This window comes from Echeneis naucrates, chromosome 21 (genome assembly GCF_900963305.1).
Source record: "Echeneis naucrates chromosome 21, fEcheNa1.1, whole genome shotgun sequence".
Classification (NCBI taxonomy): Eukaryota; Metazoa; Chordata; class Actinopteri; order Carangiformes; family Echeneidae; genus Echeneis; species Echeneis naucrates.
The window spans coordinates 17,957,940-18,079,835 of NC_042531.1; the positions used below are offsets into that span (position 1 = coordinate 17,957,940).

The 121,896-nt window shown below is 41.3% G+C and overlaps 1 protein-coding gene and 1 non-coding gene across 3 annotated transcripts; both read left to right on the forward strand.

The window, feature by feature from the left end:
- Nucleotides 1–9,479: 9,479 nt before the first annotated feature.
- On the forward strand, nt 9,480–118,414 carry tmeff2a (transmembrane protein with EGF-like and two follistatin-like domains 2a). Of its 2 annotated transcripts, none has more exons than XM_029530875.1 (10): nt 9,480–9,858; nt 20,142–20,251; nt 50,943–51,072; nt 66,684–66,710; nt 100,168–100,264; nt 107,848–107,996; nt 109,972–110,031; nt 110,668–110,797; nt 115,252–115,410; nt 117,965–118,414. In XM_029530875.1, the coding sequence occupies exons 1-10, from the start codon at nt 9,669–9,671 to the stop codon at nt 118,059–118,061; spliced, it is 1,149 nt and encodes a 382-aa protein (XP_029386735.1). In that variant the 5' UTR covers nt 9,480–9,668; the 3' UTR covers nt 118,062–118,414. The 2 variants fall into 2 exon arrangements, with proteins under 2 accessions (XP_029386735.1, XP_029386736.1); XM_029530876.1 differs by having other exon boundaries at nt 110,671–110,797.
- Nucleotides 118,415–119,631: 1,217 nt separating this feature from the next.
- trnas-aga (transfer RNA serine (anticodon AGA)) lies at nt 119,632–119,713 on the forward strand. The gene has a single exon. It is a non-coding gene; the product is annotated as a tRNA-Ser (tRNA).
- Nucleotides 119,714–121,896: the final 2,183 nt, after the last annotated feature.

Genomic DNA, 121,896 nt, shown 5'->3' on the forward strand with positions numbered 1-121,896 from the left:
GATATTTCATGGACTGAATGGCTTTGCATCAGGGATGGATGCACTCTCCTGTCTTTGTTGGCGTGCTTAAGCTCTTTGCTTTTCTGCTTGAAGGAACAACAAAGTTTAAATTCTATAGCATGTTATTTTCCGGTGTCCACACCTACTGTATACGGCAGAAAATATCATAAAATCATAGCAGCACTTTGAATTGTCTCCTAAAATGTGAGCGGTCCGAGTGAACTACAACAGTGAAGTTGAACATATGACAACTTTATAAGCTGAAATTTTTAACAGCCATTAACATTTCCACCAACCAACATTGTCTAACTTAAACAAAACCGTACAATAGAATAAAATCATTTAATATATTACATTTTAACCAAAGTATTTATATAATGTATGTACTGCTACTGATACACTTAAGCACTTAGCGTAGGTTAGTTAAGATTGGGTTCTTGATCATAAAGCCAACATAAAGCTACACCACATATTTAACTAGAATCATGATCTTTCCTTCACATTAAGATCACCCTCAGAACATTCATTGAACTTGGTGTTACTTCATCGAAACTGAATGCCCCTCACTGTGCTGAGCGATGTGCAGCGATGATGCGTGCGATTTGCTGCTGAAATGTGGAGAATTCCACCTTTAATCTGACTTTAAGGTGTACATACGACGATGACTTTTCAACACCACAACTTGAATTAGCCAAACATGAACAACAGCAAAATAAATTTCTGTATTCATTAATCACCGACCTTTCAAAAGGAAAGCTGGCGTATAGATCATTCTCACTAGATCTTCTTAACTAGGTAGCTGAATTATTCGTGGAATAAACATTTTTTCTCACAAGAATATATTGAAGTCTCAAAATGTGACTGAGGGATCTTTAACAAATCTGTGGTCTCTAGAGTTCAGACGCCCGTCAACTAGCTCCTCAAAGCAGACAGCAATCACATTTCCCTGTATACATCATTTGGAAAACAAATTAATAGAATATAATCTTAGTCTCATGAAGACGTGGTTGCCATAACAAATGAGTTTTTTTGTGCTACAAACACCAGCAGGGTAACGAGGGTTGCACTGTGCGTACACACACATTTCTTAAATTTCAGCGTGTTACATCCAATACAAAACTACATAAAACCATTCATGATTACATCTAATACACAATAATAATATTATTAGAATGATGATATAATAATGTATCACCAATAGCATAATAATATGATATGTAATTATATATTTGTGCATGATGAGTTGATCTCTGGTAAGTGTACAATTAGCTGTGACTGAAATGGCAGTGATTTTTCCAAATATGGCTATCAGGCAGTAATAAGCCTCCTGGATGAGTAACTTGACAATGAAAGATTTTGTGGCCGGCGAGGGCATGAATAGGAAGCACGATTTAGAAGGTGGGTGGCAAATTACAATGAACGTGATGATGATTATGATGAATAATCATGGTCAAGGTGATGATGATGATTAGGGTGGTGGTGGTGGTGGCGATAATGATGACGATGAGGACGGTGCCTGCAGCAGAAGGTCTGCACATGCATTTTAATCTCTCCTCCAGAACTCAAATCACAGTTTGAAAGTACTTGTGCTTACAGCGAGCATGTGCTGAGGCGAAATGATCTTACATGCGCCTGGCTTGTCATTTACGACCACACACACACACACACACACACACACACACACACACACACACACACACACACACACACACACACACACACACACACAGACACACATATACAAACTTGTATTTCTATCTTTGTGAGATCATTTGTTGACGTTGATCATTCCCTCGCCACTTACCCTAACCTCAAAGTAACCACTACAACTGTTTGATTATTGAGGTAAAGCAGTGAAATTGTTCAAAATAAAGCACACACTTTTTCTCTGTGGGCATTTTTTAAAATGCTCAGACATATTGCTGCTTCGGGCCCATTCCACAGCAGCACATCGGTCAGTTTCTGTGCTCATGTTCGTGCTGCATCTCGAAAATGGGAGCATGCTGATCTACAGATCTACTGCAGATAATTCCAACTATGACTTTAATCAATGCAACTGAATGTCTAACCCCAATACCTCTCAATCCTCATGACTTTTAGGGAAAGACTTTTTTTGGTCGTCGGTGCATAATACAGCTACATACACACACGCAGACACTGCAAAAGCCCATAATAGCCCAGTATCATGTTGTAATAATGCATCTTAGCAATCAAGGCAGTGTGCTGACAGACTTATATACGATGCCCTTCCATATGCTCCCTAACCTTTCAACTTGGCGTGGGTAATACATACCAGAAAATGATTCCCATGACATTGTCAGGCCCTAGATTTACAAAAGAAATGGATGATTTATTAATACATCAGAGTAATTATGAGGTAAAAAAAAATCAATCATCCGATATCTGATACGGGGTTGAGTGTTATTCCAGAATGCTCTCTCAGGAGATGGTGCACATTTCAGCAAGCCAGGAAATGCAATTAGCCTTTAGCCTGGGGCTAAGCTGCGTTTAGGCTAACCTCCTCTGCCCAGCACATGCATGAGCATCACAGATACCAGGCCAGGTATTCAGTCACACTAATGCAGAGATAAATGAGTCACAGGCAGAGGAGGAGAAGTTGTGGAAATAGTTGTTTAGCAACAGTGCAAAGTGCATTCTGTTGCAATTGGGTTAAAGCTAGAGCTATTTGTAAATTCACAGCCAACAGCCAGGAGTCTCATTTAGGATGGATCAAAAGGGAGCTCAGCTATACCAATCTGTACTCTGCTGACCTTCACATGGATCTACTTTTGTTACTGAAGTTGTGTGGGATAGCTCAGAACAATTGCTTTGCCTTGGGGTAAAAGCAAACCAAGATGGCTGTTCATTCTACACAATGAACAACCCCTGGAGGGAGGTTTTGGACATAGATGAATTCAAGCATGGCTTGCATTGCCCTGTATGCATCCTCCTACACACACCAGACCAACTTCTCTTAACCATCTCAGAAATAATGAAGTGCAGATGATTCGCACCCTTTGCCTTTTAATAAAAGTTTGAGACAATCCATGCATGCAAACATATAGCACAGTGCCAAACCCCTTGGCCCCCATTAGAATTGTTGTTTTCACAATGCTTTAATGACCATTAATAACTATTTCTCCTTCTGTTTAGTAGGCTTCAGTTGCAAGTACCTAGGGTAACCTCCCCTTACGCTGGAGCAATAACAGAAACCTGGTTCTCCTAAACCTAAATGGGATCGAACCCTGATTAATGTCATTGCTGATACCTGCATTAATCTCACAATTTTTTGTCAAAATGACTGCTGTGACGAAAGTCTAAACTGTCTGTGCAAGACATGTTTTAGTATTACATACCCAATTTTTATGAGCTTAACTCATTGGAAATTTTCAAATTTATATAAGACCACCTTTGAATCACATCAAGACATCAGAAAGATCATATGGTGCTATTTGACGCACATAAAAATCATAATTTTCCATCATCAAAAAATGGGTGCTGCATAGTATTCAAGCTGTTATAAAGAATATGAAGAAGTTAAAGACAAAAACTTTAAAAATCTGATGAGAAGCTTCTTCTCTGAGGGGCCCTAAGAAATCCAGCAAGGACCTGGCTCAGCATCTGAGAGCTTCATCGGGATGCCAAGTTCAGCCCTCTGCAGTCCAAAGAAACTTGATCAGTTCTTTGCAGAAGGGTGGCAGCCAAAAAAAAAAAACTTTTTTGGAAGAGGAACAAGGTGATATAGCTAAAGCTCCCAAAGACTAAAATGAAAATATGTAGAAAAGAGGACAAATTCAAGTTTGTAATTTTTGCATACAGTCGTCAACAATGTGAGAATAAAGGTTGTAAGTGCTTGCTGATTTTGAAACATAGTGGAGGGTCTGTCCTGGTTTGGGGCGGCATTTCTGCCAGTGGCGTTGGTGATATTGTGTGAATCGACGGGTGAACCATGTATGCTAGAAAAAACAAATAGGTTTAAATTCACTATGCAATTTCTCTTGGCGTCTGAAAGAGAATGGCTTAATTTTTGTTAACTATAAGGATTCCAAGCAAACTGCTAATGCATTGAAATCATATTTGGAGAAAGAACAAGCTGATAAAATTCTGATGGTCAGGGACTGGCCTCCACAAAGTCCAAAGCTGAACTATTTCCGAGGCAGTATGGCATCACCTGGGCAGAGAAGAAAATCAGACAACCTTCATCTCAGAGGATCTGTGGGAAGTGCTGAAAGAAGCCTGGTATAATATACCAGAAGATGACTTCGGAAAACGTCACGACAGTCTCCTCAAAAAAACAGGCCAAGATGTGCTCAGTCCAATAGGAGGTCACACTGAGCACTGACTTTTTCGTAGATTACATTTTGTGACATTTTGTTCTGAGAATAGTTTCGTTTTCTCTTATTTTTTACTTAGTGTACATATTTCCTGTATTTTTTGATTGTATCTTAATAAAGAGGCCAAAGAATGAATATGGATGGTCATTAAAACTTTGCTTTAACAACAAACAAGTGGTGAGCTGAGACTTGTGCACTCTATGTATAAAAACATGTAAAGGAACAAATTTAAAATGAAAATTTGAGAAAGCCCATCTTGCGTTGCATTGGAGGAATTTCCTGGTATATCTATCCATTTATTTTTGCTTGGGCTGTGCAAATAAATACCATTTTTTGTATGAGAAAACATCAAATCCTTTAAAATCTACTCTGAAGATAAAAAAAAAAGAATGGTGGTGACATGGCAAGTATTTGTACAGGCCTACCTCAAAGGGGAGTTTCTGCCCGTATTGAGAAGCCAGATCATCGTTTTAAATCAAACCTAGTCTGGTCTGGTCATTCTGGCATTTTAATGTTGGTGCCGTGCCATTGCTGTGCGTGGAAGATTCTCACCATTCAAACCTGTCTGCGCTACTACATCAGAAAAATGAGCGCCTGCAAAGGCAACCAAAGCAAGATGGATTGTTTGTCCTCCAGCAGTGGGGCACCACTAACCTTAAGCCCGGATGGTACAGAGTGTGTGACACAAGGTCATTGGTGAACCATTGACTGGCCTAAAAGGCACTCTCAGAACGATTCCAGTAAAGATGAAACCCAAGGCTAATGGGACAAACCTATTCAGACAGGCCAGGGGCGAAGGCCACTGCTTGCACCAGTGCTGTTATTAACCCATTTATCATCATTGCCTGGGTGGATAGACATGTTTCTCCAAAATAAACAAAACTCTTTTAAAGAAGTAAACGTGAAACTACCACTGATCAGCAGCAGTTGCAGAGACGTGCAGGCTTATGCAAATGTGTTTTACTTTTTCGAATTTTGACTCTATTATTCTTGCCTTTCGCAAGACTTAGACTCAACTGTGCATATTCATGACCCCGCGTCCCCAGCTGACCAGAAACCATGATAGAATATACTCACTCGTATTGCTTCACTCTTTGCCTTTGCCCTCTCTCTTTAACACTTGGTTTTTTGAACAGTGTTAATGCTGCTTTGGATGTCGTGGGTGTTGTTGTTTGATGAAATTAGGCTGCTATCAGTTCTCACGTTGCACTCTGCCTGACAATCTAAAAGGGGTGCTTACGTTTCACATGGTTTTGTTTGCGAAGATAAGCCTGACACTTCTGACTGTTAAACACAAAGGTACATTGCCCTTTCTAATCTAAGCATAGTTAACAGCCAAACCCTTTCAATACTTTTTGTCCTCTGAAGTCTGCTTGTGTTCTTTTGCACCCACACTCAAAATCTACATCATGGGCCATTCATTTCTGCGTGTAACAGTCTGTGAGAGCAGATTATTAATTTCAGACTGCAAGTGACTAATTCACACTCTCATCCAAAATCTAACTGCAATACGCGTAGATCTCCACTGTGTCTCACACTGGCTGCTGTTATCTTAGTGCCCAACTGTAGTACAGCAATAATAAAAATCCCAGAAAGCGTTTTTCAGTGGAGAACCATCATAAAAGACGTTTTTAAAACTATTGACAAGATCGTTTGATTGTTCAGTGGTTATCCATGGTGTTGTGAATGTTTATTAATAAAGATATAAAACTTTAGTAAAACAAATAAATAATTTGGTTCAGTGCATCATATCACCTCAATGATGTCTGTCTGTGGCACATGCCAGCAGGGCCAGACGATGTCACAGCAGTCCAAATCCTCTGAGTCAGACTGGAGACTCTTCAAAGATTCCTCTTGGCCTTTTGACTCACCCTCACAGCCTTGCTTCATATCTTAGTGCTAATCTGCTGCTTCATTCAGATCCTCTGCCAGAAAATTAAAAACCCCAAAAAGTGAACCCATTTCTATTGAAGTCAGCCTTCTTTTCAATAGAAATCACAGTGCGGTGTGGTGCACTTTGTGTACATGCCTTTGCATGTGTACACAAAAAAACCCAACAAAACATTTAGTGTTGAGCAGGGATGGACTGGGAATAAAATGTACCACTACACCTTTCACTCAGATCAGCCACTGCCCACGGACGCGGATGCATATTATATAAACTGGATTGAGAGAAACTGAATTATGCTAAACAATCTATAATCATGGCTCATGGTCACCGGTTCAAGTCTTGTGTAGGTGTGTCATGATATACCAGTCATGATGAATCGGTTCTATTCGTATATCAGATATTAAATACTGTATTCATATAACACATACTATTTGTTTTAATCCTAATTGCAAATGGTATGTCTAGCGGAGGGCAGCGTGGCGGCGTAGTGGTTAGCACCGTTGCCCCACAATAAGAAGGTCGTGGGTTTGGTTCCCAGCCTGGAGAGATTGAATGTTCTCCCCGTGCCTGTGTGCGTTTCCTCCCACTGTCCAAAGACATCATGTTTGGGTTAACTGGTGACTCTAAAGAGTGTGAACGGTTGTTGTTTTCTGTCTGTCTCTGTGTGATGGACTGGTGACCTGTCCAGGGTGTACCCTGCCCCTCACCCAGAGTGATCTGGGATTGGCTGCAGCACAATCCAAGACCGAGAAACAGGTAAGCAGTAGAAGACAATGTCTTGGGGATCTTTTATCAGGTCATTTTTCCTATTAGCTATTAGTAAGTTTTTGTCTGCAAACATAGAGCGAGTGGGGATTGTTGCTTTGGAAATCGTTGTCTTTAAATCAAAAAAGGATATTGCAAAACATGCATTACACCTACAGAGCAATGTGGAGTGATGAGATAAACCACGGCTAGATGGTTAGCATCTAGTCTGGTCAGCAAACAGCTATTATTGCTTTTATTAGTATTGTAGCAATAGCTCCTTTAAGTGTAACTACTGTTTTTGCTCCCCATCGGCCTACACTTAAGGATCAATTTGGGCTTGCCTTGTAAATAAAAATATCATTTTCATTTGTTGATGTTTATTTTTCATAGATATGTGGCTGATATTTTGTATTGCATTTAATACAAAATACTAGCCACTGTATTGTACTGAAATTGTACTGAAATCACAAGTCCGGTTTCAGTCTCAGAAAGCTACTGTTTACACAGAGAAGTCTCTAAAAGCTCGCCCTAGCCTACTCGCACCTGGGCAACACTAATTGGCAGATAGGCAAAGTTAACAGCTGGTGAACACAGTGGAACATTTAACAGCTGAAGCGCCAGATATTTCCTCCAGGACTCGGTGGAGACATTCATTCGGTAACCTATCCAGATATGACTCCAAATGAATGCTAATGCTTTGTATCTGCTGGATTAGCCTTTGTGCGCCGAGTTTGCGATGATAATATGTCAGTATTGTGGTTATGGTTTGTTTCTGCCGGTAAATTGAAGGTTTATCAGAGCAATATTAGTCTAAGTGTAGCTGAATATGCGTGGCAAGATTTTCACCGTCACTATAAAAGTATCCCAGTGTGTAAAGATAGTAAAGCGCTGCTTTACTGCCATGATAATAGCTGCAAAAAATCTATTTTGGAATGGCTTTTATTTGCAACATTATTTCAATTCATAGTCATTATTAGCAGCATCTCAGACACATCCTGCCGCACCTCTTTATCCCACCCGTTTCTATTTGTCTGTCTGAAGAAAAACATTTTTTATTCATTATGATGATGCAGAAGACCTGTGTGCGCGTGTGTGTGTGTGTGTGTGTGTGTTGCCACGGCAGAAAAAACAAACCTGTGTGTCATGAACCCCATTAGCAGAGACAAACGATGCATATTCCTAATTTAATGATCTTCAACTAAGTGAAAAGCAATAAAAGCTTTATTTGTTGACATGCAGCTGCAGCTTTGCTTCCTTAATATCATGAGGTCAACTGTGTTTATGGCTGTGAAGGGCCCCAACAGAAAGCCCTTTCTTGGCTCTATGGGGCTTTTTCATGCGTATATGGTCTCTAATTTCCTTGGTTTGATAAAAAGGGAGGTTGTTCGCCGCCTGGTATTGGACTCCAACTGTTTTACGCTGCGCACCCTTTTTTATTGCCTCCATGGCCAAAAGCATGTCAGTCACTATCTATATCCAGCCCTCGTGTGACAACAGCATGTCTAAAATATTTGAATAATATTGAGGTCTCTTTAGGCTGCCTGGAGGCAGACAACTAGGAATAGCATTCGTGTCATTTTAAAGCGGAGCAATTATCCTAGGCTAGGCTGGACGAATCGATTCCTGCAGACTTTTTAAATGCTGCTGGCCAATTATAGGCTGGAGACAGTACTTCCTCCCCAATACTTCCTATCCGCGGAGCAGCCATCGCCCACCAATAGGAGTAAACATGGAGAGAAATACATTATTCCAGGTTTTCCCTTTCTGCCCTTTCTTTTCTTATTAATATAAGACTGTTTATCCCATAGCTCTCTTTCACCTACTCCAACAGTGACATCCTGCAGTTGCCCCCACCACACACACACACACACACACACACACACACACACACACACATACACACTTCTCCTCCTCCTCCCTCTTCGCATCACACTCCACGTGATCATAACCAGCTGCTAGTGAGAGAGGGAGAGAGCTAGGGAGAGGGAGAGAGAGACAGTCAGAGAGAGACAACCAGAGAGAGAGACAACCAGAGAGAGAGAGAATCAGAGAGAGAGAGCCAGAGGGAGGGGGACTAACTCGTCGGCACTCTGAGCACAAAGTAAACGGGAGGACCGCTCAGTTGGTGCCGGAGAGCCGCTCTTCTCTCACCCGTGGATACTATCACCCGGCCGCCGCCGCCGCCTCCAGGCTCCGTCCTTGGGATACTCCCGCTACATCCTCTCACTTTTACACTTTTACCGCCTCCCCCTGTGTCACCCTCCGTTTTTTCCCGGTCCCATCTCCCTCCCCTCCTCTCCTCATCTTTGAGCATCCTCCTTCTATCGCAAGTCTTCCTCCCTGCCTGCCTAACTTTTTCCATCCCACAAAACCTCCTCCATCGCCCCACCGACCCCCCCTGGGCAGCGTACCCACCCCCCTCACACCCAGCCATCCCCCCCAACCCCACCCCTCCTGCCCCACTGAGCAGCACCCCGTAGAGTCCTGCTCTTCTTGCGGCAGCCTCCCCCTGGAATCGGGCGGAACCCGTCTGGTCAGTCTACACCGGGGCACTGCTCCATGGGGCGCTTGGTCTCGCTCGGAAAATGTTCAGCCGTCGGTCTCTAGACGCCCCGCTGAGCCTGACCGGATCGGAGCTGCCGGTGCGCGTCTGCGTCTCCTTCCCTCCTCGCCGGTGCTGCCGGGGCCACTGAGACATGGGTCCGTCCGTGGCGGCGCAGGCACCGCTCAAGGAGCCCCGACGGCTGCGCCAGTGCGGCGGGACGGCGGGCGGCTGGCTCCGGATCACCCTCGTCTCGTTTCTCGCCACTTTACCTGTGGAGCAGCTGCGCGCCTTCCCTTCCTCCCTCAGCGACTGCCAGACGCCGACCGGCTGGAACTGCTCCGGTGAGAGTCATTTCATCCAGGCAGAGTTTTCATCTTGGCTCCGTGTGTGTGTTTCTTGTTGTTGTTGTTGTTGTTGTTGTTGCTGTCGTCCAGGGACCATTGGCTGGTTTTGTTTTTGGCTGCAGATGATAAGCGCTGCAAAGCCCCGGCGGTGAGAGGTTGCACGGTTTGGGGGTTCGCTTGATGCGCATTTAGCCTTGTTGAGTTTCCCTCGGAGCATGACAGATGGAGACGCACGGCACGTACTGGTGGTCAGGAGCTTCAGACTGCGATCGCACCGAGTCCAAAAGACAGGATGAGGATTATTTCAAAGGCAGGCAGGCAGGGAGGAGGGGGGGGGACTGGGAAGATCTAGCGCCCGAATAAAGCGTTGTGCGCCACAACATGCCATCAATCGGCCAGTTTCCGGTTATTAAGTCCTCACACTTATCCTGCTCTCTCAAACTTGGACATACCTGCCTCTGTCGAACTCCCGTTTTTTTTTTTTTCCATCCGCTGTTCGAGCTCAGTTTCGGCCCGAATCCTTCAATAAAATCACGCCAATTCCTGTGGGATTATGTGGCATCGCTGCAGTCGGTGTTTTGTTGTTGTGGTTGTGGTTGTTTTTAAACCCAGCATTCCTTTAAAATAGAACTGAAGTCGTTTCTTTGAACGGGCTGACGGGAGCTGTAAAGTAGTTTTCCTCCCAGAGCACAGCCTCGCCTCCCGTTGGAAATCATCTATTTCCTCCGCTGCCTGTCGAAGTCCGAGCCCTTAAAATAGCTCCAAACCGATTCCTCACGCTCACGGCCACCGGCCTGCACGCGTCGATACGGGAGCTCCGAAGAGCCGCACATCGATACAGGAGTCCTAGCTGACATTGACAGCCAGCCAAAAAAAAAAAAAAAAAAAAAAGTAACATAAGCCAATATAAATAAAAATCTAAATAAAATGATCAAATTAAAATAAAAACTCAAAAAAAAATAAAGGGGAAGAAAGGGGGGATTTTTCCTTGGTTTTATTTACACACATCATAGAAAGATTCTTTATGGTGACATGGAGCTGGCAGGAGATTAAAGAAGCAGCCTATTAACACATGAATGATAGATTTACAGTTGACTTAGCTCACACAGAAATTTCCCCATCACAAGACAGATTCTATTTGGACATCAAAGTTTTTCAGAATGAATTTGATTATGATAATAAGCTCATTGAATGGCCTTAATGAAAGACATCATGAGATGACAGATTGTCTCATTATAGGGATTTATAGCACTGGAAGTTTTTTTGTCCTTATCTTTCCTATTTTAACGTCTTTAAAATGAACCTCGTGGCTCAGCTGATAACTTTTCATGGTGGTCGTGTAGTTGTGGGTGTGTTCTTTTGGATTTGGTGTAGACACAGTTTTAGCCTCTTTCTTCCTAGTTTGCAAATAAACCGATACACCGCAACCGATAAAAGGGTTGAATGAGCTCACAAATCCATTCAGCCAAATTTTGTTGTAAAAGTGTTGTAGCCTGTTGTTGTTTTGTTTATGTCGCTTTTTGTATAGTCTGCTACAGTTGATGTCAATTTGTTCATAATGATTGATAATGGTACACACACCCTTCTTAACACACATTTGCTTACCTCCTCACTTCCTGAAAGACACGCTTTCATATGCATTTCGGCGAAGGCTTTCATCCAACATGCCTTGAAGAAGCTTAAGTGCATATACTGACACGCGCACACACACACACACACACACACACACACACATTTGCATCAGTTGGAATTAATAGAAAACAACAAGTGGCTTCTGGTCCACCGTGACAAAGATAAGCCGCTTTAAGAATAAGAAAAATACAAATATTTATAATAGTAATAAAAATAATCATAATGTATCTGACCAGGGCTTGATTATTCACCTCACATCATGTACTTGAATAGCAACACTACTGAATGACAGTTTGGCGATCAGTTCAGTGTCATTTTATCGACAAGGCAGATAATTATGAGCATTGGTGTCCTGACAATAGGGTAGTTTCAGCTGCCTCAGAAAATGAGTATTGAATGAGATTTTGTTCCATAGAATTAAACAGATGGACAAAAGCCTCAGTGTGACAAAGATTGTCATTATGTTTGGCTTGTGTCTGTTGATGGCCATGAAGAATTTCTATTGAAGTATTCGCTCGTGCAGAATAGGTAATCAGCAACAACAAAGTGTGAAGTTGCATTTTACTGTATATGAATAACAGAAAGGAGCATTGTCTGCTCTCACTGCTTGCGAACCCTTTGGAAATAAATTTGAATTGGATGTTACATTAAAGTGTGAAGGGAAGCTGTGAACCTCTAATATGGCGTACACATATGCATCAAAATAACAACCTCACGTGGTTTAACGATGGTAAGTAAAATTTCAAAATACCTGAAGTGAAAAAGATGAATTTCCACAAAAAAAAGTGACAAAGCCTAGGGAAATACTGTTTTTGGCATGTGTTCTGATGAAAAATGAATGTCTTTTTATACTTAATGCATTTACCACCTGAGACGAGAATTCGGCCAGTTCAAAGAAGTTGTGATAAAATGTCAACTTTCAAATGATATTGCACGTCTTGGCAAACGTGTGCCTATGACATATTCACCAGATAAGGAGCAACTTTTCCATCCATTTCAAGTTGTGCTTGCATCCAACCTATGCTTGTATTGTATTTCCAATATGCCCCTGTTTTGACCTAAACTATCTTTTGAGGGACATGGCTTAGTATTATATCACCATCTAGTTGCAGTCTTTGTGTCTGTATACCTTTTCAGCTACATCTGGAAACAGCACAGTACAATAAAGTCATGGGCTTTCAAACCAAAGCAATGAGCCAAGCGGAGCTCAAGCACTTGCACGATAGTGGTTATGCAACTTATGTTATGATGGTAATTGACCTACATGAGCACAGTGACCGTGGAAAGCCAACCCTTTCAAAACAAACAAAACTTATTTCAAGTCAACATTTCCTGAAATTAACACGGTCAAAACTTGGCCATTTGCCTGTTGGTTTTGGCTTGTATGAAGTCAGTTATCTTTAATAGGTGCAGTTACAGACTTTTCCAAGAATCAGCTCAAGCCACTTTAATCGTTTTAGTCAAACAGGGAAACATGTAGATGCCCAGCATTGCAATGCTAATTTCTTTTCAAACGCTTTAAGTACCAGCTTCAGTCACTGCAAATCAGGCTAATCATAATTAAAATCAAAATTGCATTTTTTAAATTTATTTATTTTTTTTTTAGACTGTAGTGTTACAGTGTTGGTGCTGGAAGGATGTCTAACCACAGTTTACATACCCCCATGATATCACATTTTCCTCCAGGGAATTAGTGTGAAGAAGTTGCAATCCCATCTTCCATGAATCCCCCAGGTGTAGTTAACACTGAAAGGCCATGTAATGCTTTGATAGTTGAAATGACAGGGATAAGTGCAGAAATATGCAAAGTCTCCTGTAAATCCCACCGAGCCTAGTGCATTACCAGTAGTCTGGAGAGATTTGGTCATCTGCTTTCAAGATTTGTCAGCGGGGAGGTCAAAGGTACCTGTCTTGCATTCAGCGTCTACATAACTGACAGTAAACAGGTGCAGAACACTGTGAATTACAAAACAAAGCAGCGCTGCTGAAGTCTAATTAAAAGGCGTTGGAAAGTTAATATTTCATAATAGGCTGTTTCGAGGGAGTTTTAAAAAGTTGTTTAGCAGAAAAAGCTTCTTTTTTTTTTTCTTTTTTTTTTTTTGTGCAGAGACTTAACCATGATTTAACTATCTCGTTCCGACTCGTTCTGATTGTGATTTGAGTGCTTTGAGGTGTTGAGCCATTCAATAAGCACAATGGGGGCTGAACCATGACACATTTGAAAACCTGTTGCAAATGTAAAAAAAAAAAAAAAGGCGCCCAGCAAGAGAGGAGTCAAGAAAGAGTGTCTCACCACTGTGGTTGTTCAGTCTTCATTATTAATTTAGCCTACTTAATTATTGATCAGCACAATGCTTAAAACAGGAGGGGAATGACTCTTCTTTCTTTTTTTTTTCTTAGTGTTGTGAAATTCCAGGTAGGTAGGTGGAGATGCATTTGGCTGACAAGCTCTTTCTTTTAGACAAGTAAGTGCTTCGCTTGCCTTCTTAATCGTTCGCATATAAACATTACCTTTTCAATATTTGATGTTTGCCAGCTTGTTTTCGTTAATTATTCAGTCCACTGTAATCTCCTCCTGGAATGGCAGGGCAGGAGCAGGAAGTGTAAGTTTTCCTGGCCTCCGACACTGTACATCTAGGGCCGCGCACCGACTCCACGTCAGCCAGCACCCATGAGCGTTTTGATCTGATTGAAGACGGTGCAAGAGGGAGTCTTCATTTTAGTCAGAGCTGCGCTGATAGTTTGAAAAAGTACAAAAACAATTCAGCTGAACGGAGAGGAGACAAAGACAAAGTGAAAATTAGAACCACACTTTGTGATAAAACCTTATCCAACAGGAACAGAAACAGGGCTCCATATTGTGCCCTGTGCCACATCTGAAATTCATTTATCTGTTCCCTCCCCTTCATCTCTCATTTTCTTTCTTTCTTTTGTGATACAAACTCTGGTCTTTTTGATTAACAGTGACAGCATATGCATCCATGTTAATCGTCTGTGATAGCAAATATTACAACAATGGTCACAGCACTAACATGCTATGTCTCTTTAGTTAATATGCTTGTTCACACCGTGTGATGCATTTTGGTTAAATGTCTTCAGCTATGAGATATCATGATCCAAATGATCAGATGTGCTTATATCAAGTCAAGTATCATTATGTATAAGTCTTTAGCCAACATGTTAAACAGATTAGCCGCAATGTATCACCAGGTAGCATATTAGGTAGGCTAATTTTAACTAACACAATGAAAAGCATTAACCAACAGTCCAGATCTCTCTTTTCTGTCCTCACATGGACACCTGATGCTGAATTCTAGTCTCTGCTGCTTGTTTCTTCAACGCCCAGATGGCCATATATGATAAGACGGTTGTGTTATAATAGAAATACATTTTCACTTCATCAGGACCAAAAGCAGCTCTAGGATTCATATTTCTTATTGATGAATGCGGTCTATATCTTGGCAGCTCTACTTCATGAGATGCACGTTCACGTTCTCTGTTTCACAACAAAAATGCTCCTGAAGCGTACATTTGCAATATATACATCATTTTAGAAGATCCAGGTTCTACATTCATTTTCCAGAAATGGATGAGCAGGTTTTTCTTTTTTCTTTTTTTTAAATCAGCTGTAGCACTTAACAGTTATGAGAAATCATAATTCATTTGTTGCAGTATTTCAAATTACAGGGCTTTTAAATGATCAAACGCATTCCTTAACTCCAGGCTTCATTGATGTACTGTAGCCTATTTCCACAACTTGTTTCCATCAAAAAAACATCGCTGCTGGATGTCAACATTACTGGGAGGGTATAATTGTGCGCATTACAAATGATCATCTTGCAAGATGATTCTCATCACAGGGATGTTGCCTTGACATGATTTAAATATTTTGGGATCTGAGTTCAAGTGCTGGAAGGAAAGTTACGAATTGCAGTGTTTACTTTCACTTTTCTTTTACAATACATATTTCTTGTTTTTTTTTTTTTTATTATTATTATTAATAACAGGCCCGCTGTAGTTGCCAGAACAAATTTTCAGCTGGGAAATTGGGTCCAGGTGTTGGAGAACAATAACAGTGAATTCTTTACTTTGTTAACTGGTTTGGACGTGGATCTTAGAGGCAGAAAACTTTGACGTTTGCAGAGCTGCCAAGATTAGTATTGTTAACTGCTGACCAGAGAAGAGAATAAGTGTGGTTAAACAAGGCAGAAACATCCAGTTGTGGATATTTGAAAGGGGACTATTAAACAAGAGCAAAAAATCCACCTAAACTATGCCTCTAGTTGTTTTTACCAAACAAGACATGAAATACACTGTAAGGTCAAACTGACAAACTCTTACTGACAGTTCAGTTTTCAGTCCGAGACTTCGGTTCATGTCTCAAAGCCGATTTCTTTCAAGAGTATGTTTTTAGATTTTTAGGATTCAAAAGAGCTGGCACTTAACTGAATCTGAAAAGGGCTTGTTGCAAGACTTACGTCCTTCCCATGATTGAAAAGCACAGGGGTGATTGTGTGTCATTCATTACTCCAAAAGCAACAGCATTTAAAGAAAAAACATTTTATTCCCTCAACCATTAACTGACAGGTGTGAGAAATTACCTTTGAGGTTGTAACAGTGCTGTAAATCTATATTTGTTTTTGCTTGGAGGCAATCATTGTCACATAACTAATTGAGATGAGTGCTTTGTTTTCTTTGAAGCCTAAACCCTGTTGGCCCCGATGTTTCTAAGATGCGATCATCATTTATTCCATTATGTTTAATTCTCGGCTCATCCAGAGGACCTGACATCCCCAACAATAGCTGATATGCCAACTGCCTCCATGTAAACACTTTGCAGAAACAGCTGTTTTTGTGATTCTAGTGTAGAAAACATATCTTTTTTTTTTCTCCATTTTATCGAATTCTTGATTCCAGTATTGTCCATAAAACCGTATTGTTTTCAAGTGGTGCATGCATTCTTGCTAGCTGTCTCCTGAAGAGGATGTCCAAGCCTCACATCTGTTTCTCTGTAAAACAAAAAAAAGAAAGACCATTTAATAGCCTGAGGATGGGCCACATTCTCTCCTTTCCCCTTCATTTAAAAACAATTGCTTCTTTTTATGTGTGTGTGTGTTGTTGTTGCTGTTTTCCATAGCCTGCTTACCAGGAAAGCATGAAAACAGCTAAAATATCAAACTACCAAATTAACACCCTGAAAACAAACAAAAAAAAATAAATAAAACACATCAAATCTTTTAAATTGTCTACTAGCTGCTCTTAAAAATGTAATATTTTCCAATTAATTGTACACACCTAACCGGTAGTAATGCCTCTCTCCAGTGAATACCATTAACATGCCAGTTGTCTGGGAGCCACTTCTTTTGTTTTGTTTTTTGTTGTTGTTGTTGTTGTTTTTGTTTTGTTTTTTTACAAAAGCCTTTGTTTCATCTTTCCACTCCAAGAGACCTCTCATGTCATCGTTCTTGGCTCAATGATTGTATATTTGCAGAGAGCTTGCACTTTATGGTCATTCAGGAACCTGGCAGATAGCAGGTGTTCATTTTAGCATGGGCCTCTCTTCAATGGGGAATTATTGCCTGATAATGGTCCATGCCAGGGAGGGTTGTTATGAGTTGAGAGGGGAGCAGGGTATTTGCAGTTAGGCAACAGAAGGCTGTGGGTCTGAGTTTTTATTTTATTTTATTTTATTTTTTTATAAGACATATGTGAACGGAAGATAAAATTGTAAAATATCTGAGCTCATAATATGAAGAGGGTGGTCCAAAGTTCGGGACACTTAGAATATTTCATATTGGTGATGAAATCTGCTTGGTTAGTTTCCACAGGAGCAGACAGTAACCTCTTCATGAGCCCCGCTTGGAATTTCATTACACTATTGGAGAACAGCACTTGTGGTTTTTTGTGGCTGGTGGCACCTTTAACACTCCTGGAGATTACAGATATAGAGAGAGTTTCGAGGTTCTATAATTGAGCAGAACTATTACACCGAAACCTAAAGCTGTTCAGGTAATGGCATGTGCCGTTTGAAAGAAAATGACAGGAAGGATGTTAAAATCTTGACTATGTGTGACTGAGACAGGCGGCTACATGCTTGGGTAGTGGCGCGTTGAAAGAGTGTAACAAGATGCCGTCCTGCTGAAGCGTCCCCGAGCTCAACAGTGACGTCATGCCTGCTCCAGCAGAGCGTCAGCAAGCTGACTTTTTTGCTCCAGCATGCCAACAGAGAGTCCACATGAGATCAGTTAAGCACTCAATTAGGGGATTCCAGTTCACACCAGAGCTGCCTGATTAAATAAGGTTAATTAAAATAGCTGGAAATTTCATTGTGCTACTTTTAAGGGGGTGTTTGTACTGTACCAACTCTATCTCACCATCTGGAGGAGCAGATGCATTTTGCTTCAGGTTCTTTCAAGTACCGAGCTTGCCACTAAGAGAAGGGCACACATTAAACTAGGTAAATACAGGTAAGGCGAGATAAAGCACTTTTAGAAACAACAGTCACAAGGTGCTGTAAAGTATTAACAGATAAAAAAAAAAAAAAAAACTGGAGTAACAGCAACATCACAAAAAGTAAAGCTGCGAAGATAGTGAAACAAGTATTGCAAAACAACAAAGCTTTTTAAAACTATCCACTGATTCTTTCTGCCTCATGGAAAACGCTTCCAGAGGGTAGTTAAATATTTACAATACAGAAACCATCAACATGTTCCGCACAGACTCACTTGATCTGAGCTGCACCATAAGAAAGGTAAAATACTTTGCTTTCATAGCATCATACATAAAGTAATTTCGATAAGGCCACAAAGCATGAAGCGAAATAAATCCCACCTTGTTCATCGCTGAACATCAGAGATGAGCATTTTTGATGTTCAGTGATGAACCTCAGTTTCAAATTCCAATTTTCTTTATACCTTTTAGACCTCAGGCTTTTTTTTTTTTTTTTTGAGTTACAGTATTTGTCTTATGTGTTGCTTAATTAAACATTTCATAAATGTTTAAACCTACTGAGCCTCAGAGCCGCTGCAAAGACGCAACTGAAGCAAAACATTATCCCAAGTTTCATTTAATTACCCTAATCGGGAGGTCACATTTCCAGCTGTTATGTAAGGTTCTCCGTCTGCATCCACTCGTCTTATAAGTCAGCATACATTTTAGGCCATTCATGTCATCACTAGACCAGTTTACACCGCGTGATGTGTTTCTTCCACGCTGTAACCACAACAGTCAGAGCTAAGTCTGTTACAATTTAATTAATCATTTTAAAATCAAGTGGAACAAATAAATAATAGATAAAAAGAATGCTATATATCAATAGAACTATCCAGTGACTCATGACTGAACTGTAGCATCATATTTTTGCATATCTGAACATTAATGCAGATACTGATATAAGTGTGATACGCTTATATAAGCATTGATATATCTGTCAGGCTTTAGAGTCTCTTAAAGCTGATCTGGCAGATTATACAGTAATGTGTGATTTTTTTTATACTAAGCTCTCCAAAAATAAACAGAGTAAGCAAATAGAGCATCAGAAAAGTCTCCCACGAGGACTACACAACATCGCGAAACAGGGTGTAGTCTGATCCTCTCATGCTAGTGATTCATCATTAAAATAACAAGGGCATATGTTTGTTTAATTGTTGATTTGTTTGTTTGTTTGTTTGTTTGTTTGTTTTTTTATGAAAGATCCCCAAAAGCTTCTTTCAAAAACAAAAAACTAAATAAAACAATGTGCTAAGAATATATGGCTCCTTATCAGTTAGGATGCAAATCATAATGATTTGGAATGTATAACTACAACAAACATCACACTTTTGCTTCTTTCACTTTGACATTAATGAGATTACACAGCAGGGTAAAATGGGGCCACAAGGATTAATAATAATGCTTCACCACGGAGAATTTCCAGCCCTGTGTCAGCTGGAATTTGTTTAAATTTAGACCCATGCACTTTGAAATGCAAAAGCCTACATGTACATGGGGGTTTCCTTTTGTAAGCAATCAGTTCAGGTAGACTAATAGCCGTGAGCTCATTCTAGAGTCCCATGCCCATGTGACTCCTTGATTTGATTCAGGATGCTTTGTTGGAGTCATTTGAGATCCCTAACACAGCCGGAATGAGATCATATGCCAGGTTTGCTTCTCGAGGACGATGCCCGGGAGTTGGCTTCGTCGTACACAAACAAATGTTAAGGCAAAATGTGTGGAGAAGCATTATGAATACAGATGCTCTCATACAAGGCACAAGATAAAGCCATGATGGTCCCTGCAGTCACCAGATGTCACATCTATTGAGCACACACATGTTTCAGTGCAACATATCAGACAGTGCTCTTCGCTATCATAATCAAAACAGCAAATAAAGAAAAATCTTTTGTTTATTCCTCCCGTAGAGTCCAGAGAACGTTGATTTTTAAATGCATTCCATCATGGTGGCAGTTAAGGACAAGGTTGTGTGCTGGCATTGGCTTTCTAAAGTGCATAGTACATCATCAAAGAGCAAAAGGTGCTGTGGGAGTCATGACTAATGACGGAAGCTCATTATGAACGACCCTGAACACAAGGCTCAGGTTAGAGTTGTTTTAGGACTGAACAGAGGAAGTCTTAGTCACTGATGTCTCTTGTTGGCTTTGGTCCTCCAGGTTTTGATGACCGGGACACAGACCTGTTCTTGTGCGATACCAACACTTGCAAGTTCGACGGCGAGTGTCTAAGAATTGGGAACATGGTGACGTGCATTTGTGATTTCAAGGTAAGACTTGTGAAGTTTCTTTTTTAATTTGACTGTGTGTTTTTTGTATAATTTGCTGAACTCCTCCCTGCACAGTCACTGCCACATGCAAATATATATGTACACACATATACAGTGGAGGAAATAATTATTTGATCCCTCGCTGATTTTCTAAATATGCCCACTGACTGAGAGATGAATGGTCTATAATTTTAATGGTAGGTTTATTGTAACAGTGAGAGACTAAATATCAGAAAGAAAATGTAGAAAATCACCTCATATAAAAGATATAAACTGATTTGCATTTCATTGAGTGAAGTAAGTATTCGATCCCTGAATTCTAGCTCCCACAGTATGCTTAAGTACTCCGAATCTCAACTCGTTACCTGTATAAAAGACACCTCTCCACCATGGGCAGGACCAAAGAGCCGTCTAAGGACATCAGCGACAAGGTTGTAGACCTGCACAAAGCCGGAATAGGCTACAAGACCGTTGGCAGGCTGGGTGAGAAGGAGGCAGCTGTTGGTGTGATTATTTGAAAATGGAAGAAACACAACATGGCCATCAATCTCCCTCGGTCTGAGGCTCCACTCAAGAGCTCGCCTCGTGCAGTGTCAGTAATCATGGGAAAGGTGAGCGATCGGATCAGAACTAAATGGGAGGAGCTTGTTAATGGTCTTAAGGCAGCTGGGCTCACAGCCACCAAGAAAACCATTGGTAGCACCCTACGCTGCAATGGATTAAAATCCTGCAGCACCTGCAAGGTCTCCCTGCTAAAGAAGGCACAAATACAGGCCCATCGGAAGTCTGCCAATGAACACCTGAGTGATGCAGAGAATGCTTGGGAGAAGGTGATGTGATCAGATGAGACCAAAATTGAGCTCTTTGGCATCAACTCAACGCGCCGTGTTTGGCGGAAGAGTAATGCTGACTATCACCCAAAGAACACCATCCCCACTGTGACGCATGGAGGTGGAAGCATTATGTTTTGAGGGTGTTTCTAAGGGAACATGATGAGTTCAGGGAGGATGAACAGGGCCATGCACGGTGAAATTCTGTATGACAACCTCCTTCCCTCAGCCAGGACACTGAAAATGGGTCGTGGATTGGTCTTTCAGCACAACAATGACCCAAAACATATGACCAAGGCAACAAAGGAGTGGCCCGGCCAGTCTCTGGACCTTAACCCCATCGAAAATCTGTGGAGGGAGCTGATGCTTGAAGTTGCCAAGCGACAGCCTCTAAACCTTAAGGATTTGGAGAGGATCTGCAAAGAGGAGTGGACCAAAATCCCTCCTGAGATGTGTGCAAACCCTGTAATGAACTACAAGAAACGTTTGATCTCTGTGCTTGCCAGCGAGGGTTTCTCCACCAAATACTAAGCCATGTTTTGCTAGGGGATCAAATATTTATTTCATTCAATGAAGTGAAAATCACTTTATATCTTTTATATAATGGGATTTTCTAGATTTTCTTTTTGATATTCTGCCTCTCACTGTTGCAATAAACCCCCTATTAAAATTATAGACCATTCATTTCTTCGTCAGTGGACAAACTTCAGCGAGGGCTCAAATAATTCTCTCCTCCACTGTATATATAGTCAGATAGGGCGATATAGAGACTCACATTAAAACATTTTGCACCAAATCAGATAATACCAACATGGGCTGTTACGCACAGGGTGCTAAAATACACGCGCACAAACATTAATCAATATTGTCACGGGTTAGTTTAAATTGACTAACACAGCCATCTAAAAAAACTAGTGTTACACAGACTGAGCCGTAATGTTGGAGAGCGCAGCCGTAACTACGTTAGGATAACAAAGGTTACACTAGCCTTTCTGAGGGCCTTTCTGAGCCTTTCATTTTTTTTTTCACAACAATTTCCTAGCTGTCATAATTCTGAAAAGTCACTGGTACCATTTTAGGAAATGTACACTCACTCTGAACCCTGAGAACAGATCTAAAATTCTGTCTTCAAGCAGCTCATATAGGTTTCAAAGGTTGCCTCCTGTGGCTGTGTACCTTCTGGCTTTTGGTCATCCATAACTGGCATCAAATACAAAATATCTCCTTTCCGCACGTCTTCGCATACCTGCCGCTCCCATGCCTTCATCTGTTTTCTTTCTTTCTGTTGTCTTTGTTTTTGGTGCCAGACTAAACTAGAAGTGGTTCTAGCAGCAGTAGTATTATAGTAGTTTTGTTATCATAAAGTTTTCTTCAGTCATGAAAAAACCACATCTGAAGAATCTGTGGGTCTCATATCATCGCTAGAGCGGAATGCTGCATTTACTGAGTCTGAAGATTGGGGTCTCTAAGAAGCTAAGAAAAAGTTAAAGGGATGAATTAAAGTATCTTTACTTATTCTAGGGTAGGATAGAAGCACTAGCTACAGCAGCTTACTATTATTACTTCAAAAGATGCTTCATTAATTAACTTGACATCAGGACCGCTGAACACACTGGATTTTGATTGGTCGGTAGGTGTAGATAAACTTCATTAATTATACAGACAACAGAGAACAGGCAAGAAAGACAGGAAGTTAAAGATAAGCATGTGCTTCATCTGAGGACTTGGAACGTGAACAGTCAATGGGCAAAGAGCTGTGATCGGCGTATCTGCTCTCAGAACACACAGCTACTTTTGATTTCACCACACGAGACATCTTTAGAAGAACATATGTTGCAATGTGTCCTTCAATCAGTAAAGTGATTCAGATGCCACGCGTTCACAGTGAAACACACAACTTAAAAGTCCACTTCAATAAAAAAGATTTTTCCACCGCAGCATGTGTTGATAAACACTTGCGACTGTGAGCACATGTTAAGTTAGAAGGTAATATATTTCATAAAGACTTATAGTATCAACTGGATCAATGTCCATTGTCTAGATTGGACATTATTAGCCCTAAGGGGAGGTGGTTGTATTGCATGGTCTGGGTTTATTGCTCCCAGTGAAACCCCATGTCACTATCCTGGACTGCTGTACACTCCCTGCCTCCATAAACAAGACTGCCTCTGATAAGACTTAAGACTGAAACACTTTCCTTAATGGCATAAATCTGGAAAATTATGCCGTTCTCCTTAATGACTCATACTTAACTTTATGGGCAGACCTCTAATAAAAAAAAGAGCAAACCAGTCAGCTGAGTATTGATCTTAGCATAACGTTCCCAAGCTTTGCAGACTGATATGCAATAGAGAGCAGAGCCGTGTGATGAATGAAGCCTCTGACGGCCTGAAGTCATTGCACATGTTCTCATCCGTCGCTTTTATCAATACGTCATCAGCGCAGGCGGGCAACAGGCAGGCCAGAATTTGATTGGTCTCCAGCTTTTATCTCAATTTCATACTTTCCTGGGAGCAAACGTTAACAGAGCCCTGCAGATAAATGACATTACCGCTCCATTTCTCTTCAGCAGATCTCACACTGATACTGCCGTCGCTGTGCACTGAGGTGCTCTCTCCGTGCTCTCAGAAAACAGCAGGTCGCGCCACAGTTTCTGGCTTAATATGGCCGGTCTGAGGTCAGCTCGGTCATGCATTTTCTGATTGTGTGGGAGATGTTAAACTCATTCTTTTCGTCTGTCATCATAAACATGACCTCGCTCATCTAGTGACTGTTGCCGTGCTCAAAATAATCAGTCACTCCCAATCAGTGTCAAATAAATACATCCGAGATTTTTCTCCTGGTGGCTGTTCCCTTGGCGCAGCCATGAAAGTTGTGTAAATTTTCAACTAGGAAGGATTTCTTTCTTCTATCAGAATCTGTGGATGTTTGCACACTCACAAACAGTAAAAAAAGAAAAGAAAAAAACAACCCTGAGGAAGAGACATGCAAGAGGCTTTGAGAAGAGGAAGTGAGTTTGATGTGGTGGAATCAATGGACACTATTCATTGCCAAGATGCATTAGATTCGCCTCACACTGTCTCTTGAAAGAGCCAAGACTTTCACTCACTAACTGGAGTCAAACTGCTGCAAAGCAACATGTTCTCTCGCTCTCATACCAGAAAATGAGTTGCTTTATTTGTCAGCAAACATCACACCCTAACTAATCTCACAGCATTTCTTTGCAATTCATCTTGCAGTAGCTGCTGGGAAAAGCCATCGCCACCAGTTTGGTTTTGTTAATGTCAGGTCAGTGCCGAATTCCCAGAGGGGTTGTCCATTCTCAAAATATGTGCGCTCATGGTGCTGTGAAACACTTTAGCTAAAACTGTCCACCAAAGGGTAAATGGCACATTTCACTGCATTCTTAATGAGACTTTGTAAGATATTTTCATAACAGGGAGTCACTGACTATTTGTCACGACTGCACGCAAACTGCAAATTTGATTATCTGATTCTATTGTCTTTTTTTATCTTCATCCTAATTCAGCTTGAAGTTGAGTAGATGCGGTAATGTTTCATTTATAAGCAGACTTTTTCCTAATTTCAAAACTATACATATAACCCACCCAAGCATCAAAGAAAGTGCATCTTTAAAAAAAAAAAAAAAAGTTTAAATTGTATTAAATTCTTCTGAAATAGTCATTCTTTTTTTATTTAAATAACAACCAACAACTTATTGCTTCAGTTAACGTCTAGGGAGACTTTTGGATGGATAGTAGTCTACTTTACAGCAATTGTGCAATTGAGTCACATTGAGAAAAACATCTCAAGTTACATCTGCAGCCGTTGATAGTGCTGATATTAACTTACATTCTGGAAAATGGTTATGTGGCGGCCTTTTTGTGCCGCTGACTGTGTATCGCTGCATTATGTTTTATTCACAGTAATACTCGTTCTTTTTCACCTTGGATGATTAACAACATAGGCGCCTGTATTTTACTGGTGCAGCTACTGCAATGTAGAGACTGCTGACAGTATTAATGCAACAGATCAAGCAGTTAATTCAGTCTCTAGAGAGGTGATGATCATCCCCAGTGTATGAATGTGAATTTGTGAATAACAGTAATTGGATAATTTTTCCATCTGTTGGTGTTTTGCATTATATTCCTCAAAGGGTTTTCATCAAATTTGGTGATGTTACTGCATTACTTTTTACACTTGATTAGTACATATAACCTGGTTCTTTAGAAAAGTATGAATGTTTAAATAGATTGGTTGGTGGAAAAACGCAAACATAAGAGGAAAGAATGATTGGCAAATTAAAAAACATAATATATAATATAAAATCTAATTCCCCAGCAACACTACGGTGCCTCGTGAGTTATTAAATCTCGTCTATTAAACATTTGTTGTTGTGTTTTTGTTTGTTTGTTTGTTTTTTTGAATTGCTTTGACATTCTGTGTGATCGAACAGCAACAGTGAGAAAACGAGCAAAACTAAATCAAATGCAACAAAAGGAAGAACTAATAAATGCAGATTTACAGCAATTCTTTTCGAGATGTGTAAGTTCCAAAGGGCAAAGCTCTGTATTGTTTGTTACACCACATGTCGTGGGAAGAGTATCTGTGATAGTGCCCACAGTTTAGAGAAGTCTTGAAGTCTTTTTTTTTGCAGATGAATGGGAGACAGATGTGAACAGAGTAGATGTAAGTAATGTAATGGGTCATTTATGTCAGGATTGCTTACAGCGTGCTGCTGTTGACTGTGGGCCTGAATCAAAAAGTAGGAGGTCGAATTTAATACACGTCAGTGAAATCAGTACAAGGGACGGAGCCTGCAGGCAGATGGGATAAATTTAGGCTGGACAGAAGAATGATGCCTTCATGTTGTGATGTTTTTTGCAGAATAAACAAGACATATGCAACCAAGTGTAAATATGCAGTGATTGTGTTCCTCCCATTTTAGGGCTGTAACTGACTCATCATGCCCTGACCTTTTCATGGCTACTGTCAATTCTGGAGGAAGGTTGATGACTGGACTCATATACTAGCTTATCTATGATTGGTTGATATGTTACTGATATGTATTCATGCACATAAATCTTAAATCCCAAAGCTTTATGTAGCATGAATTTGTTTTCCTGCAGATAAACACTGTTACTGCTCTGGAAAATCCCATATGATACCACTGAAAAAATCACTGCAAACAACAATAATTGTTTAGACTGCAGGTTTCAGGAATGAACTTTAATTCAATATGCATAGCACAAAACACAATGCGAGTGTGTAGGAATGTATTTAAGTGGTTGTTAAATTTTATTGAAAAGGTAATAAAATCGGCATAACTCGCAGACTTTTACATCTCTTCCTACCGGCTGTTTTGGTAAACAGCTCAAAAGATTTCACTTAATGCCACATCGCAGTCGTGTCCGCCCATGCAAATACGTTGGACATCACAAGACGCAGAAATTAATTGTACGTTTAACTCCGCAGCATGCCTTCAAATCGACACAGATGCCCGGGTGACAGTCTGAGCTGCTTGCCTTCCCACATTCAGCAGGAACGCTAAAGGAAAGCATCCTTTAGTTGGGCCAAAATCACCGACAGCTTAGATATTGTCTTCACCAGGAAAACAGCAGCGGTGCCCTTCATTCAAATACCTAAAGCATGCTGCCTGTGTGTGCCCCCCCCCCGGTACGTGACCACTTGCTGCCATGCAGATAAAGTACATTGTTTCTCAGCAACAATGCCCGGAGCAGTGTGATGTTGCAGTACCACAAAACGAGATAGGGAGGAGGTTTGGGTAGGTGGTCTGAGGTGTAATCAACAAGTAGTCTAAATCCTTGATTAACTGCGCCCATCCCGGCTGATGCACTGCGTGAAAGCAGATGGCAGGATGTGGTTCTATTTATACAGCATTAGGAGTCTGTAAATGTGGACAGTATAATGCACTGTATGTGTATTTACTTGTATGTCATGAATAAATTTACACAGCTCTAGCGTGTGAAGTAGCTCATAGTCATTCCTGTATACGCAGACAGTATCCTCTGACACGCTGAAACGCGTTCAGCATCATAATGTACGTTGAGCCAGCAGAGCATATTTACAGACTTTATATAAAACTATTTAGTATAATGTTGGTAACACATTTGCTCTTCAATATCCTTCCCTGCTGGTTGTTTGATGTGGCTACTATTCGCTGTAATGCCTGACCTCAAATTGCTCTCCTGCTTTTCACCGCCGGAAGCCGTGTAATGTTTGGGTTGTGATGGCTGGACTGCTGAAGCTCGCAGTGCTTCAAAGAGGGATGAGAGCTAATGTGGGTTTGTATGATGTTGATGGGAGGGTGTGGAAGGGCAAGGCGTCCTTCATATCGCACTAAACAAGGACGTGTGAAAATGCGTTGGTGCAACATCCTTGGGAAAAAAATAAAAAATAAAAAATCGGACAGAGAAACGCAAAAGCTCATGCGCTCCCCTCACCCGCCGACCGTCCTCTCATCACATGCACATGCACTCACGAGCACAAAAACCTCTCACGTTCTTATAAAGAGGTTAATCATATGGAATGTAGCATAATGAAATACCTGTGATTACACAGATACACACATATCCACACAGGCCCAGGTGGTACACCAGCAGCTTCTGATGCAGACCCCATTCCATATATTTGCATTCATTTCTCAGCCTTTTATTCAGGACCGTTTGGTCGGACTGGGGCTGAGATACTGAATAATGGTAAATTGCTAATTATTTATGGATGCCTGCTCGCATGCATGAGCACAGACTTTGAAATCCTGAAAGATTGGGGGAAAGATCATTCACGGGTAAAAAATGACATTAATTGCTGAGCTTACTTTTTTTTTTAAGGCTAGTCTTCAGACTTTTTAAATCAGGCAGACCCAAAATGAATCTGCACTTCTGCTCTTAAACCAAACCTTTAAAACAGTCACAGAAACTGACAGCGATATCAGTTTTATCTTAAAATCGTTAATCATCTATTGATTAGGCCTCATTTTGATGAATAAATCGTTTCTAAATATTCTAAAGGTCTCTTATAACATTAAGCTAGATTTTATCTTGTTGTCTTTGGTTAAAAACCAGGTCTAGGTTCTACATTATTTTTGTTAAATTATCAATGGTGTCAGTCCACAGAAAAATGCTCACAGTTTTTATACAGAAACTGCAATCGAGAATGAGCTGTCAGGACTTCCGGAACATTGTGATGTCACAACAAAACGACAAACAAGTCAGCCATGCCCCAATGCATGGACCCCATATATCCGAGCTTGCAGGATATGCCCTGAATTCTGCTATGTTCTTTTACAATAACTTGGAAAACAGTAAACCAATCATAATCCTCGCAGAAAAATAACTGCACTGTCATGGTTTTTGGTTTTTGTGGCACATGTGCTATTTTTTAATCTACTGCAAAGGTTGTCTGACGCTGAACTGTAACACCACCAAAAGTGAGTTGACCTGTGTCTGCTTTTACCCACCTCTTTAAAATCTGGATAATCTCATCACTTAATTACTCACTACTTGGTCATGTCGGTTGGCAATTTAATGAGTACAAACTAGAGTGTTTAATGTATTGCATGTCTCATTTATTCTCTGTTTGGCTTTTGATGCATGTCATATCTCTTTTTCAACATTACACTCAAATTCAAAAGCAGCATTCCTATTGGAGATAACCAACGAGGCCGAGTTTTGCAGTCAATTTCTGATAGTGTTGGGTGGAAGATAAAGTCACTTAAATGTTCTGTTATATCCGAGCAGTGGGCCGATTGTTTCATCAGCGTTTTGCTTATGCTTATCCTCTCCAGTCCACTTCTTTCATCCCTGCATCTCCACACTACTTGTCATTGCCTGTGTCCTGTCATCTGTCTTTTTCCGGCTGCTCTTCTTAAATATGTGGCCCTCTCATTTTCTCAGCGCACTGAGGACAGTCCTGAGCCTTTAAAGCTTTAAAGTTTCAGCACATTCTATTTATAAAAATACATAATCTAAGTAATCATTTCCCACGTTGATCCGTGTTGTTTTGTCTGTTGACATTTGGAAATCTCCATCTGCATTTTCTGCAGGAACTGCATCACAATGACTGGAGAGGGAGACACCGGAAAACTACTTTTGAAATAATAATGATGATGATAATAGTAATAATAGTCCCATTCAAGATGATTCAAGCATTCTGAGTAGTTTTCTTTAATGGTTGCATGGTTTAAAAATCACGCTTTTCACAGTTATATTGCAGGAGCAGTATTATATGTCATCACTGGCATGGTAACCCAAAATTGTTCAGTGCAGTCAAACGTCACTTGTGAAAAAATGTCACTTTGTGTGTTGGGGACTTAATTATTCTCTCTTTTAACTTTTATCTCCAGCGGAGCAAAACCACCTCTTTTCTTTGAAAGATAAATAGCCCAATTAAGATAAGATAGCACTTTATTTATCCCACATATGGGAAATTCGTTGTTACAGCAGCAACCGCATGTATAGAAAAAAAAAAAAAATACAAGAATAGACACAAGGAGCAGAATAACGAGAAAACATAAAGTGGCAGTGAAAATTACTATAAGAAAAACTTTCAAGCAGTGCAGAAAAAATAAATAAATAAAGTAATGTAAATGTAATTAGTCCAGAGCGCAGATTTTATTGCAGCAACAAAGATGTTATATATATCTGATAGCTGCTGGAATGAAGAAAAACAGCAAGACGAGTTTGCACATGGAGGCAAGTTTGTGGGGCGCATGTTTGCGGTCTGAAATGTCAGAGCATGCAGCTAAGAAGGAAAAAAAAAAGGAAAGAAAATCCAGCAATAATTGCATATTTGACACCTGCTAGTCTGTTGCATGGGGTGAGCCGTTGCTATTATTAAGTGCTCATGTAGTCGCACCATAACTCGTTTGACTGTATTCCTCACCAGCGCGGTGGCAAACAGAATTGCTTTTCAGTGGGAGCCGTAATGCAGGGGGTCTTTCTGCTGGAAATAAAAGTCTCGGCATGAAAGAAAAGTAAAGATCACAACATGAAGGCGCCATGGTATATAGATGTATATCAGAAGCTTTTCCGCATGACTGTGAAATCACGTACCAGTGCTTGTGCTGATGTGTACAGGGGAGGAAGTGAACACCAGTGGCCAGGGAATGCAGACGCTCAAGCTTACATCAAGAGTTTACTTGATGTAAAGATGGCAGAGGGAGCCTGGAACCCAGGCACATGCACACACGCACACACACACACACACACACTCGTATTTGTTATTGTGTTATTGAGTTTTTTTTTTTTTTTGGGGGGGGGGGTTGGAGCAGTGAGGGCTTGGCCTGTGTGTGTTTGACTGATAGCTACAGTGCTACACTGCAATAGCACTGCCTTGGCATGAAGTTGATTTCATTTTAAGGAATAAATGAATAAAAAAGTTACTTCTGATGTGGTGAACTACTTTTGCCATGTTGCTGTTGCTGTTGCTTGCTCCATTTCTCTGGGGGCAGCTTCAGTATTGTGAAGCTTCATTTAATGTGCAGGAACTGGAAGCTTAGCAAACTCAGCTCTCCATGCAACAACAGCACTGTGCACTTTTTACCGCACGGTGACTTTTATTTGTATTAGGGAATGTTTTAAAGTAAACTTTAATCAGCAGGCACCTGTACATGCGATTGGTCTATAGTATTTTTGAGACGTGTGAGTTCACTGACAAAGTATTTTCTCCGCCGTTTACAAAGCCATGTGCTGCCGCAACCTGCAACATCAAGGAAGTAATCTTCTATTTTTCTTGGAAGGGTCGGGTGCAGGTGACTCTTTTTTTTTTTTTTCCCCTACTTACTAAGAGCCCTTTCGGAGGTAGCACATTCTACTTCGGTTAACCAAGTTGGCTATAATAGGTGATATTTCTATAAGGACCACTTCAGGGTTGCAACTAATGATTAGAACTATAAACAAATAATTCTGCTACAAAAAAAGGGTGTTGAAAGGCATTAAAAAGCTTTCTGATAAACAAATATCGATATTTTTTTAAAGAGATTTGTTCAACAGTTGTTGGCTGTAATTAATAGGCACAATATGGGTTTGATATACTTTTTTAAGATGAAAAATCAACTGAAAACTTTGAAGCTTTGCCAAGCTTATTATTATATCGTTTGTATCAGTTTTCAGTGTTCTTTTTATTTAATTGTTCTGACTGGTCTATTTGACCCACAGCTCCAAAGTATAATTTGGTTATAATGCCTTTTGTGTCTGAGGGCTGCCTTATTAGTTCCCTGTCTATAATTACATTAAGTGTTGATTGGGCAATTTTAATCACTTCATTTTTTCACCCTAATTAGACTCAGGAGAAGCTGCCAATGTATACTTAAGCTCTCACAGCAAGTTGCACTGAACATGCTATGCATCCATTTGGACTGGGTGTTGCCTTTTACGTTGAGACTACTCAGAGATGGCTGAGGATAGAGACACGGGACTTGGGTAGGAATGGAGTCAGGCGTCTGAAAAACGGAGCATCTGTGTCAGCTCCTCGGTGGCTCTGGCTGGCCTGTCAGACACTATTACAGAGGAGCTTGTCTCCTTTGACTCGGCTGGGGAGACTCCACAGGGACTGGTGAGCTAGGCCCCAATCAAGAGAAGACTGCCAGGCGGTTAAAGAGCAGAAGCACAAGCCAGCCATCTCCCAGTCTCCCTCTATCTCTCCATCTTAGCATTGTCACAGTAACTCCCGTCTCTTCCATTACTGTCTGCCTCTTTCTCCTTTACACTTGTCCATACAGCTCACCCTCCATTGTTTCTGTCCTTTGCTACTCCCCCCTGTTTTTCTTTCCAGTGTTAAGACTTGACCGGTGTTCGTAAACATAGCAAGGCGTCATGGGAGCAGAGTTTGTCACTTACCCAGAGAACGCTTGACACTCCTCTGTCCAGGCAGTCTGTAGGATACAACAGTGTCAGGCACAGGACAGATTTGTCACTCCGATGGCCCTCCTCAGGGATCAAGTGTTGGTTGTTGCATTTTTGTTTTCCTTGTTCACCCTCTCTGACATTGACTGCTTTAAAATGTCTGGGACAGTGTGGCATGGCCTTGCTAAAGTTTTTCTAAAGCAAAATTAAACTTTATCCAGCCTTTGTATGGAAATTCATTTCTAGGTGGTTACCATGTTCTAAATTAACTTTTTTGATCACCAGCCAATGTGGCTGGTGACTCTCTAAAGTTACCAGCCAATCAGAAGTTCCACTAGCCAGTTGACCTTTAAACTTTCGTTTTGTTTGTTTTCCACGCTCTGTCGCCGATATCCATTCTTTCTCTTCTCGCCCAACCTCGTCTGCCCCAAGTTCAACCACCGCTGCATTTAGTTTAGTTTTACTTTAGACGTTACTACTACTACTACGTTTTAAGTTAAACTTTAGCGCCGCTATTTTTATCTACCTCCCTCACACTATCTATCTCTGTTCATTTCTTGCCCTGGCTACACTCTAGACTATAGCATGAAATACCGACACTCGCGCTGCCAATGGGTGTATTAAACATCATTACGTAGCATTACAGCACAGTATTTATTGGAAATGTAGGAATCACTGCCAGGGGTACAAATGACCGGGAACAAAACATAACGTAGACTATATCTGACCAACACGATTGCACACTGGCCAAACTGGGTAGTACGTTTTTATCAACACCTGCCAAAATTAATTTGGCCGGTTGGCAGTTGTTAATTTAGAACCCTGGTGGTTACTATTGCACACCAAGTGTCTTCGGTCTGGGAAACCTAAGCGTGCACCAACACCAAAGAGACACTAAATGACTGCAGGCACCACTGCCACTGGAGGCCTGCTAACTTCACACCCTGAACTTCACCACGATTGCGGTTGAAACGCAGAAGTTCATGCCTCAAAGTGTGAACCGGAAACGACAGCCTCCACTTTTGCATCCAAAGGACAGACCTGTCTAGTCTAACACTAGTCTTACCAAACCCACACTTTGCCAAGTCGATGGAAAACAGCATCCAGAGTAGAAACATGGCTCTCCCAATTTCTCGAGTACACCGCTACCTCATCCAGATATACGTTACAGTTTTGCACATCCGCCAACACAAGGTGCACGATGCGCTGGAAGGTAGCTGGCACATTTCTCATGCTGAAGGCCATAAATGTATACTGCATGAAGGCATCAGAAGTAACAAATGATCAGTTGCACATGGGCTAATCAAACCTGCCAGTAACCCTTAAGTAAATCCGCCTTTGTGATGAATGTGGAGGGGCCAATACTGTCAATACAGTCTTCCATACAAGGCAACAGGAAGGAGTCTGGCACCGTCGGCTTGACTAGACTCTCTCTTTTCTCCATTGGACAATAATTTGCATGCTGTTTAATGGGTTTTGGATTTGCAACATCAGTCTCATGCTCCAACACAGTGGTTCATGACAGCACTTCACCAAATAAGGTTGGTTAAGAGCAGATCAAATCATTTATGTCACGCCACCGGGCTTCAAGGAGGTATGACAAGAGACTGTCTATGCTAAACAACAACTCACCTATCATTGTCATCAACCCATCAGACTCCGCTGTGACAAAGATCAACGAAGGGGTGACCACTGCAGGGACGGCAGCTTTTGGCACCTCTGGACCAGCTGCTCTGGAGTGAAGTGTCTCAGCATGTTGAAGTGGCACAATCATGTTTACCTCCTACGCTCAGATGTGAGGATGATGTAAACTGTATTCGACACGCTACTTTTTACCACATAGGGACCAGAGAAGCGAGCAGTGAGAGCAGGACCAGGTGTAGGCAACAACACAGGAACTTTATCACCAGGCTGGAACTGTCGCTCGACCGCTTTTCAATCAAACTTCTTCTTCATAACAGCCTGAGAGGAAAAGGCTTCTTTCGCCAGCCATTTAGGAGAGGCACTATAAACAAAACCTTTATAAGGCCACGCATGTTGTCGCTGTACACGAGCTCAGCTGGGCTGTATTCCAAAGACTCCTGCCTGGCATCCCAAATGGCAAAAAGAACAAAAGGTTCCATCATCCCAGTCCTTACCTGTCTCATGATAAAACTTGCTGAGCATAGACTTAAGTGTTAAGTGCACTCAAGTGCACCTTGTGATTGCGGATGATATGGACTACAGTCGACACAAAGTGTGAGATATCCATAGACTTCAACATCTGCTTAAAAGTTTTGGATAGGAAGTTAGTTCCTGGCTCTGTCTGAACCACTTTGGGGAGACCAATAGTGGGGAAAAACTTCAGCAACAACATGCTAACTTCTGGTGCTGAGGCCTTTCACAAGAGTGCAAGGAGTGCTACCCTTCTGAGAAATGGGTAGCAACACACATCACCGTGAGCAGTACTGGCTGCCAGACTTTTTTCTGGGCAAAGGACCAACACAATCAACTACAACATTCTCAAAAGGTTCTCCAATAGCAGGACCAGTTGCAGAGGAACTCGGGGCACCACTTGATTAGGTTTTCCCACAACCTGGCAGACACCACAGTTTTTACAGAAGTGAACTACATCACCATTCATTATCAGCCAAAATAAATGTTTTAGGACATGGTCGTACGTCTTTGTTATTCCCAAATGTCAAGACCATAAGTGCTCATGTGCTAGTTCAACCACATGTTGTCGACAAGCAACTGGCATAACTATCTGGTACACTGTGCCCCAATCTCCCCCTTAACTGTCTTCAGCCCCTCCTGGCTGAGATAACCAACTGCGCATCAACACACCTTTATCAAAAGGTGTGTAAGAACTGCACCTTTTTGCACTCACTAGGGCTCTGAGAAGCTGTGCTAAGACATTTAGCCAGGGACAGGTCATTCCACTGAGCAGAAATGTGTACATCTCAGGTTAAAAGCAGAGGAACTGGTGTGACAGACCCTGTTACCTTTTCAGCCTTTAAGGTGCAGTTCAAAGGTGTACCTGTCGAGGGCCCATTATCCTCTGTCATAACAGAAGCAAACAAAGTGTCAGACAAATGAACATCTTGGGACCGCTTGTAGGTCTGAGCTCTGGTCAACCCATTCGCCATTCAATTCAATTAAAAAGTCTTTATTTCGAGCATGATGGCAGTATGAAATGACAGACATGCTTAAACATATTTAAGCAAGAAATACAACAAAAAGCAGGTTTCAGCAGCAATCTTAACATACTCAAAGACGAACAGGAAGAAGTGAAAAAAAAAAAAAAACAAACAAACAAAAAAAAAACCATATGAACTGAATACTGCTTATTGTGTCTACGCTCGCCGCCATATTGGTCCACACAGGGTACGCTGGCTGACTGAGAGGGGAGAAATGACAGACAGAACGCAGCACTCTCCTCCTTCATATAGCCTCCCACTCGTCAACAGATTAGTAACACCTGCCACACCTCCACTGCAGAGAGAGCAAACGCACAAACAAGAGAGCGGCACACCCACATAGCACGTAGCGGAAAACAGAGTTGAAGGGAAATTGAACCTAAGTCCACCAGTGGCCATTATAGTGGTCATTAAGTGTTTTTAGGAAGCAATTTGTGTATGTTAATGGGAATTTTGTGTAAGGGTTCTTATGCAAGAGGATGAAGCCTAAAATGTAAAATCTTTAGTGTGTCTAAAGTTGCATACATGCATCCTTATAACAGAACACTGAATCAACTGGTGGTCAATAGAAAACATATTTTATGAGAAGAATGCCAATTCTTTAAGGAGCCTTAATGAGGAAGCCATATGTTGTACATTTTCAGTTAATATTCATCTTTATGAAATGATATATGAATAGGAATTTTCCCACTGCTTCCGTACGGGAAAGAAAAGCTGCAGAAAAATATAGCTCAGTGGGACAACTGCAGCAGACCCGAGTATCAGTCATGAGAGATCCTACTCTGACAGTAGTTTCATATGTACAGCTGAGAAACAAAAAAGTGTTTTCATTCGCATCCAATATAAAATTTGTGTGTTCAATACCTCCCCCAGTTTCTCGGCTCCTTTTCCACACCCCCCCAGGTCATATCGCAAGCACATTTGCACCAGCTATCAATCACCTGACGAAACAGCGAGATGATGGAAATAAAGAGGCCACATGAAAGACGCAGAGGAATCTTGGTGGAGAGCGTCTGTCTCTTGTCATGAGCCACAGGTGCTCTCAGCCACCATCATAAGCACTGAGACGTCTCTGTCAGGACTGATAAAGCTGGGGCTTTGATAAGTGCGAGAAGGCATAAGTAAAGATTGTGCCTGGGGGTCTCAGCAAGTCAACACAAGTCGTGTGGAAAGAAAATGCGATGCTCTGTATGGGCCAAGACGGCAGAGGGTTTCATCAGAAGTAGAACGTGCTGGGTGGTGCCGTCTCCATCCTCTGAGGCAAGCCCTAGTTTCGTGGAGATGTTTATTATTGATAGAGGTGGATGATAGCCTTGGGATGAATTGCATAATCTAGGACTGCTTCTAATGGATACAGGAAATGGATCAGGCTATCAGTCAGGTCTCTGCGGATGAAGGATGTGTCTGCGTTTGTATCTGCCTCTCTTTTTGTGTGCATGCATGCATATTTGTATGCGTGTGTGTGTAATTAATCTGGGCTATTCTGTGGCCCTGTCAAGTAACCATCAACACAAAGTGAATTAATTTAATTTTTTAACACCCTCAAAAAAAAAAAACACAAACAAATACTTGTTTGAGAATTACTGGGCTGACTAGAAATGTTGAAAATTTCTGTCGGCCTCTGAAGTCCACTTTGTTGACCCAGCTACACACCATGCCGTCTTCCTCATCCCCTTTCCTGACCAACTTCCCCCAGATGATATAGAGTAAGAATTCATATTGCACCTACATCAATTTTGTTCATGTTTATTTTTGGCCTGGTTGCAAGATTTACAATTTGAAATGTTCCAGACTGACTAGCTCATCACTGCTTAACATTCTACAGTGTTACCAACTTTGCACACTGTCACTGAATTGATTTTTTTTTTTTTTTTAGAATTATTATTATTATTAAAAAAAAATTATAAAAAAAAACAACCTTGACCTAAATCTGGTGCATAAGTGGACTGTGTTCAGGCAGTCAGTCTGCACAGCTCTGGTTTCCTGGTTGCTCAGGAGCTGCAGGGAAACACAGCCTAGCCCACATTATGGCAAATAAATGACTTTTATTACATGTATCCTCGTTATGAAAGGAGGCAGAGCAGTAATTAAACATAGGACGCACTGAGTACAGAGAGAAGAGAGAGCAGTCATCGGGAACTGTTAAAACTAGCAGATCTAAATGGGGTAAAAACAACAGAAACGCCAACAACCAGAAATTAAACAATACACAGACTTCCACAAACTAACTGTTTATACTAGTTTACAGTAGTAAAATCTGTGGTACAAAATAAAGGGTTTCTGTCCACTGAAAGTAGAGGGCTTTACATTTTAAACAATTACAGAAAGTGCTCTATCCACAATTGATACACTAACTACAGTAAGCACTTCAAAAAAAAAAAAAAAAGGGGGAAAAAAAAGAAAAGAATAAAAGTCTGTCACTGTTAATTTGAGGTAAATAAAGGCTAAACTGCTGTGAGCTGCATGAGACTAAAGAAAGATATTGTATCTCCTCTAACCTGCTTCCTTAGTGATCATGTTACAGCAAATAAAGCTAAAATCGCAGCAGTCTCTGCTTGTAATTTATATGTCTGGTGATATTATCAGATTATTAGCAGCAATGACGGCAGATTCTAATCCAAGGCAACTAGGTTTTGACCTGGTCTTCTCATGGGAGATAAAATCGCAGTCTATTACTAAATGAAAGTCTTAGAAATACATAGTTGGAAACAGCTTTCCAGCAGCCTACCTGCCTGGAGAGATGTGATGTGGTCAATGAAGAAAGATTGAATCGATAGGCTCGTTGGAAGGCTGGATTGACTCACCCACATATGAAAAATGTGTGCATATTAAATTGAGTTGAAACAAAATGGCGCCTCAGTCTGATTATGAGGCTGTGCTGAGGGGTTTGTGGAGGAGACTGGAAGGGTATGTAAGCAGAGTTGACTTAATTTCTGCTTCCATAACCTCAGAGAGGCTCAGAAGAGCTCTGCGACAGGTGGGAGAAGGGGGCACAGGCTCTTTCTCTGCTTCTTCAGGGAAATTCTTTGATGCACAAACAATGTCAGATTTGCTTTCAGCTCCAAACATCTCTGTGTTTTTACTCACACGGGTTTTTCAGCTTAGGCATTTCAAAGGAAAAAATTGAAGGCCATGTAATAAATTCTTGCCTAGCACCTTAGTCCCCAGCTGGACCACTGGATTTCATCTTCTAGAAACAGTTTTTTTGTGCCCAAGAAAATGTCAGAGATCATTTTCTTTGCCACAAATACTGATGAAGGAATAGCAGTGCAGTGTGAAATTCAAACCCCTGATTTTATGTTTCCGTGCTGGTGAGAGTGACAGCCAAAGGTAGGATGTTTATCTGTCCATCCATCCTGTTCCTGGCAACATCTGGCAACAAATAGCTGCAGCTGTGGAAAAGGCAGCCACTCGGACTCAACAACCAGCTAATTGGATGTTGGTGGTTAAAGATCAAATTTCACTGGTTGAATTTATCTAATCTGCACAAAATTTTCACTTGGACTCCAGGATACAATAATTGGAAATTGATGGCCCAAGATCAGAGGTCAAAGTCACCCCACAGTCTATGTTTGTGGCCATAATTCAGTTTTCTCAAAAATGTAGAATGGGATAAAGGGATTCACAATTCACACAATTCACACAAAAATCTTAAATTCAAGGTCACCTTTACTGTTTTGATGGCAAAACACAGTTTCAGCCATCGCTAAATGCTATAGCGGTAACCTTGTACACTGTGGTGATAGTATCAATCTTATATTCATGTTTAAAATTTGTCATCTTCTGTCATGACTGTGACCTGTCTGAAGAAGTTTTATTCTCCAAACACATAGAAGGAATTTGACCCTTTTTTTTTTTTGTTTTGTTTCCCTCGAAACCTACACACTACCATGATAGCAATACACCAGGACAAGAGTTAAAGTCACATCTATTCATTCATTGATTCATATTCTACTTATTCGCTTATTCGTTTCTGGGTTGTGGGGGCTGCTGGAGCCAATCCAAGCTCACACTTGATGAGGGTGGGGTGCACCCTGGACAGGTCATCAGTTCATCACAGGGCCAGCACACAGAGACAGACAGAGACCAACAACCACTCACACTCACACTCTTCAGAGTCACCAGTTAACCCAAACATGATGTCTTTGGATGGTGGGAGGAAACCCACGTGGGCACTGGGAGAACATGCAAACTCCGCCCAGAAAGGCCCCAGCGTGGGAACCGAACCTGCAACCTTATTATTGTGGGGCGACTGCACTAACCCCTGTTATTATTTTTTAATATCCCTGTATTACATATCAAAAAGGTCGCTTTTAGGGACTTCACAATCTGTAGAGCTAGCTAATGACATCCTCTATTTGTAGACCTTTTATAATAACATTCTGGCCCATTAATTACCAGAATGTGAGAAATTTCTAGATTAAGGTTTTAGCTGATGATTTTATTTGTTCATTCATTCATTCATTTATTCATCTTCAGACGCTTGGTCACGGGGGTTGTCATTTTATTTAATTTGATTAATTTATCTATATTATTTGTTAAAACTTGATTTTGCATTTAGCACCCCTGTGTGAATTTGCAGGTTACAACAGGGTACTTTAAACTGCTTGCCGCTGGTGGGACATTGTTAAAGTCTTAATGGTGTCATGGATGTATACTGCAGCAGAGTCATATATAGACCAGGCAGTCACTGTGGTATGTTGGGATTGTACCCAAGATACTTGCACAGTAAAGTTCCCAAGAGTGTCCTTTAACTGAATGAAATCCCTCCTCAGCAGTTCTGAGCCACTGAGTCTGATCATTCTCTTGAGATGCAAGCATTCGAGTAAAAGGTGTTGAGTTTTGCTTGTTAGACTGCTCAAAGTGCGGCAGCACCATGTGGGCTGTGACGTTCCTTTTTGTTGCTTTTGTGCAACTTTAATAACCCTCCCACTGTTAAATTGTGGTTTTTTGGAAAAGCCTGGGAGAAGTCATGATCATCTGATTGTTAATAGTTTTTGTTTGAGCTCGGCAGCATCCCTGAAGCTATCATTAGCTGTGTCAGCATTAGTAGCTTGCAGTGTTGTTCAGGCTCATACACTAAAACCTTGTTCTACCTTCCCTGCCTGTGTTTGTACGTTCCAGTGGATGTTGTGCAACGTTCAAGGCTTTTACTGCAGAAGTGACTATAAAAGTCAAATCTGACAGAGCCGTGATATTTTGCGCGTTGACTCTGGTATAATTCAATAAAAAATTATGTTGATACTGATAGAATTTTAAACTTATGATACCAACCAACCAGAGCAATCTGAATAATCACAGTCAATATCAATTAAAATGTCACTGAAAACGATATGCAAACATGCTGGAGTGAAGTTGTAATTTAAATAATCAAAAAAGCAACAACATTGTAATAGGTAATACATTTAATAAATAAATTACAAACATTGCGGCGGTGTTATTTATATCAATGTCCCACCCTGCCACAACTCATTGGTGGTCTCTAAACCACAAACACTTGGGATTAGTTATTTCGGATTTCTGATTATGTGTACATGTTGCTGATTCCAACCCCCTCAGCCCTGAAGTGCAGGCTGTGCACAAAACTCATTTTTCTTTTAAAACTTGAATATATTAATATACTCTGCACAACAAACACTGTACAGTTCACAGTCGTCTTTGATCTTGATATGTGTGAAAGACTAAAGTTTTGCAGAATTTTCCTCAGCTCCATCTTGATGGGGATCGGAGCTATATACACAGCTCATAAATTGACCCAAAAACTGAAGTGATAAGGCCTAAATCAGTATTCATGGCCCCACCTGGATGCTGGTGACGTATTTCTGAGCATCCTAACTCACAGGAAAACCTCCTTACCTGTGGAAATCTGAAAACTTGTCAAATTCTCATTGCCGAGCTAACTCCAAATTACAGATTACAGTTTTACAGATGTTACCAACACAATTGAAAATGCTTCAGTATTATCAAATACCATAATTTACTCTTCCCGTCTTAACCTAAGAAAGAAGGTTTCAATAAAAAGGAAGTGCATCTTGCAGTTTACCTACAGTACACAGTTATTAATATGGAGTGCCCATCAGCTGCAAGTGTGACCCTGTTTGAAATAAAGCCGTGGTTCAATGACACTTGAGCACTGCTTTTACAGGAGCTGTGTTTGCAGAAGGATGGTGACTTAGTTTAGAGTCAGTAGTGGGAGGTGACTGGAAGCATTTGGATGGAGATTTGAAGTCAGCATGAACTTTTACAGGTTTACAGACATGAGTCGGTGGGAATAGAGACATGTGCCTTGCTCGAAGTCCATACGCAGTAGGCAGTTCAGGGGCTTAGACTTGCTGACAGAAAGACTGCCACAGTGAGTCCATTTTAGTTAAGGCTTTCTCGGGGAATAGCAGCTGCCAGATTTCCTGCATGCACAGCGGTCCCTTGCTGCGCTAGCATGGCAGCACTCTAAATATGCCCAGCTGAGCCAGTCATATCATTAGTTTGTGATCTGGTCTCTGTTGATACTAGTGCAGCTGCTTTCGAAATGCGATGCAAAGTTGCAGGGGAAATGTTCAGTCCCCGGTGTTTGAAGTCACACAGCAAGTCTTGTGCTCCTTGCTCTGCGCAAGCATGCATGTTTGTATATTTATATACAAGATCTTTTCAGGATGTTTGCTGCTTAGCTGCCTTGCCTGAGCACGATGCACCTGCTGGTACTTCATACTTTGCCATTGATGAGGTGTGTCTGGTGGTTGACGGTACTCCATAGGGTGAACATATGAACAGCTGAGAGTCACGGTGTTTGGTCTTGGTTGATATTTTTGATGTTTAATTAATGTTGAAGAGTTGGAAGACGTCTCACACGCACACAATGCACAAGACCGCAATCTCGGCTTCCATCTGATTTGTCAACTCAAAGTGTTAGAGAATTGGACATTCTTTAGCTGTGCCTTCAAACCCCATCCATGAATATCAATGATTTTTATGTACTGTAGGGCTTTATGTCTAATGATCACAGAGTGAAACCTCTAATAGGACTCATGGGGATTAGCCACTCATCTCTATGTATCTATGCAATGAAAATTTGCCATGGAAGTTGAGTTCTGCCTAAGTGTGCTGCTGCTGTAATTAGAGCACAGCTCTGGGAGAGAACGAGTACAACAGTTGCTGTCTTGGACTGTTTTATAAATGTAGACTCTTGACTAAGAACAGGTGTTAGAAATCATTTCCAGCATTTCTACAATGGTTTTAGTCACTTTTATCGTCAACCTTCAGCCTGACCTTATGCTGAGTGTGGTGTCTAAAGCTGTAGTATTTAACAAATGCCCACACATAAATGCATCGTTGAGGCACTATTTCAGGAGACCATTCCACTGGTTGGATCAGAGGTGATGGACAAATTGTTTGTATAGGGTCTAGGTGGGGGACATCCTTTGTGTCTCCCTTTTGGACAGTCTTAGTTTCTGTAGTTCAGATGGATAAAAATGTTTAATGTTTCAAGGGAGGCATACCAGCTCACTGTTGACTGAGCCTCCTTCAGGTCTGCAAGCATGAACTTGCCGTGAGTTGAATGAAAAAGATCATTGGATTAGATGCTAGCTAGAGCAGTGATAATTTTACAGGAGTATTTTTGACACTTGCTGTAAAAAGTTAATCATTTCATCTTAAATAATGTTTCGCCAACAGTAAAGGAGCTCAGGGATCTAGAGAGGACTCTGAAATCCACTTCTCTGCAGTGGCCAGCATAGCCTCGGGCACATCTGGCACTTGGTTAAGTAAGTAGCACCCACAGGTGCCTCCATTTGAAGGTATTTAAAAGCCAGTAGCCTGACATGAGGCCCATGAGTGAGGCTGAGGCCACGCCGAAGAGACCATCCATCTCCAGGGACTCCCAGCGGAGGGAAAAGCATCTCAGAGGAGGAGTTTAGGAAGCTTACTGCCAACACCTGCATTACCATCTATGCTGGTCTGTTAAAAGTGATACAATATCAAGTATCCATTATCCTACGCCTTCTCTCTCATAACTGGGATTAAAACTGATGACTTCAGTGTCAGCATCTTTCTGATCTATAAATGTGCTTGGAAAGCAAATGAAAAGATGCTCCTTATGAGTTCAGCTCTTGCCTTATGTTTGGTAAGGTTTCCTCAGGTGTTAAATCAAATCCCGCATTAGCTGTGGATGCCACAGTAACTAGTTCAGCATGGATTCCCCCGGCTCGGCAACTTCACCAAGATGTAAAGAAATATAGATAATGCAGGAATTTAAGAGCAGCCCACCAATCCTTCCTGGCTGTATTTTCTAAACCATTTCAAAAACTATATAACGATCCAATAAAGAGCCAAGAAAGGCCGAACCTGTTTTTTTTTATTTTATTTTATTATTTTTTTTAGAAAGTCAAAAGATGACAGTGAATCGCAAAATAGCCACAAAGAGAGATGAGAGATGTCCAATGACAGCATGCGCTGTTTTCAGTTGAACTGAATCTGGATGTCTTTCAGAAGGAACCGCGCTTGTGCCGCAATGTCATTTTCTGAAATAGAGTCTGTGCTGCAGAACTGTCAGATGTGTTCTTGTCTCTCTGCAATGATTAAAATGCCTTGAGTGGCTGAGATCATAGCTGTGCATTAAGGGGGTCCATTGTTCAAAACGTCCCATCAGCATGGACCTCACATCGACGCGCTCCCCTAATCATGCACTGTAGCTACCCCGTGTCTGGTTCAAGTTACACAAATCAGCTTGATTGTCAGTGTTGGCTTCTTCCACGCGAGGTCACCTGCAGAATTAAAATCAGTCCTGTCTGTGAAAGATTTGGAAATGGCAGTTCACGCTTTTATTTCCCCCTCACCTCGACTGCTTCAGATCTCTCCGTGTAGGAGTCTGTCAGTCAGTCAGGCCGTCTCGCCTGCAGCTGGTTCTTGAGTACAGCAGCGAGTCTCCTCAGCGCTAGGACGTGGTAAGAGACAGCGGTTCTCTCCTGTACCGGCCTCTCCTTGGTGCTTACCAGAATTCATTTTATGATTCTTTTATTTGTTTTTAAAACCCTGTCCGCACAGGGCAACATCTTGGAAACCCTTCTCCGTTATTCAGCCTGCACATCCCTCAGATCTGCTGACCAATCACATCTCCCCATTCCACACGCCTGTTTCAAATCAAAGGTGATGAAGAATTTTCAGCTGTCATTTTTTTTTCCTTTTATTATTTCCTTCCCTTGAATTGATATATTCAAAAGCCTACTCTTCTCTTTAGCCACCTTAGTCATCCTGAACACTCTGGTTTTCATTTTGCTATATTTTCTGTGTTGCCTGTGCCGTGCCTTTTGTGTTATGATTGTATAAAGCTATTCCCTGCTTTTATTAAGAGGAAGTCCAGAGCTTTGTTTCGTTTGGCACTGAATCTGATACCACCACAATGATGACTGCAATATTTTGCTTCAAATAAGATCAATGGCGTTTAACAACGTCATAAGAGAGAGATGGAGAAATGTGAGTCTATGAACTTTAATGTACTTGTTTTACTGTTTGTCAATACCAGTGGATTGCAAAGAGATTTCTGAGCAAGCCACTGTGTCATTGAAATGAATCGAAGGCAGTAAAGTATAAGGCGGTACAAGGCTGACAAAGTGAGTGAAGTTCCACTTGGTTATCAAACTGCCTCAAATTCAAATATTGCTGTCAGGGAAATGCATATTTAATAGCTCTCCGAGCGTAAAGACTACCATTCGAGAAATGAGGCATGGTTTGTTAGTGTCTTGACTTATAATTCAAACTTTCCCTTTGCATCCAAACGATTCTTTCTATATTTAACTTTCATAAATTGCAAATGTCACCTCCACATAACACCTACTATCCACACATACGTCAATGTGAGCTCTGGCTAATTCTTGTTTTAAGTGATGATCGGTTTTCTCATATGTGGAGATTTCATCTCATAGCTCGTCACATTTGCTTCTGCCACATTTCGCCATGCTCTACCCTCAAATTGGTACACCCCTTCCCTCCACTACACGGTTACACACTGATGCGTGTGTGCACACGCCTTCTCTTCACATCTCTCCTCTCCTTTGTCTCCCACTCATGTGGTTTCCTCTCATGCGGTTTTTCTGTTGAGCATGTCCCTCTCCACTCCCCCGCAGTGTCCTCCTCGATCCCTCATTCCTGTCATTGCTATCGTCTTAACATTTATCCCCCCGATCACTTTTACTTTTCAGCTTTAAATCTAATCCACCTTCCCTCCCCTACTCCTTCATGCAACTGTCCTTCGACCATTTCTTTTCCTCTCTGTTTTCCACATACTACCCTCCTCCTCCTCCATACCTGCTTTTTCACTCTACATTCCCCATACCACTCTGCTCCCCCACCTCCTCCCTCCACCTGTCTTTGTTCCACCCCTGTCAGCCGCCAGCTATGCCGGACACTCGGTGGAATCAGCACTGGGAGCTGCTATAGATTCACAGAATGAATGATGATCGTTATGCTTGTTTTGCTAGGTTGTTGTGTTTTGTGACCTGGTAAGGCACGGATCCCTGTTTTTTGTACAAAGTGCTCTCTTGGTGCATGCATCGGTTGCTTTGTGTGCGTGTGTGTGTGTGAGCTGTGCTGATCCCAGGCAGGTAGGGAGACAACAGGTCCTGGCTTCAGTCCCACATTTTAGCTTTTCCAACTCAGATAAAGAGAGCTGAGGGTAGGCAGAGCCACAGCAGCCCCTGCAGGAGGTTTGAGGAAACTATATTTCCAGTGACAATAGCTGAACGGGTGTGAAGGGATATGCGACGGTACACAAGACTAGAAGCAGGCTTAAATGTATGATGAAGACAGAATGCGAATGAATACTTTTGAGGAAATGGATGATCGAGTGCACTCAGGTTCTCCTACATGAATATGGATGCATTCTTCTCTTTATTTCCTCTCACTAACCCACACAAGTCACACACAGAAGCACACACGCGTCGACACGCACACACACACACACACACGGGACCATCAACACTTCTGCTGTCACTGTGTGCCTCATCGAGATGCCATGCAACTGTCCAGGTTTGGTCGCAGCAGAGGTATGGGGCAATGTCTGCGACTTCTGCAAATCCTGAGCCAGTGGGCACATAAGGCCTTGCCATATGGCACTGGCCAATAGCCCCTCTCCCCTGTCTGCAGAGAATTGTGGCGGCTCAAATGTTTTCACCTTCTGTTTCATTCACCCCTCCTCATTAGCATGCCCATTTTTCCCCTCCTCCTAAATCTTTGCTTCAAATGGCCTGCTATCCATTAAAATCACATCTTGGAATCCTTTTGACAACTTTTGTCTTTTTTTCCTTTAAATTTGGTTGATAGTGGTCCATGCCAAACAGCTGACAAAGCCTGCAATGAAAGACCACTGATCACAATCTCACACTGCCAGCCATCAAGACAATTCATGGCTCAGTGTTACAATGTCCCAACAAAGACTGCAACAAGAAGACCTTTGTCCCTGACGCCTTTGTCTCGTGGTCATCTGCTCAGTAAATTGGTCCCGTGAGAAAGAATAAAAAAGAATAAAATATGTTGATATTTGTAACCTATTGTCCTCCTTACTGTCACATGAAGCGAAACACCAGATCAATAAGACATTAAGATGCCTGTTTTTTTCTTCCCTACAAGTCTGGTTGAAGATCAACTGGCACTTCCAGTAAAGATAAAGATGTGCAATGTTTCGCGTCTTTCTGACTGCCTTGTTTTATGTTTGGCAATCTATTTCTGTACCCGTACCACCTCTATAATGGCTCACCTAAAATACAACAAGTGATGCACCCAGCATGCATTAACAAGCCTATGACATGAGATTTCTGCATGAGACTGTCATTTGCACGCAGCTGCATCTGCCGTTCGCGCCTACTCTAAGAGTGTTTGAGGTTTTTAATGCACCATACGCACATTGCTCCTCTCCTCCACTGAAAAGAGGGTGAAAGCCAAATACTAGGGGAAGATGAAGACACTGGGGTTCGGGAGTTTTTGCAGAAAAGAAGGCACTCTTGAAAAATACCCACAGGGTTGTGCCGGGCAGCTTTCTCTTCAGTTGCATCACTGCCTGCCATAAAGTGAGAGTCCCCAGGTTAAGAACAGCCTCAGCCAGATGGGAGAGACCGTAACAGTGAAGGGCGGGAGACAGAGGGGAAGGATGGAGGATGGCGAAAAAGCACGGGCCCTGCCGCAAGCTATTCCAATCGCCTTTGTGGGGTTGCCATGTTTTCATTCTCTCCCACTCTCCTTTGAGGGGATTTTCGATCCCTCTCCCTCTCGCTGTCTGTGTCCCCATTTCTTCTTCACTTTCTTTTTCTTTTTTATTTTATGATGTTCTTTTTTTCTCCCCTCTGTGCCTCGTTTTCTTCAGGCGCTGTGATTCTTTTTTATTGTGCCAAGTTTGTTGAGCCAGGGCTTCGTCTTTCTCTCCCTCTCTGTTTGGCCGTCTGCATCTTCACTTCTGTATTTTCCTGTACTTTCATTACCCCTCAGTCTCCTACTGTCTCACTCTCATCTATTTCCACTGACTTCCTCTCCCCCTCAGCCCAATTTCACTCATTTTTGCCTCTCGTCTTTGCAACAGCCTCTTTCCTTCCTGCTTCTCAATCCCTTTGATCAAGCGCCAGTGTGCAGTTTCTCTTTCCCTCCTGTGCTCCTCTTCCTCCTCCTTTTGTGTATATTCTGACATCTTTTCCCGGCAGCTATTTAAAAGCAGCATTCACACTTGATTGTTGTGATGCTCCTGGGCTCCTGAATCGATGGCACAGTTACTTTCGCACTTCTCCTTGTGGCCATAAGGCCCATGTGTATGTAGCAGCATCAGCACTGAAGCAATGAAATTCAAAAGTGCAGCACATGTATGACAACTCTGGTATTTAGCTCCTTTTCTTTAACATCTCTCTTCACACTCTCTGTTTCAGTTTTGCTTGGGGAAGAAAAGCATCCAACATCCGTTAAGGATTTGGATGAACACAGACTAGTTGAGTCTAAGTATAGACCCCTCCCGCTCACATGATCACCTACATGGTGTTTCAATCAAGCCTGAGGGTAAACTGCCTCCCTTGCACAGTTTGTGCCGGCTTTGAATAAAATAAAGGTCTACACTTACATCATGTGTTTTAAACTAAACGAGAGAATGGAACCGTTAACTGACAAGGAATACTTTTGCTGACGTAACCAATCAAGAAAGAACTGGGGCCAATTTCCCATTGACATCAATACAATGTGACTTCTCATACCAACCAGTGGCATTGGCCCCTAATGGTCATTAGAAAGAATGGAGATTTAAGGTGCTTCGGCATTGGCTTCAGTTTTCAGCCCTGGTGTCTACATGCATTTACTTGCACAGGCCATGGTCTAACTGTACTATAGAGATGCCCCCTGACTAAATCTACAGACATAAAGGAACAGATTGTTTTATGACAGAAATTACAACTACATGTGAACAGGAGGTTGAAAAAAGTCTCTGACAGACTAGCTATAACTCTAATTCTCGTCTTAGAAGCTAGTTGGATAAGATATTAACAGGGAGAGCAGCTCACTCATGAATCCCAGTGTTCTGTATGATTTAGCCTTCTGTTTTCTGCCCCCATTGGCATTATATTAAATGATGGATGATGACAGCAGAGAGATAGCAATGAGTTAATGTGCAAAGAGAGGACAAAACAGAATCTAATTTATTTTTTAACATTATTAAAACTCACTTCAAACATTTAAAAGTAGTTTATCAAGTTTATTGCTCTGAGTTAAACCCTACGGGGATGGAGCACATGGACTTTCTCTTACCTGGCTGCTACTGCTGTGTTATAGCTAAAGGCGTGAGTGCCATGTAGTACTGCAACGACACAGATAGGTGCTCGGGCCTACAGAGAACAGATTCCAGCTCTGTCCATCAGAGACTCGAAGGTGGGCCGAATTGGAAACAAAGAGCCATGAGTGCCTTAGCTGTCGTGTTCCTCCGAGGACAGTCCAACAAGCCCCTTTGTCCTTGTGATGTCACACCCAGCAGGAACACATTTTCACACATTGCCCAGTTTTCAGCACTTTAAAATTTAATCAGGTTATGGGCTGTGAGTACAGAGCGACAGTTTCTCTGAAACCTCTGAAAGCCATAGCTTTTTCCCAGGGAATAGAGAGCGGGGGGGGGGGGGGGTTTTCTCAATTGAATAATCACATTTGTTATTCCTGCGGTGTAGCGCTGGCAAATCAATATCAAATCAAATGAATATCTTTCCTCCACAGCCAGAAAAGAAAAGAAAAAAAAAAAAGAAAACTAGGACCAGGCACTGATGTGCCATCAGTCATCTGAAAAATCTCAGGTTGCTCAGTAGCCAACAAACCGTGTGGGGAAATGAATGAGTAATGTTCTCCCATACCTTAGTAGCTATTTTGCTCAGTGCCCTTGAGCAAGTCACTTAACCTTCCACTGCTCCAGTGGAGCAACGGCAGAGGTGAGCAACAGCAGATGCTTGTAATTTTTCAGAAGATATACACAGTGTGAAGATGAGCCATTAAAAAAAGGATTTTTTTTTTTTTTTTACAATTTCTGAATTGTGCTGTTTTTTTTTTTTTTTTTACCAAAATCATTTATAGCCATTATTCTCTAAAAGGGTTGAAGACTCAAAAGCTCTGCTTCATTAGGAATGTATAAAAATATTTCAAATCCCGCTGGTGCAATGATCCACCCACTTTACACCAGACTGAGACTCTCTCATGTGAAATAGTCTGATTGGAATGATACTTTAACTTCACGAAAAAATAAACAATATCCCAACATGATATGCAGTTCAGTGCTGCATATACCTGGATGTAGATGGCCAGTGATAAACAAATGCACAAGCTGTCCCACCAATCAAACTGCTACAGGTGTGGCCTGTTTGGATACGAAAAAGTGTGAAAAAGAGTCGACAAACTGCTTTTTGTTTACAGCGACTGCCATACCACACTTTTACTTAACACCTCTTTCCACCTTATATCTAATGAATTATTTTGTTAGACCAACAGCTTTGCAATTTTCTGCAAAAAAATAAATAAATAAATAAATAAACATTTTGTCTGCAGTCAAAAGAAATATGTTAAGCAGCTTATGGCCTCAGAGAAAAGCAAACCTGACTCTCATCTGATTTATCATTTTATTTTTCTTGAGTTTTATTGACAGAGAATTATTTATTTATTTATCTGTTTATCTTAAAGGTTTGAGCCATTTGCAGTTCCCACAGTCATCCTTCAAACATTTGACAAACACAAATTGAATGGCAGCATTTGTCCAAATAATAATAATAATGGAAATTGAAAAAAAAAAAAACAAATTTTTTGATTTCCATGGGGCAGCACAGGGGCGTCGCAGGGGAGTGCTGGAGACAATCCCAGCTCGTATTGGGCAATGGCAGGGTACTCCCTGGACAGGTCACCGGTCCATCACAGGGCCAACACAGAGACACAGAGACCAACAACCGCTCACACTCGGACCTACAAATTAGAGTCACCAGTTAACCCAAACATGATGTCTTTGGATGGTGGGAGGAAACCGGAGTACCTGGAATAAGCCCACAGGGAGAACATGCAAACTTTGCACAGAAAGGCCCCAGGCCTGAGAACCGAACCCGCAACCTTCTTTCTGTGGGGCAACAGTGCTAAGCATTATGTGGCCGTGCTGCCCTAAATAAAAAGCAGTTGACCCTTAACATGGCAACATATACAGCATACTATGAAATAGCTCGAAAGTCATTTAATGATATAGACGATGGAATGTCAAGGACTTCTTAAAGTTATTTTAAAATGGTACCTCTTTCTTTTTCCTGCTTCTTTTCTTACCCTTTTTGCTCTCCTCTTATCTCTGCAGTGCAACAATGACTATGCCCCAGTGTGTGGCTCCAACAATCAGAACTACCAGAACGAGTGTTTCCTGCGCAGGGATGCCTGTAAGCAACAGTCTGAAGTACTCATTATGTCAGAAGGGGACTGCCCTGCTGGTGAGTTCATTTACATTATAACGCCTACACAGATGTATAAACAAGCAAACAGGCTCCCTCGTGCACACACACAGTCAAAGAATATGAAATACTGTGACCAAGGATCTGCTAATAACATAGGCAACATATAGATTTGCTGCACAGATGTAAAGCAGGTAAAGGACACGATGCAAATGCAGAGCGAGGTTGGTAGAAAAATGAAATAAACTGGTTTCTACATTGGTTTTAACAACACAATTTCCAGGCTCAGTTATGATAATCATCAATATATGCAAATACGTCTAGTGGGTGGGATCCAGTAATTAATTAGAGTGATGCATTACTTCAAAGGCATTAAAAGGTATGATGAAAAAATTGCCAGGGGTGACGGACTGATGTAATTTTCCAAAGATTAATGTAACAAGCCACAACTACGATGACAGCGACAAGTGTTCTTGATGAGTGAAGATTTCATCATAGCAAACACAGGAAAGTGAAGGGAAGACAGGATTTGGCCAAAAGGCATGTAGGTTGTGAATTAAGTTCTTTTGTTCGTTTTCTTAATTCTGCATCGTATGCGTTATACATAAAGCAAGAGAGGGTGCGACAGCTGTGACCTTTTCATTATGTAATGTTTAAATAATGTCAAAAGGCATGAAATGTAAATAATTTTGCTAGTGCCGAATTGTCACAGGTAGTTACTGTAACACTGTTTCCAGGAGGCATGCTCAACAAGGCAGAAAATTGAATGACAGAATTGCACATCATCTTGATGGTCATTTCATTTTTCAGTTTGTGTAAATATACTGTATATATGTATCTATTCATTTAAGGATTCAAACAGAAGATAAGACTTTGCCAGCAATGATATTAACACTTCTAAGTGGTTGTGTTGTCGATTGCTTGTTCTTAACGAAAACAATTGCTGTATGAATATGCGCATGATATTGCCACTCGTTTTTGTCTACTGGTTTTGTATCATATCAACCCAACACAGTATCATATCATTCTAATAATACTCTGTTTCCCACCAAAATGGGTAAATGATAGCAGCATTAATAATATAATTAAAAAATTATGGTGTCACAATGAGTTCCTTTAAACCCAAGTTGTTTGAAAGGAACGTCTGCAGGAGTGAAACCAGAGCAGAACTCACAGAGATCACAGATGTGTTGTGACTAGCTTCTCGAATTGTGTTCATTTTCTCGCAATCGATCTAAAAAGTGCCATTTTAATCTGACAATATTCTGGAAGCGTTGTGTCTTGTGTAAAATTATCCTGATGGTTATTATGGTGACTATCGGGTGGAGCAATCAGTAACAATCTGTGATCACATTCCCTTCTCCTGTCAGTCTCCTTGAGGGACAGGCAGGTGGAGAAAACTTTGTGACAAGGTTACAGGAAATAATGAGAGAGCAGTCTCCTTTTTCATTAGTCTCTGCCCAAACTGACATGGTGATGCAACAGAAGTTACATTCACCGCTGTCTGGGAGCAGCTACAGTCAGGAGGAGAGGCAGGTATCAGTGTATCGTTTCCAAAAGTCTCAGTTTTAAGGTCCCCACAAACTGACTTACTTTTCCTCTACTCCTGCCACCGATAGGTCAAACTCTTAAATTTGTTGCATATGTCATGGCTGCTGCTGCTGGATATTTGAGTCTTTTGAGGGAAAGTTATCAACTTTAAGGACATTTTTTATTTCGCGTTCTACTACTAATTACATCTGACAGACAAACATAATGTCCTGTTTTAATCTGAGTGTCTGTGTGTGAGTGGATGTGTGTGCAAGTGCGTGTGTGTGCATTGTGTGTGCGTGAGTGGTGATGTGGCCTGGGTGGGGGATATTGTCTTATTTATTTTTATTCTTTTCGAAGTAAACGCAAGAAACTTCTGCCACAAAAAACAAATAAATAAATAAATGGACCAAACTCAGTGACTAATTCCCCAAACTTAACAGCAACCTTGCGACCTGCCCAACGTGCCCTAAAGATAATATCTAACTAGTCCAGTGAGCAGTGATAACTAACATGTCTTTGGAGTCATCAGGTGGGAACTTCCTTTCACCAGCGTTTCGTCTAGTTGGTCCCACAACAATTAAATATACAATTTCATGTTCTTTGCTTGAATAGTGCTGTATCAATAAAGTTTGAATGGATGATTGGATGATTGATTGATTGCTTGATATAGTGAATAATTTCCCTTAACCAGAGTTCTACCAGGGTAGCACAGCAGTCTTCCTACTCGGGTATGAGAGGAGCTCTCCCGGCGCTCCCAGTGTGTGAAAATTCCTGCTGAGGAATTGGGAGGGACACGCATGAGTTTGACTCATCAGAACGAATTACCGCGGAGAGGAGATGCTGTGAATCTGAACAGGTTACCACAAGAAGGTTCTGGTTCTAGAATTCAAAGAGAATTGTGAGTAACGAGGAAGACAGCAAGATCCCGCAGAGAGGATATCAAGATTACGATTTGGTCACTCAGGACTCAACAGCACACTCTTTAAAACAAAGAAACATACCGTATTTCAGGAAACCGTGACTCTTGTGACCAACAGGAAAACCATAGAACATTTTGCACTTTATTGTCCAAAGTATGATGGTGAGAGATGGGAACTAATTTTGAAACTCACAGAAATGAAGTTGAGTTACAAGTTAAGTTCATGTGATAAATGTTATGACGCACTGTTATACTATCTTAGGAGAACAAATTTGATAAAGAGAATATAACTCAGTTTTATTTATTTGTGGAATTTTTCCCCTTTTTTTTTTAACAATTTCAGTTATTGCAATTAAGTTAGAGTCCCAATCCTCACTCCATACCAGTCGGTGGCGGTAATGCACGATAACGTTGTTTTCCAACCGTCATAAAACAAGACGAAGAAGAGCAAGAAGCAGGTTACCGCAAGTCACAGTATTTACTGTTTGTGGGCTTCTGTGGGCGGGTGAGTGACAGCTCATAGCGGCGAGGGAATGGGAGTGAAACAACAAATCAGTGTTGCAATTTTCCCCGCAGGGAAGATTTAGTGATTAACTTCAGTCCCTGCAGTCACAGTCGCACAATAGTGACGCGTTTTATGGTCCATTCTTTGCAGTTAGCTTATGGTGGCAGGGGTGAGTCAGTGAACGAGTTAACAGAGATGATGACTCTTGACTCACGAGTCAGTGAGATTTCCAGTTTAGAACGATTCGTACAGGATTCCCACATCACTAAGTGCCAAGGTCACAGTCTAACAAATAATAAAATATCTGCAGGCCACGTCGGTCTGTACAGGAACTGACCCAAAAATGAATCCCGCAACATTCCCCAATAAACCAAAAATATAAATGAATCAACAGCACACAGAGACCTTGCTAAATTCTGTCAGACAGAACAAACCGTTCCAATCCAAGAGCCAGTGCATCAGTCATTTAAGATCTGGCGTTGATCCTATTAAGACGAAATTGCTAGAAATAACGGCGCAGGCTGATAAAGTCCTAAAGTCAGAACTCGGTGGTTTTGAGATTAAACCCAGCTTTCTCTGATGGTAGGAAAGTGTCAAATGATTTCCACTTGACACTCTGATTTGTGAGTAGCTGCCATATTGGTTTCGTTTGTTTGTTTGTGCCTAGTTGTTTTTAATTTAGCCCGCCATTCTCCATTGATGGGTGTGTGAGTCCTCAGCCAGCAGATAATACCATGTTTTGTTTAAAAGCCACCAAAATGATACTGAACTCAAACTCAAACTGAACTGTTTTCCGTTAGTAATGCTAATACACCAAATCAAGCAAAAATAGGTAGACGTTATCTGCATTTGAATGGTTATTGGGCGTCTAGAAACTGCTCAGCTTGGTTACTTGTGTTTCCTTCTCCTTTGATGCTAACAGCTAATGGAACAAACAGCAACGTAACTAGGAAAATTCCAAAGCCATTTCCGGGCCAAACTTTTTTCCAACCAGAGGAATATCAACAAAGGCAGCTCGTCTATATGACAACTGCATTGTGTGTCTTCTCGAGCTTGCATCGATAGACTATTTTCACATATTTGTGTTGTCTTTACCCATGAAATCTTTCAGTTGGTTGCTGTACATCCCTGAGAAAGTAAACAGGATATGTGAATGTGTCCCATGGCCCCAAGGATGTACTGCACAATCAATAAGTCAAGCACTATAGTGAACTATGACACCAGGGGCAAAGAGGCACCACAGCTTGGTGAGTGCAAGGCAAAAATCCTGCTTTGGTATGGTTCAAGTAGAAGTAGATATTGACTCGGCTGATTGTAGTTTCAATTCAATTTGGTATAATCTTTCAGCATTGGTTCATGTGCATAGCTTCAGCATTGAATTAAATCATTTTTTTATGGCAGTGGTCATGGGACAAGCAAGATAATAATTTTGTTTTAATAGGAAACGGAGGAAACCCCCCTCTTTGTTCCCTGTTGAGAAGTGATTAGCCTTTTTTTTTTTTTTTTTTATCTTACTGTATTTTTTAATAACAGGCATGACTTGTTGTAGATGATCCCTTATATACAGGGATTGCTCTTTTCTTTTAAACAGTATTTCTTTCTATCTTTTTCCTTTTTTTTGGGGGGTTTTTTATTTTACGCTCCCTCTCCCTTGATGACATTGTCTGTTGTTTTCTTGTTTTCATTGGCTGTAAGGAAAATACAGAACTCTCTGTAATTGCCTAGCATACATTGGGATTGCTGTTTTCTTATATAGTTTAGTGTTTAAGATGCTGTGTGGGTGTCTTTGCTCGGAAAAGGTCAGGCACTTCATTAGGCACGTTGTGGAGACCAGTAGTGCTACTGGCAGTGTGCAGTAAAGCGAATAGGTTTTATTAACCTGTTCTGTAGGTAATTGAAGAAAGAAGATCTGCATACAATCTCTATAGTTCAATATCTACTGCATAGTATCCTGCTTTAATTGAGACTAGTGCACAGCATTTAATATACACTCAGTCTGCTTTGATGATAGATTAACTGTAGCATGTTTATTTCACACCAGTCTGTGGAGCCTTCCACATGCATATTAACGAAGACTGTGGATTTTTATTTATCACAACATGTAATTAGACTTGGACAGCATAATGTGTTAAATGCTAAAAAAAAAAAAAAAAAAAAAATGATAGCATTGACCAAAGAATCTACCCATTACTGAGTCATGTTGGGAATAAAGTGCCTCGTTGTGAATGAGTGGATCCAGAGGCACAGCGATGGCTGTTCCTGCCATATGTGAATCACTGCTTAAGCCAAGATAGCACTGCTGGCTCAACTCGAGCAGGTGCTGACTCAGTCTCCCCACCCCCCAAACCCCCACTGACAGGCAGTCGGCAGAAGTCCATTAAAGGGCTTGAATGAGTTCAACTCAGTAGAGGGAACGTGTGGAGATTGAGGTGGAAATGTTACTGCAGTAACCGTAGTGGTGTCTGTGCAAGTCGGCGGGGCCGTGAACAGTCACATGAAATGCCCAGCATCTCTATATTGGATGTTTTCGGGTGTGTGTGCGTCTTTCGGTGCGCCTCTTCAATACATGTGATAGTATAAACCAGTGTGTGGGATATGGATTTGTGTATCTATTGAAATAGGAAGAGATAATGAACCCTTTCTTCTGCCTAACAAGAAGGACTTTTGAGAACTTAATGAGGGATTCAGACAAGGACATGCTGTGCTGTGAGGTCCTGACAAACACACTGTGTCTGTGGTTCTTAAGGCTTTTTTGTTACGCTCAGATGTACATTTTATACAAGAATTGATTCAGAACAAATCTGTAAACAACTCCTTCTCTTTTTTAAATAAGTGTTCATTTCTCTCTAATTAAATCAGTGATATGCTCTGTGTGAAATAAACAAAATGAAAAAAAAAATAAATAAAAAATTACTAATTACTCACGAAGAAGCCAAGTTCATATCTTGGTCTGAAATGATTGTCTTAATGGAATAACCAGGGGAAAAACAACATCAGTATGTGCATACAACATGACGAAATGACAAAATTACAACCAAACTTAAGTGCTGGAATGATATCTGTCACAAATGTAGCCTTCCTAAAGCTGATGTGGTTGTGGTTTGTTTGTTTAAAAGGTAAACTGTGAGCTCTGTGTGTGGGAGCTGTTCTTATATAACTGGGTGTTACACCCAAACCGTGCATGTGGGAATGTGTGGCAGGCAGCGACTTCTAAAGTGTTTCTTCTTTGTTCTCTTGCTTCACCACTCGCTTGCCATTTAGCTGATACTCAAAGCAATTCTTCCTTAAACTGAGTGCAGCAATGGAATATGTTAATATATTATAAAGAGGAGCAAATACTAGTAAGAGTGAAAACTATTTTACACAATTTGTGCATTTGCAGCAACAAAGCACTTTCTCTTTATCTGCATTGTTCTCTCTCCCTCTCTTTCTATTTCCATCTTTCAAAATCCCATTAGCAGCAACAGTACACAGTGTAATAGATATATGTCAGTTCGCCAGTGCCAGCACTTGTTTTCCCTGCTGGGATGAGAGATATCATGAAACAGACATCTCCAGGGGGAAAACGTGGTGAAAGAAAATCTAGATGCAGTGTTCATAATGTAACTCTAACTCTCCGAGCTTCATATTAGTGCAGCAATGTAAAAAAAAAAAAAAAACAGCAAGCCATGGGTTTTTATTAAAAATATATATATTTCACCTCTGCATCAATTTCAGAGCTTGGGGTTGGTCCTGGATACATCCATTGGCATTTTAACTGCCAAAGTCACAAACCACTGAATCAAAGCTGGGTCTATCACTGTTTTATGTCCCCTGGAATATTTCCACTGTGTTGTGTTGTATTTGTAATGTACAGTACAGGCCAAAAGTTCGGACACACCTTCTCATTCAAATGAACAGGAAAGTGTGTCCAAACCTTTGGCCTGCACTGTAGCTAAACTATTTGGTTGGGCAGAGAAATATTTACTGGGTTGTCATATTGAGGATGTTTTCTGTTTTGTCTTTTTAGTGTGTTGAACTCTACCTGATACAGATCTGAAATACAACAATGATGTGCTTTTACCTCTTCAAGCTGAACATTTCTGTTGTGTTTCTGGACAATTTCTGCTTAATATTCCTTTTTGTCAATAGAAAAACAATATAACATTGGGTCACACCCCATCTGCTGCTGAAGCTCTTGTGATGTAGCCAATAGTGCTAAAGAGCAGCAGGCAGGCCATATTGTTTTCTCAACTACTGTCAAGGTCAAGAGTTAAAACATAAGTTCATTCTGAAATTAACGAATGTCTGTTTTCAGAGAGCAAGCAACACATTTTCCATAGATCTAAAATTAGAAAATGGCATGTTTGATTTTCAGACCTGTACGTCAGCAGGTAGTTGTGTCCACAAATTATAACCACTACATTCATCTGTTGAACTGGAATTAAAATAGATGCATGAAACCTCATTCCCTCAGCATTCATTCATAGCGAAGACTGATCATATTTCTAATTTTTTACATTTTTGCTTAGACGTGACCTGTCATGTTACATTAGCATGTCGCAATTTTTTTTTTTTTTTTTTTGTTTACAGTGGTTGGCAGACCTGCAGGATCATGTGGTCTCATTAACCCTCTTGGCTCGTGAGGCCAAGCGGCCAGACATTAGTCTGCTCACATTGCACGCAAAGATGAGGAGGCCTGCTCAGTTGCCAGTTCATGCTAAGTGACAGCACTGAGGCATGAACAAACAGGATTGGATACCCGTGCCATCCAGGAAAGGCAACTTAAAATGGCTGCTGTGGAAAAGTTCTCATATCATGCGCATATTATCACAGAGGTTTAGGTTTTTGACATGAAGTGCTATTTATTAGCTGATTAGTGATTTTTTTCAGTGCAGCTTCTTTCAAACGACAATGCAAATTTACACTTCTTTCATTCTCATCCATTTCAGTCCTTATTACCTTCGTGCTTCTTACAGATAAGGAAGTTCAGATTTTGAGGTTGATAAGTGGAAGAGCTATCAGTGGTACAAAGCCAGTGAAAGTTGATTAGCACAAGATGGTACCACATTTCTATCCCATCAAATGCAAGCCCAGCGCAGTGAGGAGCAGTTAAGCATCAGCTTAGCAAAGCGAAACAAACCAAGCAGCCTATTTCCCCCAAAGGAGAGAGTTAAACTCAAGCAAGTGCTCGCATAGCATTTTCCAACTCAGTTCACAAAGTGAACAATAAACTTCCAGGAAGTCGTTAAATGGGAAGGTGGCAGAGGGTGTAATTGACATAATGTTAAAATGTTGATGACATGTTTAAACACTGTTTTGTGTGAATGCAGTGCCTGAGTACTGACAGATGATAGCAGCCATATGTTTGGCTGATGACTTAACAAGCACAATGTGGGTCTTCAGTTGGCTAGGAGCTCAATGACAATTAGCTGTACATTATCAGAGCGGGTGCCATGCAGAAATCCATCCCGGATGACAATCATGCATTTTGGTTCACACTTTACCAACTCATGTAATGGAAGCAAATACTTCAAAATTCACTATAACATCCGAGTGTCACAAATAATTAATAATTGTATGTGCTGAAAAAAAAAAAAAAAAAAAAAATCCCAATCAGGATGTTACCATGAGTGTAGAGTTCACACTATACAGCTTTAGTCTTTCCACATAAAATATGTACATGTTTGTGTTTTACTCTTAGCGCCTCTCAGCTCCATTGGAAGAGGTCAATGCCACGGTCACACACTTCCTTGGGATATGACAACAACTGAGTCAAAACCTTACAACAGGGTTTTGTGGTTGTTTGTTTGCTGACGGGCAACTGTAAATCAGTCTGGTCTAACCACATCCCTGCAGCTCTGCAGTTTTTTTTTTTTAAGTTATTCCTAAAAAAAGGGCCATCCACACCAAGAACTATGACTATAACTATAACTATAAGGATAAAATGCCAGCATCCACACCAATGAACGATTTTGTTGTGTTGCTTGGTTACGCCAAGCACATTGAGTGATCGGCGCAACGGTCAGCAGTGGAGCAGAGAGCGATGGAGAATAATATTGAAATTGATGACCTGCGATTATTGTATGTTGCAAGAAAAAAAAAAAAGAAAACCAGAAGGGCATGGGTTCATGAAATAATTCAGAAAAGAGATCAATTTGGAGAATCTCGCACTCTGTTGAGAAAGCTGGAGTCTTTTGAGGACAAATTTTACTCCTACTTTCAGATGAATCAACAGCAATTCAATGCAATACTGGCCATCATCAGAGACGACATCACCAAAGAAAAAAACAACTTCAGAGACCCCATCAGCGCCAAAGAGCATTTGGCAGTGTGTCTCAGGTATAAAATAGGCTTTGTGTTTTTACACGTAATGTACAATCAATTTAGCCAACATGAGCGTTTTATGTTGTAAATCACAATATTCAGACCATGTGACCAGTCGGCTACGTTAGACCGCCTAAAAAGTGTTTCCCTAAATGCCGTCAATTAGCTTAAAATGTAGTTTTACTCAACACCAAAAATCATAGACTGTACAAACCATCATGCGGTGCTGATTGGCTGTCGGATGATATCATTCACCACTATCGTTATAGTTGTAGTGTGGACGCTGCCATCCGCTTGAGTTAAGAACGATTTTTAGAACTATATATTTATAGTTGTTGGTGTGGACGGCCCTTAACACCTAACGTAAGAGTGGCTGTACTGTTCATGAGTCACTGAAGTTAGAGAGGAAAAAGATTAGAAACAAAATCACTAGAAGGTTTAACTCAGGGTTAGGTTATGATTACATTTTGAAACATTAAACACCAGCAATTGCTACATAGCCAGCGTCAGCATCGACAGCTGTTTGCGTAGCATTCTAAAGGTATGGCTGCAAGTTTGGCATCAAGCATCATGCTATTATGTCTTTTCCTCCTCTTTCCGCTTGATATTTTTGACATGCTATCTACCCCTGAAACTACACACCCTCATTTTCCACTTTGCTACATAAAAGCTGCACTTTTCCCCTCATTTCTGCTGGATATAATTTGTCTCATGCAGAATCATCGAATATGGATGCAATTTAAAGGCACACTGGGCCATTTTGAGCTGTCTTTGAACCTGAAAACCAATTTCTAATGGTAGTCAGGGAGGAATTATAACCACTGCAATTTTGGCAAACCATAGATACCATAATGATGGGCGGCAGTTTCAACACTTCTGGGCCATCTGGTCCATTCGGGAAGATATTTGGTCAGAGAGATAGTAAAGGTTTGAATCAAATCAAATGTATTTTATTGACCCACAAAGTTGCTGTGATGGAACTTGATTTCAAAAGTGTAAAGAGATTTGCTCTGGATTGCCCAGACAGCTCCCAAAGTCTTGAAAGCAACTGATATTAAAGACTTTTTTTTAAAATGGAAATCAGATGCAGAATTGAACATCTGAATTGAAGATGCCACAGCTCGCACACTGTAAGGAGATAAACACAGTCTGTCTCTCAGTGCTGTTGGAAATATTGCAAGATGTACTTGTTTACATGTTTGTGCCAGTCTATTTGTAGCACCCCACATATGTGCATTTACACGTTTGAGGAGCTGAAGTTCCTGGCTAAAGAGTAGAGAGTTGCCACCTCAGATGCACCACGGATAGAAAAATCCATTTGCATTAAAGGTGTCCCCTTAGAATGTGAGCATCATTTTTATAAGGACCCGCAAGTACTTTCAGCGAGAGTACTGGCTGGCATGCACAGTGTATGCAAACAGCCACGTCCCCTGCTCCTCACAGCAGAAGGCTAAAAATGTGTTGTATTGACAGTATCAAAAGTCTTTGCTCACAAAGAGAGATTGAGAAAGTCAGCCTTAAAACAACTTTCCTGACGTCTGGTCACAGCAAAGCAGTCCCTGCCCTCAGCCCTGCCTACCCGCCATCCAACCTTCATTCATTCGTTCATCTCATACCGCTTATCCTGTTCTGTGTCGCAGGGCCATCCAACCTTGGAGAATTACATTTCTGTGAGTGAATGCCTGAAATCTGCTCTATTTTGATTAGTTTTCTCAGGAGCAGTGATGGGAATAATGGCGTTACTTTAATCTGTAATCTAGTTGATTACTCTTTCCATCTTTATAGCGCCATTAGTGTTACTGCCAAAAAATCTGGCGCGTTACTATAATTGAAGCTGATTATTGGCAGAGGTAGAGTAATATTTCATGGTAAGTCAATCAGAGGTAGAGGTGGGCGGGTGTTGTCTACAGAAATTTGAAAGCACAAATCATCGGACACACAATGAATGACACAAGTGAGTCGGTCAAGGAGAAACAGGAATGTCAGCCCAAAATAATCCAAAGGTAGCCTTCTCTAAATGGAAGTATAGCCTTTACTTTTCCCTCCAAGAAATGAAAGGAACGAACGGAATGGTGAAATGGACATTATGCCCTGGACAAAAGCGCCTCTTCACGTCGGTGTCAAGCAATTTAAACTTACTCAAACATGTTCTAATTGATTATACACATGCATTTTAAGTTCTATTAATGAGGGATGGAGGTGGCTCCATCAGACACATTTGAGCATTTTAGTTACAAGTAACTAGTAACTAATTACTTTTTATAAGTGTGTCGGATTGGCCGGCGGTGGCTTTACGTTTTTAAGAAAGAGGCATGAAATGTAAACACCAAGGTGCCATTTACTGTTCACTACATGAGGCACCAACAATCCCTGGCTGCCCTTTATACCCTCCCGGCTGCAGGAACTAACCCTAAACCAGCCCACTGAGTGTAGGTGAGACCACAACCATAGTCCTCCATAAATACTTATATAAAACCAACACCATCTCAATACCATCCCATGAATACATATTTACATAAATACACACTACTATGCTAACTCAATAATACATTCACATGCCTACTCCTCTACGTGAACATTGCACTTGCTTGTACCCCCCCACCCCCATCTAGGAGTAATGGTTTGCTCCAAGAGCTCTTAAGGAGCTTTCTTGGGGCGTTCTCACCCTTTTGCCTCCACCCCCTGCCAAGGAGACAACCAGGAAGAGGTGAGTATTGACCTTGTTCACTAAAATTGCTATGCACAAATGAAGCAAACTAATTACACACAAAATACCATCCCTTGCACAGTGAACTACTGACTGACACTCGGGTTTTCATTTTACACATACCATCCCAACCATCCCAAAGTTTGTAACTTCAATAAACTTTACCACTAACATGTGTTCATATTATTTCAATGTATTGTTTGTATCCACACATACAACATTCAATTACTCATTTAAGTGATGCAACCCCTGGTCTCCATGATAAAGTGACTTGCCCAACATTGCTCAGGAGCCAATCAGAGGACAGGATCAGAGCGTCTTTGTTCAGTCCGCAGAGGAATTCTTTTCTCTTTGGGCAGAACTCCTTGGCCCTTCAGTCACTCCTCACTGCCTTACACGAAATAAAATTGTGTGGTAGGTAAAGCAGGTTAAAAGAAAGCTTGTGCCCATCTCCCTTGCTCTTTTGTTCTATTTTCTAATGCCAGTCCTACTCTCCTCAACCCCCTGGCCTTGTACAGATACCAAAGGTTTTTATTGATCTCCCATGAACCCCTTCTGACTTCATCCTGATCCTTCGAGCTAGGCCTTCTCATGAAACAGTGCACATTCAATGTCCCACATGTTCCAAGGTCACTCTGAAACGCTGTAGATTTAACAGGAGGAAAAGACAGTAGAGCATCAGTTTTTGTGCTGCTTTTCTTTACAGTTAGTGTCACCCACTGTGTTGCATTGTGTGAATTCTCAACGTCTGGCAAATATTTGGCATTTTTTTCCTCTTTCAGTATGCGCCGCTGTTTTTCACTGGCTTTGTCTCTTCGATAATTTTGACTTTGGGGATACAGAAGTGGCAAATGGCTCTGCTGGACATCAGAGCAAAAGCAGATATTGCTTCTACTGTGGGGGTTTAATTCCTTCCTCTTCAGTTCATTATGCTGCAGCTACACGAGAAGTAGCTTCCACTTTATTTCACAAAGAAATGGGATGATGGGGTGCCTTAATTTCGTCTCAGAAAATCATCGTTATCATATTCATCTGATGCAGAATTCAGTTTGTGTCAGCTTGAAATGTACCTGTGAGAGAACTCTGACCTGTTTTGACAGCTGAAAGTGCGAGGTTAACATCCTGTTCAGGGAGCAAGGATGAGCCTTGTTTTTTAGGACGCCTCTTATACTTGCCTTGGCAACAATACTCCCAGGACACTGCATTTTGTTAGTGTATGTTGATGTTTTATAGTATATCTCTCAAAACCTTTATTATTTTTTAATAGGAGGAGCAGACAGAGAGGTGGCAAGATAATGCGTAGCTGTTTATGTAAGACCTCTCCTTGCCTGCCTTCTTTGATCATTAGTGGACTTCCAGAAAAAATTATCTTTGAATACAAATAAAACTGTTGTTTTGTAACAGTTATACCAATGATACATATTAAAGTTTAAGCCTTTGGTCAGAATAGGATAAGACATTGAGTTGAGACATCAGGAACAAGACACGATACTGTATTTGTCATCAGCTAGAAAATTTACAGCATCATTCCACTTATTCATGTTAAAACTCTTTGTGCTGAGGTTAAAGAAAGTGCCTAGTCTGGGTTAATACAGGAAAACGTTCAACCTGTTTCCCTGAATTTATCGAAAGTGCTTTAGTTAGAGTTTAGGGCCAGTGGATCCGGCGTAACAGGACTGTGGCCAACCTTCATCTTTCAGAACAATGAGTTTCATCTGTTCACACAGGATCCATTTCCCCCTCAGTAAGCTGCATTGTAATGGTGCTTTCAGCACCTGCTACTTGTGCTAACACTTCCCCATCTGTATCCCTCCATCTAGAGTCAGACTAATGGCAGTCAGGGGGGTTGTAATGATGACTTTGGCCTTTAGAAATTTACTGTATATTTTATTGACAGTGCTTTACGTCCATAAATTATAAATGATCTGATTGATTTTTAAGCCATTAGGTGAAGAATCATTATGGTGTTTGTAGCAAAATGTGTCTGGTGAAAGGCGGTACTGTCTACATGTTGTTCATTTTATGAGCATCTTCAGACCCTCTGTGGCTTCAGAGGCAAAGTCTACTCCCTCCTCTTCTCCACACAGTGGCTTCCACTAAATCAGCAGGCTGAGGTTAATCATTATAAAGTAATTCAGACGGTAGACCAGGCGGGTTCTCTGCTTACTACTGGACACAAACACGCATGAAAACACAGACGCTGATCAAAGAAAAGATAATTGTTGATCAATGAGGGAATAAGGCTCACACAAAGCACAGCCACTCCCCAACTTATAAACAAGTTATGTTCTGAATGGCTGTTTGTATCCTGGATTCTTTGTAAACTGCTTGTTTGTAACAGAGCGCATCTGCTGCAAATACAAAGGACAGTGATGCTGGAGTGGCGTGGTGGAAGTATGATATGTACGCCTGGCATCTCTGTAGCATCACAGCACTTATGGTGTAACAATGTACAATGATGCGGTGACTGTTTGCTTTAGTCCAAAAAGACAATCAGCAATTTGGATATTGTGATCAAGATGGTTTAATTAATCGTTGCAACCTTATGAAAAATGTTTGATATATCGTTATTTTGACACCATGGCTATTAAAATAGACAGAAATTTTAAATTTAAATTTAAAAAGGTAACAATGTAAGAAAAAAAGTGCAAAAAGTGCAAGGAAAGTAGTTTTTTTGAGTTTGTTACTTAATTAGTACTAGTACTTAAGCCACGCATGTATTAATATTGGACTGTATTATTCGTTGGCTGTTGAGTCAAACAAAAGAGAAGGAAAAAAAATATGTTGAATATGTCACTAATTGAAGTTTAAGTTTCACCTCACGACCTCACTGATTATATTTAGGCTTTGAATGATTGGTCAGAGGGTTACTTTATCCAGACTCTTTCTCAGACTGACCTCAAAGAACCATCACTCTGCAGACATGTTTTTGTCCCAGAAGAAGTATTTTATTGAACCACAGCTTATGTCATGAAAGCATCAGTATCAGGACAGCTGGCTGGTCAGACTCCATTTGTTCTGGAGCTATGAAGGCCCCAATACTCCAGACAGACTGTAACTCTTCTCATGAAACCCCCTCACTGGGGTATTTCTATGGAGCTGAGCTATTATCCCTCCTCCCCACCCACCCAAGTCTTCTGAGACCTTGCTTGAGTTCCGGGCCTGTGCATTTTAGCGGATTGCTCCATGATGCGGCTCAAGTTACATGGCGGCTGCTCATTGGTATCCCTTTCATAGCCGTAATGTCAAACAATTCAGTGAGCTCCGTCTTTGAGGGAGCTTTGCGCAGATTGAGGAGGAAAGCTGTGGAAAAGCAGTCAGTGAGACACGAACGCACTGACAACTGGAAACAACCTTCCCACAGCCGCACTGTGGAAATGTCCACAGTCGTCGGGTATGTGAGCAACGTTCTGGTGCAGAATGGGGAATATGTTCATTGCTCAAAGCCCAAGGACATCCTCCATCTCACTATCGCCGCCCTCCCTGTTTTTTATAAATCTTTTAAGTATCACTTGCTGCATTATTTTAGGGCATCTGAAACACGAACACACATACTCACTTGCGCAGATTAAATAGACCCAAACACGCATTTCCTTATGCAGACACGCTTATTCAGCTAATGTCTGTGGCTTTGTCTCTGTGAGCCTCTGGTTAATAACTGTGTTTGTTCTTGTCTGCAGATGCCGGCTCAGGATCAGGAGATGATGGTAAGATTACTCACGTCCTCCTCCTCCTCCTCCTCTTCTTCCTATCTTGCAATTGGAGACATGCTGCTTTTTCATGGGTTTCTCTGCGCTCATTGTCGTCATCCACTGAAGCTGTTTTGCTCTTTCACCATGCAGTTGTGCAATAAACAGACATTAGAGGAAACTCAATTAGATCTTCTAGTCTGCAATTTTGAACAAACAGGTTTAACTTATACGTACTTTAACTTCTAAAATCAACTTAAGGTTGAACATCAGAATGAAAGGCATCCCATGCTGATGGTGGCTTCCATTATTTGTCCACTCCATTCATATCATTGTTGCTCAATATTCGAAACCGCTCTCACATTTCAGCAGAACGTCTTACTACATTCCCTTCAAAATGATCATCCAGTTCAATGTACCTTTCTGTGGGATGGCGTCTACATTTGTTTAGCCAAAAATCTGACAGCTGCTGTGTTTGCAATTCGTCCCAGTCGCAGTTTAAATTTACTTATATATGCACAAGAAACTGGCTACAATGAACTTTTTAATTTGAACATGCCACATGTTATCATCACAAGCAAGCTGCAACAGAAAAATTTGTCTGTCTCGCGACAACAGCTCTAAAACAAAAATATAGAAATATTGAAATGGAAGTTGAGTGAATTAAACTTGAAACAGCAAAACCTTTCCTTTATTTCAGTTAGGTTTGTAAAAAAATCTGTCAGTGTGCATTTCCTTGCGTGTTCATTAATTTTGTCAAAGTTAGCTCTACCTTTGCAGGGTGATTGTGTTTACGAATAAATGGGGGGAGGGATGTCGAACAATCTTCATGGCATCATAAAAGGAGAGTTATGAAAATCTTTTTTTCTCGCCCACAGCGGCTGAAGTGACTGATCATGCAAACTTTGAGAGAAAATCTGAATAATACAATAAATGGTATCAAGTCTCTGCAAGATCGTCATCATGCTGCTGGTGGAATTATAGATGTTTTGTATAGACGTTTAAATTATTTGTAGTTTGTGCTTTTCCCTTAATCCCTCCTCCAAAACCAATTAATTCCCCAAAAAGACAAATTCGCATACCAAACACATGTGTGCTGTCCAGCGAAAAAGACTGTCAGGGCTCGTTTGGAAAAGACGTGTAGACTGCATTTGTCAACTTCAGCTGGTGCAGTTTCTCTCTCTCTCTCTCTCACTGTTCAGCCACAGGGAGTAACAGGGGTTGTACTATCTGGGCAAGCATGTGGACAATGTCGCAATTAATAAACACTAGATGTTATAAGTATGAATGAGTTTGTTGTAATAAGATGGGAAAGAGCTGAGGGCTATGAGTGACTTTTTATGAATAACTGTTCTGAGTAACTAATCGTGTAAAATCTACAGCTGATTAATAATGTGTCACTCAACTAAGACTCCAATTTGTTGCCTAATTGACTAACAAGACTTGCCTCGAACGTCAGCGCAGACGGTACACAGACAGTAGTCGAGCGCGTCTGTCAGTTCATGTTTGTGCTGTTTGCATATATTTACTCTCATGCATCTCATCCGTCTCGCATCTATCTGCCCTCCTGTGAGTTTACCCATGCAGTTCCTTTATTAACTCTCACGCACGAAGCTCCAGCCAGCATATATCAGGGAGAGATTGGAAAAGAGATTAGTCCCCCACTACCACCCCTCCCCCTTCTCCCAAAAAAAGGTGGCAGACAGATGGATGAACGAGCGGAAATGAAACTGGTGCTATGTCAACCAGAGTGAGTGCGAGAGAGCGAGAGGGGGGAAAAGGAGACAGTGGACAAAAAAATGGCCTGAGGAAAGTCACAAAATAGATAAGAGAACTGAGAAAACAGCAAATGGCAAATGATACAGAGATGGAGGGAGGGAGGGAGGGAAGGAGGGAGAGAAGGAAGGCAATGGCAGTCAGCAGTAACAAACAGGAAGAAAATGAAACATATATTTTGTATGCCCTTTGAATGCAGTACTCAGTACATTTACTCTGCTTTACATTAAACTTGATTATCCAGAGAGTGCTGTCTTTGTCCCTGAGCAAAGAGGCAAACCCTGAACTTGCACGTCATGTCACAGGAAAACACCTGACATTTTCTTTTTTATTACACTGCGCAATGTCCAATGCTGGGCTCTGTAGTGGACAAGGATCACATTCCCCAGAGTCTCAGCAGTTTATTGCAAAGCCCCTGAATGAATTCCCTGAGAAACAAAGTATTCGCCAGGTCTTTCTTGTGTCAACACTCTGTGCCATTGCAGGGCCAAGAACAGATGAAAAACAGGAAGGCAGAGAACAACATTTTGGGCCGAACTTTTAATCAACACATCGTTGAAATTGCATTGTTGCTACTTTCATTCATTCATCCATTTTCTACCGCTTATCCGTTTCCGGGTCACGGGGGGGGTGCAGCTCACATTGGGCAAGGGCAGGGCACACCCCGGACAGGTCGCCAGTCCATCACAGGGCACATTGTGGTTGATGATCAAAATATCCAAATTTCCACTATAAAATATTACACGCCAAACAATAAATGAGGAATAGCGCTGCTACAGACACCCTGCCTATAAATCATATCCAGATGTAAGCAAATGCACTTGTTTCATGAGTGGCCCAACAAAAATATAATTATATGCATTTCTCTTTCAAGTGAAATAATGTATAATTCCAACTGGAAATGAGTCATCACAACCATCAAAAAATAATTATATTTTGCTGCCATTCAGGCCTAAAAGTTCTCGAATCACTGGAGTGTACCTTGTCTGCATTAAAATATGGTGACAATGTGAAATAATTAGCTAGCTAGCGTGGGTCCTTCAGTTGTAATCTAACCCAGTGTTACAACTGACAGGAAACTGTTCCTGTTACTTTAGTTGATGAGGCTACATTTAATTTTATTGTAAATAAGCTGTAATCAGATGTAATTAGACTAACCTGAGATAGCAGGGACGCAAATGATGTCTCTTCCGAGCTGATATCAATTGGCTGTATCAAAAGTGGCTGTAAACGGATTTTCGAAGATAAAGATAGTACAGTTGAAGAATACTTTATTGAAGCAAATAAATTTCACTCCATGCTAAAGTTATAACCCTGATCTTCACCATGTCATGTATTTATTTCATACTTATTAATGTCATAAATATGAGCATTGGAATATTTCTTATCACTTTGGATGAAATGTGTTTCAGTGCTTTTTTAGAGTTCCAGTTGTTTCAACGCACAAAACGACACTTCACTACACGACCATTGAGAGATAAATGTTACCACTGGCTTCATGTTCTCTCTGTACTGTACCCAGACAATAGACACCACTGCCGAAGAGCCAGGTGAATGAAGTCCATCTCACCCTAGCATCACCTCATCATAATCACTGTTGTGATTTCATGTCAGATGCTTAACAAGGTTTTCTTTTTTGGTGTTGTCAGTGTCTCACGGTCCTCCCATACACGTCGCACACAGCGACGCCACTGCTCTGAGAACTGAAAAAGTTTCGGTCCAGATCACATGTGGGGTCAGTCATCATCAGGGTCAATGGTTCATGGTTCATGACGCTTGTGTCTGACTATGACAGGCACAACAGGAAATAGTTTGTTCCGTTAAATCTAAAATACAGATTTACTACAAATTACGGAGATTAGATAATTTAATGGCAGTTGACTCGAGAACAGAAGTATTTGGGTTAAGAAGAATCAATTTCACACAGTTATCTCAAAGCCCTTTTCTCTTGTAATTTTACTCTTGAAACATAAGTTTGGTGACTCATTGATGGGGTTTTTCCATTTAGACATAAAACTCTAGAGTTCTGGAGATTGGTGTTTCTTTTTCTGCTTCATTGCCTGGAATTGTGCCATTTCTCAAATTCTATTATTTATTTTTTAAAACCATTATTTTATTTTTCATACAGTAACCCACCCAGGGTTTTTAGGATAAAAGCTGTTATATATATTTGCTTGTTTTATCAACCTCTGAAGATACCAACTTTAGAATGGCCTCACAGGGTTTGGATTGTAAAATATCATTTAAATAGAGCCGCAGACAGATTTTTATAATGCTCTCAAGACGTTAATATCAGTTAATTGTCAGTTGCAAGTAACTGTTGAAATCCAACAGTGGCAGGTATCATTTCAGCCACGAAAAACAGTTTATACATGATAATTAAGGAAGGTGACATCCTGACATGCCAGTTCACCACAGTTAAAGTTTATTTTAATGATTAGTGGCCATTGTTAAGAAACACTGATCCAGGATACAGGGATTTATAATGATCTACTGATAATCTAGTGTAACAACACATACTACTACAGGTGCCATAAAAGATTGCTTGTGGTGCAGCAGGAGCAGCAGAAATGGATAGTAAGCATCAGGCAGTGAAAATGATGAAGAGTGTAGTTTCATTACGCACATTAAAGTAGGCAGTCATCCCCTAAAAACAGTAGGAAAGGTTTTCTTTTGAAAGCTAAATATGAACGCTCACATTATGATATCTCTCTGTGATTCAAAGTGGAGGCTTGATAACCGTCCTTATTCTCAAGATGTCGGATAAATCTGACAAATCGATCATTCAGAAAGAAAAGAGACACTTAAGGAAAAATAACTCGGGGGCAGAGAGGATATTTGTGCAGAATAGGAGCAAGAGGGGACAGAAAAGGGCAAGGACAGGAGGAGGGGAAACACAAACACACCCTATAAAGATAGAATCATAGCAGAGGTCAAAATAGATGGGGAGATACAGTAGAAGAGACGGAAGAGGAGGAGGAGGGGGAGGAGGAGGGGGCCTAGCAGAGGTGGAGGAAGAAAGCTGCTGGTGTTTTATGAGCAGGAGAGAAGGTTAAGGAAAGTGGTTGTAAAAGGTGGGTTGGACTCCTGTTGAGGAAACCAGCAGTGGAGAGCCAGCCTGGTAAAAATCAAATGTATTTTAATGGCCAATGATAAATCTACAGTCATAAAAGCCAGGTCAGCCGGATAGTTGTGGTTTTATTAGCGAGATGGTCTATGTGTGCACCTTTTCAGACTTGCTGCGATGCACATGCATGCGCGTGTCTGCATTCATGCTCTCTCTTGTGCTGCTTTGTTGTCTGATAAGTAACTGCACAACTGACGTGACAAGTCAGTTGTGCAGGGAGATGCCCTTATGACAGGACTGTGGTCACATGGCCCCCATAGTCAGACTCAGACAGACTGATTCAGTTTCACCGCTATATAATGGAGAAATTTAATTGCGCTCACATGATCATGGGAGGACAGGAAAGAACTAGAGCCTTAAATTTTGTAATTTGTGTTTGCTGGGTTTCAACAATTCCATCTGTGAGTATTTAGCCTCTGTGAAGCTATAACACCCAAACCAGAATGTAACAGATTGAAAATTTTATATCTCAGAAAAATTTGTGAGACTTCAGAGTATTATATTTAAAAGAAAATGAAAAATGATTTATTCTTTTGTTGTAAAATGTGAACATGCACTTATATACTGTATGTATTTACATGCTGTGCCTTACACATACTGGTTAAGTGGGAAAAAGTTCAAAAAACAATGGGTGATGTCAATGTGAGCTCTCCTTTGGGACGGGAGAGCCTGAACGTTTTCGCTCTCGCTTCCACTGGCTGGAGGTGGATTATGGATTGGGATATTGCTGTTGCAAGTTCAGACCAGAAATATCTGCACCAGGTTGCCTGGCTATCGAGTCCATTCATCCTGAGCCACAAATGTGAACCACATGGTGGTGCTAAAAGAAAGTCAGAAGGATCACCAAAATAAGGGTCAGGAAGAGTCAGTATCTGAAGAATTTTGTCAGCCCATATTTTAGATGTTGACATTTCTCTAGACAAACAGAAAAGCAATTAGGGTTCATCCTCTGGGGACCGCGAGTGCAAAACTTTATGGCAAGCCATTCATCGATGTAGCTCTGTCTGACACTACAATGCATGTCAAGCACAAAACAATATAAGATGTTGACCACTCTAATTCATCTGTATATTGAGAAGCTTGTTAAAATGTTAGTTTTCCAAACAGTAACTGTAATTATTCACTGTCGGGTTTAAAGTACTAAACAATAACAGCATGATTTTCTCACCAGTACTGTAGGTTTCGCTTTGGTTTTTCTCAAGCCAGTATTAAATATCAACTTTTTGAAAATCGCTCCTGTAGGCCTGAATTAGTCCCAGATGGAAGGAGCAGGACATTAGAAGCCTCGAGTCTTGAAGTCAACAACTTGGACTTGGTCATGCTCTGTGGGCTACCGTCATTGAAGAGACCTAATTTACGCTGTGGTTTCGAAGGCTACGTCTTATCTAAATTAAGTCCTTTGTCAAGGTCAAAAGAGTGTCTTGTAACCTATCAGAGCCATTTTTCTGTTTGAATGGTAAAAAAGAGAGCGAAGGAGAGAATGGAGGCAGTCTGCGGTCTAATTATCAGTATTTATGGGACATTCTTCTCAGTGTCTTGGTCTTTTCAACTACCTGATTTCTTTTGTGTGACTCACATTATTTCCAAAGCTTGTATACGCCAAGCCTTTTTTTTTTTTTTTTTTTTTTTTTTTTTAAAGCACTTCACGACTATCAAAGGTATGAAAGTCGCCATCCTGCCATTCTGTCACTGTTGATGATACGCAATAAGAAGACATCATTTGTATTTGTATATTCATGTGCACAGGCACCACACACTATCTGTGCTCTTTATTACTTTTCTGAATGTTGACTAATGAAAAGATAAACACTGCACTCGGCTTAATTGAAATACAATAGCCTGATTGGGGTAATTAATCTAATGATCAGACTCACAACACTATGGATCTGCAAGCACTTCATTAATTTGAATAAAGGGCGAGGCTCCACTATGGTGCAATTATAAATTCAATTTCAATTGATCTCTGTTGGCCGGTATGCAGCAAAGCAGGGAAATGATTATAAGTTATCTCTTCACACTGTATTGTTTTATTGACTTTTAGAACATTATGGTACAACATATTAATAATATAAAAAAATCATCCTAGCGCCCGCAATAGTTGTAAATATCACTATAAGAATGAGGTCTAACATAGACTAGCATTAAGAATAATGAAAAGTATTCTGATACTGCTCTGATATCAGTCTTACGCCAGCAGGAAGTAGGTGTTGAAGCAGTGACCAAGAAATACCAAATCTAGTCAGATTTTTTTTTTTTTTTTTAATCACAAATAAAAGAAATAGAAATACAGCAAAATAGCGCTCTGGTCAGACCTGTGGTTCCCCTGGTGATTGTTCTATCCGTCCACTTTTGCTTTAGTAGCCTCCACAGTGACGAGCTACCCCAGTCACACTCCTATTGCTATGGTAACCAAGCCTGGATTTAGGCAAGTGAGTAATCCAGTCTTCCCACTTCGTGGCATAACGATAAGGCTCACCACTGCCAGCCCACCCATGTTTTTGTGTTTGCGTATGTGTGGGTCTGTGTGTGTCTTATTTGGTCATTCTGTGCTGCATGCCTTAGTCTCTCTCTCTCTCTCGCGCACACACACACACAGACCCTATCTAGCCAATATGTTCCACCCTAATAGGCAGGTGAAAGCCGAAGGGCAGATAGGCGTCCAGTCTTGTTGAAAAGTCTGAACCTTACTGAAGTTGGCGTTCAGCACAGATGTCCTCCATATTAAAGGAAAGAAGTATTGTGATCACTCCAATTACTGCAGAAATGAGTGCATATACAGTGGGTGTACCGTCGCAGCAACTTGAAGCCTGTGAAAGGTTTTCCAGGACAAAACTTGAAATAAATTACAAATATACCAAGAGGTAAAATGCCAAAATGATATATATTGGAAAATTACACTGCTTAGTTTAGAACTAAACTGACCCTGGTGCTTTTGCAGCTCAGAACATGAAGGACTTCTGGAGGTTTTCTGTAGTGATTGATGATTCAGAGACACCTCTATCTGCTGGATAATAACCCATAATTTACTGTGATCATGATTCCTGCAAATGGCTAATGCTGCTGTATTAGGAACAAAGAGGGTGCTGTAGCAAAAACTTCTTGTGCTAAGAGATGTAATTTGAAACAGTGATATTTAAAGCATTGCAGCTTTTGAGATGATACAAGTTAAAGCATGAGTTCCCAATGAGCTCTGCTAAAAATAACATTTTCATGTGTGTCACTTTGGACACACATCTGCCAAACAGCACAACTGCATTTGACAGAATTTATTTTTTTTTTTTCATGTACACATAGATGATGGTGAAAGAAAGTCATGGAGTCTTGGACAGCATGTTGAATACACTAGCAGCCTTATTTCTCTGAGTATAGAGCATGAATTAAAGAGGCATGTGAGGTTTATATATTGCACATGAAAGCAAATGCAAAGTTAGGGCAGATTTGTGATCTATCCCGTGGTCTCTCAGAGCCTACGCTAAGAGAAAGCCTCGGTTGATAAGCCTTTATTTTGGCACAGGGATAATGTTGTAATCTAGACCAAGAGGGATAGCATCTGCAAATGAGACAGAAGCAAAGTCGTTAGATCCCTTCATCCACACACATTCAGCCCCCACCCCTCCCCTTCACCTTTTCCATTTCTCACCTCTGCTGCTTTCGCTTTTCCTTCATCTCGCCACGGGAATGTATCCAATCATGCCACTCTGAAATCATTATTAAAAATTCCATTGTGTGTGTGTGTGTGTGTGTGTGTGTGTGTGTGTGAGAGTGTGTGAACGCACAGCGGGGGCTCTGAATGAAATCAGTTGGGGTGGTGTCGTCGTCATTCAGACAGTATCTGGTGTGAGAAGGGAGTGTAAGCGGCAAGCTGCAGCCGCTGCATGTCTGAGCTGTGGGTGGAGGCTGGTGAAAAGTGGGACAGTGGCTGATGAGAGCACCAGGGTCACCTTTGGGCCAGCCCTCACTCTCAGGCTTCAGGGCTTTTATTGTCTTATTTTATTTTTTTTTTTTTCTTCTTCTTTGTCGTTCTGAAAATAATGGAACTGGACTGAGAGGGAGGGGAAGGAAAATTGCACCAAATCGAAATTCACAGACAAGGAGGGATGGACAGATATTGGGCTAGAAAGAGGAAAGCATTGAACTTTTTTTTTTCTCTAATGGCAAGGTTTGACAGGGATTAAGGGAGGGAATAGGGGAATTAAGTGCACACTATTGGAAAGAATTTGAGTGGTGTGTGTGTGTGTGTGTGTGTGTGTGTGTGTGTGAGTGTGAGCTGCTGTTAGTCAGCGGTTGTGAGCCTTCATATTTGACTTGGGAAAAATATATTGTTAAAGTGCATGTGGAGCAGCAGTTCCTCTTGATGTCAAAACATACAGAGGGTAATAAAACAAATGACAGATTGTATCTTCATATTCTCGGAAAACACAGCACACTAGCTCAGTGATATTCAGTTATATTGTGCCATAACCATCTGCTGCATACACACTCTTACAGTGTAACTATCACGGCCGTAAAGTGTGTACTCAGGGAAACAGATAGGATGTCCCAGATAAATGAAGGCTCATAATCCTTCATGCAGCAGCAGTGGAGACATCCACTCGGCCTTTTGGCCCTTCCCTGGGGATTTCGGGTCATGTTTTCTTATGTAAGTCTGGCAAAAAAAAAAAATACATACTTGTGCACAGCAAAGCTCGTCCGCCCTGTTTCTCTGTCTGCATTAATAATTCCTCTTACTAACACTTTTTGCCACTGTTTTGCACAATTTATTAACAGCATCACAGTTTATTTATTTATTTTTTTTTTTTTTTGGTCACCATAGTGATATGCTCCACCTGCCATTTCCTTTTCCACACCAGTTCGTATTTGCAGTCCGTGCTCCTTTCAAGTTTCTTTTTGCTTCCTCAGATCATTTTCCACATATTAATGTTTGGTCAAACCCCAGATTTCTGTAATTACACCAAATGTCATTTCCGTTGCCACCCAGCGAGCTCACACAGCTCATTAAGAACTGCCTGTGCTGGGATGATGCTCACATAGCCATTTGAGCTGCAGGCTCCAAAAGATACCAGTGGCCTCAATTTCATGTGGAAACAAAGAAAGATAGTAAAAAAGGGACACACTTTTGCACTCTGGAAGTCAGTCTGCTGAGGGAAAAACATTCTATCTTCGGCATGAATATAAGTGCACCTGTGAGCTTTCTGCCGACACAGCGGCACCCAACAGGGTTTGTTGTTGTTGTTGTTTTTGTTTTTTGCATCTTCTTGTTAACAGAAAACAGCATATGGTGAAGCTGATGATTGCAGTTACTGACCTACCAGATGTTGCCATTTAGGACTGTTTCTAACAGTTATTTTCAGAAACAATTCATCTGTTGATTTTATTTATTTATTTAGCTTTTGACTGATTTGATGAATAAATGGAGATTTATTCAGATTCTTGTTTCATCCTATGCACATAGAAAATTTTGTATTCATACCCACACAGAGAAAAGGTCAGGGCTCAAAGACAAGGTGCCCTTCTATGTGGTGTTTGGATCTACTCCTGGTGAGTGGGTTTCCTTCAGGTTCTCCAGCCTCCTCCCAAAGTCCAAAGACATGCAGGTTAAGGTAAATGAAGGCTTTAAAATTTCCAATAGGCGCAAGTGAACGTTCTCTATATGTCCACGCTGTGATAGACTTTTGACGCTGCCCTGTCTCTGCTCGTGACTCTGCATAGAGAAGCGGAATAGATAATGGATGGATAGGTGGAAACTATGTGATTTCACTTTTCATTTGGCATTTTTATTTCAAAAGTGACACAACTGAAACATGAAATGATTGATGATTTTTAGCTAAATCTCTGTTTGGCCAACCTATAAACGTATTATTGCAGCTACAGGTGTGTAATTTCCACGTTTCCAACATTGGACTTTGTATGATTTTCTGTAACATCTGAGGGCTATAAAATTTCCTCCTAATCTAAATAGTTTCAGTTAAACCATCTTAAAACAGGACAGCTGATTCTAATTCTGCTCATTTGTGCAAATGAGCCTTCCTCTTACTCTCCTGAGCCATTTGCAAGCACTGTGGTCCATATGTAAACATCTGAAAGCTGTTTATTTATGAGCTTTAATGCTCATATGAAGATGAGTGGGTGAATCCCTAGTGGCATTAAAGTTGGGGAAACTCTGCGTGCTAAAGTCTTTGTGTTTTGAAAGGGAAAAAAAAATGATATGCAAATATTTATAAATATATATGGTGTGCCTTGGGAAAGCCCATCACAGCTGGCGGTTCGTTTACATCAGAGTGGCTGATCATTGCGCATGGCAAATTGACAGCAGAGGGACAGTTGACATATTTATATACTCACTGAAATGACATGTGCAGGAGCAGTGAGAAAGGGGTCAAACTGAATGTGCTGATTGATGAAATGAAAGCTAAGCAGAAGTGAAAAAGAAAAGTTATTTTCTGCAAAGGTTTCCAATAATTACCGTAGGCTGTGCGGAGTGAAATGCACACATGCAATTTCAAGATGTTTTGACCAACTTTTGTTTCTGTCCTATTGTGTTCAGCATAGATACATTCTTTTTCCCTGCATCATCTTTCAAAAACCTTTTAAGTGTTGATCCTCCTCTCTAATGGGCAGGTAAAGTAAATGGTGAGCCTCTTAGTCACATCCTTAAGGTATCTCAATTTACTGCATTTCATCTTGTCGGGCCTCCCATAGATGCGGAGGCCAAATATGTTTTTAAAGGAACATATTACTCTCCTGCAATAGAAGGAGCTCACTGTTGTTCAGGGCATTCCTGTTGTGTCGCTGATCTCAACATGTTGCATAACTCGACACCTTCTGTCAGCAAGTTGCATCACCTTCAGAGGCGACGCCTATTGGAATAAAGCTGTTATGAATATGTGAAATCTGAGCTGAGTGGATGTTTGGAAGTGTAGCTGAAGGTGTATGTACTTATGGTCATTGTTTTTCAAAATGTCATTCATTTTTTTATTTATTTTTTTTATTTATGTAATGTATTTAACGAAGCTGTCGTTGAGCTAAACAGAAGGTGAACAAGAATAGTCTCATTGACTAGTGACAGGTTCATTATTAACAAGCTCTCCGGTGCTTGGCTCAGAGTAGTACAGTTTATCCTGCACAGAACAAACTGCATGCGGTCAGCGTTGCATTGAACTGTCCTGCGTCTTACGCATCAGATTGTCACAAATTAGAAGACAGGGGAGTTGATGAGCAGCTGTTGCTTGCCTGTCTAGTGCACGTGGGTGTTTAGCTTTTAGCTTCAGGAAAGTGAAGCAACTTTTTAAACTGTAAATCACGGAGCATATTACGTAAGAGCACAAGAAGTCACCTAGGTGTCTGAGCTCCTTCCCTGTGTTGCACTATTGCCCTGACATATTGGTCTCCTTGGTGATTTGACCACCAGAGATGTGTATTAATTCTGGTAGAATTTAGCTCACATGTTTTCAGTCCAAGAAGAATAATGTACACAGCACTATTTGAAGCAAATAAACAGCATGCTTTGTAATAATTTAGCAAAAAATGAAAAGTACAAGTGTGCTCGGTTCAGCTCTCCATGGGCTGGTGTGCGTGTGTGTTATTAGGCCAAGGTGGAAAACATTTTTTTTTTTTTTTTTTTCTGAGGTAATAGAATTTTATTACCAATTTAACATTTGAAGCTGGATTGATCAATAGTTTTATCTCAATAATGGATCCGATAATTGGCTGCTCATAGTGACAAAGCCACAGATGTTAAATAAATGGCGGCTCATGGTTTTGTTTTTATGGTCTGCTCTGGTGACTGTGAACCGCCTGCTCAACCTCAGACATCACGTGAAGTTAGCACTTAGTCGCTGTAGTGTCTCCAGATGTAATTTTAAATGGAACATTTTCACATTAGTGTCATAGGGAGAAAGGGGAAAAAGATTCCAATTTATTAAAAACATCTTCAGCCTGAACAACCATACAGGTTGTTTGTTGCAGCTACTGAATTTCTGTGACTACAGTGGCAGGCGTACCGTATCTTTGTTCCCATTACTACACTCAAGAAAGGTCATGGCTTGGCTCGCCTTAGGCACAAAACTACTTCGTTAGGTTTGGAAAAAAGATTCTGGTGTGGGTTCAAATTGCACTTGCTTTCAGTGAGTTCGCCTGCGTTGCCATTGATACAGTTAGGGTTAGTTGCAACAGGGTTACATTCAGCAAGCAGCATGGTTAATAGGAAATCGACAAGTGCATCATGGGTAGAAATTCCTGTTTGTTTGCTCCACCTTATGAGTAAATATTGGCAGGAGTAACTTGCTTGAGTGCAAAAGTAGTCACATCCCAATTCAATACGTTGTCAAAACAGTCTATTCTATTATTCTTTGATCTGCTTCCTGGCTACTTTGCTCAGCTGGATGCCCAACTCCTACTTCTCAACTTATTCCATCTCACAATTATTGAGGCCACTGTGCTCCTGGGAGCACTCAAAGCTTTATAAAGGGTTTTATACACTCTCCCTGATCTATACATCAACACAATTTTAGCACAGAGGTGTGCAGAGAGCTCCCTCGGCTTTGTAGCTCAGTTTTCGTCCTGACATGCAGTAGGAATTGAAGGACCTCACACACACACACACACACACACACACAAGTGAGTGCCTTTATAAACTGTGTCCAATCAGTGCCATTGGCTGACTTCAACCACATTCTAGACATAACTCAAGGATAAGTAAAGCAAAGGGAAGCATCTGAGCTGTGTGGAGGAGCCACAGCAAACGGCTGCTTTTGTAAAATAATTTTAAACATGGGTTATTTGGTGCTGAATGATGGGAAGTCGCATTCATTTGAAATCAATTTAAAAGTGAGTGAATACTTTCTGAAGCAACTGTAGGTTTATAAAAACCCATGGTTAACTATCAGATGAATGCAGCTTCAGCCAGACCTTTTTATAGTAACATCTAAACTGCATGCGTTCTTAGTGTGTGTTGTAGAGATGCACAAACAAAGTAAATTTCCATGTTATAATTATATTAGTGCTGGTACGTGTTCAGTCAGATAGCTGGGCCAGTGACCACCAGCTCGAGCCTTTTTCTCAAATTCCCTTCACTCATCCTCCACACCCAAATATGGATTTACTCTTCCTCCGTCTTTTACAGCTCTCTTCCTCTTCTATTCCCTGTAGCTTCTCCTTAGCCTCAGCCAATCCTCTCTGGTGGTCTTGTGCACACAGGATTAGTCATTAGCTCTTGGTTTTCTTTTCCCCCTTCACTCCAGAGACCAAACCCTGCCACCACTCACCCGTTGTCTGACTGTCCAAGGATCCTCTCCAACACTCAGCGGTGCGAGATTGGCCCCACATGGCCGGTGGCGAGATTAGACGTGGCATGGCGGGGCTCAGTGGGCAGCCAGCTGACACCAGCGAAGTCAGTATAGAGTAGTCGCAGGCAGGAAGCTGACATTTCCTGAGATTTTCTGTCACTGATGCATAATGGAGTAAGCAGGTGATGGGGACAGAAGGGGCATGATCGTGCCAGGCTCACCAATGTGTGCGTTTGTCCAAAAAGAGAAGCGTCACTTGAGAGAGAATGGGAAGGTCTGTTCAAAGAAGGCCTTGGTGTGTTGCTCAGTCATTATAATTGTTTTCATATCAGCTTATCTCACCACGCATCAAAATATAATCATGTTTGTATGGTGTTTCTGTTGAGATACAGAGTCCCTTCAGCGTATGGTAAAGATGGATTCTTCATGTCTTTCCTGACACAATCCCCCCATACTGCATGAAATATGAAAGTCATATGTCAGTGCATGGGTCCCTCACTACATACAGTGGCCTTCTAGCACAGCCACGCTGTAAAAAGGCTCCAGGGAGCAAATCCATACTCCATGTTCATCATAACAATGACTTTCCGAGTTCGGCTGAAGACTCATTACAAAATGTCACTTCATTGTTGAGCTGCAGTGGGAGGCTGCAACACCAAGAGCAGAATTTTCACGACAGCCAGTACTTTTCCTAACCCATTCTCTAGTTACAAGTTAAACAATGTTAACTGTTACAATAGCTATGGTAAACAATTCTCAAGCTGAGTTAAGAAAAAGAAAAAAAAAGTGGTGCTACTTTATAATTAAATTAAATGACAATTATTTCTTTGGTTAGATTAAGCTATGCAAACAGCTGCTCTAGTAAAGTTAAGATATGCTAACTTTGAGAAAATCTGGAGCTATTAAATAATTTTCCGTTTGGTGACCTCTGAACACACTTCTACTTCTAATATAGACTTGAATTGACACTGCAACCGCGTAGGCAGACATTTGATTATATACATTTCCAGGTAATGCAGTGCAACAGCATGATTCTTTGAGTCATTTTTTTCTGCCTGACAAATGTGAATTTGTCTTTGTTCCCAACAACCTAAAGAAGGTGATTCATTCTTTTCTACCAGCTCGACTGGACAACTGCAACTCTCTGTATGTGGGCTTAGACCAGAGATCGATACATTGCTTACAGCTATTCCAGAATGCTGCTGCTTGTCTCTTGGCAGGAAGGAAAAAGAGGGATCACATCACGCCTGTTCTGCTCTCCCTCCATTCTTTTGCTTACATTTAAGTCTTGCAATAAACTAGCCGCGTGCTACCTTTCTGAACTCCTTCATCTCCACGCACTAGTTAGAGAGGTCAGGTCGACCAATCATCTGCTCCTGGATGTCCTGAAAGCTAAGTTCTCAACTGAGGCTCTGCTGTGGCTGCCCCTAACCTCCTTGAAGACCTTCCACTCCATATTAGATGTCCCCTGACTCTGAAACGTTTCACATCGCTACTGAAAACTCGCCTCTTCTCTCTTGTTTTCCTTTGAGTTAAGAATGGCATCATTCCTCCATTTTTTTAATCATTATATCATTTTAGTGTATTGTACTTATTTTTAAAATTTTACTATTTTTATGATATCATATTGCTGCCTACCTGTCATACTTTGACCGTGAAGCACTTTGGTCAACTTGTTTTAAATGTGCTACATAAACAAACTCTGACGTTACTTGATCCGACTCCCCGTTGTTTAGCAGTTAGTGTCTAATGTTGTCTGTCCACAGTGTGGTGCTGATTACACAGTGCACAGTGGGTTTATCAGTTTTGGTGTTTTTTTTAGCTACAGACCAAACACTATGGGAGTGGTGAGAATTGATTATGAGAGGGAACATTGCAGGAAACAAAGCCAGAACTGTTAAAAGACTGTTGAAACTCTGAATAACATTAACTGCAGAAAAGGTGGCTAATTCTCTGTGTGTTTTCTAATTCACATTCATAAGTGCTATGACCTGTTGTTAACTAAGAAGTATTTATTAAAGCTTCTCCTAAATCAATGATACAAAACAAAAGTTTTGTTTTTTTTTTTCTAGTGAGAAATGATTGAGGCATTGACCTCACATTATATCTGAGTTTGGTTACATTTATCGGCTTAAACCTCTCACATTTGACCTCCTTTTTAAAAAAATAACAGCAACAGCATGTATAATACATAGATATTTTTTTACTTTATAGACATGTTGGCAAAAAAATGGAAGGTTGCAGTAAGCTAGGCTGCCCCTCTGAGTTTGCAGTTAGTGGTACCATAGCCTTGCAGTACAAATTATATTATACCAATCTGTTTCATGTCATCCTTTAAGTAACCGCCGTTGTGTTTGGTCTGTTTTTCTGTGAACTATAAACAGAAGGGGGCTGTTACCACGTGTCTACCATATAACTGGCTCGAAATTGCATCATTGATGATGTTATTGGCTGTGCGTGTCAAGCAATGAACCATACAAAGAGTAAAACAAAGTCTCTTCATTTTTATGTCACGCTAATATTTTCCAAGCCCTCAAACAAAATCTCGTAGCTCTGCCCACAACAGATGTGTTCCCTGGTGAAATGTGTCCTTTGGTCTTTCTAAGAGATAGTACATAACTTGTGACTGAAGTGCTTGTAAATCGCTCAAAGCAATAAGTAGCAAAATGAAAATGGAGACTTTGAAACAACTGTCAGGTAGTGAAATTCCATGTGAACACAAAAAGCCTTTTTCCTGCAGAACAGCTGCTGCTTTTCTGGCTCGTATGTCCCTGATAGCTGAATGATCTCTCAGATTTCTCACTATATCCGCTAATATCCAAGTCCCAAGATAAGCCTGAACAGATTCAAGTGGAGAGTGAAAACAGTTTTGTTTTTTGTTTTGTTGTTTTCAATCAAATGTACCAGCCAGTAAATGCAGAATCCATTGGCGGGTCAAAGAGATCATTTTAATTTGTTAATGAGTGGAAGATGCAGGCGATTTGTTTTTACGGTCATCAAGGGTCAGCAAAAGCTTTGAAATGTCCATTATCACAGCCAAAGTGCCCTAAAGCTTTGCATTAGACTCCGGGGTCTCCGGGGGCCACTGGCAACCTTTGCCTGGCATTTTCTTACTAAATATTCACATTTAGGGGGAAGAATTACCTTTAATTGACTTCACAATAATCCAAATTTTATTGTGTGCTGATCTTTTTTCTAGCACTTCAGGTAAATATAAATATATAAATACATACATATATATATATATATATATATATATATATATATATATATATGCAATTGCTGCTTACAACAATCCCTTAATCACTGTGCAAAGAGGAGAAGACGCACACAGTGGATTTGTATCAACATTGATTATGAAGATACATGATCACTCGACCACATGCATAAATGTGTATCAACCTCAGGCAAATACAAATGCTGCTAACTTATCCTGTTCTATTCCTTCCCATATTATTTATCGATTACCAACATTCTCAATCCTCCTGCTTTTCATTCAGGACCTTTTGTTCCCTGTAGAGATTCACAAAATGAAGGAAAACACACACGATCTTTCTGTATAATTTTTCTCTGTCACTGTGTGATCCCTTCTTCCTGCCCGGGGGGGGGGGGGAGGAGAGAGAGAGAGAGAGAGAGAGAGAGAGAGAGAGAGAGAGAGAGAGAGAGAGAGAGAGAGAGAGAGAGAGAGATTTAAAGGGCCATTTCACAGTTTGTTTGTTTGTAGACAAGGTGTTAAAAAGGCACAAAACTTTTGCTCTGTGAACCTCCACTGAGACTAATCGACACGTCGGACAGCTGTCATCTCTGCCACAAGGTAATACAGCGTAAACCCACAGGCAGTGGGTAGACAGACAGTGAACAGGTTCAACTTTTCCCCTGTACATTTATGATCCCAGGCTACTCAACAACCGAAAGCTGCTCGAAGGGAAGTTGGAAAGCACTCAAACAAAACATTGTCTGCGCAGTCTAATGAGCCCTGAGGGTCATCCACAATCATTGCATCGAATGACACACCGTTTAATTACCCTGCAGGTGTAGTCAAACATAGCATTAGCTTACAGAAACAGTTATTAGTCAGCTGCTGTCCTATTTTGGGCACTTGCAAAATGGTAGCCACAGTGGTTGCATTGCATTTCATTGTGAAGCACTCACAGGCATGGGGCACACCTGACTCTCTTGGTTTAGTTGTCACCTGTGAGGGCAGGACATTTATGCCTTGTTTTTCCAATTTCATGAAACACCCAGCATGCCTTTGTGCAACCTGAGAAGTGATCTTATGAGTGAGTATGCCCAAACATCTCTGAGGGTGTTTCAAGTCAGTGCATGCCATAGATCTTGTTAGTTTTGCTATATCATTACATTTTTCTTTCCCCTTTTTCTGCTTTTCCCCTATTTGGGGTCACCACAGGAAGTCAGCTCTGTGATTGATTTTTACGCAGGATACCCTTCCTGCCACACACCCCTCCATTTATCCAGGTTTGGCACTGGCACAAGCCTACCGCTGGTTTGTGTTATGTGTTGTTTGTGGCTGGGGTTTGAACCCAGGGCCTCTGCATGCAAAGCACACGCTCTACAACTGAGCTGCATCCCCCGGCTTGCTGTATAATTACAGCATAATGAAATTTGTCATAGTATATCCTCCGATGCATTGCTCCAGCTGGGCTTCAAGTTGCTCTTACAAGCTCCATGGGATGGGATATTTCTTGCAGAAGAAGCGCTCAACAAATAAGAGCACAGTTTTCCACAAGAGTGGACAGAGAAAGAGTCTTTCCCTAATCCTGTAGGGAATGAAAGCAGCGGGTCAAGTTATTTCATATGTTTAGCATCGTCTGTGCACAATATATACAAACTGCTTGTATTTTTATGTAACAAGTTATGTAAAATGTGTGCATGACACTCTGCAATATGACTGTAAAAGTAATGAGTTCAGTGCATAAGTATATCAAGTATTACATGGTTAATGCACAATGATTGTTTTTGATATTTCATGACTGATAAACTGTTCATCAGAGTGACGGCATGTGGGAAGAATCTGTTCTTGTGTCTGGCTGTTTTTGCGCACTGCGCTCTGCAGCTCCTGCCAAAGGGCATGAGTTGGAACAGGTTGTGTTTAATACGTGAGGGGTCTGCAATGATGTTTCCTGCCCATTTCCTGATTTTGTAGGTGTGCAAATCGCGGGTAATGGGCAGCTCTGCACCAAAAACCTTTTCCTGCCTCCGTGGCTACGTTTACACTCGAAAACAAACTGTACAGACTTTCAGCTCTTTCAGAAATGATCTCAGTCTCAGTGGTTATTATTGTTGTCTGGTTGTGTCCTGTTGCTAGTGATGTCCTGCAAGGGTCTCTATGCTGACACCTACATCTGAATCGACTGTAAACCATGGCTTGTTGGAAGTAGAAAACGTGTTATCTGTAGTTGCAGATTCAAATTCTCACCAGTCTTTGGAGTCAAAGCAGTTCATTAGTTCCAGCTTTGCCTTGTCAATGCATCTCTTCACAGCCTTGACCACATGCCAAGGCTTAGTTTCTTGTAGCTAGGCAGAAGTGTTCATTCCTGAACTTATCCTTTTTTTTCTTTCTTTTTTTTTTTTAAATCAGGAAAGACTATTTTTCATTCTGGTTATCTGATCAGCCTGGTAAATAATGTTACACTAATTCAGGTTTGATTTTAACCCTTCTACAACCAACTATGTCGCCAGCGGCAACGGCAATCTTTACCCCGGTTCGTCGGTCGCGCTGGCAGCTCAGTGTGGATGAAAAGCAGGCAACTGTAATGAGCCGTTCAGGGTGGATTCACAGACCAGAGTCAGCCTTGAGGGAAGCACGAGGCAACTAAGGTTAAAAAGTCAGCTTTGTCCTGCAGAACGCAAAGAACCAAAGAAGAAGTCTTGTTTATTTATAAATAGAATTGAAATTAAGCAGAAGCAAAGTTACAGATGATTTATTGGAATATATTAAAAAGAAAAACATTTTTCTGCTTAATAGACAGCAAGCGCTCTGGGCCAGAGTTGGGGCTTTGTCAAAATGCATTAGTAAAATCAAACTGAAAATAGATAGAAGTCCTCTTTAGAGAGGAATAGCCTACACTGCTTTCTCCCTGTGTTATTTGAAGTCTAATGTGCCTTGCTTTAGGCTAGTTCAGCATATTTCCAGATTAAAAGAATCTTGTCTGGGATACAAGAGAAGGGACTGTTCAGAAAAAGGGTTGGGCAAATACAGAGGAAGTAAGGCATTAAAGCTCATTCCACAACTTGTCATTGTTGAAGCAGTTCATTGTGAAATGCTTTTTGAACAATACTGTGCTGTACCACATTCAATAATTTCCAGAGTTGATTTCCAGGGGTCATAATAATGTAATGTTTCAGTACAAAAAAATGTAAAAAAATAATAATAATAAAATAAATAAGTTTTTTTTATTTTTCATTTGTTCTCAAATTGAAAACCTAAAACATAACACAATTCATTGAACAAAGGATGGTTCTTTTTAAATAAAACATACCCGGGTCTAGGTAAGAAAATAAAAATAAGTAATAAAGATCATTTCACTCTTCCAAAAGAGCAAAAATTTAAAAATGTTATACTTTTGTACAGGTGCTACAATAGTTTTGCACACTGAGGGGTCACATTTGACCTGCACCTATTCAGATGGATTTCACCTCCGCCAGTGTGTGTTAACTCAACGTAAATGGTGGCTTTTATGGAATCTTGAAACTGTGAAAGTCTGCAGGCCATGTCTGTGTGTGCTCTCTACGGGACAGAGGTTACAGAGTTCAAGGGGGGCCTTGAAACTGTCACCTGTCATGACACTGGTGTGACACTTTGGCACTGTGAGGCGGAACAAACCTGAGCTGTCACCCGCTCTGATTGCAACAAGGGGGAGAGTGGTCTTTTCTTCCGAGTTTGCTTTCACTGAGGACACCACCACAGTATTTGGAAAAGAAGAACAAGAATTTCATCCTCACAAACACATTACTGAAGGCTGCAGAGGTGAGTGCTCGGGAGGACACAAAACCAGCCATCATTCTTGACTCTGTCAACGAAGGAGGAGTGGATAACCTGGACAAAGTAACAGGCACGTGCCGCTGAGGGAGGAGGACTGCCCGCCGGCCACGCCTGCCGTTCTACAATATCATTGATGGATCAGCCTACGATGCTTTTGTTATATGGACTGGGCTGAACCCTACTTGGGGGAATCCTCCAGATTCTTTTAGGTGGAACTTGGAAAGGCCCTTGTTACTCCTCGCATTGAAAAGCGACAGCACCTTCCTCACACAGCAGCTTCAGCAGCACTGGCAAGGGCTGTGCAGCAATCTGAGCCGAGCCCTGACCAAGTCCCACAAGAAGCCAACACAAGGGGACAGGGATGAAAGCGATGTAACTTCTGCCCTGCAAAACAGGGACAACCTGCTGCAAATGTGGGCAACACGTGGGCAACTTTCACACAAGGAAAGTTCCTGTTTAAATTTTCAATAAAACATATTTAAGTCACTGTGGCTGCTTATGTAAAACAAGACATGATATTGTGAAATAGATGACTCCAAAAAACGAATTTAGCAAAACCTAAAAAAATGCTGTCTCCCTACTCTTGCATTTATTAATGTCAGATAGGCTTTTTAACCACTCTAAATAGATCTGTGGTTCAAAATTTGGTAAAGACACTTAACATCAGGGAATTCTTGAGGTGGGTCAAAACTGACCTTTGCTTTAGTGTGGTGTTATTTTTGGTAAGTTCAGAACACGAGTGTATTCATGCCGAACTCCTCAGTACAGATACATTCGCTATTGTACCCCTGATGAGATGGTTGGTGGGTGGGGGGTGTATGTGCCTCCTGTCTGTGCTGTGGCTGGAGGTCTCAAAGCATGTATAGAAGGCGTTGAGGTCATCCAGTAGGTTGTCTGTAGAGCTGATGGTGGTCCTGTAGTCTGTGATGTGTTGGAGGCCTGGCCACATCCGCCCAGAGTCAGCAGTAGAAGGGAAGCCGTACTGCCTCTTGGCCACTGTGATGGCTCTCCTCAGTCCGTACTTCACAGCTTTTTGCTTATGCCTGATCTGAATGCAAGAGACCGGGCACGCAGCATCTTATCTTTGGATATGTCATATTATAAATGTGAATCAAGAGAAAGCAGCTTAGCACTGACTTAACTTCAAGAAAATAACTCCTGGTATTCTTCGTAGTGATACATAATTTTTCTTGAGCCCGTCCTTGTGTCTTATCGCTTTCCCAAGGTTACCAGAGAACCAGCGGAGTCTTCACACACTATGTCATTAAGCTTCATAAGTGTAGTTGTAGATATGTCATTAAGATTTGTGCAAAACTAGGCTGTCAGCTTCCCCTTGCCTCCAGTCCTTATACTCCTGCAGGCTAATTGTTTCCTGGCTTTTATTGTTAGCATACAGACAGTGGTGCTAAAACGTCATCTTGAATTAAATTGCTAAGTATGGTTTTGTCAAAGCAGTTATTAACCATATTCAGCCCTAACCAGAAGGTGGGTAAGAAATAATTTGTATCTCTAAAGATCAATTTCCAAAATGAAGGTTTTGGTGCTTACTTTACTCATTTACTTCAGTATGTACCCACCGTTTCAAAACTACACATAAATCGCTGTGTACATGTGCCCATTTGCCTTCAGATTTTTGAGCAACCTGAACTGAATACTTTTGCAGTGCTCTGGTTGACTGCAGATAGGTGACAGGATTGAAAGACAGTCACTGAGCCATTCAGGCGAGAGGAGAACGGAATGCAGAGTCTAATCCTCTCATAGCTGGGAAAGATGAAGTTTTCAAAACATAATTCCTCCTTTTAATCCATTCAGAAAGGTTCTGACCCAGTTGGCGACCTTGTTCGTGGATTGGTTAATAGCTGCACGGTCACTGCTGTTGGCGGTTGTACCTGTCTGCTAGTGTGTCAGGCTACTGTTGGATTTGGGGCAGTGAGTCAGAGGTCGCCTTGTATGTGTGGTGCTTAAGGCCTGAACCTGAATTTTGCCTTGTGATAAGAGTTTTATTTTCACCGACCTGTTCAGGGGACCAGGAGGATTTGACGATCAAAACTGACCTGCCCCGGCAGCCTTTTCTTAATCCACATGCCCCAGAAGCATCCCACGGGGAGGTGCATGGTTAAACCGATCTTTGAGTCTGCTTCAGAGTTAGTGTTTTGACTCAGTTTCATACTTGCGTGTGTGTGTGTGTGTGTGCATACTGCAGTGTGTGCAGTCTCAAATAGCAAAAATCTCATCTTAAGCTTTATTTTCTTTCCTACTCAGTATTCATGGTTCTTGGTTGCAACCTTGATGAGGTCATTAGGGTAATGACTCAAGCTTTCGGATGTTTGGTAGTTAGTTGTCAGAGTGTGAGAGGCAGAGGAGTTGGCAAAAGGCAGGTCCAGGCAACCAACACTACACACTGCACTGGAGAATGTCAGACCTTCTGCGTGATGCAATGTTTTTCACATAATACTCCCAACTGGGTTCCATTTTGAGTTACTTTTAGAATCTTGAATATTAAAAATTAACTAAATGTGTTTTATTAAATTTGCCTTCAGCTCATATTTCATGTGTATAATAGGCAAATTCCTACATTTTCTTTGGTAATCAGGTTCCATTATTGTAAGAGAGAACACCTTTCTCAAAAACATCAATATAGATGTGGAACCATAGTGAAGTAATTGCTGAAGAGTCTTAAAACTTCCATTCTATCCACTCGCTGTAAAAAGAAGAGATTGAAATGAAGTCTATGGGAAATTGGCCCTACCTCTCTTTTCCTTGAATCCCTCAGTAAATGTCTTCCTAATGTGTTTATGGTCTATCTCCCTAGTTTCAAGTCTGCAATACAACATGTTAATATTTTTAAATGATGGTCACATTTAGAGGACAACAGACCATATGACAGGGAATGTATTAAGGGGTGTGGCTACTGTGTGATTGACAGACTGCACCAGACAATTAGGACAAAGTACAGAACAAGCAGAACAACAAAAACCCAAGGTAACTGATGGACAAATTACAAACCCACGGCTTCAACAGAATGACAAGCCAATGGGTGACATAACGGTGGGTGTTGTTTCCAGTGATCCCACAAGTTATTGAACATTGACATGTAAGAAAACAAGGATTTTCAGTATCCAGCCTGTTTCACCACAGTGTGTCTATTTTGGTCATGTTCAGTCTGACTGAATTCATTTATTCTGACGGGTTTATCGCTGCTTTGCTCTCACGTTTGAGCACAATCCAACCACAGGTTAAGAGAGAGTCATCTCTCTCTCCCACATTTTGACCCAGTCACACCGTCATTAAAGTTGTTAGAATATGGTTCCTTTCCATCTGTTGCATGTTTTTTTTTTTTTTTTTAGTCATTATAATTATGATCTTCTAACATGATGGTTTGATTGGTTTTCCTTTGGCCACAGCAGTACTAGCGTTCAGTGCGTTTACCTGCCAGTGCCCACCAAGCATCTTGATGGCATCATTACTTTTACCATGGTCATTATTGCCCCATGCCTGATTCATTTAGTCATTTACGTCATGAGAACAACCGCCCTTGGCTCACTTTTTGGAGGAGCTTGCCTTCTCCTTGTCGCCCTTATGGCTGACAGATGACATTGTGAAAAGCGATATGGTCTCCAACAAGGAAAAAAAAAAAGAAAAGAAAAAAAAAAGAGGAACAGAAATTGAATCCTGGCCTGTCGGCAGCCTCATCTGTCATCTTTTCAATATTGATGTCCATTATGTTTATAGATTATTCTTTGGCCCAGCTCATCCTGTCAAATCGGCCACTTGTGGCAGCGGCCCGTTGATAATGTCATTCTGATTGATGGGTTTCATAGTTTAATTGTCAGCACGGTCTTCTTTTAATGGAGCTCCCCACACAATGGAAAGATTACATCTCAGATGAGTCAGACTTCAAACTGTGTGTACCAGTTGCACAGCGATACTCATGCAATCTGACAGTGCCATAGATTCTGTATCATCATCCTGGGCCATTATCTGCTATTTGGCTCATGTTCATTGCTTCCTGTATCACCTTTCATGGATCACATGTCCCTTTTACAGGAAGAAAACAGCCCCCAGTAAGATTTATCACGCCCTGCCAATAGGCATAGTTTTATTTGGCTGGTTTTGTACATTTATTCTCTGGTCTGTACACAGATCTTTTCAATGCAATTACTTCTTATTTGATTTGTAAGGAGTCATTTATTAGGTGCTCCCCATCGAAAGCTCTCAGGTCTAATACAACCACCCTGCACTGTCATTTAGGTTATAATGTCCAGTATAAGGTTTTTTTACAAAGTGCCAGGTCGACTACCGTCTGTAATTAATTTGGGGGTTGTGGTTTGTGCTGTTGATAGATTGTGTTGTATTTCCATGTATTTCAGTCAGAGAAGAATATAGCGATCTGCCTAAAAGGTGTTTTACTGCCCTGCTGTACATTATAGGAAGTTTATGTACAAGTAAATTTGCATTTATGGCCAATAGGGATGCATTAATAAGCATCCTTATTGGCTTGGTACACATGTTCAATAATGTAACATCTTATGATGCTACACCACGGCCATCACAGTTTCCCGTGTGATACAAATCAGTTCAGTTGCAGTCTGGACCTCCTAAAGGCTGAATCAGTAACACTAGTGAGCCATGTGGGGTCCACCACACATCTGCCTCAGCGATCACACAGACGTGCTGGATGTATCAGCTTGTGTCTCTTTCTCGTCCCTCTCCTCTCGTCTCCACTTCCTCTCTCCCTGGTGTGTTTGCAACCAAGGTCGTAGTGGTCCTGCTCTGTTTTCCAGGGGTGTGTGGGCTTCATTCATCATCCGTATGATAGCCTCACGCCAGAGTGCCCTAAATCTCTATGCTGTGTGTGTGTGTGTGTGGTTGCAAAAAGATAGTCTCTCTGTACGCTGCTCAAATGAATGATGTTTCCCCCTTCTCACTCTCCGTTCTCTCTCAGACCTGATTCTTTTTTCCCCTCATGTGTGTCTATATAAAGAAAGCCATCAACAAGCATGTAAGTGTGGGTCTTTGCACATGCTGCACAATACACTGTATGTTCATGTAGACATAAGCATACACGCCACTTGATTTTGTGGAGGAAAGAGAGGGCGACAAAGAACAAACAAACACAGAGGAAAACCAAGGAACAGTCACCCCATCAGTCCATATTGCTGAAGAAACACCTCAGCTCTGTATCACCAAGGTCTGTATCACCTTTTCACATCTGCACAGTGCAATTTTCCACTTATTCTTCTTTGCAAAAAGTCTTAAAGATGCACAGGTTAGGTGAAGACAACGACATGTGGACTGAATTGATTCTGAGGTTGGTTTTTTTTTAGTCACACCAGTGTTACCGCCATAATGTGGGCTGCAGAGACCACCAGGTTTACTGTTGTTAGAGCGCATTTTTATTCAGTATGCCTCCTGGCAAACACTGGCCCAGACGTCACTGGAGGTTTTTCAGCAGCCATATAACTATGACAGGTGAATCACCCTGGCAACAGGGTCTCCCTCCTCAATCATTAAACCCTGAAGCTCAGTCAAAGGACTCACGACAGCCTGTTTCACTGCTTCTCCGAATGTACGAGCAATGAACAATATTTCTAATTTCAGCATTTCGAAGCAATACGTAATATCAGCAGGATCGCTGGTGTCCTATATTATAGGCAGCTTCACTGCAGACAAAGTCGATCCAAAGGCATGGGCAAACATAAACAAAACAGATTTGCAGTGGCCAGCACGAACATAAGTAAACTGATCTGAAAAAGGTGTTTGAGCTTGTGCTGACTTCCAGCTCTGAAATAAAACCACACAAAGAAGTTTAAAGATCAGAGCTTGTGCTGATTGCAATTTGATCTAGTCAAGAAATTTGTGGGTGTGATCAAAGTTTAAAATGTTTGTTTGAGAAAATGCTTTGTCTGGTATTTAGTGTTTCTAATGACGTCACTGTAACTGTCAGTGGGTCAGGTACTTTAAAGAAGCAATTCATTTGCTTTGCTCTTATTACATAGCTAACAGTATCAACGTCCATCTCCAGATGTTGAAATTAACGCCAGTGTCTCTCCTCCTCTCTGTCTTTTTTCTAAGAACGTGAGCACTCTAAAGAGCTAGCGCTTCCATTCGTGATTAGCTCTTTCCTCCAATCTGCCCTGAAGACATAGAGCTTCTCAGAAGACGTATTATGACCTCCTTTCTTGTAGATGAAATGATGGCCGAAGCTCTGGTGATGCAACAATCACCACCAACCCCATATCATGGGAAACCTCATTTGGCAACAGAGAAAAACGCTCTTTAAATCTTCGAAATAGGCGCTCTGAATATTAAAAACAGGTGCATTAAATTTTAGAAACAGGTCCGTTAAATCTTACAAACAGGTGTGTTAAATCTTGGAAAGAAAGAAAGGACAGCTCTTTCAAGTTATTTTATAGAAACTAAAACAGGCAGCATATTTTTTTTTTCCAAAGGTTTAAATGTTAAAGCAACGTAACACACTAACAAAAATGTGAATGAGCCTTTCTTTCAAACTTTAATAGTTCTTACTGCATTATGTTTCAATTCTTGACAGATTCATAATCACTGACATCTTGCCTTTTGTCCCTTCCTTGGCACAAATCTAGTTGTTTTGTTGTAATTCAAAAATCAAACAGTTAACATCTTTTGGTAAAATCAGAAATGGTGGTGTTTTGTACTTAAATTCACACACAGCGTTCGGCCCCAGCCCTGCATCACTGAGTCACACGAGGTGATGTTAGAGTGCTTTTTTGGTCCATAGTTATAGAAAAAGAAATACCTTGTAAAGAGCATTTTGCACTTTAAAAAGAACTATGGCTGTAATCAGATTTATTAAAAGAAATATTACCATAATGCAATCCATTTTCCCTTCCAATTGTAAAAGGAAGTCATTTACAGTGCAGATGAACCTCAGCTAAAATCACTTCACACTATGATATAAACAATTTACAGAAGCCTTTACTCCATAAGTTAATGTACAAATTGCAACGCAGATTCATTGCTACGATTGTGACATACCCATTTTAAAACAATTATCATAAACCTCTTTTATGACAGATATATTTTTTCTGGCTGGCTGTGCAGAGCGGCAGTTGCTGGTTCCGTTTCACCAGTTACAGCAGCAGAACCAGCCAACCAGTGCTCCTTCACACCAGAGCGACTCAGCCAGCTGCTCCAGTTAAATGAGTGTTGACCTTGTCACGGCGCCTCCCTCCCCTCACAGTAGCCTCGCAGTCAGACGCTTCGCATTTTCTGTGGCATCCTGGTGAGCACACGTTTGGTGTCGCCAGGAGAGTCACAGCTTTGAAATGCAGAAGTTACTGAAGTTACTGAATTCTTTTATGTTTTTTCTCTTTTTTTATGTATGACGTTGTGTGCATACATTCGTTTATATTATTTACAGCACCGCCAAGCCTCAAACACCAGGAACAAGATTAGAGATGCTCTTTAACCCCAAGAGGAAGCCTCATGGCACTGTTGTGACTGAACCACAATTTTTTGCTCCTCAGTCGTTTTATCCCCCTTATCTCCCCCTTTAAGTCATCAATTTACTTTAATCTCGTCTCCTCTTCATATGATCACTCTAAATTTTTCCTCTCTTCCTCTTTCTTCCTCCCTCCCCTTCACTGTTGTGCAGAAGTACCACAAGTACTAAAACACTCCCACAGAGAAAGACGTGCTTATTAAATTGAGCAGATTGTAACAAAGGGAACAAAAGGCAAGAAGGGATTTGTTAGAGTTGAAGGTAAGGGTAGGACAGAAATCACAGAGGAGGTCAGTCAGGTCTGATCTGAGGGTGGATCGATACTAGGTGGGCTGTAGGAGCCAGTGGAGGTGAGGGGGGGGGAGGTGTGAGTGGGGGCTAATCATTTCAGTCATTACAGAGCTGTGTCTGCTGATTCCAGGGATTAGCAGACACAGAAACAGGGGAGATGTTGTGTTAGTGCTACAGGAGACTCTATCAGGGATTTGAGGAGTGGAAAACACTGCTTGTCCCCACTCACCTTCGGTAATTGCGCCTGTGGTACCATGTGTACTAAGAAGTGTCAGCGGCAGTGTGATGCAGAAAAGGGCAGAGAGGAAGAAGCTATTTTGGCATTTTGCGTCGCTCTGCCATACATGCATATGCATTAGAAAAATCAGTGTTGCAGAAATCCGTATGGTAAGATCGCCCGCTTTTTCTCTTGTGTGAAGTTGTAGAGGAGGAGAGTGGTAGGAGAGCTTACATGCATGCCTGCCCACAAGCCTTTATGTGGAGCTAGTTCTTCAACAGAGTACAGAAAGCCTGGCTCTCCAGTGCCTGTAAGGGCTCTGTGAGAATTTCACACACCGCAACGTACAAGACAGGTGGAAAAAAGGGAAATTATATGTACGTCAGTGGTCAAAGATCCACACCTAGCTAATTCAATCAGCAGCAGTTCCAATGCCGACAGAGGCCTCTCCCCCACTCCGATGTAAGACACAAAACAAGCCCCTGTAATTGAACTGTCATGCACAGTTGAACACTTTTGGACATCGCTGACAACAAGCCTCGAAACTATATAAATCAAGAGACTTGGATTTGTAAAAATAGATTTGCATTAGCGGGCTTTTAAAAGGGAGGAGGGCTTAAATCTTTTCGCATCAAGATCAGTTTACTTGTCAAGAGCAGTGGAACTTGGCCTGTGAGCGATACTGTGAGTTATGTAACGTTTTCTGTGGCTTGGGAGGAAAGTCTGAAATATGAACTGGAGTGGCAGAGATTACAGATTATAACAGAAAGACGGCTGCACGAACTGGGGGCATAGAGTCAGAAATAAATGTATATTTATCACAGCATACTGTTTTCTCATGAAAATTATTCAGTGTCGGGTCCAGGGTTGGCGCATTGCAGAAAGCTAATGTCACTCTGTCAGATGTACATTTTAATTAATATAAATTTACCTAGAATTTCTATAACGGCTTGTGTAGTATCATGCAATGAATCATTAAGCATTAAGTATGTTAGATGTATTTTCCTTTCTTTTCCCCTTTCTGGCAGCATCTCCTAGATGGAGATATTCCTACATCCAAGTGTCTTGGTTGCAGGTGCAATGGAAAGTAACACCTCAGTCTTGAAAAGAATATCCCAGACACAGCTAGCGCTCAGCATCCCAATATATTAATCAGTCTAACGCGTCAGTCTCTCTACAGCTTTCATCTATTATATCCATCCTTCCTTCTAGACTTCTCAGTTTTACTGTATGTGCAAATATCTTCGTCCATGAAATACTATGGAAAATGTGGCAGACAAAAATAGAAGTGAAAGAAAGCAAGCATCAGAAGTATTTCTACTCAAATGATGTTCAATATATTGTGATGCTGAGCATCATATTTTAGTCAGGAGAGGTGAATAAACATCTGTTGCCATGAACAAAACTATAGAGAACGAAGTTCAGGGTCAATAAGACCCGATCATGATGTCGTCCAAGGGTAAAGCAAAGAAATTCATGTGCTGTATGAATACTGCTGCTGGTTCTGGTGAAGCGGAGGAGAGAAAGCTGGAGAGCTGCATGCGGAATGGACTCTGATGATCCCAGTCTGTCACCGGATATGAGGACTGGAGGTGGATGGTGCGGAGGAGGGTCACAGAAACAGGCACTGAAATGGCAGCTGACAGCAATACTAAAGTGTGGCAGGGACAACGCGGTTGGCTGGTTGAGACTGTGGGCGAGATCTGATTCTGTTACAAAATACACCTGAAATCAACGTGGGGTGAAAGAGGGAGAGTGCAAAAGAATTGTAGAGCACAGAAGAAGGAAGATGATCTTCCTGGTTGAAGTCATAAAACTACCACTGAACACCAAGCTTTATTTCCTAAATATGACATTATGAGGATTATGGTTTTTGAACATGGAAACTCTAGACACAAGTGTAACAAATGTACAAATCTTACCAAGAATGCCAAACATCTGACAGTGATAAATGTATATCCCAAAACCTTTGATATCATATTCACTCCTAAAGTCTGAGGCTAGTTTCTTACAATTCAAACATGCATGTTTATCATTGATATGCCATTTTTGAGAAAAGCTCATACTAGCCCATACAAACAAATAAGATTGCCACACCTTTTTTTGTCATTAAATATTTGTCATCACATAAATTAAAATATGGCACAACAAATAAAAAATCATTGGATAAATATCTTTAGAATATGTAAATGTAAAAATGTGCACATTTTACATATATATATATATATATATATATATATATATATATATATCAATAATCTACATCTTGATATGTCTAAAGGATGCATCTGTATAATGATCATTAACTAACTTCATATCAGAACATATATTTCACGTGTACATGAAGTGATACAGGAGGCCGCACACATCCGTCACAGGCTGACGGACAGTTTGACAGACCTTGTTATACTGATGAATTGTGCAACCCAGGAACTGATTGGTTTGTCTCAAGGCGAGTGGGACTCAATGACAAACTGATATTTCGTTTTGTTTTGCAGCGATGAGGTCTATGATACCAGTAGGTGAGACAGCTGGTAGAGAGATGGCTCACACAGCTCATTATTTTTAATTATCTCCACCTTTTCAGCTTAGTTACCGGCGGCTTTGCACAAACTGCTGCTGGTCTGTTCTGTTACACCACAGCCCCATGAAACTAGACAGCAAAATGTATTTCCACAACAAAAAAGGCTTTTTTTTTTTTTTAAGCCTCCCCTTTGTCCTCAAGCAAAAAATAAATAAATAAATAAAAGCCTTCCATAGAAATTTTCCAGAAATTTTAGAAACACATGCAAGAACCTCAGTGAAAGACGACGTGGCACTAACTTCAGATATACTTAATTGCAAAATTACAAATAAAAGGATTCACTGAAAAGGTTTTTGCGGTGCAGGCTGAAATGATTTGGCATTTGAGCTGTAACGGTGGGCTTCTTGCCAGCGTGGCTTCACACCTTGTAGTCTTGCCAGTCCCATGACCTGAAGGTAAAGCTGTGAATACTAAATGTACATCTTACCACCTGATTGCAAATGTTCTGCAATCAGAGGACACTGAATCACTGCCGTGGCTGCTTTCCAATACCTGCAGCTTCAGCCGTTGCTTCAAAAGGGAAAAAAAACATCCAAAGTAAAGACAGGATGTTTGAAAGGAGCTTAACACCAACACAACACGGCAGAGGAAATTCTCATTCTTGCAGACTGCATTGTGTTTTTTGGACACAGGCAAAAGAGACATAATGAGGTTGTTGGTATAATCTGACCCAAGAGGAACAAAATCTAAGCTGGGTGTTATGAGCGAGCCACGTCCCATACTAACCAGATTCAACTATCAGAACGTTATCTGACATTGACCCTAATATACTTTAAGTCAAACCCAACTTAAGCTTGACAGTGCAAAATCAGGTTAAACCTCTCGACCACAGTTCTTTCCATTTCATCCCGGATGTCACAAGGGATCACAAGAAATAACAAAACGTTGAGAAGTGAAAGTAAGGAAGGCGACACATGGGAGAAATGTATAGCATCTTTGCATGTGTGCATGTGTTTTGGGAAGATGAAAGATATGACATGGGGAAATGATGCCAAGTTGTACCTCTTCATCATCGTCGTTCCGAAGCCATTCTCGTGGGACGGAGTAAGTTAAAAATAGTCCTTGACTAATGGAGAGAGGGGCCGAGGGGGAAAGAGAAGAAGAGTGAAAGTGTGCAGAGACCGGAGGAATCCTCTGTGGTAGGAGAATGCAATTTGAGATTGGCCAGATTGCCTCTTTTTTTTATTTATTTCTTTTCTTCCATCCATGAGGGGGGATATGCACCGGTGGGGTCCCTAAGCCGCCATAAGCTGACGCCAGTACCCACACCGCCGCCAAGGAGTTGTCGCGCTCACAGTGTGAGAAAATCAGCGCGATGAAATAAAAGAGGGACTCCAAAAAGATCAGCGGGGATTTGAAAGTGATAGATGGGAGTCGGGTGAGGAGAGTCTGGGAAAGAGGGGAGGAGGGTGGAGATGGGGATGGAAGAGTGAATGGATGAAAGCGAGAGGTTCTGTGGGATTATGGCGGTATATGGCAGAATGTATATGCACTGTTGTCTAAGGCTGATTTCTCACGGCCACACCACATTGTACAACGTGCATTGTTCATGGCATTTTTTTGTTTTTTACACCATCTGAATGAAACAGCTAGGCTTTCAAAAAAAAAAAAAAAAAAAAAACTAAAACAAAAGAGAGACAGGGATCTTGGATGAAACATGGGGTTACATGTTTGGGTTTTTGTTTTATGTCTTCCTTCTGTCACTCTCAGGAGGAGAGGGCTCAGCTGAAGCAGGACAGAAGGAGACATCCACCTGTGACATTTGCCAGTTTGGGGCGGAGTGCGATGTGGACGCAGAGGATGTTTGGTGAGTTTCCGAAACCAAAAACACTGGCTACTTCTCACTGTGTAAGGCAGGTGACACCAGTTGACCCCACATGACCAGGCCCAGTTATCCTGACAACTTTCCATTCATGCTTTGGTATGTCAGAGTCAGTCTGAATGCTGTAAATTTAGATAAAACACAGACTTTGTATTGTTCACACCCGCTGATGAACACCCACTGAGGTTTAGTGTATGGCTGACCATTTCATTTAACCTCAATTACTAGAGCAGGGCACAGAGAGAAAGGAGACTTTCGTTTATTCTGGAAATCCAATTACTCTCCTTACAGGACTTGGCAATGTCAGGCCCAAAATGACTCACACACAGAAAACTAGTTCAGCAAGGAAATGATGCTTGTCATAGATTTAACCATTTACTGCGAGTGAGATGGATGCAAGCTAATATGTTATGTCTCCCTCCGTACCCACTCTCTTTACATTCACAAGGAAGCAGCTCTGAAAACATCCTCAGGGGTACACAGTAAACACGTGGGTGCAGAGCCTAATTAGATGGAGACCCAACTGGGGAACTGTTTTTCAGCACCAGGCAATATCAGCTTTTATTTATTTGCACTCTCCAGCATGAATGAAGCTTCAACGAACCAACATAACAGATTTGGTGTGGAACAAGGATCAGCTGGTATCAGCAAAAGAAAGGCAGTGCTTATAAGAAATTCCCAGACCTACGCCTTGAAATTAGAGGTGCCCTGAGAGTATGACTCTATCAAAGTGCTTGATGTAATGGAAAGATAATGTGCCCTGGTGTGCAATAACTGTGATGCCAAGGAACAGCTTCATGATGCATGCTAAGCCTTGTTCCAAATACCAAACAGCTGGAGTCCACTCGTCCTGATGCCACTCACTCCAGCAAATGCACCTTAATATTCTGCTAAAGCACAGAAATGGATTTATTGGTAGTTTCTCAGTTCCTAAAGGGGGAATTTATAAGGTCATACCAGCACAGCCCAGTGTCTGCGGTGTGTGCATACAAACGCTTAGAGGAAAGGGGAGCCTCGAGCATATTTTGCAGAAGAAGGCATAAAGATAGTTACACTGAACCTAGCGTGGAGGGTTTTTTTTTTTTTTGTTGTTGTTTTTTTTCCCACCACGTGATGAGACAATGCACAGGACAACAGAGGCAGTCAGAGTCAATAATGCATCTCATTCAAATCACAGTTGACAAAAACACACATAACACATAAATATTTCAGCGGTCATTCTCGTAAAAGGGTAAACACAAGCTCTTGTTAATCTCTGTAAAGCCCCGAGTTGTTTTGATAAGAATGTTTCTGGTGAAATATTAGGAAAGGTAATTGCAACCCACGAGCAGGTCGTTCCCATCAAACAGCAGCCATACGCTTGCACAGCCCAATCAGGCAACAGCCGATCTCAATCAAACAAAGCATCAGTGACTCAGATAGCGAGGAGGGAGGCGACTCTAATCAAACACCAGGTGAAGCAACCCTATAAACACATGTGACACTTATGAGAATACATCATTGTTATTTACGTCAGTACAAAGTAATAATGAAATGCTGTTATGTAAATTCCTTGCTGCTGTACGAAGTTAGTGTCTATCTAATCTTTCTCCTCTGTGCTTTTGCAGTTGTATGCCTCATTTGCCAAAAATACTGGTCTTATTACTAGCATAGTTTTTATTCCTTAGAATATCCTTTCCGGGTCTGTGTTTTAAATGCTGTGTTAATTTTATTGCATGTGTTATATGTTGGTCAAATGGTTAGTTGCGCTAAGGACCACAAACGGTTGGACACAACCACAACCAGAGCCAACTTTCATTTTGTTCCCACTCCTGCCATTTGTCATTTCTTGCTCCTGTCTGTGTGTGAGACAAGCTAAATTTCGTTGTGTAACCACTGACTTCCTCCTTCCTCCAGTCTTTGTGCTAAGCTAACCATGTGCTTGTAGCTTCATATGCAGACACGAGACAGATTAACCTTCTTACCTAAACACTGGCGAGATCAGGCTCAACTTTCACTGTGCGTGATCAAGAGAGGATTGCTGTTTCAGCCTATTTCTCCATTGTCTCCGAAGCAAGGCTCTTTACTCTGCTTTTAATAATTTCGCTACAGTGTGCAGATTCCTGTTTGGAAAAGAAGCAAAATGCAGTATGTATGTTAGCTGAACTGTAGTGCTGTTAACAAGACCGTCCGTGCTGTGGACAAGAGAGCAGTGATCTTCACACCTCGCATCACCCCTCTGGAGCCCTCCGTACTTTGGAGGCCAGCACCCAAAACCTTCAGAATCAATAGTGTCACAAAAAGCCATTTAGATCCATTTGTGGTGTAAAACTGTAATTACCCACATAAACCTATGCTTTCAAAGCCATCAATAGCAGCCATCAGTGTTGATAGAATTAAGGTAGAGGTGGAACAGACAGCGAGAGCTAATCATAGAGCGGGGGCTGAGTGCGCACTGGATTTAGACCTGACAAAGGAGTGCGGGGCTTCTCAAAGTCAGCACTTGTGTCCTCATTGAAGCTCATTCTGTGGAGAGCAAAGGGAATTCCAATGAAAAGCCAGACAGAGAGAATAGGAGGGCAGGACGGCTGTCCTATTTTCACTGAGCGAGGTCAACACACACATATATAATATCGACATTGTATCCTCCACGCATTATCACAGATTATGTGAAAAATTGGCCATTGACTCTGAACTAGTTAACCCCCACCCTTTACGCAGCATCTCCGACCTCACAAGAAAGCCACACAATATTACTTTGCGAAATGTGTGTGCGCGCATGTGTGTGTTTGCTGCCTCTGATCATTTGTATGTACTTCCATCGCATGGATTCTTTCATTCTATTTCGCTTTCTGCTTCCACATTGCTTTTTCTCTGGCACTGTCTCTCTCTCTCGCGTTCTTCCTCCTCCTTTCTCTCGCTTGTGCTTTCTCATTTTGCCTCTCTCACTCAGTTTTCAAAGGATTACAGTGAAATATGAGGCTAAGGATTATGAAAATCAATGCTATGTTCAGATGCAATAAGGTTTGCTGCTAAGGATTTGTACACAACATGAGGCAGTTAGTGAATGTGTTGGTCTCAGCTGTTAAGTGTGTGTCAGAGATTCTATGTGTTAGTGAGTGTGCACACGTGTATGGTGGCCTTTTCAGCTCAGAGCCAATCAATAAGATGCATCCTGCTAAGAAAGTATCCTCGTCTGCACGTCGCACATACCAACATATGTACAGTGCACACAGTCACAAATTGTGCTAACTTTCATTTTACATATTCACCAGCCCTCTGTAACTCTTAGCGGAGAATGTGAAGCAATGATTTGGCCTCTAAGAGCGAAAACAAGATTTGTCACAAAGCAATTGGTGCCTCGTGTGTGTGCATGACTGTTGGCGGACACCACCTGCCCTCGGGTATCTGAGTGTGTGCGCGTGGAGCATTAGTATGTGTTGACGCACTGCAGTCTGGTGGTATAGTGCCTATTGTGGAGAAAGTGAGAGGCCTTATTAAAAATGCATGGAGCCCAGACATCAACCACCAACCGACAGCAGCATGGCCGAGACTTTTAAATCTCTTCAAGGGTGGTGGTGGGGGTTGTTTTGCATGTGTACACATGTATAGCGTCAGGCCTATAAGCGACCGTCTTTTTTCTACATGTGGCTGACGAGTCAAATTTCTCTCAGTTCTTCTCGCTGAAACTCATTTTCCCATTTTGATACTTTTTAAAATAATACTGACACTTCAAATTGTGGCCCTAATCTTGTTTGGTGGGTGACTATTGCAAAAAATAATAGCCAATGTTGTATAATTATTAAAGGCTAATTTACCTCTGCTGATATCAGATTGGTTTGGGTTTGACTGACACGCTTTTGAAAAATCGTCTGCAGCCACTTTTAGTATATTGGAAACGAGATTTAACGCTTGTTTAGACACAACCTGACAACAAGTGGAGAGTAGCTGGGTTCTTGAGCTGGAGCTTGATGAGAGGGATAAGTCTCAGGTGTAGAGAGAAGCCAGCAGTGAGAAGCCTCGCCCACACACACACAAGAGGAGACACAAGGGAGCAAAAGAACAGAACAGAAACACAAGGGAGGAAAATCAGGGAACCATGGTGCTGATAAGATTGATTACAGAGACCCAACAATTCCCTCCATGAGCAAGCATGTGGTGAGTGCAGCAAGGAAATACTCCAGAAATCCTGGAGCAGGACCAGGATCAGGGTGGGTGGCCATCTACCTCAACTGGTGGTGTTTGGAGAGGGATGAGCGTGACAATCTGAGTTAGAGGTTCATCTGAAAATAGACTTGCAGATAGATACCACACTTTGTGTGAAGCAGCACATGTATTAGGGTCATCAGTTTTGGAGGCTGAACTGAACCGGTGACATAATATCAGACCAAAGAAATCCAGCTCCAGACCCAAGTCGTTTATTTGTGATCTTTTAGTCGATCATGACGATGATGATTGAGGATGTAGTTTTCAGTAGTAGGCTGATCATTTAAGCTCCTGGCAGAGAAAGTGTTCATGGGAATAAGCTATTATAAATGGGGACGCTTTAGATGGCCTGCTGCAGGCGACAACATGCGGACACAATTGTGTGCCTATTTTGACAAAACGTGTCGAATGCTTTGTGGGATACTTCACGACCAGCAGTGGTGAGAAAAGTGATTGAGGAAACACGTGAGTAACACAGTAGGGGAGGAAGACAGCTTCAGCATTGCACAATAAGTATGGACATTAGGCTGATAATCTGCACACCAAAACTGTGGGATCTCTATTCCCCTGGGGCCTCATGAGAAGCAGGTCCCTAAAGTCAAACCTTGAATAGGCCTGTCTGTGTTTCTAAACCCACTGCAGTAGGGTGAAGGCTTCCTAGTTTCAGTCGCTCAGGAACTATATATAGTCTCAACAGTCATTCTTCCTCTGCTCAGATGTTATATATGTAAGACCCCCGCTGCATTGACACTGGAAATGAGCTACTTCTGGTTGCTGTAATGCTGTTAGCTGGGCAGTGTTTACCCTTATTCATTGAGGTTAGTTGAAGCATATCCACTGGCGCAGCGGGTGATTTGCGGAGAAGAAATGTTTTATTTAATTTCAGAAAGTGGTGTACAAATCAGAGCGGCATTTGCTTTGGTACTTTTTCAGTGGGAAGCATAACATCTAATATGTGAAAAACAGGAAGTCTAGAAAAAGTCCTATGTCAATTCTCTCTAAATGTCACAGGATTGGTGTTGGATCTGTCGTGTAGCTTTAATTCTGACTTTTACAGCTTACACACAAAATGGCTGTGAATAGAGACCCTTTTGTGCTGCTCACACTTTAAAAGTGACATTTAAAGTTAGTTAGTTTCCTCAGAGAGACAGTAAAACTTTGTTGGTGTGGATAACACACAGAACAGGGTTTTTTTTGTTGTTGTTGTTTTTTTTTTTGGTTTTTTTTTTCCAGAATTGAAAGAGAGATTTTGTCTTTGGCACTCCCAAAGACGTTCAATAAAATAGATAAAGTGCAATCTGAATGACACACTTCAAAAACAACATTGTAAAAACCGAAGTGAATTTGGTTGAACTTGTCCTTCGTACCAGCCATCAGCAGACAGTTTGCTTCAGCTTTGATCTTTGGTTTACAGATTTATGGAGAATATGATTCTCTAAAGTTGTTGAACCAAAGGCAGATGTCTTTAAGCTTGTCAGTGCTAATAGTTGCAGCAGCTTCCATCACTTCAATTTGGGAAAATGAAATAGCTACGTTGGTGCTTATCAACACCCGGCCATGTGCAAGCTGCCTCATTAAGGACTGAAAGATAATATTGTTTTTGTTATCACCTATTAGATTCATATTCTATTTGTGCTTAAGACAGAAGATTGCATTCTCAAAAGTTTTGATACTCGGAAAAGTTTAGGAGGGATTTATGTCGCAGAGCCGAATTAGACCCAGGGGCCACTAAATGGGAACTGTTGCTTTAACTTAAGTGTCTTCCAGTGTGACCACAGCTGGGCTGGCTCACCTTCATCATCAAAGCAAGATTTGTGGTGTTGGACTGCATCCTCTGAGGACTGAAGCCTTTCTTCACACCTTCTAACTTTGCTAATCTATCCCTACAACAGGAGCCGAGCACTGCCACGCTTTGCTGCACAGCGTTTCAATCAACATCAATGTCAGTTGTACAAATCATCATGGCTGATTGCAATAGTGTCTCGGTGTCTGTCCATATGCATGCGCTTGTGTGCGTGTGTATGTTTGGGGTGGTGATTATGCGCTGACAGGTGCCCATGTGGGCGTGTATGCAAATGCAGCTGTAAGACAACATGAATGCCTGAGCTTTACGGAGCGCTTGGCACCAAGGGAAAATGAAAGGACTGGGAGAATAATGACACATTTGTAATTACAGAATCTAGTGCTCAGTGCTACTCAGCAGTAACTATCTGGGGATGGCAATCTGGGTGTAATTTCTGCTGATCAGGCTTGCCACACGTACATTAAAATGCACGCACACGCACACACACACACACACACACACACACACACACACACATTTACAAGTCTGCAGGTGTACGAGCGTTCTCGTATTCTCTCTCTCTCCCTCTCTCTCAATTGTGCGGATATTGCGTGTTCAGACAAACATGCCGACACACACAACCCCAAAACACGACACACTTTTACTAAAAATTTTGACGCGACAGCCAGTTGCCTGGTTAAATTGTGGGAGCTGAAAGCACAAATGTGCTCCTGATTCAGAGAAATGAATGCACCACACCCTGGCACAAAAACACAGCACGACTACCAGCTGTATCAGGGGAAGTCGCTGATTTTGGTATACAGGGAAGATAAAGCATGACTCATCTCAAATGATAACGGTTGTAAGCATCTACTTGCCAAGGACAACCAACAACACACTTAATTTTACTCAGTCATTTGGAAAAGCTTTTCCAACTCACTCTTAAAGTACGTGTGTTCCACTAATCAAATGTGTTCATTTTGAGCTAATCAGTGATTATCACTTGCTTGGAGAAATAACAGGGAAATTCTAATTAAAGGTTAAAAAAAGAAAAAAAAAGTTTGGGTTTTGTGTTGTTTTTTGTTTTTTTTTTTTCAGCCAAGCTACATAGTGTGAGCTGCTGTCAGTGCTAGCAATTTCTTCAACAACACCAAAAAAAAAACACAGCTTTGTTATCTTCAGTTCTTTCATTATTAATTGCTGTCTGTTTTTGTAAGGGGACATCATTTGTCAATCAAGGCCTCTGTGCAGATTGTGTATATTTTTTTTTATACTTGCAAAGTTAAAGCCATTTGCCATTGTGTCAAATGAATATGCCAAAACCCATTCTGAACAGGATTACTTCACATGCTCCAGCATCCTATCTGAGTGCAAGCCGCACACAGTATTTTTTTTTTTTTTTCTGTCTGGTTTTTAATCCCTGAATGGATTTGGGCGTGTGTCTCTCGCAGTCAAACACACCCGTACATTTCCTTGGGATAAAGATGCTCTCATTGCCATTCATATTTCAGATCCAATGTATTTTAAACCCCCACATCAATAATGAATAAAACACTAGGAGGTTTACTGCCCTGTTATGATTTCTCCTCCTCTTTTTTAGGTGTGTGTGCAACATCGATTGCTCCCACATCAGCTTCAACCCGGTGTGCGCTTCAGACGGTCGCTCCTATGACAACCCCTGTCAGGTGAAGGAGGCGTCGTGTCAGAAACAGGAACGCATCGAGGTCAAGTACCTGGGCCACTGCCAAGGTCAGACACACACACACAAACATGTTCAAGCATGAACCGACTCTAAGAGACACAACAACCCTTTCACACACACACACACACACACATCGGAGGCTGTCAGTCTGTCTGCCTAAACAGGTGTTCAGTTCAAGTTCAACTGAGGCTGTGAGGGCGAATGAGGCAGCTTGCAGAGCTAAATGCAGACAGCATGATTCTGTATATGCCTCCAGCTGCAGTTAAAACCACATTTCATAATTAAAGATAGCTTCACTCAATCATATTTTGGAACAGCGTGCGAAGATAATCCTCAAAACCCTGCATAGCTTCGCTCTTATGTGTTTTGTGTATTTTAATAATTTCACTGAATGGTAATCCCTCCCTCTTTTTAGTGCTATTTGAATGCAGTATTTGTTTGTAATGGTTACAGGGATAAAGTAGTTTTATTAATCTGTGTGGTGAGATCCCTAAACTGAATCATGTTGCAAATCCATGTGGGAGAAGACAAAGGTACATATGAGTGTTATTTTATTTTTATTATTATTATTCATTTTATTTGAGGGTTGATCCACCAACGTTGTAATTCTTCCTTATTTAGGTTCATTTTTGCTTTGCGATGAATCTGAAGCTTTTCGTCAGATGCAAAAGGGGAGCAGAGACTCATCCAGTGTCATAGTTTAGGAATTCTGCATAGGTCCATTTGAAGGTGTGTCCCATCCACTCGGGACAAACGGGACAATTGATCGAGTGTAAGGAGCAAGATGAAAGCTTTCAGAAGTAATGGGGAGTAAAGCAATCAGGGCTAACCAGCTCCTGAAACACAAATAGAAATCTGTATTCCCCCGTGTCAGACCCTTTGAGTCAGACCACCCTGATCGATTCAATTGTGCCTCCACCCCTTCAGTTTCAGGCAGAGTAGGGAGAGAAGCAAATGTCATAAAACTCTATTGTGAAACTGTGGGACTTGAAAACTCCATGCTAGGCAGGATTCAAAGTGACACCTTGACATTTAGATTTCTGGTGTGGAATGTGGCCCCACATGTCATTTGTCATATTATTGGTGAAACAGTTTTACGTTTAATTTCTTCTTGTTATAGAAATAGTTCAACCATCCCTTTTGGGACCAATAAAGTAAATCTATCTATCTTTCTAGTGTCCATTATATTTTTCTATAAGAAATGAAAGGATTGCCAGCTTTGCAAAAAGCTAAATTTCAGCTAGCAGAGACAAACCAAACCAGATGCTGAAAAAAAAAAAAGAAGTGCTGCATCAGTAATGTCTCAGGCCGTCACCAACGTGGAGCTAAATATTCAAAGGAAAAGATAAAGGAATTTCTTTTTGTTGCTTTAGTTGAATTTGCAGCATTGTTGATATATTTTTATTTTTTTTTGTCTCACTTCGACGTAAATGTCACGCATACAAGGCTTCAGGATATGACCCCATCAAAATGTTCCTTTGTGTCTTAGCTTCCATTGAGCCATCAAGTGTTTCACAGGCATAAAAAAAAAAGAAAGGAACATTTTTCTAAATCCCAGCTTCATTTTATTCCATTTTCTTATGTCATAACACCTTTCACAGCTGTCTGAGGGAAATAATTCTCTGATCTCTGTTAAAAAAAAAAAAAAAAAAGTAAAATCAATCACAATAAGTTGATATGATTGGAAGGAGTTTTTGTCCAGCCATTTTGAAAATGAGAATTCAATGTTACTCCACTAAGGTGACCAAAAATACATTATTCCATCAAATTTTTTTCTTCCTGACTTCACTTTATTTTACCCTTTGTTCAGTATAATGCATTAGAGGAGATAGTCTCTGACTTTTGAACAGAATGGTTCCCATTTATATGCATTAAGTAGAAAGGTGCACACGCTACATCAGCCCTTTGTTGCGATGACAATTTAAATTCAACTGCCTCCAGCGTTTGTTGGAACGTGTAACTCCTAATGGAAAGACTGTCCTGACCTGGGGTCCCTTTTTAATGTGGCTTGGTCTTTTCCAGGTGACATCGTAACTGGGAGCAAAGTGGGAGACGGACACTTTACACGCACCGAACTCACTGGTAAGTAACACGTCTAATGGGTTGTTTCGATTAAACTGACCTGCAACAACATTTTGTATGTATGTTGATTCAGAATGAATCAGGAGCACTGTTAAAAGCAGTGAGGTCACAGAGGTGCATAGTTAACATTAGCACTAACAGTCTAGAGGAAATTTTGGGAATTCAGAATCAAACGTAATTCTTTTACTCCTCAACAGCTGTCCGCAGAGGTGAACAGCAACACTAATGTTAACTCTTGTCTGTATGTTAACTCTGGCCCTGACTCTTCTGTCTGATAGCAGCCCACTGTATTCCTCACTCTCTGCTCTCCCCTTTTGGAAACGCAGCAATGGCTGATGCTCTTTGTCATATGACAGTCAGCACTACCCGCTCCTGGCAGGAATCCATGTTCAGTTTTAGAACACAAAGAGGACCTTTCAATTTCACTCTTATCATCTTGTCTGAAGTCACTGGGAACTTTTTGTCCTAAACCAGACTAAAATCTTTCTTTAACCTTTAACAAGTGCTGAACATAATCATAAAATATAGAAATAAAGCATTTCTTCCCCTATCTCAATAAAATCCTTGTCTTTCATGTACAGTGCAGTTATGTATGTGCAATCAGTATTCATGGATTTTGTGTATGTGTTTACACAGTAGAGGAAAATGAGGACCTGAGGAACGGGCTGGCCCGCGGCCTGTATATACCCTGTCCAGATAACTACAAAAACTACTGCGTCCATGGAGAATGCCAGTTCCCTAGTATCCTGGCCCAGCCCTCCTGCAGGTACACACACACACACACACGCAATATTACTATTAAATGTGACAATTTCTGAGTGATTGTAATTGGTATTTTTGGATGAATTTTTTTCCCCCCCCTTTTATTTGAAGCTACACAATAGACATATGACAGGGAAAAAGGAAAGGGACAGGGGGTGTGATAAAGGCAGAAAATAGTTCAAAGCCAAATTTAAATTGCAGGGACTGTATTTTAACCACCAGACGACCGGAAAGCACAATTTGTGACTTTATTCAGCAGTTAAACTCATGATGTTTGAAGACACTAAATATGCTGTAATTTCATCATCATACAGAGATTTGGGGCTGTTGATTAGATCCAAAATGAGAGGAACAGCTCTTAAATAATTAGCAATCAATATTGCTACTTTTATATCAGCTATAACGAACAACAGTGTACCGACTTTAATCTAGCAATCAATTAAACTGTATTTATCTTAGTTTATTTTGGCTATAGTGTTTTTACAAAGCAACAGTGACTGGGAATGAAAAAAAACTCCATTTAGCGGAAGAATTCAGACCCACGATACAATGAAAGATGAAAGAATGTGTGTACTGGATAATCAGTTGCAAAATCTAACCAGGTAAGTCCTGGAGCCCATTTATTCTTCAATCAGGGCTGTTTGTGTTGTATTTATACAAGCCGCTGAGCTCAGTGTAAGTGTTTGAGCTTCCTCCTGCTGTGGTGGTGGGCCAGGCGTTGACCGGCCATATTTGCTGCTCTGCTTCAAATTAATCCCATGCTGCATTTCTCCCCATTTGTATGTGGATGCTAGTTAATATTTCACCAGACGTTAAGAGCTTGTTTTCGCAAAGTTACAATTTATTTTCAGAACCCACACATCGGAGCATCTTCACCTGTCTGCCAATAATGATATATGGCTGTAAACATGTCACAATACTGCTGTCAACTTCACAGATCTTGGAAATAATGTAGTATTTGTTACAGCAGAAACAAGGGAAAATATTGCCATAAAGACTATTATTTGCAATTGATCAATACTAGTAGGTTTATTGTTAACAATATTGGGGTTTTTTTTGTTTTTTTGCAATTACCAGTTTGGACCAGACCTCAAACACTGACCTTCCAGCTCTAATTGAATTGTAAATGATTTATGGGTGACTATACTATGTGTGATGTGAAAGGGGCTGATTGGAATGACACAGCCACATAGTACTGAGGCTTGACAGAAACACGACTAATCAATGATACTCCGTGCCTGCTGGATGTGCAATAAGCAACTGCTGTCACATCAAACTTATCAGCTTTATAAAGTTAGAATAATAAAAGTGCTGCAGTCGAGGCAGATGGCTGCTTACCATGAGCCTGGTTCTGCTCAAGGTTTGTGCCTCGCCAAAGTGTTTGCTCTTGATGGGGATTGTTGGGTGTCTGTAAATAATTTCAGTGAGCAGACATGCTCTATTTGCAAAGCGCCTTGAGATAACTTAAACTAACGTCACTACAGTTTGTTGTTAAAGTCCATATTTTAGCTTCTCCTGTGTTTTATTTGAAGTGTTTTTATCCATAAAACGATATATTTGTGGATTTAAGAACCAAAACCTAGCTTGGTGTCGTTTTGCAACTTCTCTGTCAGGCTTTTCTCTGGAGCTGTAGGAACAATAGGTCATTCAGCCTGTAATGGGAGAGGGTTAGGATCTGAGTCTCTCTTCACAAACCATTGAGCAAAGCAAAGATTTCAGCTAAAGACTCAGAGAAACCAAATCTGACAAGGTTGGATGTTTGGATAGGGTGTGGGGCGTGGCTGGGGCTGGGGGTGGTGACTGCTTTGTTGTGACATCACAAAGATACAGAAGAACCGACTGCTGGTTTTAAGGCTCTGCTTCTGAATACAGGCTGTGAGCATTTCTCTGTGGACTAAGACCTTTGATACCTTTACTGTATCCATATAGAACCTAAACCTGATTTATCCTCAAAAACCATATGGAGATCTGCCTTCAACTGTGGGTGTCTTAAGTACACATTTACTGCCTGCTACAAGCTTTGTATTACCTCAAACCTTGAGCTTAACTTAGTCCACACTACAAACTCCACTTTCCAGATAACTGCAGTTTTACAGTGTAATAATAAAGAAATTATAGTCTAATAACTCTTATTTTACTTGTGTAGGCATGGCCATAATTTAGATTAGGTTTATTATTAGTGTTATTGTTGCACAAACACAAAGATGCGGCAAATAGCACAAGTAGACAAACCCACAGTTAGACTGGAGATATCTCACAAAGCTGCCAATGACAGTATGTGTACACTTGGTACAGATACACCTTCACATAAGCACCCAATGTGCACTCAAAAACAGGCAGCTGTGGTGAAAATGTACATACAGAGAATGATATGAAAACCCGATCTCACAGAGACTCACACAGTCAGTGCACATGTGCTCCTCAGGTCTGCCATCTTTTACAGCCTGACCATGTAGTAGCCAGGGGGTCCTGGTACCCCCCAACCCCCTCTTCCTCCTCCTTCTCTAACCTCACTCATCCCAGCTCACCCAGCCAGGGGGCCGTCCTCACATACAGAACGTTGTTTAACGGCAGGAGCAAGCCAAAGGTCTCTGCTGCCCCCTCCTGCTCGTAGGAGCAGCTGATCTTCTCTTTGTGAGAGTGGTACATGCCTCTGTGTTCATGTGTGAGCATTTGTGTGGAAGCAGAGCATAAACCCAAAACAAAACAAGGTTGCGCCTGTTCATCTCACACACTGTCAGGCCAAAGGGAGGAAGATATAATGTGTGTAGTTTGTGCGTGAGCGTTTCTTGGTTCCAGACAGGGACATGCAGTTGTCGGTAGGTAACAACCTCCCCAGACACCAGAGGAGCAGGTAAAGGAGCGAGAGAGATTAAATGTGGGACTATTTTAGCTTGTCTCTGAGGACAAAGATCAGCAATTAGTATCTTTCTCTCCTGTGTGTGTATGTGCACGTGTGTGTACTTGGCGATGTCCACACTACATTGGCTATATCTCAAAAACAGTCACTGTAACATCACACAGGTTCAATAAATCCATAACAGTAGGCTGTGTTTAGGTCAACCTTTTTTTTTAGTTTATTATAGATGACTTGATTGCATGGGTTCAAACAGGTTTAATTTTAAGGACCTCTTGGTTTTTGTTTTGGTTTTTTTTTGCTTATTATCATTCTCTGAACTACAGGGGCAGAGCCATGCTGCCAAGATGGCTCAGTTTTAGCCAGGTTTGATAGCTGTGGTAACCTATGCTATGTTGCTAACCGGCAGGTCAACGCTGGAGGGCGAAATAAGAAACAGCTCAGCCAATCACTCAGTGTCATCATCATTCTACAGGATGCTGTTTCTCATCCCCTCTCAGGCTCAGGATAGCCTGCTGTGATTTTGTCATGATAAGAAATACAAAGTACGCCAGGTGTTGTATTTAATCACAAAAAATAATTCAGTGGATATTAAACATGCTCCATGATTAGAAATACAACATTTCATCAGACAGATCTTTTCAAGCGTGAAATACTGTTCCTCTCCTCTCCCCCCTTTTTTTTCTGCAGATGCAGCCTCACATTACTTAAGAATTTGTGCATCACATATTCATAGTATGTGATATAATTTGTTCATCACAAAAACAAAAGAATAATCCTCACACTTCTTGGCTCGATTTGCCTGAGTAGGTTCTAGTGTTTCTACATCTTATTGTCTTATTGTAGTCTGATGCGAAGCTGATTCTTGGGGTATCTCTGAAGCCTCTGTAGCAAAAAAGATAAATGTTCCATAAAGGTCCCATATTTTTAATTTGTGCTTTATTCATGTGAAGTGTTGATATCCATAAGAAGATACAATCTCATTGTGGTCTCTTCAGATCGACAGTAACAACAGGTCAGTCAGCCAATCAGAAGAGAGGATTTGTCCCCCTCTTCTGGTTGACTGACTGTTTTCCAAGTAATCAAATGGCTGTTTTGTTGTAACATCACGAAGTTTTAGAAGCTCTGACGTCTGATTTTCTGGGTTATCTGTCGCTAGACTCTAGACTAGGAAGAAAGTATGCACAAGCTGCAGCAAAAGGGTACAACAAGCATCAACCTGTTATAACTATACAGCATCCCATTGACTGTAATTCTTTAATTGTGAGCAAAGCTACAGAATGAAAAGAACATTAGGCATTTCAAGCCGCTTGCACTGAACCCACTCCCAGTATCACTTCCTGCTTCAGTTGCACACTTGCAAGACCCATCAGTCATGTTCATCGCAACAGTCACAGCAAAGGAAAAGCACAGTCACCACACTGTCATGCAAACCCATTGTTCGCATTGTTCTGCCACAATGTCTTTATCAAACAGGTACTGGCATATCAATTAGAAACACGAAAATAATGAACCTGTCATCCCACTGCAGAGAAAGTACTTGTTTTCTCTTGCTAACTCCGGAATTCGTGTGTGTGTCTGTGTGTGTGTGTGTGTCTCAGCTGTCATTCGGGTTTTAGGGGCACCAAGTGTGAAATCAAAGAGTACAACGTGCTCTATGTGGTGCCAGGCTCAGGCAAACTGCACTATGTCCTCATCGCCTCTATCATTGGAGCACTCCAGGTGGTCATCATCTGCGTGGTGGTGCTCTGCATTACTAGGTGAGTCATGCCCTCAGACACACACACACACACACACACACACACACTAAAACAAAATTTTCTAATGAGCCTGGGAGCAGTACAGTATGTTCCGTGTTGTGGGTATCTGGGAGTCACATGGTGATCTGTGGAACACCTAAGCCCAGAAGAAACAGTTGAAAGGTCACCTTGCCTAGGGAGAAAGTTCTGTCACCCTCCCTCTGGATGCACATGCACAGATTCACAGGGGATATCTGTGTGGGAAGGCAAGTATTGTGTATTCCCAGTTAAAACCACACACACTTATACCCTGAGACTTGTCTCCTGCCAGCTGACCCAAGCAATTTATGACATTTAATAAAAGATTTTAAGAGTTTTGGCTGAGACAAAACTGCTCCACTGAGCAAAGTATGGGAGGAGGAGGGCAAAATGAGAGAGAAGCAGTTATGAGAGGGCAAGGGGAGAAGATAAAGAGGAAAAGAGAAAATTATATTATATACTCTTATACTTAAAAGTCCACAATACTGCAAATGGTGCTCACTTGGTAGTATGAAGACTGCTGAATGAATTAGGGTGTAAAATAAATAATGAATCCATACAGTATTTCATTGTTCAGATACTAACTCTACTACTATCTCTGTTGGACCGATTTTGTCTTATGTGGTTTATATGGTTTTCACTTATTGTAAAAAACTTGCCACTCGCTTAAAGGACAAAAAGGTGGGAGCAGAAAAGGTCACACATGCGCTTTACGTCTTCTCTATGACATTCTATCACATCTCGGAAAGGTCTGTTTTAAAGGGTGTCACTGTGAAATTCTTTGTTGTTTCCACGTCATTCTATACCTTCATCACTGCTGGCAAATCCTACATAAAGACCCAAACCCATAATACATGACTTTGTCAATTTAATTTAATGGTCAATTTCAATTCACTTGGCTTTATTGGGCCAAGCCTATTTACACAAACTATACAGTCAACTATACAGTTTGTGTAAACTATAATTATTTCTATCAATAGTTTGTCGTTCTTGAACCTACAAACTTTCCTCTACCAACCTGATAAAGATCTGCTTTCTCATTCAAGTAGCCAAATTCATTTTTGGTTGATTTTTAAAGTCATTAAGAAATGCATCTTAAAAGAGTTATCTGCTAAAATTTCCAAACTTGGTTAGTCTCTATTTCCAACCCGACTCTATACAGCTGACAATGCGTCTCTTTATCGTGAAATGCTGTTAATGTTTGTTTTTTGTCTGTTTGATTGTTTGTTTTTTTGGGGGGGGGTTTGTCCACAGACATCTTTGGTAACTGTGGCCACTTTGCTTTTAACTTTGTCTATCCAAAATTACTCTCAGCTATTTCTGTGCGCTCCGCACACTTCTGTGATGTGGTAGAAGGAGAGGCTTCTTCTGATGAACCTGTCTGAACTGCATCAACCAGTGAAGTTTAACCTTCCTGCAGCTCCAAAGTCTGATTTGCTTCTCTGCCCAGCAGCCATGGTTTGACATTATAAACTGTGGAAATTTGAAGCTTGGAGTGCTTTGATACCTTTTTATAGCCTTCCCTGCTCTGTAGCCAGCCATTAGCCTCATTTTTAGTTCCAGTCAGGCTGCAGGAGCCTAACATAGTTGTTGAGGTTTAAAAATAATGATAATTCTTGACCCCTTTGACATGTCCTAAGGAGACAGTCAAAGCCTTGTGAGATAATTAAGTTTTAAGTGTTTTAAAGTATATGGGTGCCCAAACAGTTTGCTGCTGGGCTTCAGAAAGATTGGGTTCATATTTAAAATGTATAAAAAGATTTTTTAAAGACTATATAACTTTTAAAACAGCTAGTATTATCAAGAAAAGGGTGCAGCTACTTGTATTTCTGTCCATCGGCTTTTGCATGTTACACTTTCTCACCCAAGTCTCCTTTTCCTCTCCAGCTGCAAAAATTCTGATGAGAGAGGAGACACTAATGAAAGACACACTTATCATGAAGACAAAGGTTCACTAATCTCTGAGTGCTGTGGGCTTTTTTAAGTAGCTGTGAATGTTGAGACTTGCAGAGAAAGACTGCAAGCACTGCTCAGCACCTACAAGGTTGTTTAACGTCCCCCTTTAAATTTCAGTTAAAGAATGACAACTAAAAGTATTTACAGCAAAACATTGAACCAACAAAGGACAAAGCAATAAAGGACGTTTCTCTTCTTTTTATTATTGTGCAAATCTAACATTAAATATTCTAAATGATCAAAATGACTGTATATATAAATATATAAAAACACACAAAAATAACCTATCTATAGCTGTCAACATCAGAAGATGTTAAGAATCATTGTGGTATCAACGGGACAGCTATATTTATTTAGTCTAATTTATTAGAGAAGTGAGAAACAAAGGACTGAACTTGTCTCAGATTCTCTGTGCCTCTTTGTTGGTTTTGGTGCTGTCATGGGATTATGTTGATGATTTCCAGCTTTAACCTTTATTAAATGATTTCAGGACATCTTTACTGAGTTTTGTTAAATACCCAAGTTAGTTTTTTTACAGAAGCATAGCTAACCACAGCTGGATATCTCTCTGTCTGTGCAGGAAGTGCCCACGGACCAACAGGATCAACCGGCAGAAGCAGAACAACGTCCACTTCAGTTCAGAGAACACCATGCGCGCCTCCACTCGACTTATCTGAGCCCTGACACACCGGACAGAGTCCCCCTCCACTTTACGGAGAGCTACGGCATTTGATGTTCCCCCTTGTAGGCCAACCCCCGACAATTAGGATCTGCTCCCCCCCCACTCCCCGTCCTCTCTCCCAATCTGAACTTTAAGAAAGCCCGGGGAGGATGGTGGCATTGCAGAGACAGAGCTGGAACACCAGTCCTGAGACTCACTCATGGGGCGATATTCTCATCAGTCGCCACACCCGCAGACATGCCCCAGTTACAGATGGCTCTCCCTGCATCGTGTCCCATCCACCCAGGGTTTTTCTGAAAACTGAATCATGAAGTGTTTTGTTTTTTTGTTCTTTGTTAGTTTTTTCGGGGTGGGGAGGGGGCGGTGGGGTGGGGTGAGGATACTGAATGTGAGTGTGTGTGTGTGTGTATGAGTGTGTATTAGATGTGTGAGCTTTGGTAGCGGTCTGGTAGCCGATATCTGTTGTTTGTCGATGAGGGGTTAAAGCAAATTGGGGTAGTGCAAAGCAGGGTAACGGGTTTTAAAGGAGGTGTGTGTTGTTTGGTCTGGGTGGGGGGTGGGGCGGGTTTCGGGGCTACACGTGATGCCTTGCACCTTGTGTTATAGGAGACCTTTGACAGAGGGCACAATGTTATTTTAGAGCTCTCTGTTCGGTTGTGACCAAGACGTCCGCCACTGTATGTTGGGTTCTATTTCCAATAGTTATTACTGCGTTGTCTTGATGGGGTCATTTTTCTGTAAATGTAAATAAATAATTTATATCACGAAATGTAACACGCTGCGTGCGTCTCTGCTCATTTTTTTTTTTTTTTTTTAATCAGATTCATATTGCTCTGTGATACACAAATTTAACATTTAAAAACAACAGGATATAAGAGCGTCATAAACAATACACTGGCTTCACCTCAGAAAGTCACAATGTTAAAACGCTACTCCAACATGTTCATCATGATGAACATATTTCAAAACGGTCAACTTTCACGTTTGACACTGACAATTAAAAGACATGTTAGCCATTCAAGCTTAATTAAGTATTTTCACTGAGTAATGTTTTTACCTTTATCTATGTAACTTGCATTTGAAATTTGGAATGTTTCACCACTGCGTATTGCTATTTGAATTGTTTCCACCATCTTTTTGCCTTTTTGGCCCTTCACAGTCCAAAATTAAGCTAAATGCTTATTCTTTCATATCCATCTTATATTTAACGTGTAGTTTGTATGTTTTTTGTTTAGTTTTTTATTTTTTTTTAATTGCTCTTTCTGTACCTATCAGCTAATTACCTTATAATGTTGGCTGTGTGCGTGTATGTATATGGGTATGTGTTAGAGAGAGAGAGAGTGTGTGTGTGTGTGTGTGTGTGTGTGTGTGTGTGTGTGCTTCAGAGAGCGTGTGTGTATTCGGTGTTTTCCGCCAGTAGATGGTGCTGTGTTCTCTTCCAGTGGGTTCCCAGGACAAGGGGCAGGATGCGGTCCGGTCTGATCCGGTCCGGTCCCGGGGTGACAGGAGAGAGTCGTGACCTTTGTGCCCTTCTTTCATGAATGTGTCCGTTTGGCACCCTGACAGTTGTCGTGGCCGAGTGGTTAAGGCGATGGACTAGAAATCCATTGGGGTCTCCCCGCGCAGGTTCGAATCCTGCCGACAACGTTCGATCGTTTTTCTGCTTCGGACTGTTCCCTTCACTCACCTCGGCCTCATGTGTGCGTCGTTATCTGCTCTCACGTTGTCTTTTAATTCAGGAGTTAAACTTCAAACAAGGCCATTCCGAGCTGATATTGCTGCTTTGACATATTTTCGTTCCTGAATTATCATCCGTTCGGAAAGCTGTTCGTGCAGAGTGGGTTGCGTGATATCTGGAGGCTGCAGCAGGTATAACCCACAGCCGACGTCTGTGGTTGAAAACCGGCCGGTGGGGACACCAAACGTGAGCTACTTCCATCAGTGCAAAATTATATCAAATATTCACCAATGTTGTTTTTCCATGTCATTAAAAATACACTTATATTGTTTTCACACACAAATTAAATTCAGCCAGTTTGTTCAATGTTGTGTATGTTAATGTGTGTTATTTTTTATTCTTTTCACCCCCTCTTCCGGATGCAGCATGTTTGCGGACAGCTTACTCAGTCCCCTCTTTATAGGTTTTCAGTACAGCATCTGGAAAAGGTGGGAGACAAAATGGGGAATACTTTGACATTTCGACTGGAGGAGCTGAGGGATTGAACCACCAACCTTACAAACTGGTGAGCTACAATAGTGTCACAAATATTGTCACTAGCTTCCAAAAACAGATGCCAGCAAAGTTTTCCAGCCCAAAATCTACTTCGTTACACACACACACACACATATACTGTATATACATATTATTAAAACATGATTGTATCTAATAATAATAATAAAGGCGAGGTGTCGTCACTATCTGTCACACGTCAATACCACCTGCATTTCTGCGTTGGTCTAACCTGCCAGTCCGTTGTCACGGGTAACGTACGAGCGCACAGCTGGAGTGCGTGTGAGCGAGTACATGACCCAACGGGATCTGCAGCGTGTCGTCAGAGATGACGTATTGCTCTTGGATCTTTGAAGTAAAAGACTCTTCCTGATGAAAGTTAACAAACTTCACTACAAACCAGCGAGCATCTGTTATCTCAGAGTTGAAAAAGCCAGTTCAAGAAGCAAGTCCATATCTATGGAGGACACTGCATCACAAGGCATGACCCCAGTTTGTGTTGGAGACAAAGCGACTGAGGGTCCCATTGGATCCCCTTTTTCCCACAAAGGGGTCCTGAGGATTTATGTGAGGAAAAGAGAGTGCTACGCCTGAGCTGAGCTCCACACACCTGATGGAGACCTCTGATCCTTCCACCTCCATCCCTGAAGAGTCCGTCCAGGCTGAGAAGGACAAACACCAGCTCCGGCTGTTTGTCACCCTTCTGTCGCTTCGACTCCTCCAAAAGTGCAGAGTTGCTGAAATCTGGACCAGGGGTGACCTGGCTTCCTTCACCTGACAGCTAGTCCACCAGACGATCCGGGGACTCGGTGTTGAGGAGGGTTTCTGCCCAGACAAAAAGACTCTGAAGCTCGTATGCAAGGCTGTTATCAAAGATCTCAAGACCAAGTACGGCAGCATGCTTAAACTGCGGACTGCCATCCTCTCCGAGCAGTGGAGTGTTGTAGCTGCCATCGTTCAGTCTCCAGGCCAACATCAGGGAGCACCATGCTAGTTTTCCAACCACAAAGAGCCGTGGTTGGTTCCAAAAACCCTAACCCTGACCTTTCTTGTACAGCTGTAGTATTGCAAGTTTTGGCGCCATCATGTTTCTTATTGTGCTGTAATGGCCCCACAGGGGCCACTGCTGGTCAGTCTGGACTCAGCATCAGGCCAGGGTGACCAGCCGACCATCTCTGTGTCGGCGTGGCTTTTTCCGAGCACTCCGGTTCACACCAGGTGCACGGTTCCCCTACATGATAAAACTGCATAAAAATATTCTTAATTTGTGAATCTCTACTTCCTCTGCAAACAAAGGAGAGCAGGTGCTCTGGCCCACATCATGATCACCTTCTACCGGGGCACCACAGAAAGCATCCTGACGAGCTGCATCCCTGTCTGGTACGGCAGCTGCACTGCCAGCAATAAGAAGACCCTGCAACAGAGGGTGAATGCAGCCAGCAGGATCATCGGTGTCCCACTCCCCTCCCTCGCAGACCAGTGCAGCACCCGGCTCACTCGGAAAGCTGTCACCATTCCCACGGACCCCACTCAGCCCTCCCACCCCCTGTTCAGTCTCCTGCCATCTGGGAGAAGGTACCGGAGTCTACCGGCCAGCTCT

Bases quoted from the DNA above. Each gene is read 5' to 3' on its own strand.
- tmeff2a (XM_029530875.1), top strand. From the start codon at position 9,669: ATGGGTCCGTCCGTGGCGGCGCAGGCACCGCTCAAGGAGCCCCGACGG. The intron at 51,073-66,683 runs GTGAGTTCATTT...TCTTGTCTGCAG, and splicing joins AGAAGGGGACTGCCCTGCTG to ATGCCGGCTCAGGATCAGGA. The intron at 100,265-107,847 runs GTGAGTTTCCGA...CCTCTTTTTTAG, and splicing joins GTGGACGCAGAGGATGTTTG to GTGTGTGTGCAACATCGATT.